Source organism: Diplotaxodon limnothrissa, linkage group LG7 (assembly GCF_057381915.1).
Source record: "Diplotaxodon limnothrissa isolate DT_005_m linkage group LG7, D_limnothrissa_male_GT1.1, whole genome shotgun sequence".
Classification (NCBI taxonomy): Eukaryota; Metazoa; Chordata; class Actinopteri; order Cichliformes; family Cichlidae; genus Diplotaxodon; species Diplotaxodon limnothrissa.
The window spans coordinates 22,039,261-22,183,439 of NC_140602.1; the positions used below are offsets into that span (position 1 = coordinate 22,039,261).

The window sequence follows — 144,179 nt, forward strand, 5'->3', positions numbered from 1 at the left end:
ATATGAATCATTACGTGCTAATTTACACAAAAACTACTTATAAAAGATTCATCCAACCGTTATTCAACAATCATCCAGTTTAAGATCGGTGGGGGTGCGACCTATCGCAGCTCACTGTAAAACAGTCACAGTAATATATATTTTGGGTGTTTCTTTGTTTTTTTCTATAGTGTATAAACATGTCATCAAATAAAAGTTTGTCTAACATCTAACAACTGCACATGCATGGGATTAAAAAAATGATGCCATAAAATATTTATAGTGTATGCTCATACTGACCCTGACTTACTGAGCTGGAATCAGTGGCTGAGGCAGGTAACAGCATCTCAACTTTTAGAATATTTACAGTATGCGATGCTCCTGATACATTTAAAATAATTTGGAAAGACTTTATGGACCATGTTAAAACATGCACAAACAGCCACACCTTACTCACACACACTCCCTATATTGAAATTTATTAAATAATAACTTTATGGCCTTCATCTCTGTCTTAGCTGCTGATCATAATACGATTAGAACATGGTTAACAAGCTTCTTGTCTAAGTCCACATATAAGTAAATCAGTCAGGCAGTGTTTATTCCAGACTGATGGTGGATAGGAAGAAAATCACATAAAATACAATAAAGAAGATAACAAATAAAATACACCCAAATTACTGTTGTCTCAGTGAAGACTGATAACATGCAGGGACAAACTTTATATCTGTTAAGCTCACAGTGATTACATTCTCAGAAGGGCCAAGCTTGGAGTTATATTTATACATGACATTTCTTGATAAGCTTTAAATATACTGGCTTCAGCAGTATAACATCTCTGAGCCACCTTAGTCTCTTCAACAACAATTTCATGGTGTCATTATGTGTTACATGAAGTTTTCTTAAGCTTGCTTTCCTGTAGTTCATACACAGGTGTTCTGTGTACAGTATGCTCTAAATAAAGAGATCTTCACTATATCTGTTCTGCTTGTGCATGTGTTATCCAACATTGCTAATAAATATCAGCATCATCTTAATTTACATGTAATAAGAGCTCCAGTATAACTGCTCTCATTACAGACATTCATTTTGAGTTTTTTTTTATTTTATTTTTTTTTATTGAATACCACTATTTGGGAGCTAATAAAATTAGCAGATATTACAATGAAACAACTAACATTGAGGTAATTACTTGTTTATGTTTCAGGTTTTCTAAAATGTTATGTTTAAATTTGCAAATGATGCAACTAATTATGACATAATTAATAATAATTACTAATTATGACATAATTTACACAACAGTTTAATTGGTAAACACCAAAAACCATTCACCAAATATATATTACGGATGTTTTCTTTTAATTACTCTACAAGCAGATGCATTAGTTATCACTGCATGGGTGAAAAACGATGTTCTTGTTAACAACCCTCACTTAATAAGCTATACAGTATGTTTTATAAATGTTGATATAACTCATAAACCACTATATCGTAGCTCAAAAGACTGTGTGAAACCTGTCTGCTCGTCGTTCGTGTGTTGAAAGTTTTCTAAAATTACGGTTAAAGTTTGCAAATGAGACCTCATTGATTATGTGCAAATTTGCAAAAGGATCTCATTGAAAAACACTGAAAAACAGTGAACTAAATATATATTTTGAATGCTTGCTTCCCACTTGTCTGTAAGACATGCTATGGAAGAAAAATAGCACAACATTTTAAAAATGACCAGTGTATGAGATTAAAACAAACAAACAATAAGATTTTGCTGTAAATTTTTTTTAATTTTGTCAGTAGTCGACCGATGGGCGTGGTCATAGATCTCTGTGATCTGATTGGTCGGCCCCGTGCTGCCTGCTCAGTAGTGAGAACGAGTCGTGTTGATTTCAGAAGTCATCATGGCGCACACTTCCCCAGTCAAAGGTAAAGGGATTTCTTCTCTTAACCTTCCGTTAGAGCTGATATCTGATCCACCGTTTAGCCTAAGACACACATGCCGCTTTTATAAACACGTCCATGTACTGAAAACTGCTGTCGTTAGCTTTTTAAGATTATATTCAGTGTACGCGGCGTCACACTGTCAGAGACATAAAAGCTAACGTTAGCTAGCTCGTTGATGCTCATTGTACAACTAAACAGGGAAATTAGCTCATACCGCAAACCAGTGTTGTCTTTCTCTTCTTTCCGTTTTGTAACAGCTGTAGCGTGCACTATATAACAGTAGAGTTTGTGTCAAGTACCTTGCATTTTCTTATCGCTTTAAGATGTTCACCCGGTAGAGCGATAAGTAGTTGGTTAGGGAAGTGTGTGCTTCACGATAAGAGTCAGCGTTAGCAGCCTGTTAGCATTGAAGCCGTCTTGCTCTGCTTGTCATCAAGAGGCATGCAAAGGTGACATAATGTACGGAGACATTATTGTTATGTCGTTAGTAATTAACATTAGCATCAAAATAATATCGTTACAAAGTGTGATTTCACGGTATATTATCAGTGCGAGCTCTTTGGCTGAGATCTTTTGAAAACGGCTTTATAAATACAATACCATACAATGCAGTGACACCGACCGGTGTTGTGCCAAAAAGTGATTGTCTGCCAAAAATTGATTTCCAATGTTTCTGTGTATTTTTTATGTGTAATATCTTTACGTATGTTCGTAAATAGACTTCGGTGAACAGGGTTTACAAAGGGGTTATATAGAGAATTAAAACAATATCTGTTTTTCAAGTATCTTTACAACTCTCTGCTATTGTACTTACATTATAACCAATCCGGTCCTTTATCCCCACTTAAAATATTTTTACAGAAATATTGTAATATTTGCTGCCATTTCTGCTGTCCTCTTGGCCAACTTACTCTTACAAAAGACATTTTTAATGTTAATGAGATTTTTTTTAACTGTTTAAATAAAGGTTATATAAAAGTCACTGCCAAAAACTGATTGCGGCTTCTACCTTGTTACACGAATGTTGTTTGTGGCTCAAGATGACTTTATGTCATCCATGAGGGATGCATTTGACATATGTTTCACATATTATAGCCCAACAAGTTACTTAAAGCAGTTTAAATACGAGCAATCAGTTTTTGGCAAATACCGGAAATCAGTTTTTGGCAGACAATCACTTTTTGGCACAACACCGGCAAACACCCCCTATGGAAAAAAAATAATTAATTAACAAAAAACAAAAAAAATGATCCAGACGATGATTTAGCTTGGGCTGATTTTGCAGTAATTCTGTAATCAGCGTAGCAGTAATATATTTCTTTCAGGAAGCCCGCTGCTTTTATCGGTGGATACAAGTCTCCAAAAGGATCTGTCTCCACTTCTCAGGATTTCATAATGAGCCAGTGTTTGAGTTTAATAGTCTGTAATATGTTCTTTATATTGTCCATCCTCACAGTTTTTGCATACAGTTTGTAAGAGATGAGAATACCTGCTGGGCCTGAAAAGTGAAGCTACTTTGACCTGCTCCAGTAATCACATGGGGTTGGGGTCCGCATATTTGATATGGCTTATTGTTTTTTTTACACCGGATGCCCTTCCTGACGCAAGCCCTCCAAGCTATTAGTGTCTGCTCTTGGGCTCGACCCAGGGATCTTTCATTTGTTAGGGGAATTTTAGAGGTTAAGAACTGAACTGGTGCATAAAAAGAAGAATAAACTGTGATGAAAATGATAGATATAGCACAGATGTTCCAATCATTTGGATTTCATATTTAGACATATTTTCATTTAATTCCTTATGCTGGAGTTGGAGATGGCCATCCGTTGTTCTTGTGTTAGTATTTTAGTATCTGCATGGATAAAACTGAGCTAAGTTACATCTTGTTTGTTTGCTGCAACAGGAGCAATTGGATGCATTTTGAGGAAATATTGCAGATAAGGCCAATAAGAAACCCCCAGTATGCCACTGATGTATATAAATAGATTTGTAGGATTTCACTGAATGGTTTTATATGTGTTTATTTACATTTAATTTTAAAATAAGTGCGGGGCCTTTTACTCCTTTTAGGATTCCTTAAATATACTCTTTGAATTTAGGAATCAAATTCTACAAGGGAGTCTTTATGTTAAAGGTGGATCGTTTTGAGGTAGTTCTGCTGTGTCGAATAACTGTTGTTTTTTTTTTTTTTTAAAGAATGTTGCTTTCAAAGTTAGAAATCTGAGCGTTAAAGTTACAGCATGATGTCCTGTTGAGCGACCACTGAGCAATCCTGTGCCAAGAATGCTCTCCGTGTAGAGGTTTACCACTCATTCAGCTTAATTTTTTCACAAATTCAATCAATATTTAACAGGTAAATCCTGATTGGACAGCCCTCAAGATTTTGATCCCAACCTGTCATGTCATGAAGTGCAAATGGGCTTATTCTTAGTTTAGGTTCAGCTAACTACATGCTACAGGGGTCATTTTTACTATGCTTAAAGATGAGAAAAGAAGTATTGAAACAAAATGTATATCGTCTGCTTCTCTTTTTCTGTACTGCATTTTCATGTAGTTCATTTGTAGCATCCATTCTGTGGCTTTTCAGTCATAGACTAACCAAGAAACATATGTAAAATATCACTTCACGCAGGGGTGTAAAACATATAGCTAGAGGGCGAGAACCAGCCTTCCAGTCTGACCCACTGGATCCACTTTCTAAAGTATGACGCCAGGAAGCTTAGTGTTGTAAGTTGTTAAAAATTGATTAAAGCACTTTTATAGCCATGACCTTTTATACCACATTAAAGGTAGATGGTTAAACCAAAGAGCTGTGCTCACATGTTTTATTTCTCATGACAGTAGACTGGCAGCATGTGGAAAACCCAAGACATGTTTTTCAAATTGCACCTACTGCTCTAAAGACACATCAGGCCAGTTGTTCATGGTTCATTAAATGGGAACATTTTGAGGCTGCATTTCTTTACTCTAAACAAAAAAGAAAAATGTTATTTTTTGTATGTAAAGAATTTGACACCTCTGATCTAAAGTGAAGTTTGAATACACAGCTACTGATTGTGAATGGACTGGTTCTTTTGAAGCCCTTTTCAATTCGAGCACTCAAAATACTTTATACCACACTCATTTAGTTAGATGAACACGTTGGAGAGAATTCAGTATTAGTATGTTGCACAATGTTGCAATTGGTATGCTACAGCCCCTCGCCAAATGACCACTATCACATGACATGTAAAAACACAATTGTAAGCCTCCAGCCAGTCAGGTGTCTTAATTCTTTCCCTCATAAAGGTGACCTCCCCTGTACTCTTAATGATGATTTTTGACAGTATATGTCAATAAAGTTCAATAAGTTCCAGGTTTTTAAAAGGGTAGCCCAAGTAAGCAGTGTAGGTACACATTACTCCAACTACTGCGCACACAGTCACACACAGTCATTTTGTTCTAGAAACAGGTCTGATGTCCAGAGAGGAAAGAGTGTGTCCTTGTCCTTAAATAACTCATCATATAAATGATAAATGCACAGATGCTTATTGGTTAAAAAGTGGGCTTGAAAGAAAGAAAGCAACAGTGGAGATGACCGTTAAGTGGGGAAGCATAGGAAAAAACGAGATCAAAAAAGCAGCACAAGAAGCACAGACAATGGCTTCAGTGGAGAATTTTCATTGTTTGTAACACTTCACTTTTTTTGGTTCCCATGCCGGCAGGAGCTAAGCTAAGGGGCCGAGAAACAATAGTAGCCAACAAACTGGCTTTTCAACATATTTTTCACGCAGCCCCTTTGATGAGTTTGCAGCTCAAACATGTTGATGATGGTCATCAAAGCTCTGCATGGGACTGTTCTTCAGCCATAGTGGTCCCTTAAGTACTCTAAAGCCTAACCTGATCAAAGTATTAGATGTCATTTTCTAAATAAAAAAAAAAACGAACTAAAAATAACTGAAACTATTGTTTAGATAAAAATCAATTTTCTTGCCTTCATAACATGGGGTTAGAGCAGATGGAGTACTTCATGTGAGTCAGCAGGTAGTTAAGTTTACTTGACTATTTGTATATTTCTCAGGCATCAGAGTTTTATTTTCATGAGTGTATTTTTATTTCTTTTCCTTTCTTGCTGCAGAGCACCCGTACAGCCATCTAATCGACACACTGAAAGATGGCCAGATCAAGTTCTTCAATCCATACAAATTAAACGATCCCCGATATGGTGAGTTCAGGCCCTCTGACTGAAATGTTTTTACAGGATATGATGTTTTAAAGACACTGCAAACTCTTTTGTGTCTCAGGATAGTTGTGTAAGGTAAAAGGATTGTCTTGAAGTAACACTTAAGAGGCATCGGTGTGTTGGCACTTTCATTTGTCAACAAATTCTCAGAGCACATCTCGACAATTAACAGTTATCTAACAGGGGCGGTTAATAAAGTGTTAGGCCTAATTACCCACTGTTTGCTGTGGGAAATAACTGTTTTGTTTGCTCTGTGCAGACAAGCTGCCTCTATCCATCCGTGTCTTACTGGAGGCAGCAATTCGTAACTGTGATGGCTTTTACACAAAACAAGAAGACGTCCAGAACATCTTGCACTGGCAGCAGGAGCAGAATAAAGCCGAGGTGCCATTTTCTCCCGCTCGGGTCCTCCTGCAGGACTTTACGTGAGTTTCACAGGGCTTTCTTTGCATCAGCGCTGTGGTCTGTGTGTTGGGAAAACATGAGATGAAATCAGTTTATCTTCAGTTGGAGAAAGCAGAATGGATAGATGAGTGATAAGATGTGGGTGACGCAGGTGACCCACCAGCAATTAGCTTATCAGATCCTTTGTCATCTTTCTTTGTTTTCTGCCATAAACAAGTATACACATATGATATATATGTGTGTGTGTGTGTTTATATACATTTCCATTTATGTCCTTTTACAGTGGTATTCCTGCAATGGTGGACCTGGCAGCCATGAGAGACGCTGTGGCCAAACATGGTGTGGATCCTAGCCTGGTCAATCCTAAATGCCCTACAGACCTCATAGTAGATCACTCATTACAGATTGATTATAGCAAATGGTATGTTTGTGTTTATATTAACTGTTTTTGTGAATGTGAATTCTCTGTTGATTATCATGGAGAGTCAGATTGGTAAAAATATATTGTCGCTGCCTTGCCTCATGAATTTAATGTTTCTTTTTACATTTTTACTCACAGTGCCATACAAAATGCTCCCAACCCTGGTGGAGGGGAGGGTCCAAGCCAGGGGCCCTCTCGCTCAGTACACTCCAGGCCTCCATCCAGAGGGGGCGCACAGTGTGGAGGCCAGCGGGGCTCCTGCAGTAAAGCGGCCTGCAGCGACTCCCCAGGTGGATCTCCAGCCTCTGTCCAACAGATTGAGAATACACCTCTCCTCTGCCCTTTCCACCTGCAGCCCGTCTCTGAGTAAGTTTTAAAGGATGCTGGGGGGAGGGGCTAATATGCACCATGAGGATGATTAAATGAAAACAGCAGTTGAATACAGTAACTGAGCTGTTGTGCAGTTATGTTTATGTGTTGATAATACATTAGATCAGATGATTTTACTGGCTGAGGAAATTGTGCAGCCTTTGAAATTCTCGCAGATGTGGCGTTTCTGTTTGCAAAATGACCTGAAGAGCATGAGAACATCTGATTATCATGAGTTGACATACGTCAGTAGAAGTTGAATTCCCCCTTTCGCATGTTTGCTGATGACTTATATTCCTTTTTTTTCTGCAGAGTTGAAACAGCTTTGAGAAATCAGGAAATGGAACTGATCAGAAACAAAGAGAGGCTTCAGTTCTTTAAGGTAAAACAAGAAAAATGACTGCTGCTGCTGCAGTCTTTATATGATTTGTAGTTTTTATAACCGAGTAAAAAAGAAGTCACAGTTATGGGTTATGTAGCGAAACAATTTTTAAATGAATAAATGCTAAAATTTTTGATACTGTTCCCAAACAGTGGTGTTCAAAAGCATTTAAGAATGTGAACGTGGTTCCTCCGGATGTTGGTGCAGTCCACCAGTTGAACTTGGAGTATCTGTCCAGAGTGGTGCAAGTCAGCGACGGTTTCATCTACCCTGACAGTGTGGTGGGAACCGACTCTCACACCACCATGATTAATGGCTTGGGCATCCTTGGCTGGGGTAAGAGATTTTCCAATATTTTGACAGTTGTTGGCATTTTGTAAACATGAGAAAATGCTCAGTGGCTGTAATGTACACCTGTGTTTGAATAGCTATTCTGAGAAATGAGAGGAGGCGATAAAGAGACACAAATAAGTCACATACTAAAAGGGCAGCAAATACAAAAACCGGATTATGTCCAAGACGGTAACTTTGCAATGCAAACTTCTCTGCTTCTAAATTTACACTCTAGATAAAAACAAAATGGGACACTGATATGAATACAGATGTATTGCAGATATATCCACCACAGAGGATAAGTGGTGCATCAGTATGCAGTACATGTAGGGAATTCAAACAGAAGGTAGTTATGACATTTTAGAAAATCCTGGAATAATGGGTAAATTAAGCACTGTGAAATGATTCTTGGAGAAATTGTGGGGCACATTGCCTTAAACCAAACATATTTTGGAGGATGTATTTAAGGCACTTAAACAATTCCTTGGTCAGAAATCTGTGGAAGTTTTGACTCAAATAATACAACATTTTCTAGGGATAATGTAACAATTAATTGCACCACTTAGATCAGCGGTCCCCAACCTTTTTTGCGCCACGGACCGGTTTATGCCCGACAATATTTTCACGGACCGGCCTTTAAGGTGTCGCGGATAAATACAACAAAATAAAACTAGTACCGGTAACGAAAAACAGAAGATTTATTCATAACACACGTGAAAAGACTCAGGAAAACAGAGTTAACGATAAAAACGATAACAAAATAACGCTGAAAACCGATTAAAAACCCCGAAAACTATACATTTCACACCTGAGCCTCAACTCTTGCGGCCCGGTACCAAACGACTCACGGACCAGTACTGGTCCGAGGCCCGGGGGTTGGGGACCGCTGACTTAGATGGTTTAAACCTGATCCTTCACCGTGTAATATTTTGGCTGAGAAAGCCCATGGAGACTCTCACTTAGAGAAATGATTAATGAATAATATAAAGATAATAAATTATATAAAGATTAGGTTTTGCAAGCAGGTCAAACTGGTATGATGTTGTAATCGTAGCCATGTGCCGATGGGAGGGTAAAGTTCTGCAGCTGATGATGCACTGATTTACATAAAACAGAAGCAGTCAGTTCGTTTAGGTAATGACCAGCATACTAATGAAAGCAGCACAAATTAGCAGGTCAAAAATGAGCAGATGCATTAAGGGATATAGCAACATGCTAACCTAAATAATCAAGTGTAAGTGTGTGTTTTTATGCATGCACTGTGTTTTAGAAACATTGCGATGTTTCAGATTAAAAAAAGTTGAACGTCGTCTGTAAGGAACTGCTGAAGACTGTGTGTGATCTGACTGTTTAGGAGGATTTAGAGGAGTGTTGCTTTATTCTAGACTGTTCCACTGTGTAAACTTTAAATCTTCTCAAATCTCAGTTGACAGTTGTGCAGAAGAAGAAGACAAAATATTTTCTGTCAGATTGTGATCCATATGCACAGAAAGAAATTATTAATGTACCATGTGTGTAAAGTAGGATTCAGACAATAATGTAACACACTTAAAAAATAAAAGTTGTTCTATGTGTGTGCACTGCTGAGAAAAGACATGCAGAGACGTATTCAATGTGAAACAATTTTTGTAACTAAATGCAGTTACAAATGTAACTAAAAACACTAAAAGAACATCCATATCCACACTTTTCACTCACAATATTGACGCTCCGCCCTTATAGGAAATATTGACCGGAGCTTTTTAACATCAGAAGAGTTTTTTTCGCTGGTGCAGACAGAAAGTGAAATAAAAATTAAGATAAAAACTCTACAATTTTTACCATATTTCTCTCTCAGGAGTCGGGGGAATTGAGTCTGAAGCCATAATGCTGGGCCAACCAATATCTCTGACTCTCCCTCAAGTAGTGGGCTGTAAGCTGGTGGGCTCCATTAACCCGTTGACCACATCCATAGACATCGTCCTCGGTATCACAAAGGTCAGTCTTCTCTTATGTTTCTTTATGTGTTGAGAGAGCAGAGCTGTGGTATGAGGATGCACCGATCTGATGCTTGGATCACCTATAACTCTGACCCTCACTCACAAAGCAAGGTTGACCTTCAATGGCAACAGGCCAATCAGATTTGATTATGTATAAATAGTAATGAAATAAAATCTGAAATAAAATATGATATGAAATTAATTTTTTACTTTATCTAATTTACTAAATAAAAATGGTGTATTCTTTTATTCGTTTTATGAAGCAAGAGGGTGATATTTAGGTGCCACCTGACATTGAGATACAGCGTGAGAAACACAATTAATCAGTATAACACTGGTATTGGTCAGTACTTTGTAAGGCAAGAACATGTTTCGACACTGGTTTGGTGCATATTTACTTTGTAAGAGGCAGGTGTTTGTAAAAGTGTAATTTTATCATTGTAAACTATAGAAATCAACGAAAAAACTGAAGGATGATTCTGTTGTATAAAAGTCATCTTGTTTGTTTATGTGTAATTATTTCTTGTGCTTTCTTTTTCTAAATTTTTTTTGTCCAGCACTTACGGCAGGCTGGGATCGCTGGGAAGTTCGTTGAGTTTTTTGGACCTGGAGTCTCCCAGCTGTCAGTCCCCGACCGAACCACCATTGCCAACATGTGCCCAGAGTACAATGCTACTGTCAGCTTCTTCCCTGTCGACCAAGTCACACTCAAGCACTTTAAAAAGACGAGTGAGTTAGTCACAGCTTCTGTTTATTTTTATTATTTACTGTTTATTTTATTTTATTTTTTAGTTTCCCAGGCCAACATGTAATTTTACACCATTCCAGATTTTACCCAGGAAAAACTTGAATTGTTGGAGTCTTACATGAAGGCTGTAAAACTTTTCCGAAGCTATGATGACCCTTCAGAAGACCCCCAGTACTCTGAGGTAATTTGTCCAAGATGTGATCTCTAAAAGTCTCTATTGAAAAGTGCAGACTTTTAGAGATTTAATTTTCTTAATAACTTTACAGTACATTGCGAAAGGTTGAAATAATGAGGTCATAGTTTTTGCAAATGATCCTTGTGAGCCTAAAACTCAGTTTCAGACCACCACTGTATTCCCCAACTGGTTGGCAAGTTGCTAGGTGAAGTTGGTTGCAAAGAGGTATGTTGCGCTGCACTGAAAACCTCCTTGGGATTGCTTTGGTAGCAGTTTGCCATGGTTGACCATAGTCTGAAGGAACGACGCCAAATTGTCTGCAAACACTTGCCGACCACTGGCCGAGCATCAGTGGAACTGTGAAACGTGCCCCGCACACTGGAAACAGAGAATGTCCGGCTCCAAAGTTAAAGCTGCGCCTTTTGAGACACGTTGGTTGTGCCAATAAGGCACAACTTTTGCTTGAAAGGTAAACGGGTTCGATTTCCACATTTACTTCACCTTTTCAGGTTTCATTACTCAGCAAATAGTTGGCCAGTGTTTATCAGAGAAGTCTGCTTCATACATGAAAACTATGGGGAACAGCTGCAGTCTAGCAGAGACCACAGGGAACTTCAGGGAACCACTCGCCAACCAGTTGGGGAACAAATGGAGCCTTTGGGGGGGCTTACTGACTGACTTCAAGGCCTGTGTCACCGAGGCCTAATATGATTGATTTAGGAACACAATTTTGACTGTTGGCACAGAAGCCCCACCCACGCTTTAGCTAGCCAATCAGAAGATGGCTGGCTAGAGGAAGAGGAACTAAAACTGGTTGTTTTAGACAGTGGGTAATTTGAGGGGCAAGATATATTTGTAGTTGAAAAAGTATGAAAAGTAAAACTGTGAATCATTTAAAGTAAATTAAGTTGAGGCCAAGAATACAAATGTGGAGATATGTGATTTTGAATTAAAAGTAATAGATTGTGGTGTTCTGTTGATATGAATGTTTTTATGAAGTTAAAAAATGTAGTAATGACACTCTGACAAGCCCTATAAAAGCTATGTTTGCAAATAGCACCCTAGGGGTCAGAAATAGAGGTCATAATGAAAGAAATTACAACTGCTGATCTTTGTGCAGGTGATTGAGTTCAACCTGAGCTCCATGGTGCCCTATGTGAGTGGACCGAAGAGGCCGCAGGACAGAGTGGCTGTCAGCAGTATGAAAGAAGACTTTCAGAGTTGTCTTGATGAGAAGGTAAGATGCAAAAACTAAACAATGTAACTTTCAAGTTAACTCTTGTGTATTTTGGTTTTCAGTTAAGCTGCAGGATTTGCAGTGTAATTATATTTTCTTTGGTTTGTCTTTAGGTGGGTTTTAAAGGCTTCCACATCGCTAAGGAGAAGCAGGAGATCCGTGTTCCTTTCTTGCACGGTGGTCAGGAGTACCAGCTGTCCCATGGCTCAGTGGTCATCGCTGCTGTCATCAGCTGTACTAACAACTGCAATCCATCTGTTATGTTGACTGCAGGTAAAGGACTGACTCAAAGAAAGAGCCAGAAAAAGTGCATTTTCCCCTCAATTCTAACATAAAAGCTCTAAAGCTTGGAGCTGTTGGTATCATTTTTTTAGGGGATATCAAAGTGTCACATCACAATGTCATAGCAGCATGATGTGTTTACTTTTCCTTGTGAACACAACAAGACAAGCCCAGACCTGTTCTGACAACAAGAGCCTGGTGACAGTCTCTAATGATATTTAGTAAAAATGGAGCTACTTCAGCCCTCTAAGAGAGCACCATGCTTTGCAAATAGAAAGAGCTAGCAGTGGATGGAAATTACTGAAGCGGTTAGATGGTGGAAACGCAGCTGATTAGAAAGTTTGACGCAAGATGCAACATCACAGAAAATAAGTCTCTTTTATTACGTGAGAATATTGTGCAGCTCCTGATGAGTTACAAGGTTAGTTAATGTTAAACTAAAGGGTTAAACAGTAATTTTACACTTCATTATTAATGTTTTATAACTTCTAGGGAAACAATGGCTACTTTTGTGGTTACATTTAACTTTTGTTGTGTCACTGTCGCTGCTGCTGACACTTTATTTTAATAGAGTCACACTTTGAATTAGGTGGTGTGTCATCACTCATGCAAGCTCAGTGGAAGATATCTTCATTTATTTAAACGTATAAATCCTGCTGCCTGCAAGCATCAACAAAATGTTGTTCATTATTTTATATTGATATGAATATTATTATTGTAAATTTCTTGAAATAATTTTTAAGCTATATTGCACACCCATATCAGCATCATGTTGCCTGTTTTCACTGGCACTCTAAATTATTTTACAGTCTGCAGCACTGCATAACGTAGAGTTATTTGTGATTGACAGGGCTTCTGGCCAGAAAGGCTGTAGAGGCCGGGCTTCTCGTCAAGCCTTATATTCGGACCAGCCTGGCTCCCGGAAGCGGCATGGTCACGCACTACCTCAATGCCAGTGGAGTCCTGCCTTACTTTAATAAGCTGGGGTAAGTGTATGTACACAGCAAGAACACAGACAGACACAAATATCTCTTTAGCACCAAGGCAATAACCTGGAATAAACAGGTATTTGCAGGTCTGAGGAGGTATGACCTGTAACTGAACACTTAAATACTGCCCAGGTAGTAGTAAACACATAATAAAGTGGTTTGAGTCCTCCAGGAGAGTAGAAAAGCACTGTATAGGAATCAGTGTATTTAAATGGTTAAAAGTGTATTTCTACAAAAACTTAAGGTTTTTGTATATGTATGTATTGTGTGAAGTTAGTCTAATGTCTTATGTAAAGCACTTTGTTTTGTCTAGTTACAAAGAAATGTAAACATGAAGCCTCAGTCACACAAGCCTAAATGCTGGCTGGCATCTTTGATCACTAGGGAAAGATTTATATCCCTAACTGATTGGCGAGTGGTTGCTAAAGTTTGCTGGATATCACTGGGTGAACCAGCACTCTCCGTTTCCAGTCTACGCTGCAGTTTGTCAAGTTTCACTACCATTTGGCAGTTGTTATCGTCCATGCAAACTACAGAGAACCTGGTAGTACAGAGGAACCTACAGAGAACAAAGCAATCATAAGGAGGTTTTTGGTGAAGCACAGTTAGTAGTTTTCTGGGTGTGGCTAAGGTTATCAGCACTAGCACCAGCAGGCCTCTTTCCTTTCAGATCAATGTGGTTGCAAATTGCTCCATTTGAGCGGTTCTGTACCAGTTTACTGAAATAAACCTACATACTAATGTAGATTTGTTTGACTGTTGTTCACGTTGCTTGTGTGAGAGAGAGCGGTGCTGTGGGCCGTGTTCTGTAACATCTTAGACGAGTGGTTTAACCGCCGTTTTTATGTAAATAAAATATGAATAACTAAATGAACTGATCTTGTCTGTTGCCGACTGCTGCAGGGTATAGCAACATTTAATCTAGCCGCGGTGTTTTGCACCCATCCAGTGTTTATAAAATTGGGTTCACCATGAAAGCATAAGGATAAGCTTCTAAAAGGCATGTTACTGTCACAACACAACCTTTAACAAATCTGCCCAAAATTACTGTTTTAAGAGCCAAACAATACATCAACTTTACCGAAAGCCCTTCATGAATGTATTTATGACTTTATGTTCATTTTAAGTTCTTGCATTAATGTTCATGACCAGATAGCTGCATGGTTTAGAAGTAATAAGTTTGGAGCTTTGTCAGCATTGTGATCTAAACCAGTAAAAACTTTGAGCTTGTGTTAATTACTACCTGTTCGATGCAAGGTTTGTGTGCTAAGGTGGTGACGCAAAAGACGCCGGAATGATTCATATCCTTTAAACAGACCTGTGTTGCCATTTCCATGACAGGTTTGAGGTGATTGGTTATGGCTGTGCCACATGCGTGGGGAACACGGCGCCATTGCCAGAAGCTGTTGTGGATGCAATCAAACAGGTAGGATCCTCATCGGGCTGAAAGGAGCTGCTGATGCTGTTAGAGCAGTCAGAGCTTCATGATCTCTTTTGTTCTAGGGTGATCTGGTGGCCTGCGGCGTGCTGTCTGGCAACAGGCATTTTGAAGGGCGACTGTGTGACTGTGTGCGTGCCAATTACTTGGCGTCTCCTCCCCTGGTGGTGGCTTATGCTATTGCAGGCACTGTGGGAGTCGACTTTGAGAAGGAGCCTTTAGGTAAGAAATGCGCTCTATTAAAGGGTTTTACCTCAGAGCTGAGGGTCGTCAGAGGATTTGGCAGATTACACTGAAGGGGCATGTTGTGATTCTATGTTTTGTATAAGCCAAAGAAAACCTTTATTGCTAGAAATATTTAAAAAAAAAGACATCCTCTCGTGTTTGTATTTACATTATTTCATTTTCTCAATACAACTTGAAAAATTCTTAAATAAATTCTCACAAATTTGGTTTCTTGTTTGTTTGAGTAGGTTTGACATCCGATGGGAAAGAGGTGTATCTGCGAGATATCTGGCCGTCCAGAGAGGAGGTCCAACAGATTGAAGAGGACACAGTATTCTCCTCCATCTTTAAGGATCTAAGGGGAAGGATGGAGGTCAGGATATGAGCTTTATTACTTTTCTTCAACTTCTAATGCAGTTGCTGCACAGCATGAGCAGCAGTACGGTGCTCCTTCTGTCTGTCTGCACATTTGGAAACAATGCACCTAAAAAAATGCTTTTATTCAGTAGTTTGAACAGATCTGAAGTAGAACATTTCCTTGTGTTTTCAATCTGAGAGAGAGAGTGTGGAAACTGATTGATCCTGAATTGCTAAAAGCGTGACACGGATGACTGGAAAACATTCTTTGCTTTTTCTTTTTTTAATGTGATTTCTTTCTGTCTTTCAGAAAGGGAACACATTTTGGAAAAATGTTGAATGTTCAGACTCTCTTCTTTTCCCCTGGGATCACAAGTCCACATATATCCGATCACCGTCTTTCTTCAGCAAGCTGGTGAGCGCTCTGTGCTGCACATCCTTTGACTGTGTGTGGACCTTAGAGGAGATGTTTTTACTTCCCTAGTGTTAAATGTTTGAATGCTTCCGTTTTCAGAGTAAAGAGGTGCCTCCTCCTCAGTCAATAGAAAACGCACATGCCTTACTGTTCCTTGGGGACAAAGTGACCACGGACCACATTTCACCAGCGGGCAGCATTGCAAGGGTCAGCGCTGCTGCCAAGTACCTAATGAGCAAACGGTCAGTTTCAGCCTTCAGCCCTTGTGGACACATACACTTAAATCTTTCAAGGCAGCTTCAGTTGGACAGCTTTGTAATCAACCAACGTCAGGTTTTCAAAGATGATGGCAATGGTTAAAACTTGGGTTTAAATGTTTGACGCTCTAAATGAGAACATTTCAGCACATATTTAAAATCCAAAGGAATAAGTGGTGCAAAGGGATTTGTAGTTAAGTTATCTGCTTCATGGTCTGATCGTCCCCCTGTGACATCATCCACGACTCGTGGCATTGCCGCCATCACAGAGCAGCAGAGGAGGTTAGCGTGCATCTGTTTGTGTTAGCACTATCCATCCTCCATAACACACAAACGTAAAACACAAGTTTATTTCTCACCTAACTGTGTGGAGATGCAAAATGAAACTATAGTGAGGCAGATTTGATTTATTGGTCTGGTGATAATAACAGTTTAATGCATCAGTGAGGAAATGAATTAAAAATCAGCTCAGTTGGCGAGCCGTCACCATTATTGAATCAACCATAGGAGTATGGAGGGAAATCCAGGGTTTCTTTCAGCAGAGTTCATACATTATGAACCTCCAGCATTTCGAATTTAAAGTAATGTTTGCAGAGACGATCAAATGAAATCTATCAAGAAAAGCAAGTCTTGTAAACCTGCATTATGGTGAGATCTTTTTGACTTTGAAAATTGAAAGATAATTCAACTCGTTTCAATTTCATTTCTATAGCATAAAATCACAGCAACAGTCACCTCAAGATGTTTTTTATTGTAAGAAAACGATTCTACAGTAACAAAGAGAGAACCCCAACAATCAAGACAAACCTCTGAGCAAGCAGTTGGCGAAAGTAGGAAGGAAAAACTCCCTTTTAACCTGATATTGACTAATATTGTTGACTTTGGAATTGTTCCTCAGACTGACACCGCGAGAATTTAATTCATATGGCGCTCGCAGAGGGAATGACGCCGTGATGACCAGAGGCACGTTTGCCAGCATCAAGCTCCAAAACCGATTCATCGGAAAGCCAGGCCCGAAGACTTTGCACATTCCATCAGGCCAGACAGTAAGTGCAACACAACCTCAATGGTTTCCTTTTAACTTTTGACAAATATTGGGCTGTTTTGGTTTTGCTGATGTACTCACTCGTGCTGCATGAGCTAGCTGTTACCCCGGGCGGGTCTGTGACCTTTGGGTGGCTCCATCTGTGTGTCTAGCACTGCTGATTGCTGCAGGCTCAAGCCAGACTCGGTACTGTGTTGTTTCTGCTGTGTCAGAGCAGCTAAAGATAACTGCTCTCTCTTCCTGTGTCTGCTCAGCTGGATGTCTTCGAGGCAGCTGATCGCTATCAGAGAGACGGCATTCCCCTCATCATCCTGGCAGGCAAAGATTACGGCTCTGGAAACTCCAGGGACTGGGTGGCCAAAGGACCGTACCTGCTGGTAAACAAGCTGCAGTTTTTATAGTTGTAATTTAGCAGAGTTTACACTACAGTAGGTTGACCCACTGTGGAATGTGGAAATGGCCGTGCATGTTCAGCAAACTGTGTTCCACTGTGTTTCTACTTCCTTGCTTTTGTTGTGGTTGCAGGGGGTGCGTGCGGTGATTGCTGAAAGCTTTGAGAAGCTGCACAGGAACCAGCTGGTAGGAATGGGGATCATGCCGCTCCAGTTCCTGTCAGGCCAGAACGCTGACTCACTGGAGCTCAGTGGCAAGGAAAGATTCAGCATCACCCTGCCGGAGAGCCTGAGTCCAGGGCAGGAGCTTACCGTCAAGGTATGGAACACTTGCTGCATTTTAGCCTCTGCAAAGCTAAAGTTATTTTTAAGCTCTAAACTAAATGATGAAACATGTCAGTGACAAATGTGCTAAAATCCTGATTAGAAAAATGTTATTTTAATTCTTAGTCTCACTTTATGTGTTTGTCCACAAATTAGTCCCTCTCTGCAGTTTACTAGTCATGTTCGGGTCTCCTTGCTGAGTGAAGCGAAACGTGTCTTTCGTGTTTTCTGTTGCAGACCAGCCAAGGAAAGTCCTTCTCCGTCACCGCCCTGTTTGACAGCGACACGGACGTTATCTTGTTCCAACACGGAGGGCTCCTCAGATACGTTGCTCGGACTTTGCTCTGAAAGAACAGCAGCCCCTTGGCATTTAATGTCTTCATCATGGATGAGAAAAGCTCACAGAGCTGGATTAGCGTCTCCAGACTTTAGCGGAACGTCAGTTTTAAGACCCCCGCAGCTTCTAAATCACTACACACAGCTGTTTCAGCATTTAAAAGGGCACCCTTTCTCCTCAGAAGATCTTCCAGGCTTGAGAAAAATGGTGACTGTCACTCAGTAAGGAGATTGTATCCTAGACTAACTGCTGAACATAGTTTTTGGTGTTTTATCATGCTGAAAGGACTTTTCTTTCGACACGGAGATGAGCCAAAAAGAAATTGATCCTCCTTCATTTAACTTTAAAAAAAAAGAAGAAGAAGAATTTGGCCAAAGGCTGAGATGGTGGTAGGTACGATGGCATGAATACTTTGTTTTTAGAGCGTAGTACTGCTCTTTCACCCCCCAAACAACAACAAAAACCATCCAAGTTGAATTTTATGAATTTCAGAAATTTGCAGAATTGATGTCACTTCCCTGTTTTCAGTGCTGTTAAGATTTTGCTAATCAAACCTGTTGCAGAAAGTACACTTGTCTCACTTTTAATTGTGGAAAAATGTGACATTTCTTCTTTTTGCTGTTACTGGTCTTTTCCCTTCATAAAGATGGCTTGTATTACAACTGACAGTGCTCGGCATCACATTAAAGGTTAATTAAAACACTCTTTCAGCATTACCAGGTAAGCTCTTTGCTCTGTTTCCACTCTTGCTGCTAAGCTAAGTGAAATGACTGCTGGCCAGAGCCCGAAGCTTAATTTAAAGAACTGTGTTGAATCTCCTTAGAGTGACTTTTACAGTGAAGACAGTGATTTATAAACAGTTTTTGCTCAAAAAAAGGTGCTGCAAAACATATCTGAGCCTTATAATGGAGACGCTGCTTAGTAAAAATGAGCTTTTCAGAAAAGAATTAGGGGAATACTTACATCACACACTCAGTCAGGGTATTGTTGGCTGAAACATGGAGGCCTGTGCAACTCTCCAGGGATAAACTTTCCCTGACAATCACTGACCTGCTGTCAGACCAGTCATGCTGGATGATGGTGTAGGCACAGCTTCTCCAGACTCTGTCACGTGTGCTCAGGATGAAGCTTGCTGTCATCTGCAAAGAGAATAAGGTGCCAGAAACTTCCTGTTTCTGGTGTTTTTTGTTGAATCCCAGTCAAGCTACGCATTGCTGGGCAGAGAGTACTGGTCCCACTAAAGCCATCCTCATGGAGTCTGACAGTTGGGACACCTGAGTAGTCTGATGGGGGTCATTTGTTTTGGGGCTCTGGCAGCGCTTGTCCTGTTCCTCCTTGCATAAAGGATCAGATAGCGGCCCTGATCTTGTATCAAGGACCTTGTACGACCCTGTCCAGCTCTCGTAGAGTAACTCTCCTGGTATCTCCTCCACACTCTTGAGACTGTGCTGGGAGAGCAAACTTTCTAGCATTGGAACGTTTAGATGTGACATGCTGGAGGAGCTGGACTACCTGTGCAACCTGAATGGGCCGCAGGTACTGTCTGATAGGCCACCAACAAAAAGCAAAATTAGAGAAAAGTCAATCAGGAGGTATAAAGAGACCTCCAACCTGTGTTTTGTCATCTCTCCAATGAACCTGTTGGTCTTTGCTCCCTAACAGAAGTGACTGATAATCGTAAAGTTTGCCTGACTTTGTGTTGTAATGTATTGACCAAGTGTTCCCTTAATTTTTTTTTGAGCAGTGTAATTAAAACTTCACCATGTTTGACTACTCTGCAGTGAGATGTTCATCATTATTTGGCACTTAACTTTTTCATTTGTGTAAAATTAATATTAATGATCACCAAGGCATAAAAACGGCATGTATGAAATCAGTAAAACAAATCTCATTTAAAACTTGCTAAAAAAAAAAAAAAGACCTAACCTTGCCTTACCTAGTATAGAATAAATTAGTGTAGTTCTTATAAAAACAGTGTAAGTTTGTTTTCTAGATCCAAATCTCTGCATGGACTAGCTGTTTATTTCATTTCACACCTGTTGAGGCAGCTACTTCTCAAAGTCATATTAAAATGACGTCACAGTAAATCGGCACGTTGGAGAAAAAAAATTACACACTTGAGTCGTTATTCTTTATGAAATTTCCAAGTGTAAACAGTGCAACTTTTATTGATTTGAATTAAGTTTCTATGACACAGTGCATATTGCTGACATTGCTCTGCACCTTTAACCACACACCAACAACCTTGTTTTTATTCAATGATGTAAAAATAAAAGCAAAAATAGTTATTTATCTAACCGGCAAAGAAATGTCTGCAAGTTAAAAGAAAGCCGTAATGACGACGAAGGATACAGTGAAGCGCAGTCGCTGCACACCTTCAGTTTTTACATGAGTGCAAATGTGACATTAAAGCTGTAATCAAAAGGGATGGCAGTCCTGCCACGTAAAGCTGTGACGCAGGTTTGTTAAAAATACACGAGACTAAGAAAGAATGCACTCCACCGTCAGCGTGCGTACTGAAGCCATTAATCTTTTGTTTGCCAATCAGCGTCGTCCATCCAGCCCCGAGTAGTCCAGTTCGGCTCTTGCAGGACATCTCGGTGCCTCCTTTCTGTTAAATCGCGGACAGCATTTTGTGTCTTTACGCCAATCAGCAAGTGAAAACGTCAAACATCTGGTGGTACCTCCTCTGGGTTTTGTCTGGTGTATGTCCTTTGAAATTAAAGGAACTGTGTGGCTACTTTATGTGAACAAACGGGTGTTTACATTCACTGCTTCAAAGAAAACTTCATCTTGGATTTTTTTGATCAAAAGCGATGAATGCCATAAAACACTGACAAAGGCTGCATAAACAAACTGGATAAAAAAAAAAAAAAAAAGGACGTCCATGCGAAGCCAAAACTTCTGCATTTTGCAAGCTTTTACTCAGATGGCACAAATGAAGGGTAAATCTGACTTAGAACAAACAAACTGTAGAGTCAAAAATTACCAAAAGGTTTTCGTAAATAAGATAATAAACCGATTGTGAAGCATTTGCCAATGTAAAAAAATGATTGAGTGCATTTTCTTATACACTTCTGTGCAATCTAATTACTTTTTACAACCAAAGGTGGTGCCCCCTGCTGGCCAGTAGAAAGAATGGCAGATTAAAACACTTTCAACAGCACATTTTTAAGCTCACAAGGTTACATCCATCTTTTCTATACAGTCTGTGGTCAAAAATGACTCCCCTTAGTGCGCTTCACCAACTGTACACCGTTTTATTTGTGTGGCCAAATTTAGAATAAGTGCCCTGAACGTGTCCATTATTTTGTAAAAATTCATAAAATTAGAGTGAAAATATCCAGTAAACTGCTGGATGTTCATCAGAAGTAATAAATGAGTGAACAGTAGTGATGTGGGACTCAGCAGTAGTCACCCTTTAATTTGTGCCCACAGTGCTGCACTTGTTAGCAGACATACCACTCTCACATGTCCAATCACTGGACTTTTTTTCCTTCTGTTTTTTCATAACAAAGGGAGCCAACAGTACACATTATGGGATAGAGAGGACTTTGCACTGTGTTTGAGAACATGCATACGCAACCAAGAACTATTGCCCTCCGGTGCTACTAGAAGTGAATAACAAAGGGCTAGTTTGGACTGTCAGACGAAAACAGGACTACACCTTGGGACTAATCCACAAGTAAGACTGCTGTGAGTTACAGCTCTATTTACACCACCTCAAAGTTGAATCCTACCATCCAGAAAGCTTCTGGGTGTCATCTGACACAGCATGAAACTGCTTGCTTAGACTTGCTCGAGTTGGTTAATCACAATCAGCATTTATTTCCTCTAAACTGTGTTTGCTTGCCTTAAAGTGTCCAACATGACGCAACTAGACAGAGTCTGACATGATCTTTAGGGACTAGATTATCCAGTTCATGTCTCTGCAGGTTCATATGCAAGGCAGACTGAAAACATTAAAACCATTTTTATTTGGTAGTAAATGGGGCGCAACCGCAGTTCTTAAACATCAGCGCTGAGATGACAAGCCCACAGCTCCCTCTACGACTTCCTCCTAAACTGGTGTCTTAAGCCAAAACACCATTCTCGCTTTTATAAAGGCACCGACATAAAGTTTGCACACTTACTGAAAGAAATTTGAAATCGTTAACCCCACAACCTCAGCACGCGACAAAGCCCTTGACCACAATTGCTAATCTAATGCCGCGCATCACCCTGCACCCATTTCCCCTCAGCATCATAGTACTTCAAATTAGAAAGAAAGAAAGAAAAACATGGATGGTACTTAATTTATCCACCTGCTGGAATCGTTCATAAATCAAATTTGTAACTTATTTAATCCCTTTCAGTCACCAATAAGAAACACAGTGAGAATTTAGCCACTTTCTTCATCTGGGTCCCCAGAAATATGTGATGAGAGAGCAGCCAGGCTGTAAACAGTGAACCACAGCTGATGTGAACGAGCTCCTGATCAACACAAGGGAGGAAATCCTGAGAACGAATGATTCTCCTGTGGAAATTAATGGAATCGTTCATCCACACTTCTTTTTTCCCCTCTTTTCATTTGTCCGTATCTTTGTTTATGCAATCTATTTTCATCTATTAAGAAAATATTTGTGGAAGGTTAAATGAAAATATACAATTATTAATACAATAGAATACAGAGCTATGTGTTAAAGGTGATTTAAAAAAACAAAAACAGAATTGATTGTATCTCCCTTTACAATACACACATTTTCCTTGGTTAAAAGGCAAAAGAGGTAAAGTGTATGAGAAAAAGGCAGCCTGTTGTAGTCCAGAGGGCTGGTGTTTGAGGATTAGGCGATTGCTTTTGCTTCTGGTAAGAACGCCTCCCAGTACTTTATCAGCTGGAGAGAGAGGAAAAACCAACAACAAAAACAAAGAAAAAACAGGAGTCTTTAGACGCCAAATTAATTGAGAATTTTGAAAAGTAAAACATCACAAAAAAAAATGTAGCCTATTATATCTAAAAAGCTGTCTACTAAATGACTTGATGCATGCTCAATCATCCAGGATGGAAATCCCAAAAGGTTGATTCTGTTCATCTGGACGCAGCGTTTTCAGTGGGAGAAATGTTTCATCACTCATCCAAGTGACTTCTTCAGTCTCAGCTGACTGCAGGTTTCCCAACCTTATAAACAGTACATTTGCATAATGATTGAAACCAGCCCCCTCTAGTTTCAGTCATTGTGCAAAGGTACTGTTTATAAGGTTGGGAAACCTGCAGTCAGCTGGGTCCAGTAAATGACTGGAAACAATTTAAAGTTGCTACTTTGGGCTCTTTCATATAAATAATCAAAACTCCAAAAATCCAAAGTAAGCACACAAATACATTTACATAATATGTATTTCAGTGAATCACAAATCACGAATATCTTTTAAAAAATGATTTTGATAATGATGTGTTACATTAACATTCATGTTAAATTAATTTCTAATATTCATTAATCATTGAAGTGAATGTAAATATTTGGTTATTTGTGAATATTTTGCTCAGACTTTTATTTGATAAAAGTTTTCATGACTTTGTCTATTAGTCTAAGCTGGATTAGCCTCAGTTTTCTAACAAACTACTTTACATAGTAACCAGAGCCTCACTGCAATAATGAAAAAGCATGAAGCACATGCATAAAGAATAGTAAAGAAAATACCATTTAGGGAACCAGAGTGAAAAGTGCAAAAGTTAAATACAAAATAAAAATGTTTGCAGATTTACCGAGTCGTTTACTTATTTTGAATTTGGGAGTTTTGGTCCACACAGAAACTTGAATATTCTTTATCTGCTTTATTTAATTTTTATATAAAAAAGTATGTAAAGCCTTGTTCCTGTCGTCTTACCTTACTTATTACCTTGTGTATGATTTACTTTTGAAATTGTCAACTTCTGTAGATTATCTGTGATGCTCAACAGTTAAAAACTGACCTAAATCCAGTGCAGTACTTACAGGTTTATGAATATGAAAATGCTGACTCACTCACCTGTTGCTGAGATTGAAGCAGACACTCCAAATACGTGATAACCTGTCTTTTGCAATTCTTGGTCTTTTCTCTCTGTTAGGAGAGATTTTTCAGAAGGATTTATCACTCTCAGCCCGTTCAGCTGTCTGAGCAGTTACTGATGCGGATACCAATAAGAATGAACACTGGTACCTCAAAGCGAATGACTTCCTTGCGAACAGTTGCAGACACTCTTTCAAAGTCTCGCTCGTACTGCGTCACTTTGGCCTCCCACTGTTTCCAAAGATAAAAATCACAGAGGAGTCTTAAATCAAATACAGTGCTTCACATACAGAGATCGTGCAGCAAAAGCTATGGAGTGATTAACGTCAAGCTAAGAATGAACCAAGGATCAGAAAAATTAAAGTTACTACAACGTTGTTCCTAAACTTGAAGAGGCCCCATCAAACGAGGGTTTCAGCCACATCCGAGCTATTTTTACTTTGTTGTTTTTGGCCCATGTCGTACCTCAGCGATCTCCTCCTTGGCCAGCTGCAGCTTATCGGGCTTGTTGGCCCACAGGAGTTTGGCCTCAGTCTCCCTCTTCTTCTGCAGCATGGACTGAGCATCCTGCCAGCGCTGCCACGCCTTCATCCGGTGATCAAAGGACCCCTGCAGGTCACAAAACTCACATCTTTTTACCTTCATGTACGTGCTTTTTAATATTGAACAATATTGGACATTTCACTTCCTATGGGGGAAAAACCCACTTAAAAAAGCAAAACAAAACTTAAACGGCTGTGATCTACAGAAACTAGCTAAACAAATTCTCTCCGTACCCTCACAGCACCCAGCAGACGGATGTAATCTGCAATCATTTCAGCAAAGGTGAAGGTGTCGCTTGCAGCTTGTTCCTGGTGTAGCTGCTCCATCTTGTCCTCCACCTCGGCCAGCTGGGAGAGGGCGCGGGACAGGGCGGTGTTGTCCTCTGCGCTGCCCAGCATGGCCGCACTTTTGGCGAAGCTCGCCGTGTTCAGTGATAGCTCTAGATTTCAATGCAAAGACAAGTGTTCTTCACACAAACTTGAATACGAGAACATATACAAGAAATGAAAGCAGCAATTATGGGCTAAAAGGTGCATTCACACATTTTATGTTAGGTGGCATCATTCAAATCTTTATAAAAGCTTTTATTAGAGGAGGAATAGTAATTAAAAAGTGTTATAATTAACAATGTTTAACATCTGAACACATTTCACTCTGTTGCCCCCAAGTGGCCAAAAACTGTACAAACACATCCGAATGATAACTGATGAGTCACTTTACAGATGGGAAAAAAGACAACGGACCTTTCCTGTGAACCACCAGGGATTCGACCAGCGCGTGGAGCTTCCTGAATTGCTGGTCTGCAGATTCCACCTCCTGCAGCTTCTCCTCGAACCACTGCAGCACAACGCACCATTAGTACGACTCCAACACTAGCTGCAAGGGCTGTAAGCTCTACGGCACTACAAGCATCATTACCAAAGATAAATCCCATAACTGTCAAAAATCTAACCATGAAACTGCAGCTTTGTTTATGCCCAAAAGTTCCACCAAAAGTCTCTGCTTTAGTATAAAGACTGAAAAACGCAGTGAAGAACATGAGCGCGTGTTTACAGCTGAACTTACCACGTCTGACTCGTTCATCTTGATGGTCATCTTGCTGACAGCGTCTGTCGCTTTATTGATCATCTTTAAGAAGCCGGCGCCGCTCAGAGCCTGAGTGCTCACTGCTCGAGGCAACTGCAGATGCATTAGTTGTGTTAGCTGTGATGATTCTAAAACTGCGATATGAACGTTTTCAATATTTTACTGCAACTCCATCTTCCTCCATTGTCTGCACACCCTTACACTAATGCTTAGGTAAAGCACACTAGTGTGATGAAAGTAATGTTTCTAACTACAAATACACCATTCATCCACTACAAAAACAGAGAAGTGAAACAAAACTGCATTACACCTCTTCAGTGCAGTAACTCGAGCTGAAACCAAACAAAATCCTCTTACTTCCTCTCTCTCCAGGAACTCTCTGACATCGGGGTCTTGGAGCAGCGACGGGTGATTTACCACCCGCTGCAGATACCTGTTCAATCAGACAATAGGGACACGCTTGATTTTCACGAGTAGTCTGGAAATTGCCACATCAGAATAGCACGAGAGCATCAACGGGGAAGTGGTGGTGATGCTTTTGCATTAATTATATTCTTGTCACATCATGCTTCCTGTACAGGGAAGGGGGCAGGGTTTAATAAGAATATTTTCTTCTTCCTGCTCCTTTTCACACATGGTTGTAGTGCTTTGTTGATAGAAAGTGTGGTTGGTTTGTTTGATCTGTTGTACCAAGTGTGAAATAAATAAATGAAATGAAATGAAATGTACAAGGGTTGGGACTCTGTGTTAGCCGCGCTAACTGGCACCTCATGCCATTCTTTCTCTTTTACCTTTCCAGAGCACCTCTTCTTCTCTCAACAAAGTCTGTAGACGATGAATCTTCCTTCCCCACTTTCACCTTTGTCATCCCTACACAAGATAACGACCATCACCACTTGTGATTGAGAGCAGATTTTACATTATAATTCTAAGGAAAGCGTGAGATGTGATGAGTGCGTCAGCCTACCCAGGAGGCTCTTCTCTGGTGGTGGAGGCACAATGAATCCATTTGGTCCATGTTTTTCAGAGAGCTTCTCATAAAGTCCGAGGAAGTCGCTGAAGCGTCGCCTCACTGTGAATGTCTTGTTGCGAAACATGGGCAGTGTGGTCTGAAACACACATTAACGGAATTTATGTACCCAGCAGGCTCGTGTTTGCTCCAATACTCCACTAAACGTGTGTCGCAACCTTTGTTTTCCCTCTAAGAGCAGAGCACGGGTGTGTCTCCAACAAGGCACTCATCAATATTTCATCTTTGGTCAACTTTAACCAACTTCAAGTAAAATGATGAATAATGACACATTTTTACCTGTGTGGATACTTTGTAGGCCATGTAGGCATTCATACCATCCCCTGAAAAAAAACAATACATACATCATTAAATGTCCCTGACTGTATAAATACAGTCAAGTTTACTCAGTGAACTGATATTTAAACATCAGGCAAGCTACATTAAGCAATACAAAAAACAATAAAAGCCTCACCTATTTTTTCTGGATCTTTGACAGAGACAAAGATGTCAAATTTGTCTTCCTCCTCTTCCTCTTCCTCTTCTTCCAACTGAAACAAATTTTGAGCATGAAAGTGAAACATGACATGAAAACCATGGCTGAACAGTCAGCTTCTCCCACCACATTTTGTTGTGGTGGGATGTTAAACAGGTTAAACCGCAGTTGGAAAGAACCTGGTGCTGCCCCAGTTTTCTCATTCTGATGTTTGGGCAGAGAGTTAACATTTAATCTTGTTAAAAGCAACAGGTTTTAACAAGGTTAACTATAGATCCAAATCTGTAATTTAAAACAATCAGATGAACAGCTTCTAACCAAATTGAAACTTTAAATGTTTTTAAAAATTAAAAATAAAACCAGTTTCTTCCTCCAGATGAGGAAATGTTTTATTTGAATCTTTACTGGATTAGAGTCTATATGAATGCACCTGACCAGCACCTAAAGATGTTAGACACTCTCTGCCACTGTGCTTTATATTTTATTACTGGCTTCAGAAGCTGAATACACCACTGTTTCCTGTAAATAAGTGTGCATCTCTGTATGTCCTCAGACTTTCCATGGGCTGTTTTGTTTCAATATATAAATCTCAAAGAGACATTTAGCTGAATAAATAAAGGATAAAATAAACTGGCGTGTATATTTATTAAATACTTGGAAACTATTTCATGGGCTCACACTCGAAAATCTTTGTCTGGGTTTAAATCTGAGCTCACCTCTTCTAGGGCAGGAGGCTGTGGCTTGGCGAGGCTGGCAGCTGCTGGCAGAGAGGTGGGGGCGGGAGCAGATGGCTTGGCCGTCGCCTCCTTTTTTCTCTCATTCCTCGGACTGTCGAGAGAGAGCTCCACCGTGGCCTCTGCTAGAGGGGAAACGTGCAGTAAGATATCCATTATTTCCCTAGTACAGTGGAGCTGCTTTTACCACAGTTACCAAAGTCTACCTTTAAGTATTTACAGAGATTCGGAGTTCTGTTCCATGTGTGGTGATCTGGAGCACAAACTGGAGCTGCTTCTGTCATGCCTCAACAGGACCTCTGTGTTGGTTTCTTAATCACTTATTTACACCAGACTGAAACTTGTGTTTGCCATCTCAGGTGTCTGACACAAATATACACTGAGGGTTATGTTAAACCTGTGGATTTAACTGAACTTTGCATTCAGATGGTCACATGTTCTTAATTGAGGTGTCCTCATCCTGGCTTTGGTGTCAGCCATGTGGTAACAGCATGATGCACAGAAAATCACGATAGCTGCTTCTAGTTAAACATTGCTGTACTTGACTTTTAAGAGGGCTACTACTCAAAGGTTTTTTTATAAGTAATCTGAGCCACTCTCCCATAACCGGCACAGCCCAGTACAAAGTTTCAAACTCAATGCAGGCAAAACAGTTATTTACAATGAAGCAAACATTACTTTCCATGCTGTTGTTTCAACTTTAGGACGCGTTCATCAACATTTTTCCAGCCTAGAGCTCATTTTATCTTCTATACAGATGTGATTATGCACAAACCTCTATATGAACTTCACTGAACCTGTCTTGAATCATGACTTTAGTATAAAGACCAACTCTAGGCTTAAAACTTTGGTAACATAAACCGAATGAGAATAAAAAATAGAATAAAATAAGGTGGACCCACCAGCAAATATATCACCGTCCTCCTCAGAGTGGACTCCATTGGTCTTGGGGTTGACGGTGCTGGTGACGCTGGGTGTGGAGGCAGCTGCCTGACTGAAGATATCAGCTGGCTTACTGTCTTGCAGCGGTCCCCCAGCAGTAACTTTGGTTGTGACAGATTTCTCCTTCAGCTCTTTAGGGACGGGTTTCTTTGAGATGGCACCCAGCGGCTCGCCAAACACATCCTCGTCAGGTTCACCGAAGAGGCTTTTCTGCGGCTGCTTGGCAGGCTTGGTCTGCAGTGGTTCTGCAAAAATATCACTCCCTTCCTCCTCGTCAAAGAGATCAACGTTTGCGCTGCTGGGTTTTTTGGCTTCAGCAGCTGGTGGAGCATCGCTAAAGAGGTCGACCAAAGGGTCAGCAATTTTGCTAGTAACAGGCTGTGAGTCACCACTGAGGTCGATAACTGGAGCGGTGGACGTTTGTTTTGCTTCCTGCTGACTGAGTGGATCTATAACACCAGCAGTTACTTCACTTCTATCAATTGTTGCTTCAACAGTAACATCTGCCTTTACTACTTCCCCTCTCTGAGCTCCAGTTTCGCTTCCCAATATGTCAACGAAATCATCGGATTTTGTTGCAGCTGCAGCTACAACGCTAACATTGTTTGTCAGGTCAAAAAAATCATCTGAGGGTTCACTCGCTGGCTTGTTTCCTGTTTGGCTGCTCATTGGCTCGATTAAAGGATCATTCATGATGTCACTGGGAGGCTTCATTGAAACATCACTGGTCGGTGTGGTGTCCATTTCGGTCACTGGTGATGTGCTCTGAAGGCCAAAAAGGGGATGCTTAATGTCAATTGCTGTCATGTCACGTGTGTGTAGACAACAGACAATTCTGAAAGTAATCCAAGACTCGTGCAACAAGTTGATCAAAGTTTCAAATTTTAAAGACCTTTGGGGCTTTTTTTTTTTCTTTTCTTTGATCTCAACAGCTTCACATTACACAATCTGGTCTCTAGGTAGCCAAATTGGATATTGGGTAACATCTAAACATCCAATGTCCATCCCAGCTACTGGGTGTGTCACTGACAGCAGAAACAATGTTTTCAAAATAAAAAAACAAGGACTTTGTCACTGTAAAAAGCTGCAGGGAACATTTTATGATGCTTGAGAAACAGATTTAACTGATATGTTTTCGCCAAGAACACAAAGCAAATCTCCTGAGAAACCATTTCATCAGATAAGCCTTTACATTAGGGTTAGACTAATGTAACAGTCTAATGTAACAGCGATTGCAGTGTTTAGGTTTTTGTTTACAGGGTAGTAAACAAAATGACTTAATGAACTTAAATGACTTGCTTCAAAGGATGCTGATTCAGAAGGTGAAAACAACTCTTGGATCCGTTACTCTGTGACCTTGGCTGTATTAAAGACGACTTTTTCTGATGACTTAATGGGCTTGATGGTTTCAGGTCATACTGACTAAAACATGCAGGATATTTTTGTAAGTAATGGTCATCAATGGAGTCAAAAAGGCTATGCCCATTTGCTATCGATGTGTCAATAGCAAATGACTGTGTAGTTTCTTTCATTTTAAAGTCAGATGAACACCTGGTTCATAGGGCTGGGCAATATGACCCAAAATTCATATCTCGATATTTTTTAGCTGGATGGCGATATAAGATATATCTCGATATATTTTTTTAAAGCCATAAAGTAAGAACAAAAAGAGAGTTCTTAGTCAAAGCTGTGTCCCAGATGTCACACAGGCACTTTTATTAACATAGAGCAGATGTACATAACATTTACTCAAAAATAAATTATGAGCATTTATTAAATAATAATGCTCCATAAATAAAAGAAAACAATGTTGTTTTTGAGCATAACAAAGAGCTCACAATTGTGCAGTCAAAATGTAAACTAAAAGACGCTGAGCACAATAACAAAGAGATTTCACAGCTGCTCTGTTCCCAACTTGTACTGCGTGACTGACAGCCTGGAGTTTGAAATCCGCTTCGCAACCACGTCTCTTAACAGGTGCCATTTATGGTCCTTATACACAGTAGGGTAATATTACTTTGAAGCACAGTACGTATCACTCCGCGAGGCTCAGCCGTAATGCTCTGACAATCCATCAAGCGGTGCAGCTCCGTAGCTTATCAAAGTCGTACTAAAACATTTTTTGACAGATTGCTGAGCGCCGTGTTCCACATAAAATCGGTTCGCGGCCATCAAGCACAACCAGAATTCACACATAAGGCGCGCTGTCAACTTTTGAGAAAATGAAAGGATTTTAGTCCGTGCAGCACCTCTGGGCTGCATGGCGTTAGCGTGGTTAGCTCGTTAGCGTGGTTAGCTAGCTAACACATTGACGCCGTCCAGCCCCACGCACGGGGCGATGCGCAGTAACTCGCTAACGGAGATTTGCCGTGTCCATCTTGTCGCTTCCTGCAGGTGAAGCGATGGGGGAGGAGGGGGAGTTGTGTTCAGTGAAGGAGAGGCGAGGCCGAGTAACATTGCGTAAAGACGAAAGTGGACGAAAGAGAGGCAAACTTGCGGCTCCACAAGTATAATTATAACGTAACATAGACTATATCGATATAAAGGATATTGTCACATCTTATATCTCGTATAAAAATATATCGATATTTTTTTAAAACTCGATATATCGCCCAGCTCTACTGGTTCATCAAATCCAATTTAGGAACGTGATGAACTATGCTTATTGCCAAGAAAGAAAATTCTCAGCTCAAGGTTTTATAATAGAGTTTTGCTAAATAATGAATGTTGTCGTATTGGCTGTTTCCATCTTTTATATACAGTCTATATTATCTGCATACCTATACAGTTTAAGAAATAAGCCTGTCAAGCAAGAATGCTAGCATTTATCTGATAACCTACCACTCCACATTACTATTTATTATTATTATTATTATTATTATTATTATTATTATTATTATTATTATTATTATTATTATGTGACATACAGGGAAACTGCCAGTATTACATTTTTTCAGTACTAGTGGAAAATTAATGTACAATGACTAATAACTGTATTTAGTGGTCCCAAAAATATTTCCATTTTATCTGTATATCTGTCACCCCTTATTAAAAATGAAAAATGTGAATTATACTCTTTAGACAAAAAATGCTTTAAAAAATAGTAATACATCCCCGAAACTTCTTTTTATAGGAAGTCAAGTCACTCTGGCTGCTGATACATTTCCAAACATCATTTCAGGCATGAGCTCTGACACCTAAAACATCCATAAAATGCTGACTTAGGGTTTCCGTGCAGCAGCGAGTTCAGTGTTGGGAGAAAAAAAATCGCAGACAGCAACTTTCTCATGTATCCTCTGAACTTTGACTGTAGGAAAACATCCGGGTTCTGACCATGTGACCACACCACGCTCACATGACAGGAGGCTGCCCGAGCCAGCGTACAATCCTTATTTTATGGGGAGAAATACGTAAATAAAATGGGGAAGCTGACTTAACCCACTAATAAGCATCGTGAAATAACACTATCACCTCCTTACTGTGTCAGCTCTCACAGAAACCACACACAGACCTCACTGTCTGCAGATTTCACCTCACCTACGCATGGCGTGAAAAGTCTGCACGTCAAAAAAAAAATGCTGAGGACACCTTCAGATTTAAAAGTTAGCTCGAGAAAGTTTTAGAAGATGAAAAGAGGTCACACATTCCATGCACCAAAACAGGAAGTACGGCGTTACCTGGTTTGGTTAACTGAATCACTGCGAGGGAGAACTTCAAAGAGCAACTTTCAGGGTGAAATCAATACCAGCGAGGGCGTTTGCAGAACTCCTAAAGCTCGTAGGCAGGTAGTAAGAAGTTTCTACAACAAATGCTTCGAAACATTAGGAAATACTAAGAGTTTTGGAGATGACAATATCTTATGTCAACATTGTTTGTCATTTTTCCCCTGTGCAACTGCTTAACGTTAACGGCCAACATCTCCTAAAACTTTTGCCTAATTAGCTTTCCTAGCTAACTCTGCATTAAGTTAACGAGTTATCCAGACCTGACCGCTAACAGCTAGGTCGACTCCACCAGTACATACCGTACTCCCGAAGAGGTCCTCGTCTTCATCACTGTCGCGGCCTCGGACTTCTTCAGCGTCCAGCACATCTTGGTCCTCGGAGTCCGGGAATGGGGGAGGACTGCGCTCCGAGCTGGTCGCCATCTTCACTCTCTTTGAAAACACAAGGGGAGGTAACGTCAACTGCTCCCCTCTGCTCTCTGTCACACAGACGTGTCTCCTTCGGTTAGCAGCTAACGTTACCTTCGCCGTTTCTCACTGTGGTTTACCTCGGCCGGACGGGGGTGTACACCTAAACTGGGCTGACTAGTGGAGAACAGACACTGCTCAGGACGTGCAAACCCGCCGCTGTCTTTTCACTTCCTGGTCCTACTCCTCCTACTTCTTATCAGGTTAGCTTCAGTGTTAGCTGTAGCCTGTAGACTTGGCAGTCATAGGATCGGACACCTCGCTCGGAGATTTGACGGATCTGGAGAGAAGTTAGCTAATCTACCCAGATCTTAAGTGCCCAGATTAGAGACACCCGACTTCTCTGGAGATGTCCCGTCATAAGCATGCCGGAGATCCGGAGGCACGCCAGCCGCTTCTCACGGGACATCGCCTGGACGCAAGGGAGCTGGACTCGGATGAAGGTAAAGGCAGACAGTTTGTTTACTTGCATACGAAGATCCATAAAGAGGTCATTCCTATAACCCCCCCCCCCCACACACACACACACAAAGTAATTATATGTGTCAGAATTATTTATTATTGTCATTTTATTTTATTTTTTACAAAAGTAAGTGGCATCTCTCCTTATTTCGTTCAAATTCAGTTACCTAATATAGTTGTTTTTTTAAAAAACGTTATTATTGCTGTATAAGCTTACTAATATTTTACACCTATTTTTTTTATTTAGACTTTTTTTTAATGCTTTAAGTCTTTATAATAAGTTGTGTAGCTGAATTGGTCCCCCTCATGGGTCCTCTAGTTACTACTCCTTTTTTTGTTTTGTTTTAGGAAACCATCTGTCACTCTTTCATCAGCCTTTCAAAAGAATATTTCTCTGATGTTTTAAGGCTTCCACTCGGTTTACCCTTACTGACACTGTAAACTGATATTGGGTTGCAATTCACCTGGTCACCTGGCCTATAAAGATGTAAAAAATAATATTTGTTATATTATACATACATACATACATACATACATACATACATACATACATACATACATATGTATATATATCTTTATGGCTGGTTAGGTCAGCTCTAGCTTACCACCACGTGTATGGTATATGTTCCAGGGCACATGGTGCAGCCAATGTAAAATTATGAAAATATTAACAAAACAAAAAATCTTTAGAATACATAATAAAGTCAAAGTCAAAGTCACCTTTATTGTCAATTCTGCCACATGTACAGGACATACAGAGAATAGAAACTACGTTACTCTCAATCCCTAGATAAAATAGCAAATGAACATTTAAATATAAGAGTGATTAAAAAATGCAGGTAAAATAATTAAAAAGTAAAAATTTAAATAAATACAATACAATTTTACATATAACAAGAAAGCTATACAATATACAATATAATGGGTAAATGACATTGGGTGTAAACCAGGCAGAGTAGTGCAAATAGGCAAATAGTGCAAATGGAGATTTAGTAATGTACGGTAAGAGATAGTGTAACAACAAAGTCTTATGAGGTAATGGCAGTCCAATGCTCCACAAAGTGACTGGTAACTGGTGCAGGCCAGTGAGTGAGTCAGAGTGTGTGTGTGTGTGACAGAGTTCAGTGAGACCGTGGAGGAGAGAGGGGAGAGGGGGCAGAATCGGGAGGGAGTTAAGCTTCCTGACAGCCTGATGGATGAAGCTGTCCTTCAGTCTGCTGGTCCTGGCCTGGAGACTCCGCAGTCTCCTCCCCGACGGCAGCAGCTTGAAGAAGCTTTGCATTGGGTGCGTGGGATCAGCCGCTATGCAAAGGGCTTTTTTAGTGAGACGGGTGCTGTAAATGTCCTGGAGGGAGGGGAGAGAGACACCAATGATCCTCTCTGCAGCTCTCACTATGCGTTGGAGGGTTCTATGACAGGACGCATTGCAGGCTCCAAACCACACAGTGATGCAGCTCGACAGGATGCTCTCGATGGTGCCTCTGTAGAAAGTGTACATGATGGGGGCTGGTGCTCCTGCTCTTCTTAGTTTGCGGAGAAAGAAGAGACGCTGCTGTGATTTCTTGGCCAGTGCTGTGGTGTTGTACGTCCAGGAGAGATCCTCTGTGATGTGCACACCCAAGAACTTGGTGCTGCTCACTCTCTCCACAGACGCTCCATCAATGGTCAGAGGAGCATGTTGGGTGTGCATTCTCCTGAAGTCCACAACAATCTCCTTCGTCTTCTCCACATTCAGAGAGAGATTGTTGTCAGCACACCACGTGGCCAGGCGTCTCACCTCACTTCTGTAGTCGGTCTCATCCCTGTTGCTAATGAGACCCACCACCGTTGTGTCGTCCGCAAACTTGATGAAGAGGTTGGAGCTGTATGATGAAGTGCAGTCATGGGTCAGCAGAGTGAAGAGGAGGGGGCTCAGCACACATCCCTGCGGGGCCCCCGTGTTTAGAATGATGGTGCTGGATGTATTACTGCCGACCCGTACTGCTTGAGGTCTTCCGGTGAGGAAATCCAACAGCCAGTTGCACAGTGAGGTGTTGAGCCCCAGCTGGACCAGTTTTTGAGTGAGCTGTTGGGGGATTATAGTGTTGAATGCTGAACTGAAATCTATGAACAGCATTCGAACATATGAGTCTTTTTTGTCCAGGTGTGTGAGTGCTGAGTGGAGTGCAGTGGAGATGGCATCATCGGTTGGGCGGTTTGGCCGATACGCAAACTGGAAGGGATCCAGGGAGGGGGGCAGGACAGTCTTGATGTGTTGCATGACTAGTCGTTCGAAGCACTTCATCAGGATGGGAGTAAGTGCAACAGGACGGTAGTCATTAAAGCAGGAGGGAGATGACTTTTTTGGAACCGGAATGATTGTGGTGGCTTTAAAACATGTGGGGACGACAGCCTGGATGAGTGATATGTTGAAGATGTCTGTGAAGACATCAGTGAGTTCCACTGCACAGTCTCTCAGTACACGACCAGGAATGTTGTCAGGACCCGGAGCTTTACGTGCATTGATCCTGCTGAGGGATCTCCTCACGCTGTCCGGGGACAGAGTCATCACCTGGTCACCAGGAGGGGGTGGGGTCTTCTGTGCAGTGGTGCTGTTTTGGACTTCAAAGCGAGCAAAGAAAGTGTTCAGCTCGTTCAGCAGGGGGATAGTGCTATCACAGGTCTGTGGTGGGGGCTTGTAATCTGTGATGGTCTGAATGCCCCGCCACAGGCTCCGTGAGTCTCTGCTGTCTTTGAAGTGATGAGATATTTTCCTGGAGTACTGTCTCTTAGCCTCTCTGATGCCACGGGAAAGGTTGGGAAAGCATGCTATTTGTAAAAGTCCATTTAAATTGAAAATACTTGCAGCTTCAAAAATTACTTACTTACTACTTTCTCCACCTTTTACATATTTGTTTGTTTGTTTGTTTCAAAATTAATTGAATTAAACAAAATAATATACTAAGATGACAAAAATGAATAATTTAAAAAGTGACGTAATTTGTTTAACAAATTCTTTAAAAGAAATTAATTCAAATTACATTTTTGTTTAAAACAGATCATACCTTCTCTTTGATAACACGTGCGTATTAACACACTCCTATAAATTCATTTGCTGAGTAAATTCAGGAACATTTCACGTGGTATAAAATGTAAATATGCTAGTAATAGAGAAAATTTGGACAGTTGGACCAGTATATTTTTGTAGCAGTGTAAAACCTGAAAAAGTAGTTTTAAGCCCTCTTTCAGATCAAATGTTAAAATATTTTTTTAGGATGTTACTACTTTGAAATGGCTCTGAAAAGAATTTCCATTTCTGATAATCTGATTACTCTGTACTTTTACTTCTTAATCCTCAACATATATTTAAAGCGGTAAACAAATCTGTGCCTGATAAGTAATGGATGATTAACAGTTGATGTATTGATTTTTAAGAAGTAAAAAAATGCTCATATTGATGTATCTGCTAATATTCTTACAACAGAAAAAAAGGATGGGGGATTTTTTTTAAATTTAAAATTACTACAATACATTTCATAATCCAGTTACATTTAACTTTAATTATTTTCCACAAATGCGACTTTGCTGCATGTGCTGCAGAGAGTGTTGAGAGCCTCGTTTTCTGCGTAATATTCTGTAAAAATTGTTTTTGGCTTCGTCAGTGTATCAGCGAATGTTAGCTATTTGACCATATATCAAAGCTGCAACAGCTAATGTGAAAATAAAAAAGTAACGAAGAGACAGGAGAAACACCCTTCAACAGTGTTACGCATTTTGATTTTCCATTGTTTGCCCACTAGAGGGCACTCTGCAACTTCCTTACAAAGAACACAACCAGCTGATCCAAGCAAACAAGCTATTTTTAAACTGCACTGTCTTATCTTAGTATTGACTCATAAATATCTACACATAATAAACGTTACAGAAATTTGGTTATACTTTGGTATCACTCTAAAAAATGTCATCCTACTATGAAACTTTCATTCCCACTTTGGACTAAATTGTGATGTTGTTGGGTTTTTTTTTAATGATTTTTCATTATTTTGTGATATTTTGTAGCCAGATAATTATTATAACAGTTAGTTACTTGCCAGTTATTGCTAATTACATTTTCATTGCAACCATAGAAATGTATCAAATTATAAAACAGATGGAAACAACAACTCTGTCGTAACTTCATTAATATGTTTTAATGAAAGAAATGGTCTAACTGCAAAAAGCCTCATCAGCCAGTTACATGGCCCAGGCAAGCCTATTTGTCTTATTAAGTTAAGTTTATGGCTCGATTTATGCTAGTACAATGAAAGTAAAACTTTATACATGTTTGTGTTGTTACGGAATAAATATAATTAAGAGAGGGACAACTTTGAGTATAAACTAGGTGAGAGGCTGACAGGATGTGGACAGAAAGTGAAACTAGGCAGAGTGCACTGCAGAGTTGTTTTGATCACAACTATGTGTGACTGTGTGCGACGTATAGCAGAACTATATATACGCATTTGGCTTGTGATGCTTTAGACCTGTGGATGCTTGCTAGAGTCTGCAGATCTCCTTTTCCGGAAATGTAGAATAAAGATGATTTTTTGAGCTTTGACCACACTGAATCGGGGTCTTTCTCTGTCGGTGAAGGAATTTAAAAGAACCGAATTTGACAGTGTGTATTTGGCTGCCTTATAGGTGAAGTCATTTTTGACAGAACAGCGGAAGCTGGTGAGCACGTACCGCAGAAACTGACGTATGAGGAAGCAGTGGAAAGAGCAGGTAATCTAATGTTTTTTGTTTTTCACTTAGTCATCGTAAATATGAGGAGAAAAGCATATGAAAAATAAGCTTATTTAAGATTTTAGGTATACACTTTATACCTTTAGAGGTGTAAAACCTGGGTGTTTGTGGTTATGACATAAAATTAAGATTTTCAAAGCTATGCAACAAGTCAATCATGAATTGCTTCTCCCCTTTGTTTATTCACTTTGCTCTCAGGTTTTGGTTTGTTCCATTGGCTGCTGCTGGTGGTTTGTGGTTGGGCCAATGCCAGCGATGCTGTGGAGATTCTTTGTGTTTCTTTTCTGCTGCCAACGGCACGCTGTGATCTCGAGCTGAGCTCCTCAGACATGGGCCTGCTGACAGCAAGCATTTTCCTCGGTGAATCATTTAGTCAACCACCTTAAACTCCCCTTCACAGAAAATGAAACAACTGTTTTTTTGGTAATAGGTCAGCTGTTTGAAGCGGAACTTGGAAATGAGAAGCTTTTTTTTTTTTTTTAAGTTGATTGATTTATGTGACGTAACACCACAAGACCTTACACAAGCCAAACACACAAGACATTATTAGCCTCTGCTCTCTGCTTATTTTGTAACCCTTTCTTATAAAACTGGAGCCATAACTGAATATACGACCATTTTATCAATATTATTAAGCCTCTGAAAATGTTGAACTATCAATAAAATCACTTTAATGTAATAATTGTATTAAATCCCTTCAATTAAAGCTGAAAATCTGCGCCTAATTCACATGTTGATTGTCAGATTTACAGTCCACTGTATACGGAGCAAAGCTGTCATTGTCCAAATACTTTTTTCCCTGACTGTAACTCAGTGTCTTGGGCAACTGACTGAGCCCACTGATTATACCAAGTTCATCTTTTTTTCCTGTTTTCCAGGAATGATGGTGGGTGGCTACATGTGGGGTTACTTGGCTGACCAGAAGGGGCGTCGCAGGGTTTTGATCATGTCTCTGACAGTCAATGGGCTGTTTGGGGGTCTGTCTAGCTTGGCTCCATGGTTCTGGCTCTTCCTGTTGATGCGGTTCATCAGTGGCATTGGGTAAAAACATGATTTTTAATTCTTTTTTTCTGTACAAGTTTACATTTTGCTAACACACATTCAACTGTTCCCAGGGCCACAATATTAGTGAATAATACCAGTTATACTTCACTTTGCAGACATTGTCACTTGAAGGACTGAATTATGAACTTTTACTCATATCCACTTTTGAGTAGATTTGTTTTCATATGTGATTTGTATATATTGTAATGTTGCTATTTTAGAATATTATATGTCACTGATTTGTGCAAAGTATGAATATTTGTTGTAAAATGGTTTTATAATGGTGGTAATTCATGAATTTAAGTGATAATTTTAGAATCTATAGGAGACATAGGTGGTGTGGTTTTGACATCAGGCGGTGATGTTAAAAGTTACGATGTGACTTGTATTGCTACAATGCCTAATATTTATTTTGTGGAGGGCATTTTGGGAAAAAAAATCTTAATGACAGAGGGCAGTTTTCATATATACTACAACCAGAAGAGTTGCCTTCTGTTGGCTATTAAAAAAACATTCAAGTTTAGGGCAGTTCCACATTGGGAAGCTGCATCCTTCTTTTAGTTGTTTTAAATGTACCTCTGGTGTCATTAGAGGACAAAAATGCTCCTATTGGGGCACAAAGTTCAGTCAGATTAGTAATTGACTGGTTTGATTTTATTCAGTGTCATCATTTTTGAAATACCCAAATATAGCACAAGACATGCAGCATCCCTCCACGCTGTATTTAAAAACCATCTAAATTGTCTTTGTTAAACAACTAAAACAGCTAAAGAATAAACACCATGCTGTTCTCCTCTGCAGGGTCGGCGGGTCACTTCCTGTCATTTTCTCCTACTTCTCAGAGTTTATGCCCCGGCTGAGGAGAGGTGCGATGATCAGTTGTCTGGCCACCTTTTGGATGGCAGGAAACATCCTGGCTGCAGGTGGGAGCAAGGAGTATTCTCCATATAAAAAATTTATATAACTGTGGTTATGCCCCATTTTAACATTTTAGCATTTTAATCCCCTCCATGTGGGTTTTAGCGAGATGCTATTATATTTGAATGAACGGTGGAGTGTAAGGTATTACCTAATGCTAGCAAGCTTAGTTACCATGTTGCATATGTTGCAATATGCAAGTCCAAAGAGACTGGGTAGTGCTAAACATTGCTATGTAAAAGACCAGAAAATACTCAAGTTTCACTCACCAAAACTGAAGTACAAACGTCTTGAACAGGCTGTACCACTAAACAAGAATTCAATTTAAATGCACCAAAAGGCTCCAAGAGCACAAATACAATCCAGGAGTTCAGTTCAGTAACTCAAAAAGTGAGGCTTAGACAGTGACAACAGCTTCCTGTGTCGTGGCACTTATCAGTGTTCCTTCCTGTTAAAAGGAAGCTTTTCCTCCCTACTGTCGCCAAGTGCTTCCTCATAGTGGGTCTGTAGTAGTTGGTGCGAATTGAATTGAATTCAAAGTGACCACACCCCTAACTGCAGTTTACAGGTGATTGAGTTATAACAAAATTCACTTTTGAGACCACTGTTTTGAAGGCAGAAACTGCAGGCTTAGAAGATTTTAAATTCTATATAGTTTGAAATTTTAACATGGGAGTTAAGCTAGACTCAACTTAACTGCAGTTTTTTTTGGTATTTCTTTGTCAGCTTGATTTTCTTTTAAGTTCCTGATGTTGCTTCTTGAGGATTTCAGAAAAAAATAGCACATACTCAGTGGTGTGTGTTACCGGGTTTTTGGTTTTGGTGTTTAAAATTTTGCACAGACTTGCACAAGGTGTTAAACTCAACTTCTCTTAAAATAAACTGTAGTTTTTTTTTTTTTTTTGTGAAATATTGACCATCTGTGTTTGCCTTTGTCTGCAGGTTTGGCCTGGCTGGTGATCCCCAGAACCTGGGTAAAATTTTTTCTGGGAACACTGGACTTCAAGAGCTGGCGGGTGTTTGTGGTGCTGTGCTCCGTTCCCAGCATCTCGTCGGCACTCATTTTCAAGCTGTTCATGCCTGAAAGCCCCAAGTTCCTCATGGAGGTATTGAAAGACCAAAATAATGTTTGTGTTGCTTGGATGCTTTTACTTCTGAGTTGTCTTTAGGATGATTTTTTGTGTTCTGTCTTTTCCAGGCTAACCGTGAGAAAGAAGCAATCCAGGTTTTCAGATTGATGTTTAAGCTGAACATGAAAGGAAAAGAAAAGGCTCTTCCGGTATGAAATAAGTATACTACTATATGTTTAATTTTTGCTGCACATATCTAATAATTTTTTTTAAACAAAAATAAAACCAACTTAAGTCGACAAAAAGCAAAGCCAAAGTGATGCAACTGACAAAGATAAGGTGAAATCAAAGAGAAGTGAAAGCTACCGTGTGTGTTTATATTCCACATGTGGTATTCTACGGTTTTGTTGAATCAGTAGCAAGCAGTGACTTTTACAGGAAGGTGAGCAGAAACAATGGCCACGCCCTTTCCACCTCCAAACAAAGAGAACAAACATTTCTCCAGTGTTCAACACAACAACAAGAAAACTTGGACCAGATCACAACATGATTTTGTGCTGCATGACTATCCTTTTGTATATGCTGACATCCTTGTACATATTGCTGCAATCTGCATAGACATCTTCACCTGTCTGAACTCCTTCCTGGCTGAAAATTGTGAAATGTTAGCGCTTCTATAGTTATGTTTAAAAAATGTTTAGAATTAGCTGACAATAGCAAGTATTATAATGTACTTTAATGTGTATTTTTAGATCTCACTGGGCAAGCACTGCTTGCCTTGCTTGCCTTTACGAAACATCAGTCATCAGTCAACATTTCCTTCCTTCATGCAATTGTATAAAAGTACTGTAAGTGTAACAACTGTCCTCTGAACCCTTTTGTAGGAATTTGGTTTGCGTACAAGTTCTACCCAAAAAGGTGACAAAGACAAGAGCAGAAGCTTGGGTTCAAGTAAAGAACGTCTTGCAAATATTTTGAAAAAGGTGATGTAATTTGTTATTATTAATAGTTTAACTGATTTTTAGAATGTCTGGTAGTACTGGTTTCAAGATTTAGGGTTTTGTTTATTTTAAAAAAGAATGGCTGAAAATGGTAAAATATGAGTATAAGATACTCGATCCTGAAAGATTTTAAAAAGGAGAGAAAAGTAGCAAAACACAAAACAATCCTCCCGTGTGACGATTGTTTTGTGTTTTGATTTGAAAAATTACCAGAAATAGTTGTAAATTAATTTGACAAATCATTTCAGGTATCCAAAATGTTTTATGAACACAGCTCTGGGCTTTGGAAAGTGCATTTTTTTAATCATTTGGCCTCTGTACACCAAGATGTGATTTAAGTGAAGCATTTTTAATTCAAGGGTTTAACAAAAATATTCCATTAACTTCAGGAATTAAAAACACATTTTTATATACATCTGGGAATTTCAGTGGGATGAAAGTAACATGGGGGGTGTTTCTAATATTTTAATGAAAATACTTTATAGTCAGTGATTGCTGTTGCTGCTTGTTTGTTGGTATTTGTGCCTTCACTTTTGTCTTCAGTAACTGTAAATTATGCAGTTCTAGGCTAACATCAGGTGGCTGACCTGGCCACTGAAGAATATCCCATTTATGGCCTTGAGTTCTTGAGCGTAACCTGTGCTTTGCACCTTGTTGTACACCCTCTGTGTTTATGTTAATGACGGCATCCTTTTTTGTACATATGAAAATTATGCCTAACTTCTTGAGAGTGTTCTTGACTTGGTTAGCTGTTGTGTCGTCCTTCACTTGATTTGTTTTCTGTCATTTTTCCCGGCCTTTTGTTCAGTGAATTAACAATGCACCAGATTGTTCATTTGGCCACTCGTAAATTTGTGCCATCTTTTCAATAGGTTTATTTTGCTTTGTCTTTTTTTGTCTTTTTTTTAGTCCAGTGATCCCTGCCTTCACTTTCAAAGACCTCTCTTTGGAATTGACATTGAGCGTTACCTTGAACAGTTAGCGGATGGTTTATCTGCTCAATTAGTCACGGAAAAATGAGGGAACAAGCCTTATCTGGCAATAAAACTGCACAGCAGTAAATTGTTCAATTGCTTTATGCATCTGAAAACGAGGGACTTTGTATAAAAATGGCTTAATTCCTAAACAGTTAATATAACACTTCTGTGAACCCCTTGAATTAAGGTTGAAATCTTGACTTCAGTCAAGTTGTGATTATTTGGTTAATAGTATCCACTTGGACCAAACTGTATATATAACAAAAAGGAAAAGAGCTTTTGTTTGTTAAGCTATTGAGTAAATGTGAAAACACTGACAGTGCATGAGCAGTTTAGGCATTTCCTTTGTTTTTTGTTGGTTTACTTATGAATAATTTTCTTGTTAATTTGCAGGCTTTGGCTCCCATTAAAAAGATATTTCAGAGCCCTTTCAGATCCAGGAGTATCCCTCTTCTCATCATTTTCTACTCAATATCTTTTGGGTAAGAGATGGGCACCTATACATTCAGGCTTTGCTTCAGCTCTGTTCACACTGTTCAGCTGCTGGGGGATTGTATCAGACTTATAAAAATAATACTACTAATGTGAGATAACCATTTGATATGCATCAAGTGATAGGGAACAATTAAATGGCAAACTCATATTTGCACGTTCTACTGTGGTTTTCTTATTTCTTCTTTTTTTACATTTTAAAACTTTCACACTTCACCCTTTATTCTAAATCAAAAGTTAAAATCTTTTGTTTGTGTGTGTGTGTGTGTGTGTGTGTGTGTGTGTGTGTGTGTGTGTGTGTGTGTGTGTGTGTGTGTGTGTGTGTGTGTGTGTGTGTGTGTGTGTGTGTGTGTGTGTAGTTACTACGGGCTGTGGATGTGGTTTCCTGAGCTGTTTGAGAGAACCGAAGACGGCGGCTCGCCCTGCGCAAATGTGTCCCGCCCGTCTGTAGCGGCCAATGAAACCTGTAACACGGTCAAGACAGCAGGTGTGTTTCAGAGGATTCATGCTCATATTAGTGTTTTCATCCAGGCATCGCTGCTCACGGAGGCCAAGAAATCAGCTTTAACATTGACAGGAGTCAGTTTTTACAATACTTGGAAAGGAAGAGAAAAGCAAATATTTGAAACTTGCAACAAGTGCAGGACACTTCTGCTTTACTCTTTAACCTGCTTTAATGTGACTTCCTAACAAGCTTAAAGCACCAGCTGACACTGGACTCACTCAGGAAATTTCAGGAAATAACTATTAATGTGTTGTGTTTTATTTGTTTTTTCTGGTCCATCCATATCTCGCCACATGCCTTTCTCCTGTCCACACTCGTCTTCCTGTATTTGTCTGTTACCTCACAGTATATACGGATGGCTTCATCACAGCCGCGGCAAACCTGCCGGGTAACATCTTCACTATTCTTGTGATGGACAGCACCGGAGGAAAGGCTCTGCTTTGTGAGGGTTTTTTTTTTCTTTCACAAATCAATATGTTTTCATTTCTTAACACTCTCCCATACATGTTGCATATAATCATAGGTTGTGTATAAAAAAAAAAAAATTAAAGATCATAGCAGAGCCAATCCAGGAGAGCCATTCCACTTCACAGTAACCCACAGAAATTGTGGCCACAGCAAGTGGTGCTCAAGAAACAGTCCATGGAGTGAATGGAGCTACACAGCTAAAATAATTGACATCTTGCTAGATGTTATTTAAGTTTTTGCAAATTTAATGCCAATCATATATCTAAGGCAAAATAGAGCAACACATGTATTTTTTTTAATTTTATTTTTAGATGAATGGATTAAAGATACTCCAGAAACAACTGAGAGGTCCAGTCCATGAATTAAGCTGTCATTAAAACACCCATAATCATGCTTAATAGAATAAAAAAACGTTTATAGGAAATTCTATTTTCGTAACAGTCTGTTCTGCTGTAACGTTGTAACATAGAAGTCAGAGAGAATTGACTCGCGTTTGGAGCCAACCTCCAGTGGACATTCAGCTTTATTTTTCCGGCTTGTTTCTTGTAAATAATTTATTCTCTGAATTTGTCAGTGAGTTGACCCTTGATAGCATAAAATTTGTCCTTTTAGAGTTCGTCACTGCATATCACTGTCTTTAACACAACCCATTCATAGTTAAGCAAACGCTCCATCTTCATCTTCAAAAGCTTTGAGTCACGATTAAAGAAGCTCTCACACTACAAACAAATGTAGAAAATCAGAAAACCGAGCTGCTACAGAACACCCACCTTTAAGTCAGTGTTTAACAAAAAAATCATACATTTCTTCATCTTTGTTACTTTCTCCAGCCGGCAGCCTGTTGTTGTCCAGTCTGAGTGTCTTCTTCATCTATGTGGTTCAGACCAAAGCTCAGAGTCTGATCCTGTCCTGCATCTTCAGCGGGGTGTCCGTGATCGCCTGGAATGCGCTGGATGTCGTAGGAACTGAGCTCTACCCGACAAAGCTACGGTAACTCGAAACTCAGATTCAGCCATGTATAGAAATGTAAATCAAACTAAGATTTCTTTTTTTGTATTTTTTTTTAATTGATTCACTCATCCATCGAGGTGTTTTATTCTAACTCAGAGAGGTCACATGCACATATACTGAATCTCTTTTCTTTCCATTTTTCTCTCAGGTCCTCTGCTCTTGGTTTCTTCACAGGCGTGGGCCGAGTGGCAGCGATCATGGGTAACTTGGTCTTTGGAAGGTTGGTGGATGCAAACTGTGCTGTCCCCATCCTGCTGGTGTCAGCCCTGCTGCTCACTGGAGGACTGGTGGGTCTTCTACTTCCACAAACCAGGCAGACAGAGCTCACATGAACACTCGCGTTGTTTTAAATGGATTCAGCTTCCTCTTAACATCCTCACAGATGGGTAGAAAGACTTGAAGCTCTGTAATCTCTATATTTCCTGGTTGAATCCTGTGCCTTCTGTCATCTTTTTCTATGGTGCCTAATTTAAAAATTCCACTGCTAAAACAAATTGTTAAACAACAGTTGGCTCTCTCTGCCTTCCAAGAATTACTGCGTTGGAAAGCTGAGAAAGAAGTGCCAGTGTGTTATTAAAATCCTGGACACCTGTAAAAAGTTTATGTAAATGACAAAACCCTATATTCAAAGTGAGAAAATGGGGCCTTATTATCTGGTTTACTGAAGAGTGATGGATCGACTGTAGGTCTTGTGTTTTTGCTTTCCTGTCATGTTTAAGAAACTAGTTTTGTATAGTGAGTACACTGTTCTCATAAAGGGCTGAACGTGGACAGCAACAATACTCAGGTAGGCTCTGTCATATAAATGATGGTACTAAGGGGCCCAAAGTGTGCCAAGAAAATATCCCTCACATGTTTACACCATCACCACCATCCCAAACTGTTGATACAAGGCAGGATGGATCCATGCTTTCATGTCGTTTACACGAAATTCTGACCCTACCAGCCAGATGTTGCAGCAGATATTGAGACTCATCAGGCCAGCCAACACTTCTGTTTTCTAATTTTGATGTCTTATCCGACAGGAAACTCAATTAAATATAGTATATTTAATTGAAGTATATAGTATATTATTTTATTCTATTCTGTACAGCTGTGTACTGTATTTATTCTTATTGTATTCTAATTTTTGCCTCATAACTTTTGCACTGTCCACTTCCTGCTGTGACAAAACAAATTTCCCACGTGTGGGACTAATAAAGGTTATCTTATCTTATCTTATCTTATCTTAAAACAGCTGTCTGTCCAAATGCTCAGTTTGAACTTAAGTAGGTCGTCTTGACCGTGTCTACACGCCGAAATGCACTCAGGTGGTGTCATGTGATTGGCTGATTAGATATTTGCCTTAATAGCAGTTAACCAAGTGTACTCAATAATGGGGCCAGTGAATGTATATTATGTCACAGTGGAGGATGCTCAAATTTAGTCTTATGCCTTGTCCCTAATAGGACCTACTCAGGGACATGGCTCTGGCTTTGAGCACACAAACCCTCACTCAGGCTGCATTCAAATCTTCTGGATGTGAGGCTCAGCCAATCCGAGAAGGCTGACTTAAAGCAGCTGCAGTTTTTTGTCATGTCTCTTTTGAATTGTGAAAAAACAAGGCCAAGTGTAAGATAAGTGCTATTAGTTTTTGTTTTTTTTTTAATCATTTTTAACTGTGAGTCATGCTAAGCTGTATTAGTGCAATCTAAGAATAAAACCATGCAGCTAGAAAAAAAAGTGTTTTAATAAGTTGCCTTCAAATATATGTCTGAATAAATGGCCTTGTATGATGTTTTTGGAGGTTCATGACCTGCATAGGTGGTGTAATCAGCCAAAGTATCATAGCAAATGGGTTCCAAAACGTCTATACTTATGCACAGAATAGATTTTAGTAGGTTCAGTCTGATATTTTCCTGCACAAACTGGATCGGGCAAGTTTAGTTCAGTTTGAGTGGAAAACCAAAGATTTCAGAGTGCAGTGATGGGAAAGGACCAAATCATTTACAGACTACCTTAATATCTTCCTGAGAGACTACATCGATGATCCTATCAGGGATTTTGTAAAAATTTAAAGCAGATTTACAATTATTTTGTAATGCCTTAATCAGGTTTTTAAATAAATGCAGCTTTTTCTTCATCTCACATGTGTGTTTTTGCTGTTTTGTTGTATGAAATAAAAAACAAGAAAGACTTCCCACATCCTTCCTACGTCTCTTTACCATGACGTCGATGAACAACTTCATGAGGTCAAGGAAAGGTGTGAAGGAAAGTTTTTAAGGTCTTAGGAAAAGAGAAGCAGTCATGCTACTAATGTGTTGCTAGCTAACCTCATTATTTGCAAAATGTTCATCCAGCTGTTTCTCTTTAATACCACTTTGTTTACCAGCTTTTTGTTACTTTTAACTTTCGCGCTGAAATTTAGTAATTAAGAAATTGTGCTCCAGGGTTTTAAATGTCACTACAAAGATGCCGAACAGATGGACGAGTTCGATTTCAGCAAATACAGCAGGCTTTTTACAACTTCTGTTTTACTCTTCCTTATTCAAAATGCCAGTCTTGCTTCCTTCAGTTAAGGCAGTTGTCTGTGGTCGATTTGAGTAAAGACCATAAAAAAAGTAGACACACGCAACACCATATCTGTACTTTTATTTGTATAACTATACTTGTAATACCTCAGGACCACATTTCACAACCACACACGGGTATGAGGAACTGTACTTTGGATATTTTGAAAGCAGATGAAACATATGGCCCTACGTATGATTTGGAGAATAGAGTTCACTCTTTTCTGTATTTTTACTTTTGAAAGTAGACTTTCTTATTGTTTACTTTCATCATCATGGCTGCTGGAGCGAACGGGCAAATAACAGACAATGCGAGGAGTACGTTAAAGGCCAAAATAAAGTCCTTTCACTACTCCTGTAGCTTTGGAAGATTACAGTTACAGTTTCCAACAGTAAAAAGAAGTGCACAGATACTGCTAGAATTAAGAAACATGCGTCTGCAGCACAGATGAGGATATTAAAAGGAAAAAAGGGGCATCAAATGTAATTAGCCACGAAACCAGCCTGACCACTGAGATGAAAAGCAACACTTAACTTGAAAATCACGCACATTATCTTCAGCACATACTCAAACATAATCTAAATGTTTCTTTACTAAATCAACTTTATGGAAAGCTGAATGGGTTGAGTTTTGTTTTTGTGAATATTTCACTTCAAAGCTTCATTGTGTTATTTACTAGTAAATATAGGCTGAGTTTTCTGAAAATAGAAATCTAAATGAATGCATTGATATTTTTGACAAATATTTATCTTTGCTGTATTGCCAAAAATCAGTTAAGTCTCATTTGGGAAAGCTAACTCTATAGCTACAGATAGCAACCCATTAGCTTGACACAAAACACGAGAACTGCTAGCTTTGCCTTCTCGGAAGTTAATAAAAATTAGAAAAATATGCTACAGCTCTATGGTCAATATATTACTTCTTTTATGCACATAAACAAACTGAAGACACAACTACCACCTCATTAAATGTAGAATGACTTACAGTAAATGCTTGTCTACAAGACTCAGTTGAGAATTTAGTGGGCAAAAATCCTATTTTTTACAGTCCCGATTCACTTATACGAGAATATCACCAGCAGATAAATCATTTATCCAAATGATCATTAGGAAAATAATTTGCTGATATTCGTTAAGTATTTTTGTTGGCGTTGGGGTTAAACGCTGGGTTTAATTCACAGCAATCAGAGAAAAGCAACCAAAAAAACATTCTGTATAATCAGCATGAGGATTTTGGTGATTTTAATGTGCTTCATGATGATGTCAAGTCAAGTGTTACAGTTTTTAATCAAAAGCGCTACTTCTTATTGTTAGGCTGATACTCACTCACACACAGACACACACCACACCTTACAGTAGTACTGCATTGCATGTTGCAATAAAACAGCATGTATACATTTCAGCTTTTATCAATGCCCCACTTACTGTGATGAACATGTGCACTTTGACAGCTAACCACATGCTAAAAATCACCAAATTATGAGATAAAACTCTGGGGAATTGTTCATTAATATTATACCAAAATCACATAGTTGAGGTTGAATGGTAGCCGTCTTAGATCAGCAATCTTCTTGTATCTTGTAATGATTTCAAATAACTGTGACAGTGCCACCCGATTTGAGGGAATATGATAGTCTTTTACCCACTCCGTCTATCTCAGAGTATCTCTCCATCTTAAAGCAGTTTGATAGCCCCTCAAACCAGTTGCAGCAGATGGATGCCCATCCAGAGGAAAAGGGAGTTTTTCTTGCTCACAGGGGGCATCTGATTGTTGGGATTTACTCTATATTGTTGTAAGATTTTTATCTTTTGTTGTGAATTGTAGCTATATAAATAAAATGAACTGAACTGAAAGTTGTCTCATCTTCATGTTAACACCATAGAAAGACCTCCTTTAGTTCCGACGAAAACCTGTGGAGGTCCAGTCTTTCCCCAGCGTATGATGTTGCTCATTTGTCATAGAGATGGTTTAGTCATTACCTGATATACATAAAGTTGGAATAAAAGCAAAAAGTATATAAAACCAGCAGTCGCAATGTAGATGGGATTATTTCAGTTTCCTACACATGGATTAAATCTAGCCTGAGATTTAAAAAAAGAAAAATCAAGGGAGCTCGTGAGTGAGCGACGTTTATGGTGTAGGACCACTTTATTGGGAAAATAAAGTGTCCTGATCGCCAAGAGTCACATATTCTTACTGCACAGTGTTAATAGCCTGAACCTAGTGAACATCTTACTGCACATGTTTTTGTTTATTTTTTGCTCACCTAATCTTTGTAAAGCCTGACTACAGCATTAACAGAAGGCGGATGAGTCCAGTTACTACTACTGATTGAAGATTCTTCTGGATTTTTTTTGAAGATGTGTCCTACTTCAGATTTTATTATGTACCAGGTGAGAGCACAGAAAAATCTAGCATCACAAATTGGATTTGAATATCACGGATGACTTAGTCGTCGCTGTAGCTGATTTTGATTTCACAAATGATGAAAAATGCAGTTTATTCAGTCTTTGTCGATGACAACTGAGCAACTGCCTCCACTGAGGAAGATCACAGGCTGTGGCTGAACGTTTCAGAGCCACTGTTTTTTCTCAAAGTCAAGAATAAACCTGCAGCCTCGATTAATGTTTATCCAGGAAACAAATTCTGACATTAACTTTATACTAAAGAAAAGAAGGTTTAGATTAAGTAAATGTGAGTCCAGTAAGTCCAATTAGCTCCTCAAGGAAAGAAAAAAACCCCCAAAACGTTCGGAAATTAGTATTTTTGGAAAGTCAAGTAAAAACATTCAGGTTCAGTTTTAATTGTCAGGTCCAGGTGTGGCATTCACTGTCTCTGGGAGTCATTTCTAAAGGTTTGGGGCTCTTCTAACAAAACAAATGTTGTGGAAGCTTCCTCACTGACACGGCTCGCAGGAGATGCTACACTGACAAGTCTTAGATGATATGTGAGGGATGGCTGAAGTACAGGTGGAGGCGGAGTTCAAAGCTGGAGAGCTGGTTCGCGTCACTGCGTTAGAGCCTGGAGGATGTCTTTCACCAGCATCGTGCCGATCACCATTTTCTCACAGTTGACCGTCAGCTGGGCGGCTCCTTCCTCTTTGGTTGCCACGGTGACCAGCACCAAGCTGCCACTGGTCACCGTCCTGCCTGCAAACCTGTGGACAGGATAATCAGGAGGAGGAACAGGAGGACTGAGGTCAAGGCAGCAAAGATCAAGAAGTAAAGATGAAGCCACAGAACAAAGAAGGGATACACATCGCGTGAGTCAGTGAGACAAAAATATCATCTGTGAAACACAACGAGTGCAAAATTAGTGCAAAAAAATGTTTTTGGTTTTCTTTTCTAGAAATTTTCTAGAATACTCTGATCAACATTCTCAGAACTGCATCAGATCCTACTTCAAGTCAGCTGATTGTGAATATATGTGTAACCCTTTCCCCCCCTAAAAGCTTGAACAGCTGATGCTGTATCAGGTTTGTACAGATGATGTAGTGGTTCCTGAATGTCACAGTCACAGGCTTTTGTCATGTATTTCTTGTGTTTTGTGTCTGTGTTAGATTTGTTGGTTTTGTTACTTTCTTCTGCTTTCTGCGTTTCCTGGTGTCTGTCATCATGTTTAACGTCCACACAGGAAGCAACTTTTTTCTAGTGTTTCCTTCTATTATTGTAGATCTTTACCTTACAATATAAAGCACCTTGATGCAACTGTTGTTATAATTTGATGGTATATAAATAAAACCGGACTGAACTTAAACTAACAACAGTCCAACTACTTATGACCTTAAGATTTTCAGATTTCCTCTCACTCAAGCACACATTGTAATTTAAATAGGACTAAATGTTATTAGTTCTGTGATGTAGATAATGTCGTTGTGGTCATAAATGCTAATCCCCTTATATCTTGGATTTTTGAGACCAGATGTCACAAAGGAGAAGTGGATCTGATGGAGAAATAAAAAACACAGCCTACTTATTGTCATGTCAAGGTAGATCCTCCTGACAGCATTTGCTTCTTTATCATTTATTTTACTCAAGCTGGAACTAAAATTTATAGGTGTCTGAAAAATGTACACTTTGTTCCTTTAGTGCAGACCCTCCCAAAGTGTGGGGCCCGCCCCCTAGGGGCAGAGCCACTGCGGGGGGGGGTATGAAAATATGAAAAGGGGAAAAAAACAAAAAACAAAAGCAATGCTTGGACACTGCTAGCACGGGGTGCCCACAAAAACGCAAAGCAGGAGATGAAGCATCGCTGAATATGTTTCCAAACCAACTTCATTCTAAGCCAAAGACTAGAAAATATGGTGAAGCATATCTGCCCTTTGGCTTCACCTGCACAAGTGCAAAGGTAGGTCTCCCCTGCTTAATTGCTTTTCCTGATCCTGCCACGATTTGTTCCCCCGGTTCAAATCCCGGACAAACAGTATCCCACAGTTGTTTATTTATCCTCCTTGAGGAGCCCATTTTGCACAGAGAGGCATTTTTTGAAAAATGTATTGATAGCAATGTTGAATATTATTACACAGGAAAAAAACAACTACATGTAAAATAAAATACTACATGACGCCTCTGCCTTTCTAAATAGAGGGACAGTAACTGCGCGTGTATGTGTAAGCGTGTAAATACTGCAGATAGAGACAAAATACTGTTAATCTGACTATCTGCCATTCTGCAATTCACCTCATGTAAACAATAACGTGGCGCACAGCGTGACGTGAAAAAAGGCACATACCTTTGACGTTGCGTGAGGTACTCTGTATTCCTCGTCCACACGTAAACGCAAAAAAGGAGTTTTAAAAAAAAATCTCCGTTTTCGGTGATTCGAAACGCCGTTTACGTGTGGACGAAACAGCTGCCTTTTCAAAAATACCCGTGCAGGTGTGGACGCAGCGTAAAAGAGTTAGTAGTTTATTTTATTGCTACCTGTAATATATTGCAGATTACTTGTATTTGCTTAATTGTTTACTAAATGTTTGAGGTGTGAAATAAACCGCAGTGGAGCAAAATATGGGTGTGTGTGGTTGGAGGATGTGTGCGTGCGTGTGAGTGTGTGTGCATTTTTCTTGTAAAACAAAGGGGGGCCCAGCAAAAAAAGTTTGGGAACCACTGCTTTAGTGGATTTTTAAAATCTGCGTAAAATACGTGAAGCCACACTTTTAAGGTGATTTTTTAAGCTGATCTTGGCAAAGATCTTGTTCCCAAATGATTCCGTGTCCTTCGCAGAAGACAAACACCACCCAGAGCGCTATTTGCATTAAAAGGTGGCTCAGATAACAAGACGTGTTTGCTCAGGAGTGATTTTTCTCACCTGCACTCTTTATCTGACCCACAGGGCACTCTGCTGAGGTTGGCAGCGGTGGTCACTCTCTGGACGATGGCGTGTTCGTTTCGGCACTTGACGTCCAAAGTTAGTTTCTCTGTGATCTCGTTCATGCCCATCAGCTGACCTGTGGAGGTTGTAGGAGCAGAGCACTGGTCAGACAGGAATCCTCTCCCTCCCAGCAGCAAAACAAGCAAAGCAGTTAATAATCTTAATAATAATAGTAGTAATAATAATAATAATAATAATAATAATAATAAGAAGAAGACAACATGTACAGTAACAGAGTTCATTTTTTAACCATTGCTATTCTTTTTCAGGGTATCTGCTAGCTTCAGACATGTACAGTATTATATACATATACTGTACAATGCAGTGAACATTGCTAAAGTTCTCAGAGGGACTGATGTAATATTCAGTACATCAAGAACTGTAAATGCTACTAACACTTAACACGGGAATGTACTCATGCTTCCCACTGAACACAGGATTTTGTTGGTGAATTTACAGCAAAAAAGAAGCAAATTTCTGACTGCTAACCAACTCGAGTCACCATTTTCCAGAGTATTTCCAAAGACAGAAATTCTGGTTGAAAGAGGTATTCAGTACTAATTTTCTCACTTGTGCAAAGATGGCTTGTAGAGAGCAACTGTTTGGTGATTTGCTGGTCAAAAGACGCCTGGATGTCCAGGTTAAAACTAGTATTTCAGTATTATATATCAATACTGCTCTGATGTAAAACAAGTCCTAAAATCGCTGCAATAATAAGTCAAGTGACAGAAAACTTAAATTCAGAAAATTTAGCTAAAACAGACTGCAGTCCGTTCGTAGTGTTAGTGTCTATGCATGCTTCATTTGAACTTTTTTATAACACCAACCCAAATTTAATAAAATCGTAGCTCCTTGCCAAGAGGTTGTGCAGTAAGTTGTGTGAGGGAGCACAAAAAAACAAAATAGGGGAAAAAAATTAAAATTGCACAAAATGTTGTGGGTCCCACAGAAAACCAGTCAAACGTTTACTTTAACTGCTCCCCACAAACAGAAATTTATGTTTTCTCTATTACACTTACAGGTAGATATAAAGTGTTTCCACAGCAGGAACTTTTTGTAGTATTTAAGAACTAAACCTGCATAAGGATTGTTTCAAGTCACAGCACAGGCATTATAAAACAGATATTTAAGGAACAACCACAAAGTCCCTCCCCCTAACTGAGAATGGTTCCCATTTTTATTACAACTGTCACCACCAGGGGCAGTGTTATACCAGTGAGTGTGGTGAAATGTTTTTGGATGTGTGCTGCTCTCTCAGACTTTAGCTACTTTTGGCCTTTTTCTCAAGGGGTCACACAGATGGATCCACATGCTTGATCTCTCATGTATACGAGTGAATATACTGAACAGTGTATAGAATCAGACTGCCAATGTAAATAAAAATGCAAGGAATGAAAGGTTACATGGACTTATTGCGCCATCTTGTGGTATGACCTGGTATTACAGGAGAGTAGGTCCCGCACTAGTTCAGCTTTGACTGATATCTCAACGCAACACTCAGATGTTTTGGACCTAAAGTCACAGCTAATCTGTTTCTTTAGATTAGGTCAATATCTTTGGCTCATTTTGAAAGGGTGTAAATCACTATTTAACAAACGTATTAACAATAGTTTGTTAAATAGGTTCCTTCAGTTCCCAGATCCTGATCTTAGTTCCTGGAACTGGTTAAAAAGGGGCTGAAGTTTTGTTTAAAAGTGACCAAAAGTCTGAACTAAATCAAATATTTGCTGATTTAAAAACTAGATCTCAATACGAATTAAAGACATTATCATTTCCTCTTGAATGACTATAACCTGGTTTTAACTGAGATGTCAAGACCTCTTTTGACCTGCAAAACAAAACCCAGTGCCAGTTAGACCGATGCACTACAAGATGACCAACAGTTCAAACTCCCAGCATGGTTGGTGGTTATCAGAAAGCACATGATCGAGTGCTGCTGTGAGCCAGATGTATATGTGAAAGAGTGAATGAGGATCAGTGGATGAGCATTTCCAGCCATTCCTGGTGGAGCAGGAGAGTGTGAGCGGCAGGTTTGCAGGTGTCTGCAGCTACAGACCCGGAGATGCAGTTAAGTGTTGATTACCCAGGCAAGAAGGGAGGAGGGGGAGTCAGCACGAGGTGTTAAAGGAGGAGGGAGGAGGGGAATGGGAGGAGGGGGTGGTCTGTGTGAGGATGAGTTTGGCTATAGGAAAGGTGGCACACAGACAGCTGGGAACAACAAATCTATTAAAGCCAACTTACCTAGATTGTGTAATAGCTTCTCTATTGGGGAGAGTATGGAGAGGGAGGAACCGTGGATATGACACATGTTTAAAGAGTCATTGTGGGCTTGTTAGAGCTCAAAACCCGATCACTGTTAGGATGGAAAACGAACACCAGAAACCAGAAACATGCTGGGAACTGCTGTCTGCAGCTGCTCTACCATACACCGTCTAATGCAAACCTTTGGTTTGTATTGGTGGATTGAATGTAGCTGATGGACAAAAAACTGTTTCCTGCTCTGGAGGAAGGATGATGTGGAGACTCAGAAACATCAGGCAGTTACTTTGATGTTTACTGCATGTGGCAAATGACTTGCTCGCAATGTTATAAAAGAAAAACAAAACAAAACACACATTTGGAAAAGTGAAATATACTTTCTAATTAAAAGGTCCTCATTTCATCGTGTCACACTATATGATGCACATTATCAACGGGTGACTGAGCATCACTGCATGCTTTCCTCTCTGCGTAACTGTTAAAGATCAAAGTGCAGATCTCAATGTCTTTGATCAGCAGCAATTTTTTCATTTGTATTTTCATTGATTGACTGTTCAAAAGTTGCAGCTATCAAATCAAGTCAAACCTGAAGTTTCATGTATGTGCTAACTTTTTAACTTTAGATATTCAGCATGTGGTTCCCACACGACTTCAAACATTTAACCCCATCACAACAGTTATTCACAGTCTAATGAAATGAGCGCTATATTTGAACAGAATATATGAAGTGTATATTCAGAGTAGACTACTAACACTCAGGGACAAAACTTATGAGTTGCAGTGCTGCAGCATTAGCTCACTGGTTAACATGTTAACAAGCTCCCTGTTTGGACTATGCAACATTTAAAGATGTGTTGGTGTCAAAGCAGCAACTGAGACAGTGGTTTAGGGTCGCAACATTCAGGACATCAGAAATATTTTGTGGCCTATTTTCACTCACCTTGTTCCTTTTTAAACTCGTTCTCTGTCAGGAAGACGGGCCTCATCAGCTCCCCGACAGGTGGCTGGATCGACACGAAGAATTTCCTGGTGTGAGTGCTGAAAAAGGAGGAACGGTAGTGTCAGGGATTTGTATTTCGTCTTTTGTTCTTAAACTTCAAAGTTTCCCAAACAGCCCTGACCCTGGTGGGATGACAGAAGTGGAATAAGATTTTTTTAATTATACAAGTAAAATATCTGGTCTGACAGTCTGGTGGTAATTTTATGACTGTTTTCAAAACAACAGGAAACTGAAAATGTCCATCAGTATTTCTCAAAGCTTCAGTAGGTGTCATCAATATGTTATGCAAAACCCCCAAAGATTCAAATCAGTAAAGATTAGTAAAGAGTCAATGCAAACTTTCAAAAGCTGCAACTATTAAAGCTTGTGTCCGATAACAGCAATACTTTGGCGAGTTGTTGAGCTTTTTAGTCAGTTAAGCTAGGGTGACCATATTTTGATGTCCAAAAAAGAGGACACTTGGCTCAGTCATGAAGAACTTGCTTAAAGAAACATATTTAAACGATGCCTTCTCTGTGCAGTAGAGCTGGGCGATAGAACGATAACGATATGTATCGCGATATAACTTTTACTCGATAGAGAAATTAAGCTATCGCGATAGACCTCGCCGCTCTTGTCCTCAAAGAAAAAAAAAAAAAAAAAAGGTCAGCCAATCCAAATTAAGTAGCGCAGAGCCGAACCAATCACAGCCGCAGCGTCACGTCGCGTGGCTTGTTACGTACAGCACAAGTGCCAAGCCGCACGCACGTGTGTTTGTTTGGGAAGCAGCCAGCGGGTAATGGAGCCAGCGTGTAATGGAGGAAATGAGTGTGCCGACTAGAAAAATCAACCGAGCGTGACCGAAGAGAAAACAGATGATGGTTCCAATGCCGGAGAGATTGTCGAACGGAAGAGCCATAGAAGTTCCGTAGTGTGAAGGTGTTTCGGCTATTTCAAGTCTGACAAAAAATAGAGTAGCGTGCACTGTAAATTGTGCCGAAAGCAAGTCTGGAAATACAATAAACTGGAGCATGCGTCACACTGTGCGCCACGTTATTGTTTCGGTGAAATGAATTTCTACAATACTGTTAATTCTACTCTCTGCAGTGTTTAAATGCTTACATATACACACAGTTACTGTCCCTCCACACATACGACTCTGTTCTGCTTCTATGCCCCAGCTTTGTTTACTTTTTCCCACCGAGGCTTCTAGACTTCTGATTGGCCAACATTTCTGCACGGTTAGGAATCTAGCGCCACCTGCTGCTTTGGCATGTTCATAGCAGCGTTTTCCTTCATTTCTGCCTTTATGTGTGGACGGGATTATTTTTTAAAACGAAAACGGAAAATCTCCGTTTTCAAAAATACCCGTGTACGTGTGGACGTAGCCTCAGTCTCTGACTGGAAGCGCTAATTCGTCATTCGGCTTTTGTCAGACTAAAGTAACTGTTAAAACTGTTTGAAAAGCTAAGCTATACAACAAGGAGAGATTGAGAATTTCCTTTTAGTTCTCAGTTTATTTGATATTGACAAAAGTTAGTCAGTTTTGTCTGTTCTTCTGTAAAACAAACTAAGATTTATTTTTAGAATTAATATTTTGTTTCTAAGTGGAATTGACAATTTAGTCTGTTTTGTTTGTTCTATTTTGAAACTTAAACGCTTTAGCGGCTGCCTTTTGTGTAGTTTGCAATATTTGCCTTTATTTATCTGAAAAAGTCTCATGTTCCTTAAGTACATCTACCCTGTTGAACTTATTATGGGAAATAAATATTTAAATAAAAACAAGCTGCTGATTATTTCACATTTTACTTGTGAGCAACGGCACATTTAAATCTTACAAATATAGTTATTTGGCTTATATCGTGATAGATATCGTTATCGCCTGAAATGAAAAAAACATATCGTGATATGAAAAAATCTCATATCGCCCAGCTCTATCTGTGCGGTTAATGAATTGTGAAATAAAATCTGTCATATAGGACCTTACAAGTCAACAAGTGCAAAGAAAATAACTTAAAAACCTCTGGAATTAAATAATGGTACAGAAATAATGCCTCATGTGCATAAGAAAAATTACCAGTACTGGGTCGGTACGAGGGAAATTTCTTTTGCAGTTCGTCTGAAAAGATTCACTTGCGTTTTGGGATCTTTTAAACATCATTAGGCGCGTTCCTGCGCGCTGTCTGTCCCTTCTGTGAGCGCAGAAAAACTTACAAGTGCTCACAAAGCAGCAGTTCGGGGATGACTTCAAACACATGGGTCCTCTGTCGGAATGTAGGAAAAACCCGGACATTTTTATCAATCTCGAAAATCTCCCCGGACGCCCTGGACGTCCGGGGAGATTGTGTCAAGCCAGCCTCCAATTCGAGACTTGCAGTCAAGCCAGCCTCGAGTTTGTTTTCTGCTCCCTGTGTATTCAAAGTATTACGGGAAGGGAAACCGGATTTCAAAATAAAAGCCAACTTCGAGTGAATTAACAGATATGTTAAGAACATACACTCAACAAAAATATAAACACAACACCTTTGTTACTGCTCCCATTCCCCATGGGATGGACGTAGAGACCTAAAATTCATTCCAGATACACAATATAACCATCCCTCCCAAACAGTGGTCACAAATCAGTCCAAATGTGTGGTAGTGGGCACATCTGCTATATTGAGATAATCCATCCCACCTCACAGGTATGCCACATCAGGATGCTGATCTGACGACATGAGTAGTGCACAGGTGTACCTCAGACTGCCCACAACAAAAGGCCACCCTGGAATGTGCAGTTTTTTGCGCTATTGGGGGTCTGGGGACCCAGAACCGGTCAGTATCTGGTGTGACCACCATTTTCCTCATGCAGTGCAACACATCGTCGCATGGAGTCTATCAGATTGTCAATTGTGGCCTGTGGAATGTTGGTCCACTCCACTTCAATGGCTGTGCGAGGTTGTTGGATATTCGTGGGAACTGGTACATGCTGTCGTATACGCCGGTCAAGCACATCCCGAACATGCTCAATGGGTGACATGTCCGGTGAGTATGCTGGCCATGCAAGAACTGGGACATTCTCAGCTGCCATCTGCCCTGAACAATGTGAACCATGATTCATCCGTGAAGCGCACACCTCTCCAACGTGCCAGACGCCATCGGATGTGAGCATTTGCCCACACAAGTCTGTTACGGCGACGAGCTGGAGTCAGGTCAAGACCCCGATGAGGACGACGGGCATGCAGTTGAGCGTCCCTGAGACGGTTTCTGACAGTTTGTGCAGAAATTGTTTGGTTGTGCAAACCAATTGTTCCAGCAGCTGTCTGGGTGGCTGGTCTCAGACGATCTTGGAGGTGAACCTGCTGGATGTGGAGGTCCTGGGCTGGTGTGGTTACACAAGGTCTGCGGTTGTGAGGCCGGTTGGATGTGCTGCCATATTCTCTGAAACGCCTGTGGAGACGGCTTATGGTTGAGAAATGAACATTCAATGCACGGGCGACAGATCTGGTTGACATTCCTGCTGTCAGCATGGCAGTTGCACGCTCCCTCATTGCTTGTGGCATCTGTGGCATTTTGCTGTGAGACAAAACTGCACATTCCAGGGTGGCCTTTTGTTGTGGGCAGTCTGAGGTACACCTGTGCACTACTCATGTCGTCAGATCAGCATCCTGATGTGGCACACCTGTGAGGTGGGATGGATTATCTCAATATAGCAGATGTGCCCACTACCACACATTTGGACTGATTTGTGACCACTGTTTGGGAGGGATGGTTATATTGTGTATCTGGAATGAATTTTAGGTCTCTACGTCCATCCCATGGGGAATGGGAGCAGTAACAAAGGTGTTGCGTTTATATTTTTGTTGAGTGTATTTGGCTTCAAAATTTAAACATAACACAATTACCAAAGGCCTTCGAAACATGGTGTCTAACCAGATACTTGCTGAGAACAACATTGCCTTGGCCCTGGTGTGGGTCAGTAGATGTCTTAAATTGCAGTCTCTGATAAATGAGAATTTGGCTCCCTGGCACTTTCATCTCGCATGATGGCATTTGGTTGATAGTTCTTAAACTGTGATGGTGTTGACTTCATCAATATAGGAGCCAGACAAAATAAACAGCATTTTTCCATTTTAGAGCTTTCTGAAGTCATTGAAAACGCACACCGATATATGGTCAATTTGAAAGGGCCATTATTTTGAAAGGCAAAATAAGAATGATTGATATTGACATGGTATCACTATGGGGTTGTATACACTCAATATAGACTGCAACTAGTCTGTGGAAACATGAGTTTTCCATTCTCAATTAATTAAAAGAGTAGTTCAAAAATAAACATTCAGAGGGCTTTTACTTTGAAATCCAAAAGGAGATGGCTTTAATATTGGCATGTTGCTACTAGAATACTGGGGTATGTCATTTGTATCCAACATTAGAGTGTGCAAACAAGACTAATTGATATTTGTGAATGTGCTCTTAATTTACTGGAAGTCGGCCTTCATTTTGAAATCATGCTTCTGGAGCTTTTATTTTGAAATCAGGTTTCCACGTCTTTTGCCATAATACTCAGAATACACAGGGAACGTAAAACAAAGTGGAGGCTGGCTTGACACCAGTAAAAGTGGACGGTTGGTCACCCTAGTTAAGTGTTGATGCTAGCCTCAGATAGCTGCTTTTAACTGGTGTTAGTGAAACTTTCTTTGAAGCAGATCCAAGTGTTGGGCTTGGACCGGAGCCGGTCTTATATACTTATTAATGAAAAGCACATCAGTTTGTTGGAAGACATAATTGCACAATAATCTGTGTATATTTATAAGTACAACTATTTTTTTTCCCATTAACCTCAAAATGACTGCCTGTAGCTTTATAGAAATTCAGAAACCACTGGAGTGTTTTCTCTGATATTATTAAACGTGAACTGAATCGAATCAAGAGTTTTTCCAAATAATTAACTAACTTCCTGTCTGTATATCAACGTATCAGTGGCTTAGCAGACTAACTGCTGCAGAGCAAATGCAAATCTAGCAAATCCCAAAAATGAAGCAGACCGGCAACCAGAAGCAGGACTGCACAGGAGGTCTACCCTCTGTAATCAAGAGTCCGTCTCACCACAGCTGGAAGTTTGCTGCTTGCGTTGAATCACAGAAATCGATGCCCATCACAGCTGTGGCCGTCTCACCTGCCGGAAGTAGCTCTGTGGACATGGAGGAAAGAAAAAGCCTTTAGTGTTTCCACACAAAAAACAGGCACAACTCTTAAAAGTCACATGAAAAACCGAGACAAAGATTAGGATGTGAATGTTCATACTGAAACATCTGAGACGTCCTTGTACAAAAAGTGTCCTCTAAGAAGAAAACTGAGATGGAGGCGCTGCTGACAACTTCAAAACTGCCACACTTTGTTTTTCTCTAAGTCAAGTCAACCCTGATGGACATGTTAAAATGCCCAACTCGAGTGATGAAGGCAACATTATTTACAGACTGGGTTTTATTAAGGTTTAAATTTAAGGGCACATAACTCGTGGCATGTGTGCCGGCTGTAGCTGATGTCAGGCCTCAGGTAGGGACATTCAAGTCACTGAACTGTAACCACTGCGCCCATATTTATGGTGTTTTGCAGCTTTTTGATAGAATTACATGAGTAATATTATTGGTTACTGAGTGGCAGAGCTAGTTCAAGACATTTTGGTGAACAAAGTTACAGTGTTTTATCAGTTTGTGGCTTAACACTAATTATCAGGATACTGGTGTCTATGTGGTTGCCCGTGTACAGGTCATAGAGGCAGCTTGCAACCTGTTGCCGTTAGGTGAAAGGACAGAAATCCATCAAACTTGTATTTCATGTTGATAATAAGTTTAATGGAGGAATTTAAATGTGCTGATATGTATATTTTAATATGTAGCAGGCTGATGGTCCCCTTCTTGTCTATGAACAAACTTAAATTAGAATTTTCAACTTCATAGTCACAAAAATTCAGCATCTTATTTACAGCTTTCCCTGAAGCAAAATTATTGTAATAGAAAAAACACCGACATCTGCAACAAGTACGTCTGTTTTATCTGGTGTAATGAACAGTGCAGTTTCCAAGCACTGCCAGCAGGGTTGTATTTCATATGTCCGTGCATGTACACAGTGGACAATCTCACACACCGATCTCTGGGAACTCCTTGACCCTCATCCCAGACTGGAGCTTCACATCCTCTATGTGCAGGTTCTTGGTGTCGGAAGAGGCGCTGTTGGTGAACTGCATCTGCACCGCCACCATGTTGGCGTCAGGGCTGAAAGGCTGCCGGCTGAAACAGTACTCCACCGACAGACCCTCACCCGTGATCCGGTGAAGCAGCTCGTAGCTCTTCAGCGCGCTGGAGGGAGCAATGGTCTGTAAAAAGACCCCTCTGGTTTGTCATCTGCTTTAGTTCCCCCCCCCTCTTCATTTTCATTTCATCGCTTCACTAACAGAGAATAAAGATGTCAACAAGCAAATAATATGAAACACTTACTGCTGGGGAGAGGACAGAGTCAGACAAAGACAGCCCCTCCAGGTCGGTCACGAGGCTGTTGGATAGGAAGGTGTTGACCGGTGTGACTTGTGGTGAGGGAGCAGGTTCAACTAAGAAAGAAAGAAACAAGACACGGATGATGTTCCCAAATTCAGACCAGTGTGCAGTCATCTAATGGATTTTTTTCCTTTGGCATCTTTGTAGAATGTGAAGGGGTTTAGGTGTGAATTAGCATCTCCAAGTCTGGTTGAGAGATTAAGTATCTTGGACGGTTTGTTTATGAATGAGGGGAGAGCATCGGTTTAATGGAAGCTCTACTTTCCTACCTATTCTGTGGACACATCTGTGGGTGGTGACCAAACCCTTGAGCTCAGTCATCTAAAAGGGGCTCAGATTATAGCTGCTGCTCCTCAAAAAGAGCTAATGAGATGGTTCAGGCATCTGAACTGCATCTAATTCAGAAGTGGTTTGTGCATTTTGAAATGGGATGAGATTCTCAGATGAAAGAGATGAAGACGGTTCTGGGAAGAGGTAGATGTGGACACCTCTGCTTAGACTGCTTTCCGTTCTAAAGAGAGTGCCATACATTTTCTACTGTCTGAGAAGAAAAGCTGGAAAGATCGAGAAAAAGAAACAAAAACAACTTACAATCATCAAGGTCGAGCAGAGACATTTCTTTCTTTTCTTTCTTGCTCTCTTTCTTGAGAGGCTTGGGAGGAGGTTTAGATTCAGCCGTCTGGAGAACAAAGAAAAACTGTCACGAATAGACGCTGTTCATGCTGCTGTATAGGAAAAGGGGCACAACTGCGCTCTCTTGTATTTTGAAATGCTAAGGTTATGAGAATTTTAGTGGCTTCTTAGATACAGGCTGTATCAAAAAGAATAATCTGGTTTAAAAGTGCTTTTATTCACCGCTAACGATAGAAACACGCACCGATGGAAAGAGCGGATTCCTTAGCTTCACATGGTTGGTGGTAGGTAGCATAACAACAGCAGGGGCTGTGTGAAACCTTATATTCAGTCATGTACTTCTATATTTATTGCAAGCTTCTATGTGCATTACTTAAAAAAGAAAACCCAGCCTTTTTAAATCTGATGATTGTTTTTGATGCACCCTGCTGCTGTGCACTTTCTCTATAGTTAACCCTGGTTTGCACCTTTTTTTTCTTCTTGACCTCAGCCTCTGACTCCGAGTCTTCAGACTCTGACTGGCTGCTTTCAGACTCGCTTTCCTCATCTTCGTCAGATTCAGACTCTGACTCGCTCTTGCGCGGTTTACTCTTCCTCTGGTGCTTCCTCTCTTCTTCTTCGCTGCTCTGCTCACTGTCAAAGGAAACCAGAGGTCAAACTTCCCCCAAGGAGTCAAACTTTATTTTCTACAAACAAAGCGACCACCAATTCTAATAATAACATCCATAGTCCAGCAAATATGCCTGACATGGCATGCAGTGTAAAGCAGTCTACCTTTCGCTTTCTTGCACTGGCTTCTTTAGATCTTTCTTTTTTTTCTTCTTCTGTTCCTCTTCCTCCTCCTCTTCTTCTTCCTCAGACTCGGAGGCTTCCTTACTCTCTTCGCTCTCTGATCCCGACCCGCTCTCCTCGCTGCCACTGCTGCTTTCCGAGCCACTGGCAGAGTCTGACTCTGTGGAGGGAGAGGTCAGAGGTTAGAAAGGCTACACAGAGTAAGTGTGATCTGAAGGCTGTTGGTATTCACATCTTACACGGCGTCCTCTGACAAACAAAGCAGCTGGGACTGAGTGAGTCTGCGTGTTAAACTGTTTTACCATCAAAAAGAGTCGAGCTCATCAAAACCAGAGAGGAGATCAAACTTTTATTATCCTTTGTATTATTGATGCCTCAGACACTTTTTTCCTCCAGAGGCGAGGAAAAAGAAAAAAAGATAAAGCAGAACTTTTAACTGACATTCTCAGATTTTCTTTCAGCGTGAAGCTGAGGCAGACACATCAGAAACAACTAAAGACAGAGGTGTTTTATGCTACACCCGCACTCACAAAACTGCATATTGTCTATAATATTATTGTAGCCGATGATAGTTTCTGCAGCAGTAATAGTGAGGAATATTGATAATCTTCTTAAAAGAAGATTATCAATTAAAGATAACTGATCAGATGGAATCAGACATTTAGGGGTTTACTTTCTGTTTAATGTGAAATACTGTTGAGGTCAACAGATATTCAAAAGCTAGTAACAGTACCGATGTTTCAGTCAGTACTGCTAAAAGTAAGAATAATATGAAGCTCTTAAAAGAACATAAAACTATATTCAGAGTACAGGGATAATATCCAAATTAGCACTTCATACAGTAAAGGCCACAACGTATTTTGCAATTTCCCAAAAGTAATAGGATGTAATTTTCAGTGCCTAAACTTGAGGCTTAATAACTCTTGAAGCAAATTTGTAATATGTTTATTTGGGCTTTTTAGCCTTTATTTAAACAGGACGGGGGAGAAAAGATGGGAAGGCTGGGAGGAAGAGCAGGAGGACGACATGCAGCAACTGGTGATATACCTCACCCTATTTGTATTTTTAAGTGATTTTGGTGTATTTTAGACAATAAGAGACAAAATTATACTGGAAGTAATGAGGCTTTTCTATATTTCCCCATCTTAAGGTGTTATTAGAGTTATTTTAAGGTTGAGGGATGTATTCCTTAGTAGCTCTACTTCCGCATCTCACGCTGTAATTAATGGGGAATATTTCTATGTACTGAAAATTCCACACTAAACTCAGAAAACATTTTGGAAAATTACACAGGCAGCATTATAAACTGCTACCTAGTGTCTTATTTTACTTATATGATTCAAATCTATTTTTTAAAAATAACATCGTGGCTTTACTAATGTTCACAGAACTGCTTTTAAATGTTAAAATAAGATAATAATGCACTACATTAGGAAATCAGGATCAGCATAATTATACAGGCGTGCTTGTTGCTGTTAATGCACTTGCAGAATAAAGCAGGTGAAAACATTTGGATGAACAGATTTGTGCACTGGGAGTGAATGAGGTCCATGTATGAACAAGACAAGTTTTGTTTCTCTTCAGTTCTGCCTTGAGTCACCTCCAAATGTGGTCCTCAGATAATGATCCTCAATAAAAGCAGAATTGATTTGACTTTTGCTGCCTCACGATACATCATGAGGTCCTGAAACCTCACGAGAAGTCATGAGACAGCACCATATATACGCAGGTTAAAAGCAGCCATTGACATTCTGAAATTCTTCATTACGTCTTTTCCATTTATGTCACGATGTCACCACCCCTGGCATTGACCAGCTCTCCACACACACTCCTATATAAAAATCAGCAGCCGCTCCCTCACAAATTTTGCTGTCTGTCTCCACATCCTCATCATCACACACTCATTTGAATTTGCTGGAAAATCGCTGCACATCGACTTGTAACCATCAACTCTTGATTGGTCTCTGTGTTTAGTTTTATGCAACATATTTAAACAATAAATTCAAACTCAGTACTGATACTTTCATCTGGTAACATTCTATATTTTTTTCCATTGCCAATAAATCAAAGTACAATACATTTCTTCCGTTCTTCTGTTAATACATTAAATGTGCATTAACCCCCCCGAGAAATAGTCTGCAGCCAATATTGTTATTGCTGTTGAAGTCTCTAGTTGTCTTAGGGCATTATGACCAATTTTAAAGATTTATACAGCTGGACTTGGACCTGAGTGCCACAAACAGGGTATGAAAGTTAGAAAGGATTGAGAGATGGACCTTATTTCTTTAGATTTTTATAGAATTGGTCAACAACACAAATCTCAAGGGCTTGCTCAAAGGGGGTGATATGATTATTAGGACTTATTCTGTGGGTCTTTACAATATAAAGCACATTGAGGTAACAGTTGTTGTGATTTGTAATAAAATTCAATTGATAATGAGCTTATTTTTTGAGACTGTCTCGTTTTACCAGCCCCTACCAAGATCATTCACACTGACTCAAAAGTCTCTCACACAAACACACACAAACACACACCCCTGTTGTGAGCACTACTTATTGAATCAAAAAAAAATGACCATGCTATCAGTGCCAGCAGCCTAAAGTTACCACTGTCAGCAGACTCCGTAGGACCAGACTCTCCCTCTGAGTCGGTGTAGAACGGCTTTTCTACTTTCTTCTCCTTCCTCTTCTCACGGCTACTGCATTTGGTCCACTCAGGCACCTGGCATAAAACAAAACGGAAAAAGCGAGAGTACAAACAGTAAGCCTCCAGCCCCGCCTCAGAGAGAAAACCCTCAGACAGAAGCAGAAACGTGGGCAGATAGCATGGCCATGAGTGCCTCTGCCTGGGCGTGATGCAGCCAAAAGAAGCCAGCCATCGCTGCTGCAGATCTGCTCTCAGATCCCACAGCCAGGGAGCAAATTTACACCAATGCTTCAATGGAGCGAGTCGTTTACTTGTTTGCATTAGAGTTTTCTGTTTTTGCACACAAAGACATTAGCACCAGGTGTTGCCTTCATGACCAGTTGCAGAAATGCTTTTCTTGTAATAATATAGGAGCAGTTCCATTAAGAGAAGTGATATCTTTGAGGAGCAGTAACTATCCTCCTACACTTAAAAAGAAAAGGCCATCTGCTTTTTCTGTGACCAAACTCATTAACCAGAGCCATCTGCTAATGAGCACGGACATCTCAGCCCCACTTAATACCCACAAGGAGCCTAATGCTGCGTGACGTGCCTGAGCACTGATCTGCCTGCTGAAAGAATCACTTCTTTAATGGTAGAGACTGAGGAACAGGGTGCTGTGTTTCAGGTAGCTTTGGCTGAGCTAAGCACAGAACAGCGACTACTATATGCGGGAGGGAGGCGTTCAGTTTAAAAGCACTTGGGTTTTTGCGGCTATATGGGTTGAGGCTCAAGAACGTGTGGCTGTTTGCCGCTAACTGACTCACACTTGTTAATGTTGTGACTCTTTCAAGCAGCGTAAAAACCTGGCAGACGTAGGGGAAAAAAAAGATTGGGATGGAGATGAGGAAAAAAGAAGGAAGTGGTTTCTTTCAGAATAAAAGTCAGGAGAGCAAGAGAAACAGGCACAGGAAGGTTTCAGGGGCTAAAAAATAAGAATGTGTGAGAACAGTTTTGGATATCACAGAGACAAAATAATAAGAATAATCCTAAATTTAATTACATGATAACTTTTAAACACAGTATTTGATAAAAGTAATCAAAAGGACAACTTCTGTTGGTAAAAAAATCAACATACTCCAATATAACTACTGGATATACCTTAATACGTACTCATACTGTCAAATTAAAAGTCAACATTAGCATTCACTACTTCACCAATACATCAAAAAAAATACATGAAATGCACTTAGTCTTCACCAGCAACAAAGTATGATATGCTAGCATGGGTTAGATGGGCAGAATGAAGAGCAGCACAGGTGGAGCAGCAGAGGGGTAGAGGAAGAAATCTGAGAACAAATCACATCAATCAAAAATAAAAAAAAATATCACGTGACAACATTTGTGACGTGATCAGCAAGCGAGTCACAAACTTCATGAAGAAAACCAAGCAGATGGACGGGAGGAGACCTGGAGGAGTCCCCGTCAGCAGGTCAAAATCTTTTGTTTTGCTTTAAGCTCTCACAAGGCTTCTGTTCTATGTTGGCGTCACTAAAAAGTGCACCTGAGTGAAAGAGAAACAATAAAATAAACAGATCTGTTCCTTAGTAGTTTTAACATTTAGAAACGTAAAAAAGGTTTTAGCTAACCCCAAAGCAAAACACCCTTCATCCTTCCACTACTGTACTATCTTCACGTGTCACATGACCACTCCTACGATGTCTATTTTCTATAGACCATGGAAGCTCCCCGAGCTTCTACAATGTAGCATAATGTTCATTTCAGTAATCTACCCTGTCTAAATGTTGGCTGCTTATCAAAAGGCACTGAGGCAGAACTAGCCTGGCATTGAGCATCAGCACTTCTGCTTTCTAAAGCAAAGCCTGGAAAAAGTCTTTAAGAATGAATAACTTTCTGTCAGAGGATTAACGTCTACAGCTCTGCTCTCACAATATACCTTCCTGCCAAATATTAATCTTTTCCAGTTCTTGTAGATCCTTTAATTTCACTCCTGCCACTAAATTACTGCTTCAAACTCGTTTTAGGGCAGTGTTTGGACAAACGAACAAAAATCTCATGTGCAGGAGGCACTCATCAGGTGGGTTTGGACAGCATGCACCTGTAAGCTTCACAGGTACATGTTTTCCAAGCTGGCAGGTGGAGAGGTTTAAGATAAGAACATGAAGATTTTTTCTCATGAAACTCGCTATATATTTAAAATTTTCAGCCAATATGAAAGAGAAGTCCCAAAACTGCTGATAAAGACAGTGTGATATGTTTGGAAGCCCCTGTTGGAGCTTAATGATTAAGTAAATCTTGAGACTAGAAGATTTTTTCCTGAGATTAAGAATTGATTTTGACTGGTCTCATTTACAAATTAGAATCAGCTTTGTTTATAAAATTAAAGAAACTTCTATCCCACTGCTTATTACTAAACAATTTATTGGACCCCTTAAAGCTGAACTCTGTCTGCTTGAAACAAACACAGTGGTCAGTCTTACTTCGTGTGGACTGACAGAGGATTTATCAGAATCAGAATCAGAATCAGAATACTTTATTCATCCCGAGGGAAATTTGATGTCACCTAAATGGTAAATGGCCTGTATTTGTATAGCGCTTTACTAGTCCCTAAGGACCCCAAAGCGCTTTACACATCCAGTCATCCACCCATTCACACACTGTGATCATTGTGTGATATGAAATGTGTAAATCATTTTGTATAAATGCCAACATCAGCAGTTTAGACGTTAACTGACAGGCAGGGAAGAAACAGAGAGAGCAGTCATCAACGCAAACACCACTGCATTTCCAAACTCAAAGGGAGGGGCACCTCTCGCCAGTCTCCTAGTAAGCCGATCCGCCCCTCTCCGGTGGTTATGACCTCCTCTGTCTGTGGAGGACCGTATAGCAGAAGGAGAGTCTGTCAGAGAGGCTGAGGCTTCAGAAGATTCACTGACCCTCCCAACTTTAACAGCCACAACTTGAGTGGATGCAATGCGAGACTTTCAGAATAACCCAGAGAGGTTTTTCCAGCAGCTGAACTTCAGAGGACAGTACTGAGTGTTTTACAGCTCTGCTTGTTTTTGCTCTTTAACTACAAATGATGTATAATAATGATTTGAAAGGCACACTATAGCTTTTCGGTCTGATTTCTTCCCTCAGCACTCCCTATGTTCTGAAATTTGTGAAATTTAGCTTTGCTGCTGATTACAACTGCATTTTAGCCACGAGATATCAAGAGGGGAATTAAACGAGTCTGACTGGATATAAAAACACACACCTAACTGAACATAATCAGTATTAATAAGCTTAAATATACTCTTAAAACAAGGAAAACTGGCAGATCCCAGCTTTTGGAAGGCTGGCCACAAGTATTGTATGGAAAAAAATAACTTGTTGACTAATTTGCATGCATTTATATCTTCGTGTAACAGCTCATAAATCACTCTAGTAATCTACTGCTCATAACCTTTTTTTTGCTTTAGTGATTCCTTAATTTTTACACTTACAGAGTGCTAGTTTAGCCCACTGGTTGAGTGGGTGACGATATGCAATGCAGCAGAAACGCAGTGGTTTTAGTCCAATATCAAATAAAGGCAAAAATGGCCCCCCTGAAATTTTTTTCATTTTTTCTTCTTTTTTTTTTGTACATTTGCACATTGATAACTATATATAGATATTTACGAATTTGACAGGTTCAAGCAAAGGCAAGTGATGAGCCTGTTGCACCCGCTGCTCTCGCCCTGGCAAAGCTGTCATTTCAGCTGGTCGTGCACGGCTCCGTGTTTGTAACCTCGTGCAGGTGTCACGGCCGGTGCGACTCAGTTTGTGTATAAAAACACAGACGCTGAGAGATTCCCAGATCACTCAGAGGGAGAAAACTAGCCGAGCAGCAATGAAACTGTGAGAAATATGACGCAAACTGGAAAAGCAGAGAATTCTCCTTCAAAGTAAAAAATTGTGCCTTACTGCTGTGACCAGCACATTTCAAAAGACTCAGCTTTTACCTTGAAGGCAAACAGTCTCTGGTTCATGTTTCACTACCACCGTGCGAGTAAGTCCTCCACAGACTAAGCAAACATTCAGCAATCTGCACACGTATTTTTCCTTAGTCACAGCTGCATTACCACACGATAAAAAGCCATCCTGATGACAAAACAACAATTTTCTAAAAGTAAAGATCCACTTGGGAAAACACTGATGTGTTTAACCGGCTAAACTGTACAAACATCATGGTCAAGAACATGAAAGGCGCCTGTAGCACCACATTGAAATGTGCTTCACACTTAAAGAGACACGACATGGATTACTGCGTTGTGTGTTAAAAAGCAACATTATTGTTACGAAACACATGTCACAACAAAATCAAGCCTTGAGGTCACTACTGAAATTTAAAGTTTTGTCTCCTTTTCTTCTTTTTTTAGATGGAATAGTGAAAACACTCAAGTCTTGATTTCACGTTAATTTAACTGATGAACCGATGGCACATGGAGTGAATGGGATGGAGAAGAAGAGGAGGCTTTGGAGATTTGGGCTGACAGACTTTTGTGTTTTAAGTATTGACTAAACATTAATACTACTGTCAGCATGCTGCTGTTAAAATCTGTTCTCTTCTCTATCGCATGTGCTATTGGCTCAAACAGCTGTCAGGAAACATCTGGATGGGGCGAGTGAGCTGCTGCTGAACAGAAGCGAGTGCAGCAGAGAGGATGAGGTGGAGCTTCATGCCACTGACTGTTTCTATAATGATTCGGGTGTTCTCAAATTAGGCACTTTCTGTCTAACATGTTCTCTCATTAATATGAAAATAATCCTCTTTTCTCCTTTGTGACTCATTCTCCTCCATGGATGGGGAAGTTGTTAAGCAGCATCCATTTTGAAGTAGATGGAGACCAAAAAGGATGAGCTGTTAATGCTAATGAGCTGTAAGCAAATGAAAGATGACCAGTGAAAGAGGAATCAATGTTATATTGGAGTTAGTGTCAGGCTCTGGTGACTCTGTCCAACCCCTCTGAGGCACTGCTCTGGGGAAGGAGCAACTCTCGCTCCCCTCCATTCTTTGGGGCCCCCAGAGGGCCCCTGTGTCTCTGTGTGTTACTGTTCCCACTGCACGCACAGACTCCTTCACCTCCACGTTGCGCACGGAGGGGTCAGGGGCAGCTTCAGGCCAGTCAGGCAACTCCTGGTAGCCCCCAGCCTTGGCATTCAACAGGTGGGAGAGTGAACCCAACTGGAAGTGGTCTCGATCTGCAAAAAGAAGGAAAAACAATGCAAGCACACACAGAGATCAGTGCAACAGAAAGAGCAGAGTCACTCTTATCATAACACAGAATCACAAAGTTCTGAGAAAGAACTTCAACAGCTTTGAATTTAGTTAAGCTCCACTTCAAAGTCATCTCCTTGTGCACCTCTGGACCCAAATCCTTTTTTGACTACATGCATGTGAACTCAAACTGAAGAAAACATTAACTTGTGTGGACCACTTCCATTTACAGCCCAGAGACCAAACAGGAGTTATTAGTGGAATTCAATTCAATTCAGTTTTACTTATATAACACCAAATCACAACAACAGTCACCTCAAGGCACTTTATACTGTACAAAATTCAGACGGAAACCTCAACAGCTGGATGACACCCCGTGAGCAAGCACAGGTGGGAAGGAAAAACTCCTTTTACAGGAAGATACCGCCGGCAGAACCAGGGACTGGTAGGGACGGCCATTTAGCCCGACAGGTTGAGGGAGAGGGGAGGGAGAAAGAACAAAGGACAAACAGCTAGAAGAGTGTCTAAGTGTTAACTGTGTCCTCCGTCCCAAAGTTGGAGGATCGCTGTTTCAAAGAAGAAGAGTGTGTATCACAGAGGGTACAAAGTGGCAAACAGGGAATTAAACCAAGGGAGAGTTCTGGAAATACAGACACCCTGGAAGTGATCCAGAGGAGCACAAGGAGATGACCTCAAAGAGGAAATCGGGATGAACTTTTAAAATCTCAAATCTCAAGACTTTGCTCTGTAATATGAGGATGAGTGGATTCTCCTGTCTTTGTTATGATTACTGTCAGGCTGCTGCCACGTGAAGATCAGAGAGCTGCAGGCAAAACCGCTGGATGTACTTTAGATGAATAAAAAGATGGACAGAATGTTCATGTGAAGAATAAAAATGCTCCCGGTGTAAGGACAGACTCACAGTTACAAAAAAGATGCGTGAATGCTCTGGATGACCTTTGGCTTTTGTAAAACTGTATCCTCAAACAGCTCTTGGACACATGGAAAAAAATCCCTCGTTCATTATTTCCAAGCTGTTTTGTAGATTTAAAATTGGAAGAAATTGAGATAATAATCCCTGGAAGCTTAAATCACAATACTTGTGGAAAAAAAGGATCTTATTTGTGTTGATATCTGACTGAGTTATGACTCTGAGAAGGATACGTTATATCTGATGCGGAGCCGCTGCTGCAGCTGCATCTGCTGGCTGTGTAGACCAAAACAGCCCATAACTTCCTCTTTCTTTCACTTTAGCTGTTTTTGCCTCAGGTGTCTCAACGTACAGAGAGACACAGAGCAGCAGGAAATTATGGCTCAATTTTCTGTTTAATTGATTGTGACTGTCTCATTTTTGTTAAGGCGGTTCATGACTGATGGTAATTAAACGCTAATAACATTGCTCAAACTATTTCTGCCATTATAATTTTCAAACAGCCGCAATACAAGTTCACAAACTAGAAAACAAAACTTACTGTTGACTTGCTTCTGTACCTTTAAAAGGAGACTCAAGGACGGGTGCAGGTTTGAGGGCGAGGAACAGCTTTTTAGCATACTTGCTTAGGGCTCCACTCTTCTCAGTGGGCACGATGAGTTGGCGAATGAAGCGTGCCCGGTCGCGGATGTCGTAGTTCTGGTCGTATTTGGCCAAGTTGAGAACATACTGCGTCAGCAGTTTAGTCTGAGGGGTGAAGGGACACGAAAGGAAGGTGGAAGAACAGTAAAACAACACCTTATCTACTGCGTTACGTGCATGTGCAGTGTGGGAGTGTATGTAGCTGTGGATTTGTTTGAGAGGGTCTAAGAGGATAGGACTACTGCATTAGTCTTGAGCCACCTCTCGTGTCGTAATATTTTATTAGAACATAAAAAAAAGATGTGACTCACTGAAATGTGCAAACATACATGGGAATACTGTATAAGGCAAAAACAAGAAGCTCGAAAGTCAGTATTTGGTATCACTATTCAAGAACAGTTCTCCTTGTTTCTTGAAGGACATTCAAAGCCCTTCTATGGATGTTGGCTGACCTTTGGTGCAGTTTTCTGTCACGATGAGCTCACACTGCTTCAGAAGTGCTGAGGCCCAAGCTCTAGGAAGGCCAATCCATAATTGACAATTACGAGGACACACCTGTGTGTTTTCTTATCCAGGTATGATTTTACTGTACAGGAAATGTGTTTGGTGTCCTGCTAAAAAGGACCTAAGCCATTGCAGGTCAGACAATCAGATGGTACTGCATGGTGGATCAAAGTTGACAGTCTTTTTCTGCATTCGTAATTCCATCAGTTTTAAGAAGATCTCCATCACCACTGGCTGAAATGCAGCCCCATACCATGACAGAGCCTCCATGATGTTTTACAGGTACTTGAAAGCAGTCAGAAACGAGCGCTGGACTGAAAATAAGTGGAAAAGAAATACCTCCAGAAAGCCTGGAGAACTTTTGCTGAAGACCACTTCAAAAAACGACTCTTTAGAAACAGGAATTAGGTGTTCTCAAATGACTCAAGTCTGTTTGTTAAATGAATGAACACATTTTAAACACAGACAGACTTCCTGGTATGAAACTTTCACAAAGAAAAACCAAAGGCATGTAAATATCTGGATACAATGACATGTTTCTGGTTTCATGGATTCCTGTAAGACCTCATCACGTTAAAAGAAAAAAACATAATTGGTGATAGGAGATTGGTGAAGGTTTGCAACTAGTCTGCAACTAATTTATAAGAAGACAGAGTCCCTGATTGAAAGCTTACTTGAATGATAAAGCTCAACACTTTTTTTGGAAACCATTTGAAAATTGACTCTGAATGTGACATATTTGAGTTTTCTTTAAATTGGTCTGCATTGCAGAAAAAATCTAAGAGCACTTTTAATGAAGATATGCAGCGTAATGACTGTGTGAGAGCGTCACTGGCTTTATTTCTAGACTGCAAATTTACACAGTGCATATGTGTAGGTGGCAACAATGTCCCAGGTGAGACTGGAGAAGGCAGGAAGAAGAGTGTGTGTGGACGCCACAGAGGTGTGTTTAGTGCGTTCTGTCACCTGACAGCAGCCTTGTTCACACAAACTAAATGAAAGCCAACATCATGCTCAGTCATTTATGCACAATACTGCAAGATCATTTTTAAAAACAACACGTTGGATATTGAATATAATCTCAAATGTTTCTTTTTTTGTGATGGTGATGATTTGAATCAGCAGACCTTGTTGATGTGTATTCACACTTATTATCAGGGAGAGGCAGCCAGACTATCACCATCCTGAATCCTCCCAGCTGCACCCTGCTGCTGTAAGCAATGAGCCTAATTTAATTAAAGATTAGATTTTGCCTTTACAACAGTGTCTTTGCTCACTAGCACAAATATCACTGCTGACTTGAATTTTCAAGACAAAGGGGATATTTGAGTAATTTATTCTGTGAAGTGAAATTAAATGTGTGAGTTGAAATGTTTTTATTCTGGATTAAATTCCTCTTCCTCTAAAATGTTCATACAAATGGGTCAGACTTTCCTTTCAGGTGTACCTTCTGCCACAAGTTTGTTTCTAATAAATTCAAACTTTTGGGGTTGAAACTGGTGTATTTATAACACCAAAACAAAACAACAGTCACCTTAAGGTGCTTTTATTGTAAGGTAAAGAATCTACAATAAGAGAGAAGACCCCAACAATCAGACGACCCCCTATCAGCAAGCACTTGGTGAAAGTGAGAAGGAAAAACTCCCTTTTAACAGGGAGAAACCTGAAGAAGAACCAGGCTCAGGGCAGGGCAGCCATTTGTTGTGTTGTTGTGACCAATTTGTGGGTGAGGGAAGGGAGACAGAACAAAAGGACAGCCATAAATACTAGTGACAGAAAAACATGCCATTCCCACCTGTTTGGAGTTGGTCAGATATAGCTTGGCTGCCAAATTGATGATCTGAAGCTTCACAATGTCCTCTTCATTAGTGAATGACTTGGCCATCTTCCTTAGAACATCTGGGGCGATCTTAGGTACATGCTCACAGTATTCTCCAATCAGCCACAGGATACTTGCCCGTGCCATTGGCACCTGAGAACACAGGTTGATAGCAAACTAACACTGCTACTACAGAGGGATATGACTGGCAGAAACAGGTTTACCGTCAATGTAAACGGTGGTTCAAGAGCCCGAGTCAATTAGTGAACACTTAGTTGATACCTGGTTTATAATAATAGATACTGAATGAGGCATTGAGGTAAGCTACCATCTGCAGGTCATGAAAAAGACTCTTACCTGAATGTTGTCGGTCAGTTTCGCCATGTGCTTTATGATGTCGCTGTGCTTCTCCGGCTGCATCTGCAGCAGCTTCTTGATAACAACCACTGACTCGGCAACCACCAACTCTGCACAAAAGAAAGAAGAGTCACTCGTTGAAATCAGAAATGAACAATAAATACATACTTTTAAACATCACTACTGCTCCGAGTCAATGTGTGGAAAGTATTCAGCATTCATTTACCAGTTCATTCACACTAGAAATTCACACTGTTCACTTCATTCTGTATATTTGTTCAACTGTCATGACATTAAGACATGACCAAGACAACCTGCTGAAGTTAAAAAACGAGCAATGCAGTGAGGAAGAAAGGTGATTTAAATGATTTTGAACGTGGTATGGGTCTTGATGCCAGACGTGCTGGTTTGAGTATCAGAAAGTGCTGATCCGCTGGGATTTTCCTGCATAACCAGTAACCTATAACCAAGTTACGCTGAATGCATAACACAGATGGGCTACAGCAGCTTCAGACCACAGCAGGTGACTGTACTGACACCCAAGAACAAGAAACTGAAGCTGTAATTCACACGGGATAAAACTGGACAATAGAAGAGTGGAAAAATGTTGCCTGGGCCGATGACTCTCCATTAATGAAACAACATTCAACAACAATCAGAGCATGAAAAATAACATGAAAGCACAGATTCAACCTGCCTTGTATCAACAGTTCAGGATCCTGGTGGTAAAATGGTGTTGGGGGATATTTTCTCGACACATTTTAATCCCCTTAGTATCAACTGAGCACCATTTAAATGCCACATCCTACCTGATTATTGTTGCTGGCCATGTCTACCACTTTCATGACCACAGTGTACCCATCTCCTGATGGCTGCTTCCAGCAGGATAACATGCCATCACACACATCAAACAATCTCAAACTCATATCTAGAACATGAGAACGAGTTCACCGTACTCCACAGTCATCAGGTCTCGATCTATTTGATTAGATTTTTTGGAATGTATTTTTCTCTTTTTACTTTTAAGTCTTGTTTTTGATGTTATTTTGCCATCTGTTCATACAATATGTACAGTTTAAAGAGTGTCTTATACTAACAAATAAAAAGACTCACCATCTCGGTTGGAGAGCAGCTGCACAAGACCGTTCAGACATGTGTCCCTCACCTCGCTGATGTTGGTAGCACAGCGACCAATGGCTTGGATTGTTGCAGCCACAAAGTCTTTATCCATGCTTTTAATATATGTCTGCCAGAAAAAAGCAGCCACTCTGCATATTAATTCATACAGGAAGACAAAGTTGGTTGCTGACTGACTGCTCTTCCTAAAACATGACTTATATTTTTTAATTGTACCTGAAATTCTCTGAGGATGGTGGAAATGTTTGTCTCGTTGGCCAGATTGGTTAGAACCTCCAGCTGCAAATAACAATAATAAGAATCCATCATGTTCTCATATCTCCACAAACTGCTAAAAACTTCTGACCATCTTCAAAAAAAGAGAACAGAAAGCAACCTTTAGGACTTTGATCTGAGTTGGATCTGTTGAGCGGATGTAGAAACTCTTCAGATATGGTTCAAACATCCCCTGTGACACACAAAGACAGGAAGAACCTCCGTGAAGCTTCGTTAGAATAAAAATACCATTTAAACACATAAATATAAAACAGAAGAAAACAGAAACACCAGCTTTAGCTCACCCGTCTCTTAATGGACATTGTTGCCACGTTCTGAAGAACAACATACTGGACTTCACTAAAAGAAGAAGACACAGAGTAAGTAGCGATCGAGGATTATTATCCTGATAACTGGTAATTATTTTGCTGTCAGAAGAAAACAAAATTTTTGTCTGAGACAGGCTAAGAAGCGAGGGACAAGGAGGAGCTTTCAGGAGGTCTCTAAAAAAATGACAATATGCAATCCTGATTCTTTTTTATCATCATTTCAACATCCTCATGACTTTTCTGTCACTGATCATGACTGAAATCACACCATCACAGACGCAGGACGCATGCATCAAGTGCATCGGCCATTAAATTGTTCCCCTGTTGTTATTTAACCCACTTTAGTGCCTTATTTGGGACCTCTCTCCATCAATACATGGCACTTTAAACAAATGAATTGTATTCTTTACCTGCATCTCTCAGCTTTTAAGTGATTGATAGAGTTTTTAGATTTTACATGGACCTGCTCTGACTTGTTCTTCTTCCCTTGGTATGTCATTACAAAAAACAAAAACAAACAAAACTCTTCTGCAGCTGTATCAAGGAAATCATTAGTATTAAGAGAAGTATTAAATTTCACCACGATTCATAAAGATGTTATTCTCACTTATAATTGAAACTGCTTGCAGTGCTTAGCCGCCAGAGTGCTAACAGCTGAATTTCTAGCTTTAAGGCAGAACAAGTGGCATCTCTACGAGTTGTGTTTTCTGTTTATTTTAACTTTTTTTTTGTCCGATCTGTCAGAAAGAACATATTGTTATTGCTAGTAACAGCTTCAACATCTGGATTTCAAAATTAAAAATGTTGAGGGTAATGTGACCTAGCTTACTTTTTCAAGCAATAATTCTTAATCTTATGCAAAAACTAAAAGAATTCCAAGAGACGTTTCACAATTGGCCTCTACTTGAAACTTCTGGCACGTTTGTAGCTACCCCTGTACGCCACAAAACGTAGCAAGTACAAATGTTTTAAAAACATTCCTGTTAAACATCAGCGCATTATTATTTAAGGCAGTAAATCCATGTGGTTATTATGCGAGCCCGGACGCCACAGAGTCAATAGCAATAAGTCTAATGAAAGATAAGGTATGGTACAATGAATTTTGGACGACTCTCCCACAGAGAGATGCTGGTGTTTGGTCGCTGCTGATTGATGATCCCATTACAACACACCCTGAGCCACAGGACTTACAGGCAACAGGCCACCGATGTGCGATCATCACTCCTCATGGTTTATGAGTTCATGCTTACTTCAGCTTCACTGGGCTCCCTGTTTAATTTTACTTTCTGCTTCTAGGCATCAGCGATCCATTTTATTACGCTCACTTGTTATTTTGTTGTCATACTGTTTTCCACTTTGCTGAGTTTTGTGGTTGTTAAATCTTTTTTCCCCTCCCATTTAGCTGTGTATTTTTTCGACATTTCAACTTGTTTCCTGTTACTTTCTCCAGAGGGGAGGGTGTTTTAATTTTGGAAAATGGCGATACAGTGATTTGAAAGCAATTTATTTTGAAATTATAGACTGTAAAGCTCACCTGTGGCTCCTCAGGAGACGGACCAGGGCCTTGGCAATCACACCAACCTCCGCTTTAGGGGCCAGATGGAAATACAGCTGAGCCACAGCCATCACCACCTGGATTGTGTAAAGAATGAGAAAACAGAAACTTTTAAGTCTCACACAGTGACATAACCTCCCAATGTAAAAAAAAGAAAGAGGTGTAATGGTGAGTGTTGGGCCATTAATGAGTTTTGTTCTCTATTGAAAATTCATTCATTTTCAGCAGTTAATTACCAAGGCATCACTACCTTATGCTTATGTTGCACTGGAGATGACGAATGTGTTTGGATTTATTCTGCTCATGTGTTAAATATACATGAACAAACTAAAGCAAATACAGATTTGCTCTCTATTTACTGCTCTAGCAGTAAAAAGTTCATTCAAGAGGCAGGAGTTTTAAGATGCTCAATATGCATTGGAAACAGTTCTTACAAAGCAGAATTAATTGTGTAGATCCAATGCAGCATGTTAAAAAAACCAAAAGCGCATATGCACTGGAATGCTGACTGGTTGAAAAGTGGGCCTGAATAGGAAATGGAGCAATATTGGAGTTCCCCATGAAGACGACAAAGTACAAAAAAGCTCAAAAAGCAGCATGAGAAGCACCAAGAGCAGTGGACAGCTTTAATTGTTTCACTTTATGACAATGTTTCCTATGTTTTCACTCCTGTATGGTGACCCTGAGAGTTCAAATGCACGGAAACTTAAGAAAACACCAGCAAATAGAAAAATGCTGCGAAACCACAGAAAACACAACCAAAACTGAATAACAAACATTGGCTGTAGAAAAAACACAAAAAGGTTTTTGAATGTTTGTTATTACCCGTTTACTGTTAGCCTGTCACTTTCACAGCTGTTCCCAAAAAACACTCCTTATATGTTTTGTGAGGTTTTTTTGTGACATTTTGTGGCATTTGTTCTGTTTACATTGAGTTTTATTCTAATTGTGTCGCAGACATCATCATTTATTCCACATATTTTTAACAATGAGTCCTGTTGACTCGACAACATGTAGACAATGGCTGGATCACACAGGACCAACGCACAACCACGCTAGTCTTTTGAGAGAAAATAATGTTTGAGGCGTTCATAGGTGTGGTTGATTTCATGTGTAATTCACAAAACTTGCTCTGTTTTTAGTTAGTTTCATATCAAGCTCAAATGTTAATAGATTCTATAGTTTGGCATTAAATATCAGCTGTAAATTGCATGTCACAAACATTACTTTGCGGACCTGATTCTCCTCCTTATATTTCGTGGTTTGAGTTCTCACCTCTTACACATGCTGATAATCCTTTTTTTTTTTTACACCCAAACCCAGTTCGTGTTGGTGCAATGCGTTAGTAAATCTGGCCCTAAACCCTTTACAGGATGCTTCCTCATCAGTCAGTCACTTCAGCCACCTCTAAACAAGAACTCTGAACAATGTTGGGAGAATCAGGTCAGAGTATTGTCCTTGTCCTTTCTTATATGTAGCACACAGCAGGAGACAACTGGAAATGTTCTATTTGTTTCAAGAAAGGGTAGACACATGGGTAGACACCTGAATCTCAGTTGATATTCATGAAAGAAGTTTGAATTGACACAGACCATTTCTGATTGTTTACTGGTAAATTTATGGGCTGTAAAGAGATGCAGAGCTGAAAAAAATGATAGTCTGTAGGTTTGTCACCATGAGACTAAGCTTCAATGCTGGAAACTTTAAAGTAAAAAAGACCAGGTTGTTGGTCTGCATCAAAGTCAGAGCAGTCAGACTGGAACCAATGACACTTATTCATACCTTCATCACCTCTACACTGGACTACTGTAATTCTCTCTATTTGGGTCTTCAACACTCGTCTCTCCATCGCTTGCACTTAGTCCGCTTGCTGCTGCGCGTCTTTTAACAGGTGTTAGACTGTATGAACACATCACTCCAGTTTTAGCAAATTTACACTGACTCCCTGTAAAATATTGTATTAATTTTAAGATTCTTTTACATACTTTTAAATAATATGGCGCCTAGTTATTTAAATGAATTCCTCAACATGTATGACCCCAAAGGAGCACTGAGATCATCTAGTCAGATGCTTTTAGCACAACCAAGGTCTCGATTGAAACATAGAGGAGATCGGGCCTTCGCAGTAGCAGCACCCAGACTCTGCAATAATCTGCCGGAGGAGACTCGTACTTCAGAGTCTATTCAGTCTTTTAAATCGCATCTTAAAACTCACTTTTTTACTTTGGCTTTTAATTCAAGTTCAGTATGAGTACCATCAGGCCTGTTTTATGTTTTTATTGTTAATTCACTGCCTTCTTATTTATCTATATTTGTTTCTCTATTTTTTTTTTCTTGTTTTTAACCAATTGTGAAGCACTTTGGTCAACTCTGTTGTTTTTGAATGTGCTATACAAAGACATTTTGAATTGAACTGAATTTGAATTGACTGTAGAAAACTTTATATACAGTCATTGGTTGGAACTGATACCTGCAAATATGCAACTGTATGAAGTCATCACTGGAAAAGGAAACTATTTGGTTTTCCATTTCATTGGTTTGATGCAAAGCAGGTAACCACATAAAGAGCAATTACAGCTCCATGATTGACTTTTCCACTTCATGCAAGATAAGCGAACACTTGTTGGCTCAGGAATGGGAAAAGTGTTTCATATTTTATTTCACCACAAGAAACCAGCTCGCCTACAGCAATACAAAGGTTGGATAATGTGTGTGACGGCAGAATTTCACAATATCTAACATGGGTCAAAACAGGCTACTCAAGGTGACCACAGCAGCACTAATGCATTGTGATGCTTTATTAATTTCCTTGGGGAAATTGCCCTCATTTTTGAGCAAGAGGTCAGCTCAGATTAAATGCTGTACACAAGGACACTTACCATTAAAATGCTTAAGTGTCAGAGGCTTTATAAGTTGAATGAAGACCTCATCTACTCATTAAGAAATGATTTTAGAGGGCACAGCCACTTTCCATGGTAGTGAGTCAATAGACTGAGTTTTACTGCAGGAATGTGTGTGTATAATTCAAAAGAGCAGAGGTCTCACAGCTGCGTTGCGGCTCTGCAGGAGCGGTTTGGTATTCCTTAGTAGCAGTCGGTGGTCTGGATCCATCACATATGGCTTCCTCTTAGCCATGGCAGCAGCCTCGGCCTTCTTCTCCTTCTCCTCTTCGTCTTCATCCTCATCTTCATCTGAGCCGTAGAAGGTCTTATCGCCGCTGCCTCCCTCCTCCAGCAGGGACTCCTGCAGAGAAAGTGATTCTTGAGGAGTGCTTTCAAGTTATAATAAAATTTTCACTGCAAGATGCAAGTAGATGTATACTTAAGAGTTCTGCTGTCTCATCCTTCCCAATTCAAGTGTTTAATCCTAACTTCTATGGCCACTGTAGGACTAATGTGTCAGTTAAGAGAGATAAAAAGCATTAAATTTACACCCCTTAATGGCTGTGGCCAGCCGGCATGATCTGATATTGTTTGGATCACATCTTCATCTGCCCCAGAGTTTTCGTGTATCTCTAGAAGGCTGTCAGCCCACGCTTTACCTTAGCTGTCAATGCTGTGTGAGAGGTGTCTGCATCTATTTAATCTGGAAAAGGCTATATAACTTTGTGAAAGGAGTTTAAGGTCAATAAGTCAGAGAAGCTCCCGTCTGACCGATGACAGTGATACTGGGTTGAATTGTTAAGGATACTTGAACTTTTCTGTGTGAAAGACTGCTGTTTTTGCTACTGTTAACCTGTTAGCCTCTGTTAGATACTGTTAGCTGCTGTTATCCGGTGTTAGTAAAACTGTTGTTGTAGTGGACACAATTTTTGGGACCCTGATGCTTAGGGAATAAACTCATACAATGTGAGAATGTAATCAAACTGTTTATCAGATGTATATTGAGCTTCAAATGTATCAGTCTGATTTTTATGATACTCAAGCTTATCATTAGCTACCATTATGTTAGCTTAAAACTAGCTGCTGTTGCTCTTTAGCTGGCTCTTTTCGTCTGTTGACTGCTTATGTTATACTTGAGCCCTCAGTTCATCATCTGTATGCTTTTAGCTCCTCCTCTCTTTATCCTCCATTTAAGCCAACTTTCTGCTGATTGGCTGCCCCTTGCAAAAACATGGTTTGCTCTCATCGATATCACAACGAGGCAAGAGCAGAGAATGTGTCTGAAACTGAGCTCAAAGAGCAGTCTGGGGTTTTGGCTCACATGGATTACTTGGACCTTACATGAAACTTCAGCCATGTTTAACCTTCGAGCGACCAAATGTCTTCTTGTTAGAATGGTTTCATTAAATACTTTTATTTTTATATCTTCTTCTTAAGTGAGTTTGTACTGAACCTACGCTGTTTCCTTTATATATGAGACATATTTCAAGATATTCTAATGACACCCAATTTGGTTTTTAATGTTTTTTATGTTAGGACTTAGAAAATGTAAATGATATAAGACAAATTATATTATTTAGACATACCTTGCATGTTATCTCTTGCAAAACAAACCATCTGCATTTCAATAACACTTTAAATCTTGAGTTCCGTTTGAGTGAATTATATATGCAATATGCAAATATACAGTAGAAAAACTACACTGATCAACAACAAGTCATGGTCGGGGTGTTTTTTTCCCTACTTTATTGTCTCCATTTAAACCTAAATCTAAACAATTCAATGCCAATATAAATTTTATAGCTGCAGATATAATTATACAGCTGGTTTGGTAGTCCACGATCTCATCGCTGCACTTTGCAGATGATGTGGTCTTTCTGGCCTCATAAAGAACTGATCTCAGTTCAATTTATTTATATAATGTCTATTGCCGCACGGTGCTTTATATTATAAGGTTTTAATAGAGAGCAACCCCCACAAGATAATTCTTCACGAGCAAGCAGCTGGCAACAACTCCCTTTAACAATAAGAAACCTCTGCCAGACCCAAACTCAGGGAGGAGCAGCCACCAGGTTTGTGTGACATACATATCAGTCTTGTTCACAAGTCGGGAACAAAGCTTAGCAATAGAGTGTGGAGCCCTAGTCTCTATCATTCAGGAGACTAGAGGACTCAGACTAGAGGGACTAGTCCTCCACACTGAAAGGAGCCAGTTGAGGTGTTTTGGACATATCCTACTGTGAGGAGGCCCACGATATGCTGGACAGATTATATCTCTTGGCTTTGGCTTTAGTAATGCTTCAGTGTCCTCTCAGAAGAGCTGGAGGAGGTGGCCGGGAAAAGGAAGGTCTGGATGTCTATGCTTAGACTGCTCCTGCTGCGACCCAGAAAAACAGCAGAAAATTGGATGGATGGATAATAGGTCCTTTTTAAATCGTCTATGAAAGTCATGAAATGGAGAAAAAGGAGCGCAGTGTGGAAAAATGTCCTTATTGTAAAATGGCTGCAGCACATTTATGGGTAATTACTACAATAGCAATGTTGTGGAAAAAAATTGTTCCATTTGGGCCTAGTCACTTTTGACAAAAATAAGTCAACAGGTGTGTTTATAAAAACTGATAAATATACTGAAATCAGGTGGCAGTGAGAGAGGAAAAGAAATGACAGGATGATTGTACCACTGCACAGTCACAGTAGTAGCTAATGTACCTATACACCTCTGCTGCACCGTAGTCACCCAATATGTGATTCATATGCAAATTAGAAAGTAGTGACAAAACATAATGGCTAAACTTATTTCTAGGGTTGTAAGTTTGCGTGGAGCGTTGTAACAGGCAGTGATGAAGCCGGTGATATTTTGTTTATATTATGTACTAAAATTCATCGATACAAGTAGAGTCTGCATGTTAGGTGTTACTGCTCCTCAGTATAAATTCACGTTTCTGTAACACACAAATTAGTAATGAAAGTATTCGATGAGACTCTAACCTATGAATCTCTTATTTTACCTGTTCAAGTGTGAACATCTGCTGCTTCTGTGTTTCTTACTTCACTCTCAGTTAAATAAAAACTGAAGACTGTCAGACTGAGGAATTGGTTAACCCAAGTGCAAGCAGAAAACTTGATGTATTTACAGAGAGTGAAAAAAGGCCACAAAAGGCTGTACAACAATGAAAAGAAAATGAACATCTCAAAATGGTCAATAAGATTAAATCCCCTAAACTGAGAGCGTCAACGACAGAACGCATGGCAATCTGACAAAGACAGACTAAACATACACTAAGAGGAAAGGATAATAAGGATTAGATGAATCAGACTTTTTAAATTCTCGACCGTGATCTCATGAACTCTTCCAATGAAGTCAAGTCAACGTGATTAGGAAAAGGAGGTAGAAGATTGGAAAGAGCAAAGTTGGAAATTGGAAATTTTTTGGACTGCTCTTCAGTTACTCACCTGCACCTTCAGAATAAATTTGCACAAGGAAGCGAGCTTAGGTTAGGTAAGGAACACTTGAACCAAGTAGGGTGGGAACAGATCGAAAGCGGGAAGTCACAACATAGAAAACCACATTCAAAAAGTGAAAGACGGACAAGGAAAAAACTCACATAGAACCGAGAATAACCAAGGATAATAAGAACAGTTTCACATTAGTCTATATGTTACTCATCAAAAATGTAACAGCTGTTGGCCTGCTTGCTTTCTCGTGCTGTGTGTTGCTTACTTACATTGATGTTTGGGTTGAGAAACTGCGTTCTGGCGTAGCGGGTTAGCATGTTGATGATGACGACCTGCCCCCACTCCTCAACATCAATCAAGAGATTACACAGCTTCCTGTAGTTCTTGTGGATTAGATCAATGCGCTCCGGACACACCTCTTCAAAAGCCATCACAACGCTTCCTGCCACCAACTGCAGTGCATTTCAGACCACACACATTAAGATAAAGTTCATGAATCTTCCTTTAGGAGGTTACAAGTTAGCCCTGTGAATTTTAACAATATCCATGCATTGTACAATTAAATCTTCAACGATACAAAAAACCTGTAACTACTGACTGACTTCTGCAGTCTGTTTCTGGTTTTGTTGCATTTCCCAGAGAAAGAGCTAATGCAAAAACTGCAAGGTGAAAAAGGAGACTGGTTAAACAAATGATAAGCCTTGAAACAACCGGGGCATTAAACGCAATCTGGTGCTGTGCACAGCAGCTGGTCCCTGATATTTTGTGCACTGTGTGGTTTGCAAAATTGTATTTATCTTTGCTGGAAATAAAATCTGGAGAAAACACTGAATCAACAAAGAGAAGAGAGGAAAAACACACCGTGGTTTTGTCAGCGAGGAGTTTCTCTATGACTTCAATCAGCTGGTCTTTTTGTTCAGGATCCAAACTGAGAGGAGAGAAGAATAAATCAGTAAAAATGCATGAAAAATTGTTCCAGGAACTGTAAGTAATCATCCTCAAGGGTATAAAGAAAATGGATTTTACTGCTAGAGCAGCAATGGGTTCTCAGGAGTCTATTTTTTACTGCTAAAGTTTTACAGTTGCAGCAAGTCATATGAACATTTGATCTAGCAGGCCTAGTAGTTCTCAGACTGGGAATCAAGGCTCCCACAAAGAAAAAACAACAAAGAATTCATAAAAACTGTGTTTTTCTCTATCAAATTTATATATTTCCTACTGTGTTAAAGTTTGTAAAAAAAGAGAAATGGTCATATGAAAAATAAAGTTTCAATAGGACTGTACGCAGTCCTGTAAAAAAAACTAAGCACACTCTTACTGCTTCCACTGGAATTAAGAGGGTAAGTAGCAGACAGGTGCGGCTAATCAAATGCACTTGATGAATTATGACCACCTCCATAAAAGCAGACAAGTTGTTAGTTTGCTGGTCTGGAGAATTCAGATGTATGTTAACACAATATTGAAATCCACCCCAGAAAATTTGTTCTCTTTTGTATGAATGTCTGTTTGGGCTCCTAAAAAACAAGATGCTACATCTCAAAGGGTTTATCCTGATACAATAAAGCCGTGCAATGCTCAGAGAAGTTGCTAAAATCCCAAGACTACACCGGAACTGTTAGGCATGCTGGTGAAGAGGTGATGATTTGGGTTTGTTTTGCAGCCACCAGACTTGCAGCACTTTCCAGTTGACCATTTACTTCTCTGTATATCAACGTATTTTATAGTCAGTTATGAGGCCATCTGACTAACAGCAAACTCTTGTCCCAAATTGGACCATGAACTTGGAAAATGAGCCCAAATACACCAGAAAATCAGAATGAGTGACAAAGATAAGAATCAAGGTGTTGCAATGACCCAGTAAAGTCCAGATCTCAACCCAGTTCAAATTTAGTGGTGAGACCTTAGGAGAGCTGTGGATAAATAACCAAAACTTTATAATGACTGTGAGAAAAAAATATGATCATTAGTCGTTATAATAACTGATACACTAAGAGCTAGCAACTCAATAAATCATGCTAACTTTGTTTTATAAACCTAAAACTGTCCTTTTGGGTTCGTACCTGTATAGTTTAGGGATTGCATGTGCTGCGGTCTTCCTGACATACGGAGACATATCCGAAGCAGCTTCTTTGATGGCCAACATCATTATTGGAACGATGATTGTTACTCTTATGCTGGAGAGGACTCGCAGGGCGCTGGCTCTGATCAGCTGGTTCGGATCCTGGAGAAGTACAAAGTGGTGGAAAAATACACTTTTAGAGGTGGTGAAATGTTGCATTTTGTTCATCGCAAAATAGTAATAAAATCTAAAGGAGCAATCTGTAGTTATGCTAGCAGCTCTGTGGTGCTGTTCCCGGGGCTAGTAGTTCCTGCAGTTTTATGCTAAACTCAGGATGCTAACATGATCACAATGAATAATATAAAGGTCAGTCAGTAATGAAATACAACACTGTTAAGTAAAGTAGCTTACCACTTTTAGGAAATTAGCACTAAAACACAGCACTGCCATCGCTGGTTCTAATATAAAATGTTTTTTAAATTTTATTTATTTGGTCGTGATTTCAGGCCAATTTATCCAGTAATTCCAGATATTTAAATCAATTCATTTTCATTTCATTTATATAGCGCAAAATCACTACAACAGTTGCCTCAAGGCACTTTATTTTGTAAGGTAAAAACCCTACAATAATACAAGGAAAACAGAAAGCCCCAACAATCATATGACCACTATGAGAAAGCGCTTTGGTGACAGTGGGAAGGAAAAACTCCCCTTTAAGAGGAAGAAACTGCACAAAGAATCAGGCTCAGTGAGGGGCGACCATCTGCTGTGGCCAGTTGGGGGTAAGTGGATGAAGACAGCAGAGAGACATGGTGTGAAAGAGAACAATTAAATTAGTGCTGTCAGCGTTAAACTCGTTAAAATGACGTTAACGCCATAACCGCATTAAATCTCCGTTAGTGAGTTAGCGCGGATCGCCCCGTGCATGGGGCTGTATGGTGCTAACGCGTTAACGAACTAACCGCGCTAACGCGTTAATTTAAGCAATCAATTCAGTTTCATTTAAGCTTTTTTTGTCCAAATGTTGTAAACAAGTTAGGCTTTTAGAGCCATTCACTCATAGTTAACGAGGACTATCGTGAAAGCTAGGTGAATTGCAGCTAATTTTTGTATAATATGAAGACGAGGCTTTAGAAAAATGGTTTATATTATCTCAAATCTAAAAAATTGTCACATATATAAACTGCTGTACCTTCAGACCTCGCTGAAACGTGGAAATTGAAAGCAGAGCAAGATCCTGCTGCTCCTCAGCGTAACGCACCAAGTAAACATAGACCAGCTTCTTCACCTGGAAAGACGAACAGTAAGAGGGAAAGAAGAAACAAATGTAATCGTTTAAATTTTAACAATTTCATCCAACCTATGTGTATTAGCTTAATTATTTTCACTGAGATGAGTCCAGTAAGGCACAGTTATTAAAACATGCAAAAGTGGAGAAGGAAAATGCAATTTTGTTTATATGAGATAAAACTGCACTCCACGGAGGTTTGGAAAATGTGATAAGATAATAGGAAGGAAAATGAAGAGTGCAGAGCCTGTAGCACATGAAGCAACATGAGACTAGGTTCATTACCAACCTCTATGTTTTTACAAGCCACGTTTTTCACCACAGCGGGGAAGAGATCTGATGCATTTTTACCTCGGGCAATCATCTGCAGAGAAAAGACGCATCCAAAAAGCATAACAAAGATTTCACAAGATGGCATTTTTCAAGCATTTCAATTGTTGGCAAGAAAAAATACATTTTTTATGTTTTATTTTATCTTTTGATGCTTTTTTTTGTGCTCTTGGCCCGGCAGGAATGATGAATGAAAAGATGGGTGTGGAGCCTCAGAAGTAGAAATCTGACAGAGTATGAATATTTAACAGCTGACTGCACAGTTTGCATCTCTTATCACAGTAGTTAAATCATTGGAGGCAGCCTTTGTCTTATGGCTCAGAGCACAGTTTTATAAAATGACTGCATTTTGACAATAATACCATGAGATTAATCGCCAGTTTTGGTATAGAGAGCATGCTTCTGGCCTTTTCTTAGTCTCAGAATAAGTAAAACATTATGCATTGTATGTTTTGCATTTAAACAAAACTCTGTTCTCTGTTCTGAAATAGTGTTATACAACAGTATTATCCATGACATTTTTTAAAGCATGATAATAAACTTCATGGCTCACTCTTGATGTGATCCTAATTTCCCCATTGTGTCCATCTGATTTATACTCACAGCTACAATCCGCTTCATTGCCTCCAGCTTCAGGGAGTCTTTGTTGCTGTCCAGCATCTCTTTCAAGTCGTCATGTCTGTGGGAAGAAAACATTATAAAAATATATTTCACAGCATGGAAACCACCAAACACCCAGAATGCAACAAGAAGTACTGATATGTTTTACTTTTAAAGCTCAAAATTGATCAAAGACTACAGCTGTGACCCCAAAATTATTCTCTTTGAAGTAGGAAAGCCTCACAAAATAAAGAAACATTTGAACATAAAATACCTGGATAATTGGAACGTGACATAATCGCTAAAACAAAATGACTTCTCAAACACAGACTGTTGATAAATGGGTAGAAACGAGTGTTAGAAATATTTTGGATGCAGCGAAGTAGAACAATACATAAAATAGAATACATTAGGTCTATCAGTATCATATACAGTTGTTTATTATTTAAATAAACAGTCTAGTGATTTTATTAGCCAAATGATGGGCCAGTGATCTGTGAATCAGCAGCTTGTTTGATAAATGATATTATTTCTTCAGCATTTTCTAATTGCAGATCGTCATATGCAAGGGTTTATCGCTGTTCTTTGGTTTTTGATTTTGATGTTGCAGTTTAAAGAACATATGATTACCACGCTAAATCAACAAAACGATGACCAAATCAAGTAAAATATTTTGTTATCACTTGCAGAGTTGAAAAGTATTACTAATTCAAAAAAATTATAATTTATCATATTTGTACTTGACCAAAAAATATAAACATAAGATTGTAAAGCAATTGTCATCTTCTCCAGTTGACTCTATATAAACTTTAATGATGATTCTTGCTATTAAACCACAAGATTTTAAACCATAGCAGAGAATGTCTACTAGCTTTTTCCTATTAACTTGTTCTTTGGGTATAAAAGCTTTTGCTGTTTTATTTTATTCAAGCGCAGTTGTACTTTGGCTAATGTTCATTTTCCACTTCAGGTTTTTAGATTACTAAACAGAAACCAAATAAAGATTTGAGGTGTTCGGATTTAGCTTGTAAAGCTAGTTTTCGATTTAGTTTTTACTACTTTTATTACTTTTGATATCAGTTTTTTACGGAGGAGGAAAAAATTGGGCATGTCTTTTTTTTTTGTTTCCAGAATTTTGAGATTAAAGTCAGAATTCTGACTTAAATCTCAGAAATCTGACTCAGATTTTGGACATATCCTTTTCTTTTTTTTTTTCTTTTTTTTTTTTCTTTTTCTAAGAATTTTGACTTTCATCTCAAAATTTTGACTTTTTTCTCAGAATTCTGGAAAAGAAGAAAAAATAAATGTGCCCACTTTTTTTCCCCAGTGGCCCTAATCCTCTTCCTTAGTTTCTGTCATCTGATACTGCAATATTTACAATTTATAATGTGTATTATATATTTTATTAACATTTGCTGCATCTAGACATAATACTATTTTTGGCTTTGCAATAAGCTCTGCTAGCATACTTGCCTCTATCACCTGTTGCATCTATTGTACAGTTTGTCCATCGTTGAGTGCCAACGAAATGCTGATACAGCAAACTGAAAACGCATTCTCTAGTTTTTATCCAGGAGCCACATGTGGATGACACGAAATTCCATCTAACTTGGACTTGGCAAAGTATATTTATTGTTTTATTGTACATTATTTTCTAACAGCTGTGCTTTGTATCTGCATACAGACTACTGTATAACAGTGCTTTGTTCTCCAGCTTTGCTCATCCATCATTACTGTCAGAAACAACAGAGCGGTCAGCTCACACAGCAGTCTGAGTAGATCTAAGCATCTCCACCCAGCTGCAAAACAAACACAAATAAACGGCAGTGACAGTTTCTACCAAACCTGCCTGTAGGAGAACCTGCAAACACTGGTTTCAGTAAGACAACACAACAATACAGACAGGAACAACTGCTGCAGCTGTCAAGATAAACACACCAGGCTAATTGAATTCTGAAATACTGATGGATGGCATTTTCATGCAACCTTAGCATTCATTCGGCTGCTTCCCCATAAATAAGATACAAAAAGACTTCACGTATTTTCATTCCACAAATACAGAAATGCATGACAACTCTAAAACCACCAAACAGGACAACTCTCTCAGCAGACAGACCTTTCATTACGAATCAGGGTCTTGTCATTTGGTGGTATGGGAAAAGAAGGGTGGAGTTCAGTTGGTGGTGGGTGGCGTGATTGCTGCACATTTCCCCCAGCGGGTTTCCAAGGCAACAAAGAATGCAATAAAATGAAGTTAAGTGATTTCCCGGTTTCCCGGAGAGCCTTTGTTGCATCTGACAGTATTACCACGTGGGATCATCATCGACTCTAACAACCGAGTCCAGAGTCTCTGAAAATTATTGAGTGACTGCACACTTGTTTTAGAACAGGTGAGAGATGAGAGGCTCAGATGTGGCGAAACTGGGGTTTCCCCTCACACAAACAACCTCGCTGCTGGCATTGAGAGTATTTCTTAAAGCTTCTCTTTTAACTGAAGTATATCTGAAAAATAAAGGGATCTATATTGTATTATAGTGCTGGCCTTCGAATTTGGCTAATACCCCCTAAACTGTGAGACGCAAATGTAAAATATTGTTCTTTATTTATATCACTACAACATGCAGGTTGCAATATACAGCTTCTGCTACCAAAGTTTAAATATGTTATTAGTTGTATGAGCTTTTAAAAGACATCATTACACTTCTATAATTCATGTCAGATCCATTCATCCTTCTCCAGTTCAGACTGGAGGTGGCTGGAGCCTATCCCAGCTGCAATGGGTGGTACACTCTGTAGAGGCTCACCTACATGTGAGACCCTTCAATTTAATAAATTAAATCAACAGATATTCAGTGATTACTACAGTAAGTGCATACATATTACTGATGTGCAGTTATATGTATTCTCCATATCTTATGGCATAACTGGGAAACAACCCCTCGGCTGTACTTTTCCAGCTTTCGGCTAAAGTGCCAACAAAGTTTTCGCTAGAGCTCCTTGTTGCCAGGAACAGTAAACCGCACAATCATAGACTCAGCCCATCCTTGTTGGTGCCTCATTGGCAGATTTGTATAAGGATGTATATGACTGTGTGCTCTGCATTTGAGTTACAAGTCAAAACACATTGGTCAAGCAGTACTGCAAATACTGCTAGAGCTGTAACTTCCTCAGATCTTGTCATCTTCTCCGTAAATGAAGTTGTGTCCAAAATGCTTTAAATTAAAAAAAATCAAAACATTTTCCTTCAGATTAAAATTAAAGCTATTGAGATATTGGACCCTCGCGGTTTATATAGTCTCTCAGTCATTAGACATTGGGGACCTGTCAAGTGTGCCTCACGCCCTAAGACAGCTGGGATAGACTCCAGCTCCACATGATCCTGAGCTCGAGAAGCAGTTAATAAAATGGATGGACTGCGAGATGGAGTTTTATAATTCATAACTTTAAAATTTAGCCTTATGAGGGTGTTGACATTAACCTTCAAGTGATTGAGCCATAAATTTGTACATGTGATATTTTACAAATGTAAACATTTCAGAATATCTGTTACAGGTAAATGAATCAGACCAGGCATGATGAGAGCCAGGAGAGCCTGAAAGATTCAAAAATCAAAGAATGTATGAGGAAATGATCTTAAAACAATGTTGTGATTAATTCATCCTGTGCAGTGTGAATGTATCTCCCAACACTGCATGTTATTTAAATCAGGCTCCAACCAGTGCTACAAATGACTTCCGAAAGAAGATAATCAAACTGCAGGCAGAACTTTTACTTACTCTGCTGTGAGAGTGGGAGGCTGCTGGGGTGCACGATATAATTCATCTGTTTTGGTCATGTGACAGCAGTGAATGGAGGCTTGCAGTCTGTGAGGAGGTGGCTGCTGCAGAACACAGTCGGTTTATCACGACTCTGCCCCGAGTTTAAAGTGTGTGTGCGCAGGCGTTTGTGTGTCTGTGTGCTAAGAAAAGCCTCTGCTTTTTGCTCCGCCAAGCATCAAAGTGTTAATAATTGCACTGCATTGCGAATAATATAGTTCACTCTGTCACACACTTCAAAAACCTGCACTCATCAAAGACTGTCACATTAAGACACCACAGCAAGGATTATTTTTGGATGCAAGTGCAGAACTCTTGCTGTTTTGTTTTTTTATATTTTGGTCAAAACAAACAAGAAAATAAATGAATGGATATTGCAGCCTAATGTTGATTTACAGCAGAAAGGGAAGGAAGTGGCTCATTTCATCCTTTAAAATAATGAAAATGAATCACAGCCTTTGGCTAAAACAAGTGATCATTTCTATCAACACAGCCTGAAACCTCAACTTCTACTTACTTTGATGTGGGAAAAACCTTTTTGTCTTTAAAAGTGAAAAACAGATAAAAATATTACAAGGCAAGTCTCAAAATGGTAAATGCACTGGTTCTTTTATAGTTTATTTCTGCTATAACTGAGGACTCAAACTGGCGTATAAAACAAAATGCCAACTCTTTTATTCATGTCTCATTCACCCATTTACAAACACATTGATACAGCAACATTTTCTATACCTAAGTGCTTTCTATCTAACATTTATACTCCAATGAATGCAGTGGGAGCAACTCAGGGTTCAGTATCTTGCTCAACGATACTTAAGTATACTGAAGCAGGCAGGGATCGAACCACTAACCTTCCGGTTAGTCGCTGACCTGCTCTAGCTCCTCAAAAGACATCCAACAGCTATAAAAGCGTCTAATGGCAGAATATGTACCTTATGTACAGTTATCAAGTGCTATCAGAGCACATATCAGGCCACATATGTGGTTTACCATGGCAACAGTCGGGTCATAGTGCAAACAGGTTTGTCGCAATAACTGTGTACTGTCGATAATGGTGTTTTTAAGCAAATAAATCACAAAATGTCTCAACAATGTAAATTTAAAAATACAGTAAGTCAAAGAGTAATTGTTTTTTGTATGCTTTTGTACAGTCATGGCCACAGACTCTTGCCAACTTTGGTAAAAAAATCGAACGCTGACTCTGAATGACAGCATTATTGCAATTTCTTTTGAAAGTGAAAAATTAGATTTCATGACAGTGCAAATTTGTCTAAATGTCTAGAGTCTAAATGAAGACTTCACAGGGTATCAAAGTCATTATCCTTTATCTGGTGGGAGGTACGACTGTGATTTCAAATCAGTTTGTCTAAATGTCACATATGGATATGAAGCAAATGTTAACCTCATGGTTGTGCTGAAACCAGAGGATCACCAAAGTCATTCAGATTCATCCTCTGGGAACCATCCAAGTAGTGGATGCAGAGATATTTCACTGGAAAAGTAAACCTTAACCTGCTGATGGCACGAAAGGAAAGTCAGCAAATTATTTAAGTCATTAGGATTAATCCTAGTCGAACCCAAGTCCTAGACTGTGAAGGTAAATATGTTCATATGGGAGATGAAGTTCTGTATTTTCATAACAGAAATTAACCATATATGAGACAAATTTCCACTGCTTAAATTACACATTCTTTTTACCTCTAATTAAAGCCTGTGGCTGAAAGCAAAGAGGTGGTACTTCTACTGATTGTTATCAGCAACAATTCTAGAAAACAGGAAACCAGTAAATTATGACTTAAAGACAAAGTCAACTTTAAAATTTAGCAGCCACGGTGAAACTTCCCTATCAAAGGCTCAATTTGCTTTTCCAGCTTGTGTTGCCCCCCCCCCCCGATCAGCCTAACTAATTAATAAAGTGACAGGGATTAATGTGGCCTGTTTGATGACAAACAAGCCTTTAGAAGACCTAATTAAAACTGAACCTGCACCATTCATTACATTTGCTGTGGCCAAACATTGAATGTGTCAAACAGGAATGCTCAATTATTTGCACACACACACACACACACACACACACACACACACACACACACACACACACACACACACACACACACACACACACACACACACACAAGAAAAAAAGAAAATTAAAAAACTATATTGAGAAACTTCAGGACAAATAAACCTCTAACTGGTTTTAGACGTCCCAGCTTGAGCTCAAAGGACCTGCAGTAATTCAATACCAGCACTAGGTTTCTCATTTCTCTGGAAACCCTGTCCTGCTGAACAACAGATGAATTTACAAACCAGCGTTGAATTATTTAGCCCAGTGTGGTACAACAGAGCTGACGGGCGGTCAGGTTACCTGCCACCATCGCCAAGAGATCAGCAGGACTCTTCCTTCTGGAAAGTCTCCATGGGATTTGGCCAGTGTTTCATGTGTTTAATGACACACTTTTAGGTGTAATGTCAGTTTGTTCATCAAGAACAGGGTGCAATAACACCAAAAGCAAAAGATATGAAAATGTATTTGCATGAATCAGCGGCGAGTGAAAGATTGAGGAGTTGCAGCTTGAATTTATAAGCAGCTGTTTTACATAAGCCGTCTCTCTTAGCAGAGCCGCGTCTTGTTTTTCCACAGTTACAGATGCAGAATTTGCCTCTTAAAGCCAACCAGAAGAGAATTTCTGTGCCTCTCCAGTCTTGTAAAATTAAAAGAAACTGCTGTAGCTGGTAGGTATGACCCAATAAAAATCTGAAAGTATAATTACATCTCCCTTGAAGAAAAAACAGCTTCTGAAGAGCGCTACACTGACTTTACATTTTAGTGGTTTGCAGTCTAATTAGTTATAGTAGCTCTATGGCCTTTAATTCATACACTCAGTCTAATTCCAATAAACAACTGCACTCCTTTTTCTAATTTCTTTAATAAATCCATCTGCATTTATACCAACCCGGTCCGCGGGGCACCATGACATGTGATAGCAGTTCCCTTCTTTTTAAAGCCAAGTCTACTCTGCACCACTGCACATGTTGCACATGTCCATGAAATGCTTCCTTATGATTCTTATAGACTTGAACCTAGATAGTGCGCTTTTATTTCATTAGTGCCTCAGTAGGAAATTAACGAGTAACTAGCTTAATAAGTAATTCCTTTAGACATTTTCTGTTTCTGCCTTTTCCAGGTCAAGCATTTTCTACTCGTCTCTTTTTTTATGTTTTTGTAAACTGAATATTTTCTGATTTGAGGCCATCAGACAAGGCCATTAGTGGAGAAAACAACCAGCAGATTGATGATGATGATGCCAATTTTCAGAAGCAGGTCTACAGTCTATTTATTCACTCTACGTACTAGCTATCTCAGAATGTGCAGTAAACGTTTTCTGCACAATACTGTGCAAAAGTATTGTCATCTCATTTGTTTATTTTTTGTGTCAAAGGAGCCAGACTTTCTTGTAATATTTTAAAGGGTTCTTAAGCAGCAGTTCTCCAGACTTTCTTCAGTTTTCCTTTGGGTATTAGCTGCTTTTGCACACATTTTTGGTCCAGTTCTTGTAACTGACAATGTTCAAGGGAATGATTTTGTTTGTTAAGCCACTTAATGCTAAATCATTTGAGCATTAAAAAGGCACCAGGGATGAACTAGTGTTGTGTCTACATATAACAGACAAATTAGTAAATTTAAGTTGTATTCTTAGGCACTTCACATTACTTGATCTATGAAAAATGCCAAAGAAAACATAGTTTGACAGTCATTAAATAGCATTACTGCACTCACAAGGTGATTTCCAAAGAACTACTATCTTAAAACTTGGTATATTTTGGTACAGTGTGCTTTCCATCTTTCCAAAAATTGAGGAAACAACTATTTACAGCAGCTGAATAATATCTGAAAGTGATGTTCTTAAGAAATAGGACAAAAAAACGGTGACATAAATATATGATATATTACACAAACTTTAAAGATCAGATCTTTAAAGAACATGAAGCTTGGATTACTGCTCAGCCAGCTAAGTGGCAAGTATGGAGAAGTATTTGAGTGAGTCAACATGGTCAGGTGACATTAAGATCAGTTCGGCTAAATCAATTAATTTTCCATGGGTGTTCCTGGAAAAGATTTCCTCCATGTTTAACCAGCAGACTAATGCCTTGCTGTAAAGCCCGTGCCATTTGTTCTACAGGACGTCTAAGCAACAGGAGGCAAACATAGTAAGTAAAGACTGGATCGGGCCGCTAACACTCACTTTTACACTGTTAAGCACCCTGTTAGCCCATTTTTGACATTTTAATCTTGTTCTCAAGTTGCATTCACTGAAATCTGCCCTGGAAGAGAAGCAGCTAAATACTCTCTTATTTAACTCTAGCACTGATGAGTTCTCATCCTACCGCAGCGGTTGAGTTTGGAAACCACCACCACCACCTTCCTCCAGTGGGGCTCGTTCCTCCTGGTCACCTCCTCCTCCTCCACCTGTACCTCCAGATCGGAGGTGGCGCAGCTCATCAGGCTGGAGGGCGCTGTACCAAGCCTGCTGCCCGCTATCGGGAGTCAGCACGGGGCTCTTGTCCTCCTCCTGGCCTTGGACCTGACTTTGCACGGTCTTCACCATGTTCACCGCGTTCACCGGCAGCTGCAGCAGCTTTTGCATGGCGGTCATGTTTTAAACTTCGCCTTGACCTGTGGAACCACAGGTTGGATCACGTGGAGAGAAAAAACAAAGAAAAAAAAAAGCTGCGAGAAGATCAAAGCTTTCCGGTTAATCGGAGGAAATTCTCCTGGAGCTCCTCACACAGTTTTCATGCCACAAAGAGCAGCGTCAGCTACTCTGTTAGAAATCCTCCTTCCCTCTAAGGCTAAGTATGTGGACATTTCCTGCAAGACTGGCACAGCAAGCCTCCTCATAAATGCTCCATCCTGAGGAGAGGTTGCTGCCTATTCCCCATTAAAAATCCAGCGGTAGCTCCAGAGCTCTGTTGTATTTTTTTCTCTCGCTGTCTTCTGTTACTGCTGAGTGAAGCAGCAGACATCAGCTACTCAGTAAATGGATGCTCGGCAGCGAGGGGCGTGGAGTTTTATCTGCCGTGACGCCTCTCCTTTCGCGACTCCTCCCTGCTGCTCATGTGGTTCCTGTTGCCGCACCAGTCACTCTCTTCCTCTTTACGCATATGTGTGTGTGTGTGTGTGTGTGTGTGTGTGTACAATATATTTATATCCCAGCTCACCAACAATGACACAGCCTCTCCCCACCTTTTGCCACGTTATCACTCGCTTCTCCTCGTGTGTGTCATCACTGCTCCAAATCCTCACATTAACAGCTAGAAACTGCACGTCTCCCCTCCACGCTATCACGCCGTCTATCACAGCTTCTTTTATCTGCCCTCACCTGGACTCAACGCCAGCGAGCCTTTGCAGAAATATTTCCTCCCTCCGCTCGCGCATTACGCTTAAAAACCTTCCATCCTATTCATTTTTTATAGCCATCGTTGTGCCTCTTTTTTTCTCTCATCTTACATGACTCAGCTTTCTTGGCAGTGTCGTGATGAGGACATCTCTCTCTCTCTCTCGCTATATTTCTATGTGGCTCTAAACAAAAAAAAGAAACTGCCTTGAAGCACAACTGACATAACGCGCTTCCTGTGATCTGCAGTAGCTCAGTGACAATTTGTTGACATTTGCTTAAGACTAATAAGATTTTTATCCATGATGTCATCAGGAGCAAACCCTGGGCTTGCTGCGCCGGCAGCATCTTTACAGTAAACAAAAAAACAAAAACAAATGCAGAAGATTTACAGATATCTGCAATTTGCTGTAGTTTTTTCAGAAAATACATTTGACAGTTTAACACATTTCAAACTCTGATCTCCTGATTCTCAGTTTAAAGCACTCAAAAAAGCCAAAAGCTGAACATCACATTTTTTTCTTTTAAACATCCAAATACAGTTGATTTGTGACAGCAACGACACAGCACTGCTGCTGGCTTTTCTTAACTTAGATTGTCTTTTTTTCTCTGTCTGGTCTTTAGGTGCAGTGCAGTGCTATCACACCCTCTAAATGAAGGAGGATGAGAGCAAAATTATATATGAAGACATAAATTAATAAACTCTCATATAGTCTAAAGTTGGATGATTCATATTCATGCTCTGTGTGGCCACAATGGAGATAAGGCTGGTACCTACATTGTGTTCGAGTTCGATGAAAATATTATTAACAATGTCATTACTATGCTAAATATAAGATTACAGCCAGTAGTCAAGCCTTAAAACCCAAGGAAGCACTGGTCACTACTGGCTATCACTGATATAGCACTTGTGTTGCCTGACAGTCAGTCAATTTAGGAGCTGTTTTTTAACAAATCAAACTGTGGAAAAAGACGCATGCATCCATTTTCATAGCTGCTTATCCAAATTAATTTCAAGGGGAAGAGTGAAGCCATCCCAGTCACTGATTACCTTTCTTTGTTCTGCGGGAGGAAACGGATGAACCATGAGGAAAACTACGTAAGCTCAGAAGGAACATGCAAACTCCACACAGCAATGCTCCAGTCACCAGAAGCCAAGTCAAATCCCAGAAGCCCATTCAGAGCCAGTAGTACAGTATAGTACAGACTAGTAAATGCAAACAATAATATTTAACACTGTTCAGTTTGAACAAAAACTTTAAAGACAACACTTTGTGGATATAAGGTGAGCATATTAACACAACCTGGTTGTGTTTTACAACGTCACATTTTAGGTAACTCACTTTTTTTTCTTTGTGAAGATATCATGTTCATATCTTAGTTTAACTATTTCACTCTTTCTGTCATAAAGATGGCATTTGATGACCTCCACTCAGTATACATCAATGAAAACATGGCTTGACAATAGGGCTGTTCGATATAACGATATATATCGGATGACGATATAAAAACATCTATCGTTTCATTTTACGCTATCATTTGTTTCGTGGTGTCGCAAAATAAACTGTTTACGGCAATATTGTTTCATCGTTTTGATGGACACTGTAGTGGCTATATTAAATTCTTAAAGTTCTCTCTTTCTCTTATATTTTATATAACCACACTATGGACGGACAAGCGCCTGTTGTTATGCATTATGGTTAGCAATAACGACGGTAACAGCATCGCGTGTCCGCTTGTTTATGTTCCACATAAACCTTTCACAATAAAGCTCAAGATCCTGTTGAGACTTTTCAAAATAAACTGAATCACGTGAAAGAGCAGATTATTTACGGATGAGAAGTAAAAAAAAAAAAGCCGCCAGGTGCTAAAAAATAGACCTTAGACTCAGACGTTAGAACAGGCTTTTCCCCGCAGCACCCTGTGTAATAAATACTCGGAGGCTGTTACAACTTATGTCTAAAAATGTATCGTTTCATGCATCGGTTAAAACACTCGACTCCAGCTACATGACGTGCAGCTGGAAACACTTCATGCAAGTCCAGCTGCCCGAGATTCACAGAATTTACAGAAAATGTCACATTTTTGTGATTTATATCGTTATCGGGACGATAGAATTCTTATATCGGGATATGAGATTTTGGTCATATCGCACAGCCCTACTTGACAACCATTAGAATAGGTGGTTTTCAAAGGCGAGCCCTGGTAAGGTGTATGGGCACAGATCAATCTCAGTAACTTCAGAGGCACACCCATTTACTTTGTTATAGAAGCAGGCCTGAAATATTACAGAACCCATTCAGTTTAGTAAGAGAAACAAGGGTCACTCCTATTAGCCATCCAAACAAGAAAGAATTAACACAAAGATGGAGGAAACAGCAAGCAGCGTTGCAGAGAAGCAGCAGCACTGACATGTCAGAGACAGCAGTTGGCGAGGATGTGTTTGGTATATGACAAGAAGAAAGTGAAGCTGAAGTTATCGCCATGTGAGATGCAGTCCAGTTCAAGTTCCCTATGTGACCTATATCACAGACTTGATTTTTGCTGTCTGACAGAGATGTAAAAACCAAAAAGGTGATCCCGCGGATGTATGAGGAAAGGCAGCGGTCCCATAAATATGAAATTATACAGTGGGGCAAAAAAGTATTTAGTCAGCCACCGATTGTGCAAGTTCCCCCACTTAAAATGATAACAGAGGTCAGTAATTTGCACCAGAGGTACACTTCAACTGTGAGAGACAGAATGTGAAAAAAAAATCCATGAATTCACATGGTAGGATTTGTAAAGAATTTATTCGTAAATCAGGGTGGAAAATAAGTATTTGGTCACCTCAAACAAGGAAAATCTCTGGCTCTCACAGACCTGTAACGTCTTCTGTAAGAAGCTTTTCTGTCCCCCACTCGTTACCTGTATGAATGGCACCTGTTTGAACTCATCATCTGTATAAAAGACACCTGTCCACAGCCTCAAACAGTCAGACTCCAAACTCCGCCATGGCCAAGACCAAAGAGCTTTCGAAGGACACCAGGAAAAGTATTGTAGACCTGCACCAGACTGGGAAGAGTGAATCTACAATAGGCAAGCAGCTTGGTGTGAAAAAATCAACTGTGGGAGCAATCATCAGAAAATGGAAGACATACAAGACCACTGATAATCTCCCTCGATCTGGGGCTCCACGTAAGATCTCATCCCGTGGGGTCAAAATGATCATGAGAACGGTGAGCAAAGATCCCAGAACCACACGGGGGGACCTGGTGAATGACCTGCAGAGAGCTGGGACCAAAGTAACAAAGGTCACCATCAGTAACACACTACAACGGCAGGGAATCAAATCCCGCAGTGCCAGACGTGTTCCGCTGCTGAAGCCAGTGCATGTCCAGGCCCGTCTGAAGTTTGCCAGAGAGCACATGGATGATACAGCAGAGGATTGGGAGAATGTCATGTGGTCAGATGAAACCAAAGTAGAACTTTTTGGTATAAACTCAACTCGTCGTGTTTGGAGGAAGAAGAATACTGAGTTGCATCCCAAGAACACCATACCTACTGTGAAGCATGGGGGTGGAAACATCATGCTATGGGGCTGTTTTTCTGCCAAGGGGACAGGACGACTGATCCGTGTTAAGGACAGAATGAATGGGGCCATGTATCGTGAGATTTTGAGCCAAAACCACCTTCCATCAGTGAGAACTTTGAAGATGAAACGAGGCTGGGTCTTCCAACATGACAATGATCCAAAACACACCGCCCGGGCAACAAAGGAGTGGCTCCGTAAGAAGCATTTGAAAGTCCTGGAGTGGCCTAGCCAGTCTCCAGACCTCAACCCCATAGAAAATCTGTGGCGGGAGTTGAAAGTCCGTGTTGCTCGGCGACAGCCCCAAAACATCACTGCTCTCGAGAAGATCTGCATGGAGGAGTGGGCCAAAATACCAGCTACTGTGTGTGCAAACCTGGTAAAGACCTATAGTAAACGTTTGACCTCTGTTATTGCCAACAAAGGTTATGTTACAAAGTATTGAGTTGTATTTTTGTTATTGACCAAATACTTATTTTCCACCCTAATTTACGAATAAATTCTTTACAAATCCTACCATGTGGATTCATGGATTTTTTTTTCACATTCTGTCTCTCACAGTTGAAGTGTACCTCTGGTGCAAATTACTGACCTCTGTCATCATTTTAGGTGGGGGAACTTGCACAATCGGTGGCTGACTAAATACTTTTTTGCCCCACTGTAAGACTTGACTTTCTCTGACTTTACTAGACAGATACAGTGAAGACTGACCAGGAAAGAGAGACATGCAGCAAAGGGCCACAGGTCAGACTTGAACCCAGGCCGGCAGCTCTTAACCATGTAGTATGTGGGCACCTGCACATCCAACTGAGCTAAACTGGCACCCAAAACTTTTGATTTTATTGTTTAAGAACACTGACCTACGATAATAATAAAAAAAAGAAGCCAAGGCCTTTTTCGTTAAGTCTTGCAAACAAATAGTCACCTGCATCAGTCTCTGGTCCTTTCAAAGTCATAATTTATTTGTCTTACGTGCTGAAGGACAGTGTACACTTTTAAACGGAAGAAAGCCGATCTTTTCTCTGGATGATAATATACAAAAAGATTGGCACGATCTGAGGACCGAAGCAACGTTTCACATCCAACGTGTCTCCAAGGCAACAACAGTGAAGGTCGTGTTAGTGTGCTTCCACCATTATGTTTGCAGACAAACCAGTTAACCCACCTTCACTGAGCAAATTTTGACTTCTGCACACACACACATCTCTATATCAACAATATCCAGCCTACACTGGAAAAACAGTAAAGAGGGTGGAATTTAATCACAAGTAGTTTTGCACTAATGACTAATGTTTGCCAGACAAACTCGAGACAAAACCTCCTCCTCCTCCTCCACATCCAAAGTCAGTTCAGAGCCTGAAATTCTGCCATCTATAGACACATGGCTCCCTCTGCTGGTGAATTATGGTGACGCTGAAGGCATTAGAAACTGAGCGGGGAATGTTCTTGCTTCACCCACACAGTCTTCTTATGCTTACTGCCCTTTCCATTGGAGCAACAAGTCGCCAGTCAGGGTTAACACAGATACAATATCCTCATTTCTTGTATCCTCAGTTCCTCTCCTTGTGCCTCTGTCCCTTTTCACCAAAGATGTGAGTAGAGGAGAAGCAGAAGAGACACGAGGAGAGAGAAACCAAGGTAACAGGGATTTAATAAATGAGACATCCTTTGCGTTGGAGCCTCATTTTAAAAGCATTGCAGAGTTTGATGCGTGGCACAACCGCATCATGAATTGTTTTATTTAAAACCCGACTACTGTTGCCGTTCACGCTATCAGATTTAATAGTGCATGTTGGAGTTTTTTATATTTAGGACCCACATGGCACAATGTGAAAGATTTACCTTTTCTAATCCAACACAGAAGCAGTTTGATCAGCTTAAATAATGGAAACATTGAAAACAAGTTATTCAATGAGTCTTCCTCTTGCAGTGGTTTGTACATTGCAGCTAGGGGTTACGACTCATGTACATGCTGCAGGTACGCTTGCCCACCCTCGATTATAGCTCCTGCAGCAAGCTTCCTCTTTCTTCTCGCCTCCAGATGCATTTTACAGATTGATAGACCCTTTAGCATGCCATACTGAGATTGATATCTAGTTCACAGGCAAAGGGACAGAGGAGGTATACGTTAGTGAAATTAGCAATGCCAATTCATTCACACTGACATTCATACTCACATCCAATTTAGGATCCAAGTGACCTAGTCTAAGCTAACATGTCTGTCTTGGATCTGTGGGAGGAAGCCAGGGGGAACCCACAGAGGCACCTGGATAAAATACAAACTCCACACAGGAAGGCCCCAGCTGGCCAGTGAATTTGAGTCCAGGATGTCTTTGCTGTGACACAACAGTGCTAACCACTGCACTAATGTGTCACCTTTGTGCTCATCATGTCCAAAATGAAAAATACTCTCAGCAGCCAGTGGTACTCCTCAGCCTCCAAGTAGATACACATAGGTATTAATTTCAAAATCCTAGGTGACTTCTTTCTTGAGTTATTGCATTCACAAGATTCTCAGAAAGCTTGACCTGTGACCTATAACCTTGAGGACAAGTTCACTGAGATGCAAACTTATCTGAGATTTTTAGCAGATACACCTATGTTATCAATTTGAAACTCCTACAGTGTGTCGTTGCTGCCCTGGCAGAATGAGAACAATACCCCATCAGGCTTTCATGGAGGGAAAAGTCGTAAAAAGCAAAAATAAAACTGTAGGAGTGCACGGTGTGTTAAATTGTCATTTCTATTGCACCGTTTAATCCCATCTCATCAGATATTTTTCACGCATGACAATTTGACTTTGCATGCTAGTGAAAAAAATTATTTTGTAAATAATAACTTTCTGAAATTTGTCTGTAGTTAAGCAGTAGTTTCAATAAAAACAAACAAAACAAACAAAGAAAAAAACTATTGTTAAATGACTAAATGCTTTAAGCTATGAGCCTCTATAAGATGTTGTTAGCTGGTATTAGTGAAACTTTCGTTAAAGTGGATCTAACGTTGTTGGACTTGGACACTGGTGAACAAACTCAGACAGAAAGCTGAGGAGGTAATTTAGCCATTTATATAGCGCTTATCTACTCTCATAGAGTACTCAGAGCACTCTATACAACATGCCACATTCACCCAATCACCTCCATTCATACAAGCACTTTTTTCTATAACCCTCTTTACTTTAGTGCTGTTTAGCTAACATTCACACACATTCACGCTCCGATGGATGCATTGGAGAGCAACTGGGGATTAGGATATTTGGCATCACCACCAACCTTCCAATCAGTAACTGACTTGCTCTACCAACTGAGCTACAGCCACCCCCGCAATCAGCTGTGTCGAATCAAAGACACATCTAAAACCTGCAGGACACCGGCCCATGAGACCTGGAGTTCCCCCACCCCTGCTCTAATCTGCTGACAATAAGTAACTGTGATGAATACATTCTTTTTATTTTCAATTAAAAATGTGAAAAAATTACTCACTGTAACTTTAAACACTAACCTTAAATTAAATAAACATGTAGAAGGAGCTGGAGCATGCTGACCAGGAAACAGGTGTATACCATTAAATTAAAAATGGCTTAATTAACAAGTTCATTGTCTAATGTGCAATCACAGACTGCCTCTGTATAGCTGTGTGTACCTCTTTCCCTGTTTGTGTGCCCCAATAAAGGTCAAAGTTTTCCAGATTACCAGTTATTATGCCCTATGTTATTTAAAAACATTTTTAAACACATTTTTCACAGTTGTTCAGGATGCAATATTCCTGAAAAAATGCGACTCAATGTAGTTGCAGTCAGGACTGATGACTGATGATTATTTAGCTGGTTTTGCTTTGTTTGTGATGACCTCATGATGTTTTATTTTCATGTAATGTGGAACTTCCTTCCGGTCCGGGCCTATGTGCCGCCACCAGGCTGAGCTGCTGCCGCTGTCCAGCAGGGGTGGTGCTGAAACCTTGGAGCTCAGGCCTCGTATCCCCCCTGTGACAGGCCTTTCGCATCCCACTTCACAAACATGACGTATAAACACCGTAACCTTAAAAGCCTCACACACGTGAGCAAAGAAATGTAATAACAGGAGCGAACAACAAACAGCAGCGAGCCGCACACCGCAGCCTTATAGCGGCCAAATCACAGCCCGAGACTCAGAACTAGAAAACGAAGGCGCTGCTTTCAATCACGGGCCTGTAGCAACAAAGTTCAACATGCTGTCTATTATCTATTGACGTTACAGCATACTTTATGTACGTGTTAGCGGACATAAGGCTGCCCCTCCCCCACCATAAGCTGGCCCATAACACCCCTCCCCACAATATGACAAACAGAAACAGTAACAGGCAGCACCGAGGCAGGTAGCTCGTACCTTTTGTAGTCGGAGGAGAAAATCCCTCCGCTCGCCGGATCGTGACCGTACTCCGGCTCCCCCACGCTGGACGAGCCGCCCTTCTCATCGTTAAAAGCGGAGCTGGCAGACATAGCCGTGTCTTTCAGTGTGTTTGTGTTTTTGTTCTTGTCGCTCTCAAAGAGCAGCAGCGACGGCGATTCAGTGCAGAAGGCAGCGGGATACACGGCTCTTAAAGGCGCATACACACCGCCGTTATCTCCGGGATGCTCGGCTGGGGGGGGTGGTTATGAGGTCACGTGACTTTTCTGGATCCCCCCCGGATATATATGTGTGTATATATATATATTTAAATATATATATATATATATATATATATACACATATATATGTGTATATATATATATATATATATATACACATATATATGTGTATATATATATATATATATATATACACATATATATGTGTATATATATTTTTTTCTTTCATACATTTTTATATAACAGGCAGTTGAAAATTTGTATTATCTCAACTATTAACTCTAGAAACCTGTTATTATCAAAACACACACACACAACTTCTTATGTGGTAGAGTATAGTAGATAGTCTTTCACCGGCCCCGTTCTCCCCTACACTGCTAAAACTAGTGGTCTCTCTCACACTCAGGCTGTACTTCCAAAATAAACTGAAATAAATCAAACGGACATAGACTGGAAAATAAATAAAAAATGATGTGAAACCAATTCAGGAAGAAAACATTGCCATTAACTTTAAAGTTGTTGAAAAGTTCAGTGTCATGACACACAAGTGAATCTGGTTAGTCGCTCACAATCATGGTGGATTTATGACTTCAAAGTCTGACCTGATGGTAGCCTGGCTGTCCCTAACAGTATAGGACCTGCTGCATGGGGCTATTATTGTAGCAAACGCATTTGTGCCTGTGAATCTCAGTCCACATGTGTGTATTTCAATCTGTGTGAGGATTTATGTGTGGGATTGTTAGAAAATCAACCCAGCAGAGATATAATTTTTTTTCAAATTGTTGGAAAAACCAGGAATGATGATCTTCAGTATCTTGCAGTAAGTTTACACTGTCAGTTCCAGGTGCATCACTCTGGTTTCTAGCTAGAGATCAAATCCACTGACTTGTATACAGTGAGTTTGTTTTTACCTAACTGCTTCAGCTAGCTCCTTTCTGTCTGATCCTATGAAAGAGTGTACTCAGTGTGCAGCGGTGTTTGGGTACAGGCACATGCGGGGGGCTTGAGCACCTGCCCCTTTCCTGATGGATGCCCCAAGTGCCCTTTTCTTGAGGTATTTTTTTATGTGTCTGTGTACATGTGGAGCCCCGCCTGTGCCCCTCAAAAATAACATTTTAATCACAATTTTGCTAAACAAAAAGATCTGGCTTGTATCAGTCACATGACAACCATTAACCAATGCTCACCCTTGACAGCAGAGCGTGCTAGTATTACTTTATTTTTTCATTCTCATTACTTTATTGTTATAGCACTAGGAATAAATAACAAGAGAAGGATTCTGGATCAGCACCATGATGCAAACTTGTGGCCATGGTATATACAGTATTCTGGAGAAGATATAAAAATGTCACTGTATGTGCATATGTATGTGTTTTATGTGTATAGATTTTTAAGGACATGAGGAGAAAACAGTGACAAAGGTAGCTATGTGAGGCTGTTAAAGGCAGTGGATCCCTCACCAGTTGAATTAAAAAGAGCACAGGTAACATTAACACATGTACCAGTTGTTGCATTGCAGAGGTATTTAAGTATAAAAACAATAATAAACACAATTGCAGTGTTTTGGTTCTATAACATCATTCCATCATTACTTAATTATGACTTTATTACTATTAAAGCAATAACAAATTGCGCCCTTTTCTCAGATGAAAAGCAAGTGGAGAGTGATACATGAGATGAGATGGAAGGAGGAAGAGAGGCAAAGAGTGAGTCACAGGCAGAGCCTAATTTATTCCCCACAGTGTTTTCTTTTTCTTTATTTTCTTTATTTATTTTTTTAATCTGTTGCATTACAGTTCCAAGTGCTGTCACCAATCTTTGTATTTTATTATTATCTCATAACACTTGTTTAATCAACTACCATCTCTCCTATGGACTTTTTAACCCTTTAAGACCTACCATAGAACCAAGTCCGCCAGAGCTTATATTACATTTTTACATGCTGTAGTGCCATTTTTGGGAGCATTTCAAGTTGATATACATCAATACAACCATTATAGCCCCAATTTTAATAATATGTCTGCATTAAGTGCATAGTAATTACATAAATTGCAAAAAAGTGCAATAAACTACAAAAAAATTGAAAATCGTTTTTGTTTTTTTAACATATATTTCTAGTTAGAGAAATTTAAGAGGCTTATCCCTCAAAACTGTAAATACAAAAAAGTTGCACAAAATAGTTTCCCACCACAGGGAATTTATTTTGACTGTCTTCATAGTTTTATTTTTGAAATACACCAATTTTTATATACTGCAGGAAAACAAAAATAAATATTATAATGCAAATTTGCAAAAAAAACCAGCATATGCATCAAAATAAACTATTTCCAGCAGTGCAATATGAGTCCTAAGCATCCCAGAAACGACACAGAAAGTCATAAAGTCAAACATAACTTTTAAAAACACCAGTATAGGCTCATAAGGCCCTGATGGTAAAAAACTACATTTCTGCAAAATGCTGTCACTTCCAGGTTTGGGCAGGACATGGCGGACATGCGATAGTTCATGCTGATGGAGCAGGAAGTGTTACAAACAGCTGATCGGATCGGCAAAGCGTGTTTCTGGAATAGTATGTTTTTGTTGCTGCAAGTGCTTTTTATGCAGTTTTTGCAAAGCTATATGTGGAACGAAACTGTGACTTAGGACAAGCTGATGGCATAAGATGTAAGTACAACTCCTCCGGTTTCATATGCAAAAAAAATTATTGCGCTAGCTTATGTGGTTGCAGTGCTACCGGGATTTAAAAATAGTTACGCAAAATGGAGCGTGCCTGCTCTGACCGGCTTTCTACAGTCTCAGACCAACACAGCCCTGCCCTCCAGCGCTATCAGCAGCAGCAACCCCTCAATAGCAACATTGTACCCCATTAGGTAAAACATAGGCATAAGTTTACTTTGCATTGTCCCCATCTGATCACAATGATGTAGTATGATGCAATTCTCTATTAGATCCTTGATGTATGTGAGTTGTTGTCATTCAGCCTGGTTCTGTGCGCCCCTTTTTAACTTTGAGCAGAACTAAACTAGAGAATAGCTTGATTGTTGGATTTTACAGGAAGATATCCGAAACTAGGAAAACACTAGGAACTGAACAAGGAATTACTAGCCACTTAAAATTGTTAAATAGCAATCATGTGGGGCTTAGTTACACCTAATAGTGAGACCTCTTTTTCTAGCAAAGGTAGCCTTTAGGTGCTGCAGTTCAACTGCCTGAAACCAGCATGTGATCAATCACTCTACAAACATCAGTTGTGCATCTTTTGAATGAAAAAAACAGTTTATGATATCTATGAGTAAATCATATGAGCACCGACCCACAGACCCACAATGTTTTTAATCTAGCGTTTCACTGACACCTAGTGGACACTGATACAAAAGTAAAGAAGATTGAAAGTGTTTGAAAAAATGTTTTTATTGGAACGCTTCATAGGATCAGTAAAATTAATGAAAGCACATGATGTTCCAGCACTGACTGGCAGCAGGTCTTCACTGATAAAGGTGGTCTCTGTCTGGAGCTGAAGGGGTGCAGCAGAAGAGGATGTGGATGCAGGGAGGTGTAGATTTGTATTGTTTAGTGTCTCTGTGTTTGTCAGCTGCACACACACTGACTGCAGGTGAGGCAGGTAAGTAACACCTGGCTCTCTGTGTCACAAATGAATAAGAACATGATGGCTTTATCTGAGCTGGGCTCATGGAAAACTTCTTGGTTTTCTGAACTTCCTGTTCAGGTTTAGATGCCCACACTGCAACACAAACAATAAGTAATAAAAGTCAATAAGTCTTCTTTTTCTAACACATTTTTGTCTCAATTTTATCACATATCACATGAAAAAACGCTGCAATTCTCAGAAATCTTCTCTCACATCTACACAGATGCAAAGAGACAGATGTGAGATAACAGAACGAGTTTATGAAGATGCAGATGTTCAGCAGCTGTGTTCACTTGTGTGTTTGTGTGTTTTACATACTGTTCTCCAACAGGATGCAGGTACTGAACCATGTTGTTGGGAATCTTCAGGATTTTACACTTGAAATGGTGATGAGACAAGCTGCAATACTATCATTTATCCACTAGGAGGAGGAAGTGATCAGTGGGAGGAGAACGTGCGCAAAACTACATTCATACATAGCTTGACTTTGTTCTCCTGAGTTATTCTTTTGAATTATGATTTACAGACAATGATTAAGTTTACTGATCAGCGAAGCTTCACAGCACAGTTACACAAAGGTAAAATAAAAGGAAGGTGACAGCAGATTGATTTTACATTCAAATAAAACTGTTCTTCTTTCTTTTGGCCTGAAGTATCCAACACTTTTAAGCACCTTTTATCAATACAACTCTAATGACTCTGTCACTACCTCTGGGTCTCTCACCTGTTTCTGGATATCAGCCCCTGGCCGACTGTTCAGGTGAGCTGGTACCATGTTGATCCTGAATCTGCCTTATTAGGTAATGTTCAAATAATTTTATGATTCCAGTGTTTTCAGTGTGGGAGAAAGTACTCAGGGCCTTCAAGTTACACACTATGAAAGGCAGCAACAAGTTTGATATTCAGAAACCTAAAGTATGTATCAGCAGCAGAATGGACCTAAAAATAAATGTTTGTTTCAGTTCTATGAAGCTTTGGGTATTTTGGATTATTAGTACTGCTGTGTTTGTTGTATCATATTTCTGTAATTGTTTATATGCTTTATATATTTTGAGGTAAGTTGATCTATTGTGTTACATCATGTTCCATAAGGATGTTATGTGTTTGCATGCTTTCTGTTCAGTTTGACCCATTTAGCAGAAGTCAGCCTGTTTAAGGCTCTGATATCTATTCTGTATGACTTAAAGCAGTGATGACATGGTCTGATTTTCTCACCCAATAAAGGAATATTTCATATATCAGTCTACTCTTCATTCTATCAGAAACAGTCATCACAGCTCGTACATTCTCTTTTTACACATATATGTAAGCATTGAGCCAAATCTAGTAATGCCAACATAATAATAGAACAATATTTGTCTCTTATATATAATATATCTATATATACACTGTAAAAGATGCTTGTCTTTGAGTGAAGATTTAAGGTGAAAGGAAATTTAAATAGACACAACTTGAATCTTTACTGAAGCTCAGTATTTGACACAGAGTTCAAGTTCACTGCTGATATAACTAATAATGATTAATGGAATAACTTTAATATTGACCATATTATATTTACATTACCAAAGTAAGATGACTTTAGTCTAATGAGCAACATTAGCTAATTGTTATTTACTAACTAATCTTAAAATGACTGTTCAGTACAGAAATGAAGCCCAAAAATCATGTTTTTACAGTCTCGTGGTCTCAGCATCGGATGCTTATCTAATCAAACAAAGCTCATTGTGGCGTGGGTGTGGTCTCTGGCCAGCTGCAGAGGAGGGGTGACGCAGCGAGCTTCCGGGGCGGCGCAGGGCGGGATGAACAGGTGCTCTGGGATCTGAAGGTTATTGTGACTCTTTATATGTTCACAGTGACAGTCGGAGATGGAGGAGAGTGGACGTGACAGCAGAGAGCGGGAGTGTCTGTGTCCCAGTGCAAAACAAAAACCACAGTTGTAAATAAAAGTTCTGCTGTCATCACACTCGTGTCCAGCGTATGGATAACGGGTCAAACGTTACACTCGTAAAAACAAACAAATGAACAAAACATTTTCTCCTTCATTTCTGTCAAACAATGCTATATGAAGCGTGGTTAGTATCATGGTTGCTAGGCAACCTGGGCAGCGCGACGGGGGCTAGACCGTCCCATTTTACAAGCCTCGCACTTCCTGTCTTAGCGGTCTTTGAGTGCGCGGCCCTTGTGGACTGCTAAGGCTGTGTACTTTAAGGCTGAATTGGGATACAGCCAACGTACAAGAAAAACAAAAGAAATACAAAGAAATTCCACCTGTTACTGTGGAGGAGTTGTTTCAACTGATGGGAAAATATTTCTCCAAGCATAGTTCTGTTCTGAATAACCCATAATGTTGTATTTAGGGGGTCTACATTTGTGCCTGAAGTGCATTGCCATCTAAATAATTTGCATTTACTGAATATGTACTTACTAAGTACCACTGTTCAATAGTTGAATAAAGAAACAAATAAATGTTTGCCTTTTTTTTTTTTAAATTAAAACCACTTTGTAGAACATCACACCAGTAACAATGTAGAATCAATGTCATGTATAGTTTACAAATGATAAAATGTTCACATAAAATCGCCATCTTATCCAGAAGGGTCACCTCTTCACCCTCACATGGAAGATGTAATCTGATTGGCATGGTGGTATGTAGCATGTAGTTTGAAGCTGGGATTTTGTAGTGCCCCATATGTAGCATTGGAACCCAGTCAGGATTTGTTTCATTCATTTCATAGGCTGGTTTGCCTACAATAATGAAAAACAATTAGCAACTCTATAACGTATATCTACAAAATCACTCATTAGGATGTTTGTTCTAATTTGCTATGACCTCAGAGCGCATTGAAAATAAAACTAATAGGCTATAAAGAGTACACTAATGCACAAGAATAATACTACGCCAAGTAAAAACTGGAGATTTAATATATCACTACTTAAAGATGAAGACTTTATTAAATACTTTAAAAAGGAATGGACTTCATATTTAGACTTTAATGACACTCCCGGAATATCTGCTTCTGTTCTATGGGAAGCAGGGAAAGCTGTGATGAGAGGTAAAATAATTTCTTTCTCATCACACAAAAAGAAAGAAGAAAACAAAAATATTCAGGAATTAGAAAAAAACATCAAATCACTAGAAGAAGCCTACGCGTCCCACCAAGATCAGGAAACATTGAACAAAATATGCAAAACAAAACTAGAATTAAATGAAACTATTAATAAAAAAACACAATTCCTTATACAAAGACTTCGCTTGCAGAATTTTGAACACAGTAACAAATCAGGTCGATTTCTAGCTAACCAGCTAAAAATAAATAAAGAAAAAACAACTATATGTGCTGCTAAAGATTTATCGGGGAACACAATATATGATCCTGGAAGAATAAACAACATTTTTAGGGATTTCTATGAAACTTTATACTCACCACAAATAAACCCATCTAAAAATGAAATTGATCTGTTTCTTGACAACGTAACTCTTCCAAAATTACTAGACAGTCAAGCAATGGAATTGGATTCGCCACTGACGCCAAGTGAACTCCAGGAAGCCCTGATAAGTATGCCCAATAATAAGGCTCCAGGTCCAGACGGCTTCCCTGCAGAATTCTACAAAGAATTCTGGACAATTTTGGCACCAGTATTCCACAGCATGTTGCAGGAAATCGAGGAAAAGGGCAGACTACCACCAAATATGAATTCTGCCAACATTAGTCTCCTGCTAAAACCAGGCAAAGACCCTTTATTTCCCTCAAGCTATCGTCCAATTTCTCTTTTAAATGTAGACCTTAAAATAATCTGCAAAGCTCTCTCAAAGAGATTAGAGAAAATGACCCCCCTCTTAATTCATCCTGACCAAACTGGTTTCATAAAAGGTCGGCACTCCTCAACAAACACTCGTAGATTACTTAATTTAATAGACTACTCATACGATAAAAACATCGAAGCCATAATATTATCTCTAGATGCAGAAAAAGCATTTGACAGAGTTAATTGGAAATTTTTATTCGCAACTTTACACAAATTTGGTTTTGGAAACTCTTTCATAAACTGGATAAGAATATTATACAATTCCCCAACGGCTCGTATCAGAACAAATGACCAGACATCCTCCAGCTTCTGTCTCCTGAGGGGCACCAGACAGGGATGCCCACTCTCCCCCTCACTTTTTGCAATTTTTATCGAACCTCTAGCAGCAGCATTTAGACAGGCTACAACAATTAAGGGCATAAAATGTAAGAACATAGAACATAAAATCAGTTTCTATGCGGATGATGTGCTGCTTTTTCTGCAAAACACACAAACCAACCTCTCTGAGGTAATTACTTTAATAAACTGGTTTTCAAGAGTTTCAGATTATTCAATTAACTGGCCAAAATCTACAGTTCTCCCCATTAACTGCTCCTTCCATAATTCTTCCTCTGCCCCACTGCAATCCGGAAACATTAAATATTTAGGTATTAATATCTCTCCTAAGCTTTCAGACTTAACTAAACTAAACCACATCCCACTTCTAAAGAAAGTAGAAGGCGATCTGACTAGATGGAAATCTTTACCCATATCACTCATGGGAAGGGTCGCCACTATAAAAATGATGATCTTGCCAAAAATAAATTACTTATTTTTGATGATCCCTAACAAACCATCACAAGATTGGTTCAGATCTCTGGATTCATATATTTCCAAATTCCTTTGGAAAGATAAACCCCCGCGTATTAGCTTAAAAACGCTACAAAGAACCAAGGATAGAGGAGGATTAGATCTGCCTAATTTTCACCAATACTTCTTAGCCAATAGGCTTCAGTTCATCTCAGAATGGTTAAAACATACCTTCTTAGTTGAGCCCTGGCTAGATGTTGAACAGGCACTATGCAAGGATCTAGAGATTTCAGACCTACCATTTATTAGCTCAAACATCAAAAGACATGAATGCTTTAAAAGTATCAACATCAGCTTTTCTCTAACAGCATGGTGGGAGTTTCTAAAAATAACGGAGTCTTCATTAATCCCATGCAAACGTACACCTATCTGGAATAACCCTGACATATTACAAAACAATAATATGATTAATTTCCCAGAATGGAGTTGTAAAGGAATTAAATACTTAGAACATATATTAGAGGGAACAGAATTTATTCCATTTGACAGACTAGTTGAACAATATGGGATCAACAAGACAAGGTTTTTAGAATATCAACAAATTAAATCCATAGTAAAAAAGAAATTTAACCTCAGTCAAGTTGAATTACAAACACCACTAAGTGCGGCACATTTTCTTACTCTTAAATCCCCCAAATTATTATCTAAAATATACAGAACACTTTCTAAATTAGATGAATCAATATCCCTTCCTACTGCAAAGTGGGAAGCAGATTTATCAGTCAACCTAGACCAAAACTTCTGGTCTCAGATTTGCTTAAAAACTTTTAAATTAATTAAAAATCCCAGTCTGCAATTAATACAATACAAAATACTTCATAGAGTGCACTATACAGGTCATCGGATGTTCAAGATGGGCTTTACATCTTCCAACAACTGCTCACACTGTCAAGGCAATACACCAGACAATTACATCCACGCTCTTTGGTTCTGTCCACCAGTGCAAAAGTTTTGGCGCGAGATATGTGAAGACTTATCAAAATGTCTGAAATGTAACATTCCAACCTCCCCCTTAGTGTGTTTGTTGGGCAGCTTAGATAATGTCACTTCAGAAAAGAATATAGCCCATATGATCTTCACTGCCCTATGCATAGCCAAGAAAACAGTCCTCATGAACTGGAAAAATAAAAATAATCTTAATTCTAACCAATATAGAAATTATCTATTAGATTACATTAGTCTTGACACAGCCTCTGCCACCACATCAGATCAATTGCTCTGGGCCCCTTTTATCAGCTCCATCACCTAGTGGGGGTGGGGCGTCATAGTTTGGTCCCGCCTTCACTGTTGTGATTGGTGAGGGGGTAGGGACAGGCTTAGGGCGTCGGGGGGTTCCCCGGAGGCATCTTCCTTGGGGGGCTCAACCCGGGGTAGCGGTCACGTCCGGTTGAGGGCTCTGTTGGCTCTCAGGTGACTGTTTCCTCGCGGCTGCGTGCAGCGGGGCTAGGGGAGGGTCTGTGCTGACGGACGTGGGTTACTGACCTGGCAACCTGGCTGCCCCTGGGTGGGTCCGGGATGGGCGTGAGGTTCTGGGGGTGCTCCGTCTCTGGGCGGGGGCCCGGGCCGGGCCTCGGGGGCTCGGGTCCTGGTTGGTGTGTTGCCGGGGTTGTGGGCAGGTGGGTGCATGGGGGCCCGGCCCTGGAGCAGGGTGCCGCCGGTGCATCGAGCCGCCTGGGGGGCTCTTCAACTGGTGGGGGGGATGGTCACATCTGGCAGGAGCTTTCTTCTCTCAGGAACTCTCTGCAGGAGGGGGAGATACAGGAGAGGTGGAGGAAGAAACACATTTCCAGCTTCCACTCAAGCGAGGCCCGGATTATGCTGCACAGAATTGCAGAAGTCCCGACAGCTGCTCTCCACCAAGGAAAAAGAGACGAATCTGTGAAGAAAAAACTGTGTTGAAAAGACGATACAGTCAGATTTCAAAAGGCAGCAAAAACAACTCTGAGAGCTACTCTCCAGAGAGAAAGAGGATGAGAATAGACACTGAGAAAAAAGAAACAGCAGTGACTCCCAGCATCCAAAAAGGTTCTTCTTCAAGGACTATCCAACTCCAAGTTCAGAAAAAGAACGATATGAACTTGAGTGATACCAAAACCTCTAAAAACACACCAAAATACAACAAGAGGCCAGAACAAGCAGCAGTGACACAGAGCAGCCAGAAAAGTTGTTCGCCAAGGACTATCCGACTCCTAGTTGAGAAAATGAACAATATGACCTCGAGTGATACCAAAACCTCTGAAAACACTCCAAAATACAACAGGAGGCCAGAACAAGCAGCAGTGACACAGAGCAGCCAGAAAAGTTATGCGCCGAGGACTACCCAACATGTAGTTGAGAAAATTGACATTACGACCTCGAGTGATACCAAAACCTCTGAAAACACTCCAAAATACAACAAGAGGCCAGAACAAGCAGCAGTGACACAGAGCAGCCAAAAAAGTTGTTCGCCAAGGACTATCCGACTCCTAGTTGAGAAAATGAACAATATGACCTTGAGTGATACCAAAACCTCTGAAAACACACTGAAAGACAACAAGAGGCCAGAACAAGCAGTAGTGACACAGAGCATCCAAAAAAGTCCCTGGTCCAGGACTATCCGACTCCCAGGTCAGAAAAGAAACGATACAGCCTTGAGTGATACCAACATCTGTGAAAACACACCGAAAAAGAAAGAGAGCCCAGAAGACCAGAGAGAAACAAATGTGTGGATCATTGGGTCCAGTTACATCAGACGAGCCGAAGGTGAAGCAAAAGAGATTTTCGGAGAAAATTTCGGACTTAATACCAAAGTCCAGTGGTTTGGCAAAGGAGGAATGCGCTGGTGGGGAGTCCTTCCTCGTTTTTATAAGGAGCTATCCACACAGAGCCCACCTGACATACTGGTAATCCATGCTGGGGGCAATGATTTGGGACTCTTTTCTGCTTATAAACTTTCTTCTGTCATTGAGAAGGAATTAATGCAATTGCACACAGAGTTCCCCTCAATGACAATTGCATATTCATCCATCAACGAGCGTCAAGTGTGGATATATGGAAATCCAGGCAAAATCAATAAGGACAGGAACACTGTGAATGCCAGCATTAGAAAGGCTGTCGACCACTTCGATGGAGTGATTATTGAGCATCCGCAAATCAGGTTTTTCGACAACTCCATTTTTTTACGTGATGGAGTTCATTTCTCCAAGAAAGGAAATGAACTGTTTCTGACAAGCATCCGCACGGCCATCCAGAAAAGTCTTCAGTCACGTCACTGAAAACTGACTTGAGACTTTTCTTTCACAGTCCAGAAAACCATACGTTGTTCATTTTAGGCAATGTGAGCAACATATAGCTAACATGTGCTCTCTTTTTTCTTTTCCTCTGCCTCTCACCCCCCAACCAGTCACGACAGATGACTGCCCCTTTCTTAGCCTGGTTCTGTCAAAGGTTTCTCCCTTTTTATAAGGGAGTTTTTCCTTTCCACCGTTGCCCAGCGCTTGCTATTAAAGGAGATCATTCGATTGTTGGGGTTGATAGTTTAGAATCTAAACTAAACTAATAAACATAAAACATCAGGTGAGGGCAAGGCAAGGCAAGGCAAATTTATTTGTATAGCACAATTCAACAACAAGGTGATTCAAAGTGCTTTACAGAGACATTAGAAACAAAAACAAATAAAAAGCATGATTTAAAATTGATTAAAACAAGCAAACAAACAAACTAACTAAGCACACACATTTCACACCTGTTCGCACGATCTGAACCCTTATCGTAAGGGGAGCTACCAGTCCTTCTGTGGACGAGCTACTTTCTATTTTAAATTCCCTGAATTTAAAGTACTCTCTAGACCCAGTCTAGACCCAGTTGGGTTCACATAGTAGGGAGCACTACAAAAATTACAAATAAAAACATGTAATTGGCAGCAAATCAAAAATAAGAAAAATAAAAAAATTGAAAAATATCTCTTACTGCTCTGTTTATTTCCTTAAATGAACACTTGTACTTTTTGTCATAGAAGAATAAGAATATTAATATGAATATGAGCCGAGAGATATAATCTCTCCAGCCTGTCTTGGGTCTGCCCCGGGGCCAAATGCCTGGTGGCACCCTTGCCTCCATGGGCACCTTAACTCATCACTTTTGGCGCCGAGAATGTATTTTATGAACTAATATTAGTAGGCTGAAGCCTTTTATTTCAGCTGTGATTGTTTTTGTTAAGATACATATTAATATGTTTTTTAAGGATCAAGATGTGGGTTTGTTTTTCCAGCTTCATTAACAGTTGTTTTTTCAGAGATCAGATGTCCTCACAGGACAACATATACAAAAATATGATTTTACAGAATAGGATGCATCGCTGTGGATTAAACAGTGTAATAGTTTTGATATTTACCTTAAAGAGCAGTAACGCTAATCAATATTGCACAAATAGAGAAAATCACCAAAGTTATTGGCTTTAGTTTTGATATCTTGACAGTAAAACAGTTTTATGTCTCCCGAGGTCTTTTCATTGTTTTATTGTTTCTTTTGCTAAAGAAAAAAATCCCTGCCATTCCTCATTGTTAGCTAATCATGAATCCATCACTGGATCACACCCAATTGCTAGCACAATAATCATGTTTAAGGTTGTGAGCTGGTGTCTGATTTGTGTTTTCGTTAAATAAAAGACATCATCTGCACAAATGAATGCAGAACAACTTCATCAGAAAACAGAAAACTAAGTGTCTGATGCTAAAATACCACATATGTTCCCTCCTATAACAAAAATTTAAAACTAAGGATTATTTACAGTATCATATTTTTTATCAGATATGTTCTTATTAGTTAGTCTTATTAATGACAACCAAAAAAAACTGGTTCACTCACACCTTAGACCGATGTTGGACAACATGCCTCCGTCTATTGTTAAGTCAGTCTTTGCATTTTTTCCAGGTAACTCCCACAGGCATGACATGATGATTAAAGCTTGGATGTGTAATCTGTCATGTGTATTATGTGCTCTCCAGCAAGATAAATTCATGTTTTTTATATAGTTTAACAAAACTCTTTGCAACACAGGGTACAGAGGCCTGTTGATTCAAACAGGTTTGTTTAGATGGACCTTTTTTGAGTGCATGTTTTGTATGATAAGTTTTAATCTAAATAAACACTTTAATTAGTAGCTTTAAATAACAGTCATCATACCCTGCAGAATTAGAGACGGAGCAGCCGGGCTATGTAAAAAGCGTAAAGGGGCGTGTTCGCGGTCATGTCCAGAGACGCTCCACCACACTTTACTACTGAGCAGACTCTGGCTCCAAAAGTGGAACATGGCAGCGCCCACAAGCGGGATATTTTGGCTTCATTTTCGCACAATGGGAGGAAGTGCTGTCACAGTGTTCATCTTTTATACAGTAACTGGTTAGGACCAATTAGCCAAACAGCAATCTTCTCCTTAAGAAATTTTAAAAATATACAAAATAATATATATAACTTCATAAGTCGACAAAAATAAAATCCAGAAATGTCGCTTTTCAGATTCATGATTCTTTCGGTTACATCATAAAGATGTTTCAAGTTCAAGTTTATACACTTAACCTTAAGTTGAGGTCTTTCATGTTTCTTTAACAAAAAAAATCCCTATTCAGAAATCTCTCTTCTATATGATGGTATGTGTGTGTAAATGTGCATGCGTGTCTGTGTGTGTACAACGGACCACACAGCAAGCATTTGTTTGGCCTGCTAATATGGCGCCTCGAGCAAAAATTCCGGCCACGCCCCATCCCTTAAGATCCCGCTCCAAAGTCCTGTTAACCTACGGAAAGAAGACGCTGCATTTTTAACTCTGAGGGAGATGGAGAATGAGCCTATTTCCAAAAAAAGTGGAGTGTGTTTCTTTAAGTACTATATTGTCAAAAACTAAAGTGTACACACACACACACACATACACACACATACCATCGAATGGAAGACAGATATCTGAATGAGGATTTTGTTTTTTGTTTTTGTTAAGGAGACATGAAAGACCCCAAGTGTACATAAACAGTTGTTGTATCTTGTTTACTGTATCACTGACAGATAATTTCAAAGTCAAGTTAATGCTACATTATACTGAGATATTTTGTAATGTGAAATACTGTAAGCAAATGAATAAACAACCTCATTCTTGCTAGACCTTTGACTGAGATGTACATAAAACATTGTTACTTTTATTATTATTATTATTATTACTATTATTATTATTTTATTAGAGACTTCAGGAACATAATTTTTTCCATATATGATGATGATCATGATGAATGAATTATGATCACATGGAAAAGATACCGTTTGTATGTTTAATAACATGAAATATGTTTAAATGTTTAAAGCCAGTGACAGGTACTCAGAGATAAGGGTGCTCTCTGCTGCCCTCTAGGCCGAACAGACTGTCAAAACACTTTATTTGTATCTAACTATCATGCAGTTATAAGCATAGTAATTGTATAAAATGTGTGTAAAAATATAATTCTTTAAATACACTTACAAGGGAAACTGCAAAGTTTTCTGTTACTGTCTGATATTAATTGAATCTATGTACTATGTAGAGTACAGATCAGAGTAACATGCAGTACTGTAAGTGAAAGGCACTCTTGAGTTAAGAACACAGTATGGTATTTATTCCTCCCTCAGCTCCTTCCTCTCAGCTTGGCACCTATTCAGACACTCTTTGCACAGGAAGCTTTCTTTGACTAGGTAAAAGCTCTCTGAAATACTGACTGGTTTCTCAGTGGGTATCTTCTCAGCAATAATTGGATTCCTGTCCATCTTGATACTCTCCAGTTTTTTCAGCTTCAAGAGGCAGCTGGGGAGGCGGGTGAATCTGTTGTCAAAAAGGCCAATGTGGCGGAGGTCCTCCAGTGCACCAATGGAGGCAGGAAGAGCTTCCAGCTGGTTGAGACCCAGGTTCAGTGTTTGGAGTTTATTCAGGAGGCCGAGCTCACTTGGGAGGCTTGTGAGACGGTTGTTGCACAGGTTTAAAACCTTAAGGTTCTGCAGGTAGCCGATAGCCACGGGGAGCTCCTCCAGCTAGAAACAATAACACATTTTTTAACAGATGGTGATTTTGGTGCATTAAACATGGACATAGTTACGAACCATGGTACAATTTTGAAATGGGCAAACTACAGCTGCCAACAGGCTAGTTACAGTTAGCGGGTCTCTAAGGTGTCCCCGTATGTTTGTGATTATTTAATGATTGGCTTTTGATGATTAGTACTTTAATCTAGAGGTTGTTGTTGTTTTTTTAATGGGCTTAATTTTAAATATTTGGAATATTTAATTATTTAAAATTATTTAAAATAGTGTGACACAACAACTGTGTAGCAGCCCCACAGTATTGCTGCTATACAGTAGCTACCATTTATTTACCTACTTTTAAAGAGTTGTTGTAAACATTAGACATTATCTGTCACACTCACATAATTGCTGTGCAAATCCAAAACAGTCATTTTGATGAACTGAGCAATAAAATCTGGAATTTTTCTGATCATGTTCCTGCTCAGGTCCACTTCATCCATGTGAAAGAGCTTCTGGATGCACTTTGGAACAGCTGTAATCCCCTTGAAAGTGAGATCCAGTCGGCGTTTACCATCCAATGTCAGCTCCACGCAGTTCTGGGCCATTTTCAAGGTGATCTTCTTACTTTTAGTCTTTCTTTTGGCTTTCGTTCCCTTGGCCATGCTGTTAGTCTGTAGTTAACCTTTTCCACTAATGCGCTGTGACGACAGAGTTGACCGTGGAGCCAGTCTGTGAGATCACGTTACCCAGGCAGCGGTAACTGTAGACAAAGTCAAGCTTTACCTTTCCTGTTAGATAAAATATGAGTAACCGTATCATTTGCTTTGTTCCATGACAACACTGCTAACATGACAACAGAAATCAGAAGACTTGCAGTGAGTTTAAACTTATGAACAGAAAACACTTTTGACTCCTTACCAGCATTAATGCCTCCTCACACCCAGTTCAAAACAGCAGGGAAGAGAAAAACAGAAGATACTTGACTATCTCTTTCCTCAGCCTAAGAATGTTGCCACACGTCCAACTGTCACTGCAAAGAGCTGTAAATAGATAAGCGGTCAGACTGCTGCTGTTTGACAGGTCAAAAATCACCATGCTGCATCATGGCTGTCTGTCAGCTAGGACTCACTTGGGTAAATGTGGCATTTTTTGTAATTTGTTCCCAGGCAACTGCTGTTTTGTCTGGTAGCTTTGGTTATAGCTATAGCTTTATAGCAATGAGCAGCCACCACTCACAGCAGGGCAGTTTGTTCTTTTAAAAATCTGTGTGAAGACATTTTAAAAAACAACAGCTTCAGTTTCCAGGGATTATCCTCTTTCAAATGAAGCTATGGAGGATTTCAGGTCCAAATTACTGATAACAATGAGCTGTTGATGCCTGTGTGACACCTACAAGTGTATGGTCAATTGTATTTTTTTTGTAAAACATTTATTAATGTAAAAAGCATTTTTTCATGGTGGTATTGCACTTTTCAGTTAAAGTTATGAAGACGTGATTGCGTGGCAACGCCACAAGGGAGAAGTAGTTGTGAGCGCGATAGGCCATTGCAACGCTTCTGTACCTCAGAGGAGGAAGAGCCTGCAGACCAAATGCAACTCATGTCTCCTGTCTCTACTTTTCTGTATAAAAACAGACCCCATGGAATACCTGTAACACCTGTAGCTGATTTGTCCATATTTTTGTTATTTATCTCACTGAAATGCAGCTCTGCGCAGTACTTTGTATTTGCCACTTTGTTTGAAATGAAGAACAAGTACTGCTGCCTACATAACAGCGAATGTATACATTTATACATGAATGTGAGTCCCACAGCCTAAGTAAACCAACTATACACATACTGCTTACATTGCAAATGCTGGCAGCTAATGAGGCCATTCTTGCTTTATATCTGAAAAAACACCTAAACTCCCACTGCTCCACCAGACCTCAAAAGTTACTCAGTCTCATCTTTTCGTCATTTTTAATGTTTACATTATTAAAAAAGTTTCATTAATGATGGGAAACAAAATATCCCAAACCTCGCTCTGAAAAACAATGAAATGGATGTTGAAAAGGATAAATAAATAGTGCACAAGTCAAGAAATGTGATTCCATGCACTAGTGACGTGGAATAGAAATCTGACCTTTGACCTTTAATCATTTCCAGTCTTTCTCAAGCTTTGATGTGATTCTTTTTCCCACAAACACAGAGACTTTTGTCAACAATGAGTTTAAAGTGTCACATATTGCAGTCAAGAAGCATTACTCTGCATCATGCATTGCTGATGATGTACTTTTTCGATATGAATACCACAAATTTGCTGCAAAAAATTTGGGGTCTGCCTGGACTTGTATGAAAACCATAGCAGGGTTTCAAAATCCCCAGAGCAGCAGTCAGGTCATTTTAGATGGTTTTAATTCAGACAGAGATTTTGCAAATGCTTTAAACATGTTTTATGCTCGTTTTAGTTCTTCTGATTTTAGCGAGGATATTTTGGAACTGAAACAGAAACTGAGAGATACTCAGCACTTTATCATTGAACTCAGCGATGTTAAAAAGGCCTTTCATACAGTCAATGTGAATAAGAGCCAGGGTCCTGATAATATTAGTGGCCGCCTAATTAAATCTTGTGCTGATGAACTCAGTCCTATATTTCAGGTTATTTTTAACAAATCCTTGCAAACACAACATGTGCCCTCTCTTTGGAAAGAAGCAGTCGTGGTTCCTGTCCCTAAATCTAGTCGTCCAAAAATTCTAAACAACTTCAGGCCTGTTGCCCTCACTTCAGTTGTCATGAAAGTCTTTGAAAAAATCATCAGAAATGTGATTATGAAAGAGACTGAAGGTCAGCTGGATCCAATGCAGTTTGCATACAGGCCCAACAGAGGAGTGGAGGACGCACTTTTGACTTTACTAAATCTAATTCTTAAACATGTAGAGAGTAAAGGGACTTTTGCAAGACTTCTTTTCATTGATTTTTCTTCGGCTTTTAATACAATACAGCCCCATATTTTAATTAAAAGACTTTTAGAACAGTTTGAAATCAGGAAAAACCTGGTGGGCTGGATTTTAGATTTTCTAACTGACAGGTCACAAAGAGTGAGAATAAATGGGGTTCTGTCTGACCCAGTGTTCTCCTCCACAGGTTCTCCTCAAGGGTGCGTCCTATCGCCCTTATTATTCACTCTCTATACAAATATGTGTCAGGGCAGACATGAAAACAGGGTCATTATTAAATATGCAGATGACTCTGTTATTGTCAGCTTACTGAAAGAGGGTGAAATTAACCACGGTCCAGTCATTGATGACTTTGTTCAGTGGTGTGAGGAGTCTTATCTCCAGCTGAACATATCTAAAACAAAAGACATGGTTGTTGATTTTAGGAAACAACAAAATGGGCAAGCAGTCACTTTAATTAAAGGTCAGAAAATAGAGCAAGTACAATCATATAAATATCTTGGGACCATAATAAATGAAAAACTGAACTTTGATCAAAATTGCAAATCAGTTTGTAAAAAGGGTCACCAGCACCTTTATTGCCTTAGGAAACTTGTTCATTTCCACATTGACCAAAAAATTTTAACTTTGTTTTATCGTTCTTTTATTGAGTCTGTTTTATCCTTTTGTTTGGTGGCATGGTTTGGTCAGACCTCTGTCACAGAGAAAAACTCTCTAAATCAGATAGTGAGATGGTCCAGTCGTCTGATAGGTGAGCCACAGTCTTGTTTAGCCTCCCTGTACTCTAAGCAGGTACAGAGGATGGCTTTATCAATCCTTAATAATGGTTCCCATCCTCTAAGGGGTGAATTTCAGCTTCTTCCCTCAGGACGGAGGTTTCTATTTCCGAGATGCAGGACAAAGCGTTATAAAAATAGCTTTGTCCCCGTTGCTGTCACTGAATTAAATAAGAACTGTTTTTGATTCGAAATATTAAAGTATGTGTCACAGTGAGTTTTATATATTTACTAGGTATGTGTGTTTTTAAAGGGATGTCAAATGCTGTCATTTTTCTGTAAAGCAAATTTACCTTGCCTTTAGGTATAAATAAAGTTACCTTACCTTACCTTACCTTACACAATCTTACCAGCAGGTGGGGCTGTCTTCATACATATAAGTTCAAGATCACTTTGTTACTTTTACATTTAAAATAGTGGATTGACTTAATTATTTGTCCCATATTGTTCCATATTGATTTTGACCTGCTGGAAGCAGCCATCAGAAGATAGTTAACATGTGTTCATGAAAGACTGGACATGTTCAGCAACAATAGGAGGGCTGTAAGATTTAAACAATAATCAGATGTGCCAAGAAGACAGGATGGATCCATGCTTTCATGGTTTTTTTTATGTGAAAATTCTGACCCCATCAATCTAATATCAGAGCTAAAAGTGAGACTAATCAGACTAGATAACTGTTTTTCAATCTTCTATTATCTAATATTGGTAAACCTGCAGAATCTTCCTCTTCTTTGGTGACAGAAGTGGCGTCCGGTGTGGTCTTCTGCAGCTGTCGCCGATCTGCTTCAAAGCTGGACCTGTTATGTATTCTGAGATGCTCTTCTGCATTGATTGTAACAAGCTACGTTTTCTTCCCATCAGCTTGAAGCAATCAAATCATTCTTATTTTACACAGAGAGCCACCGCTGGATATTGTCTCTTTTTCTAGTCTCTGTAAACTAGTGATGATGTCACGGCGAGTGGAGTGAGCCGTGTGGAGAAAATAAAGGAAGTTTAAAATAACTAATTATCTGTCCTGATTGGAGTAACCATCACTAGTCCAGCCGGCAAAGCAGGAGGAGAGGGTGGAGGGTTGGGTGCTTGCCCTTCTGACTCCATACTTTCTACTACTTGTTTGGGTTCTTCCCTGACGTCCATCTTACGGACAGAGTCGGTTTTATGCGGCGTTTTTGTCTGAACTCGTCCAGAAGAATGATAAAGTGATTCCGACTGGGATCCTGTGGCGCACATTCATAGGAGGTTTCGATCCTCTCAGACTGGGACTGACATATAACACAGAACTAAGTGGGAACAAGGTGTGACTTTCCAGTTACAATCAGTCAGTTTTAATGAACATATGATGCTTAGCCAAAGAATACAAAGGTTATTCGTTTTATAGAGAAGTCAAATACATGAAAAGTGCCGTATTTATAAACTAATTAAAACCAAACTGATAAATATGAAAAATTAAATCTAATTAATACATAAAACAATTAACTCTTTCATGACTTTACTGCATTTATAAAACTGCAGTAGTTCCTACTTTGTTATTACCCAGTTATACAGAATAAAGTTAACCGGTTTCAACTGTTGACCAGAAACATTTAAATATGTTACATGTTCATGTTCAAGAATCTTTGTTAATTATCATATATATAATATTTAATAACACTAACAAGGAACTTGTAATTTGATTTAATTCAACAAATATTCTTCACTTTTAGATCAGCAAGATCGTGAAGGACCTCAGCCATCCCAACAACGGACTGTTCTCTCTGTTGAGGTCAGGAAAGCGATTCCACTCCCTGAAGACCAACACAGAGAGACTGAGGAGGAGCTTCTTCCCGCAGGCGATACGGTCTCTCAATCACACCACCACACAGTACTGACCCACACATATGGTTCTTACACACACACTGGACTTTCTGGACTTTGTTTACACTAATTTGATTAGATGCGTGGTCATCTTATCGAATCACTTCATCACTAAATCTCTTTAAGCATATTTGCACTGCACAAGACACTTACAAATGTGGATTGCACAACACTGGACATTATATTTCTTCATTTCCACTTAATACTGTACAGCTGCTGTTATTGTATATATATATATATATATATATATATATATATATATATATATATATATATATATATATATATATATATTTCTTCATACATTCTTATATAGTTCTATACTGTGTATTTTGTTGTAGAGTTATTTTATTTTCAACTTTAATTTATATATTTTATCTTATTCTTTCCCAGTTAAATTTACCCTTCATTCTAATTTGTTGTTGTACAGTTATTTCATTTTTAACTTTAATTTTTATATTTTATTTTATTCCTTCCTAGTTAAATTGACCCTTTTTAATTTTCATATTTATTTCCTATCTTATTCATAGCCTTTTTTTCCTTTAGGTCACGAGCAGTTGTGTAAGCATTTCACTGCATATCATACTGTGTATGACTGTGTATGTGACAAATTTGAATTTGAAATTGATTTGAGCTTCAGCTCAACCAGTTACAACATTAACTGCTGACTTCTGTAATTTAATACCCCATTAAGCTGAACTATACTGCAAAGAGAAATATTGTACATGTATTTAACAGCAGTGGAATCAAGTTATTCTGCAGTTTCAGGTTTTACAGGGTTTCCTTTGACAAAGTAATATAATATGATACATTGTTAGAGATGAAATCATCCCAAAGTTTGATGAATCTGTACCAACAATGTGCTGTGTAAAGCTCACAGATTTATCCAAACACTGCAGATATATATTTTACAGTTTTTTCATGATGTGAATCACTCAGTTCACTGCTCCATCACGCAACGTCTCAATAATTCAAACTTTCTACACTTTGTGTTCAAGTTAAAGGACAAAGGGCATTCAGGGAAAATGTAGAAACACAAATTGTGGGGTTGAAGAGTCAAGTTTACTATTTAGATGTTCCACTGAATCAACCACAATAACTTAAAACTATCGATGTAATAATGTGATGGTTCAGTTCTATGTTGTAAAATGTTGTTTAAAAGTGATTTCTGGAGATTTCGATGTTCAATGGAGAAGTGAATGATGTCATGTTCTATAGAAAGTTACTGTTTAACTTAATGTGACCTCCTCAGGGATCCCAGGGCTGAAAGCTGTTGTTGGGCCCCCACTGAGCCCACAGTACATGTCAGATTCCTTATTCCTTTAATGATCAAATTATAAACGCAGACACAAAACTATCCTCAGAAACGTTCATGCTTGTTTTCTGCCTTGAGCAGTTTTGTGAGTTAGTGAATGTATTAAATATGTCTGATACAGTATGCCAAAAAAATCCATCATTTATTGAAGGAAACAGCTGTCAGATGTTGCTTTACTATTGTTTTAAAAAGGATAAATCCTACATTTCCACATGTTTGTGTTGGTTAAACACTTCAAACGTGTATTGGTGCTTAATAAATCAAACTTGAAGACAAATATAATCTAAATCAAAAGTACTTAAACTAGATTTTGACTCAAATTACAGAGTACGTAAAGTTTGCTTAGTTCACTTGTGGGGCTGGGCCTCCATTCTTTGCCAACCGGAATACAAAAATGGCTCAACCTGTACACCAAGAATCATTTTACGAGTACAATTCAACTATATAATTAAGGTTTAAGAATAAAAGTACTTGTTTGGCACGTGAACAGTGATCTAATAGACACTCAGGGGCCACCTACTTCATGTTCAACTGATTGTTAATTGTTTATTAATCATCCAATCACATGTCAGCTGCTCAAAGATTTTGACATGTAGACATGTTCAAGATGAAAGTGACTTTGATGGTTTTTGGTGCCAGATTGACTGGTCTGAGTATTACTGAGTTTACCTGCATTTGCGTATTCTTCACAGACCCCGTAGAGTCAACTGAGCTGCCTCGTTTAAACACCATCTCCATTCCTTTATGCCCACAGTGTACAGATCTTCACCTTATCCTACTGGTGCTATGTCACAAAGTTCAAATCATCTCACAGTGATTATAACAAGCTGCAGTAAACAGGCCATTGTTAAATGAGGAATCTACAAAAGAGTTTTATAATAATATATAAAACTTTATTCTTTCACAAAAGGCTCATCTAGTAGTTATAAAACAGAGCAACAGTTGCATGTTTACATCTCGAAGTGCAAAAACAACAAGAGCCTAGAGAAATCGATGACACTGCTGACTGAAATGTTAGATTACAATCAATGAGAAAACTGTGTTGTCTCTCTTACAGGATAACAAAGAACACTATTGTTTACAGTCGTACGGAGGAGCTCCATTAAGGACACTAATGGGAACCAAGTCTTCAATAGCAGGTCAAAGTGCAAAGTGTTGCTGTTTTATTTTGAAGTCTGCGTGAGGCTCCGGTGTATATGTGGATGTGCTCTTTCATTATGTAGCAGTAAACAGCTTCCAGTCCAACCTTGCACAAAATCCAAGAATGCGTCAGCTAACACAGTTATTCTGGATGACAGTGCTTTCTTTCATTCACGCACTGGTTTGCACAAATGCATCACGCTCCCAGGACCAGCTGGTATGTCTGTCAGTGACAAACTTCAGTTTGTGAAGTTGTGGAGATTCGCCTCCACATTCCACAGCAGAGAGCTTCAAAAGGAGGGACACAAAACACACAAATTCATGAGGAAACATCACGTGCAAAAGCATATTTACACTGACGCACCCAAATGTAGAGGCTCAGATTTCAGTCCATGCAGACATGAGCCAAAACGAGTTTGTTTTCATGATATTAAGTTACACCATTTCTCCCAAATGAACCTTTATGTGAAAAATGCTCAATGCTTACTTCATTTAAAGGGACTCTGTTTTACTTTTTAATTTTCTGTCATATATTTATAAAACTGCAATGATGGATGTTTAAACACAGACTAATTTTTTAAGTTTCTAAAAAAAAGGGGGGTCAGCACACGCACAAAAATTGTTGTTTCTACTCCTGGTTTTGTATATTGTAAAAAAAAAAAAAAAAAAGGACACTATTCCTAATATGGTCAACACATGCACACAGATCTGGCTGTGGGCACAGAAGCTCCACCCCCCTGCTGTTTGTTCAAACCTGTTGTTTACAAAGGTCAAACATCATAACATGGCCACAGCTACACCGACTCACAATTAAATACAAGGTGCGGTACAGGTGCATCATAAATGGTATAAATTTATTATAGCCCAAACAGAGCTGTACTTTAGACCTCATATGTGCCAGTATGTGCCACGCTGTATATTTAAGTAAACTTTGCACAGTGTGACAAAACATTAGCTACATTTTTTATATCATTGAACAGTGAAGGGCACAAAGTAGGATCACATTAAATAACTGGAACAACATAGAAAATAATTTAAAGGATGTCATGGTTTGTATATTGCAGCTGTGTGCAGTGTCTCTTTGATACCCTCAGGTAAAAACAATGGATACACCTCTGCGATATAACTCCTGCTGCTGCTGCCTCCTATGGGGTGATTTTCAGGCTTTGTGCCGACTTTCAACATGGCAGACGGAGCTTGATTTCAGGGTCACAGACAGAAAATCGAGGAGGAACAGAAAAAAGGAAACAATAAAACCCTGAAGTATGACAGTGCAGACCTGGGAGCACGGACAGTACGGAAGATAGACATGCAATCAAAAAACCAAAACAAAACAAAAAAAAACAATTCTTGGCAATATTATAGAGTAAAATGTAATGAATGATATAAAGTCAAAGTTTTTTAAATTATTACAGAAACTATGCTTGCCAAAGACTGACTGTATACCAACCCACCAACATTTCATTTGACCAGATTCCATTAAATGTAACATTTTACATTGTACTTATTTAACAGAATTACATGGAAATATTTGTAAATTTTAAAGTAAGAATTTTGGACATATATTTTTTGAGTGTAGCTACCTTTAAGTTTTTTGAAACCCATTTTGAAACCTTGAGCTGAGCATTTCTTTTGTTGCCATTTTAGCCTAAAATGGCAACAAAAGTGGTGGCCTTCAGATAGAATGCAGGACTTTAGGCATTTTTTAGGCAGCTTTACTTTTCCAACCCGGAAACTACATCTGTATTTTAACCAGTGTCACAATTACACAGAGACACAATTACACAGTAAAACTCTAAAAAATACAATTAAAAGTAAAAGTAAAATTCAATAAAATCCTGTATAAAAAGCAGCCCTATAAAATAAAAAATTATTCAAAAGCTCATCAGAATGTTTTCAGTGAGTTTGGATTCTTTAAATTCAATCCATCAGGAGAACTATTTTAAAAAAATGGTGTTACAGCTATAAAACCAACCACTTCCTCTTTGTTATTGTATTGGGCCTGTGTGTGTGTGTGTGTGTGTGTGTGTGTGTGTGTGTGTGTGTGTGTGTGTGTGTGTGTGTGTGTGTGTGTGCTGACGCCAGGATTTCAGGCACAGTGAGTTTGTCCTAGCAGGCAGAAGACTCACCACAGTTAAACGTGTGATGACGTGAGCGGCAGACGAGTGTGTTATATTTTTCCCCACTCTGATCTATGACTGTAAGTCACACATCCTCACGTAATGTTGCTTAAGTCAGTTCTGCTGTCTGCTTACATTTAAACGCAGTGAGCAACAATAGGGATGGGAAGATATTAATCCCATGATGACAGGTCACACACAGAGCATGTGACTGTGGAGGAGATGAAAACATGAAGCGTAGCTGCATGTGGTGGAAGAACCACATGCAGCTACGTGTTGTTGTTTGTTGAGGGGAAAAGGATTTGGGCGTGCAGTCTGGTTTTCATGTTTAAGCTGTGATTTTCAGAGGATTTGAGTACAGTTGTGTGCTGCGTGTGGTCCGGGGTTACATCCCTTTTTATGTCCAGCAGTTTTTTGTTTTACTTTGAGTTTCAGAAAACAGCAGGAAGTGAACCTGGATTTGAAAGTGACATGTGACCGTGTTGCTTTCTGAGAGCTGGTAGATTTGTGATAATCTTTTTACACAGGGAATGCACCCACCTCCAAAGCTTTTATAGTTTTTCTATAGCAATAGCTATAGCTCTTAACTCACGGCCCTCTTATTAGTTTTTACCAGTAAAAACAAAGATAAAAACATATCCTTAGACATTTGCATGCCCTCATCTGGCTTTTACAAGTTTACAGTTTTATATTACTGTGAAAGCTTTACCGTACATGTTTTCAGCCCTGCATAAAACCCCAGTGTAATCTACCTGTCTGTGACAAAAGTAAATAAAAGTCATGAGGTTAGAGAAGTCAGATATTTCTAACAAGAGTTCATAGAGACCTAAGTGGAACCACTGAGATAGTAAAATGTGCACAGATTTTTGCATGAAGCACAACTTCTTCTTCTTGTTTTGACTTCTTCTTTTAGGTGTGTGCACATCAAATCACCTGCCTCAGCCTCACCATGTCTCTATCCTTAGCATCCTCCTCTTTCACACCAGCCTTCTGCGTGTCCTCCTTCACTCCATCCATAAATCTTCTCAGTGGTCTTCTGAGGTTTAGGATTTATGACTGTGTTCATAAACCATAATCTATAACAGAGGTAGTCAAATGCAGGCCTCATGGGCCGGTGTCCTGCAGGTTTTAGATGTGTCCTTGATCCAACACACCTGATTCAAATTGCTAAATTACCTCCTCAACATGTCTTGAAGCTCTCCAGAGGCCTGATAATGAACTAATCATCTGATTTAGGTGTGTTGACCCAGGGTGAGATCTAAAACCTGCAGGACACCGGCACTTGAGGCCTGGAGTTGCCCACCCCTGACCCATAAACATATAACTGACTGATAGCATAGTTGTGTTTGCAGGTGAATCTAAGCTGGATTTAATTGGCCAAAACATCAGTGAAACATGACATAAAATAACACTGTCCATTCTTTGAACTGCATGTTGTTATGCCATTGTCCATTTATTAAACAGTTAGTTTAAACACAGATTGTTATATGCATCGATCAGCTGATTCAGCTTTACTAGAGAAAGGTAGTTTGGGGTGCTTTTAAACTTTTGAGTGAGGTTATTGTTTTATCCAAACCTAATCAGAATGTTTGAATTTCTAATCTAATCACATGGCAGCAGCTCAATTCATTTAGGCATGTAAACATGGTCAAGACGATGACGTTCAAACTGAGCATCAGAATGGGGGAAATAAGTGATTTAAGTGACTTTAAGCATGGCATAGTTTTTGGAGCCTGACGGGATGTTTGGAGTATTTCTGCTGATCTGCTGGGGTTTACAGAGTGAGGTCTGAATAACAGAAAATATCCAGTACGTGGTGGTTCTCTAGTACAAAATGCAACTAAGTTACGCAGAACAGCACCTCTGAACATACATCAATCTTGAAACCGAGGCTACTATTCACATGGGTTCACCAAAACTGGACAACGGCTCAACAAAACGTATGACGCCTTTTGTATGGCCTGCTTTAACAACGTGCTAACCTTATTTACAATCAATATTGTATGGATGTAATAATGATGCTAAAGATACAGAGGGCTGTTAAAAAATAAAAATAAAGTTTACCCACGTCATTTTACTTTAAGTCAGTTTACTAAAAGTGAGGACTGTTGCTGAGCATGTTCATCATTTTATGACCACAGTATATCCATCTTCTGATGGCTGCTTCCAGCAAGATAACACATCATGTCACAAAGCTCAAATAAACTCAAACTGGATTCTTGAACATGATAGTGAGCTCACGGGACTCAGATTCACAATCCAACAGAGCACCTTTGTGATATATTGTGGTGGAGATTTGCATTATAGATGCGCAGCCAACAAATAAGCGGCAACTCTGTGGTGCTATTATGTCAACAAGGACCAAAATCTCAGCGATATGTTTTCAACACCTTGTTGAATTCATGCAACAAAGAAATATGGTGCCTCTTATAAGTGTATTAGTTATACTTAACAAAGTAGCCAGTATGGTATGGTGAGGCTATACAAACAGACAGAAGTTACCAAGCTGAGACACTGTTATTAACTGTTTAGATACTGTAATACTGATGTTAGCCGAAAAATTACAGAAAACTACACGAGCACTAAAACCCTCACACACTGCATCCTTGCTACTGTGTGGTGGACACGTGACTGGCGCAGAAACTCCAGTCAACGCTGCCCACCGTCACGCTTCGGGTCCTAAAATCTGATCTGTGCCTTTAATGTGCCAGAAGGAGCTCGTGGATGGGTTTGTCCAATTAGTGTGTAGGTGGGGCGCAGGAGGAAACCGAGCGGAGACCTACAGAGCGCACACACTGACCCTTATCCCGGAGTTTCCGGACACGGAGAACAGTGCGTGGAGTTACCGCTCTGTCTGCAGTCAGCGGCAGCGAGTAGATTATAAAGACCGCTGTCCGATGGTGTTGCAGGAAAGTTTCCCCATGATTCAAGTGTCGATACCATCGATGGAGAAGGAGGTGGATGAGTCGGGAAAGACTAAAAAGGTGAGGACGCGGCATTTTAGTGTTATCGGGTTTTTTTGTTTTGGGTTTTTTTGCGCAAATCCAGCGGGATGAAATTACGACTGCGGTTTATCTGGACACAAGCAATTTTTTTCGCTTGATAATCAGTAAAACTTTGTCTTCCGGGGACGCCAGGTAAGCCGGGCTACCTGCAGGAAGAGTGACAGTGAGTTCAGCTCAGGGGTTTTTTCCACTCCAGAGTGGCAAGAATTACGCAATTTTTTTCTTGCAACAACAAATACAATTATCCTTATTACTAAATGCGTTCAGGTGATTTCCTCAGTAAACGCAGCAGAAACTCACAGTAACTGTGGCCCTAGTTGCTGTGATTTTACACTGTAAATACTTGAAGCCCAGCCGCTCTCACTTATAATGTGACTAGATGTAATTGTTGATGCATTAACCTGAGAACTACACTTTAAGGTTGAAGTTTGCTGAGCTGGTATTTATTTATTTATTTATTTATTTATTTATACAATCCTTCTGCACATTATTCTTTAAATTTATCAGATCTTTATATTATTTGTAAGTGAAAACTTAAACTGACGATCAATTCTTAGATATGCATGTAAGACTTCAGTTATACTTCCTCTGCTGCAGGAACATCTTTAAGAAGGGGTCAGACTCTCAAATACAATACAAATTTATTTATATAGCACATTTAAAAACCAACGGTATACCTAAGTGCTTCACAATAAAATAGCAATATAAAACCATCATAGCACTTTTTAAAAGGGACCTATTCTACTCATTTCAGCTTTATCTTCTTTATTTTCCTGGATTCTACTAGAGTAACGTTGCATTCACTGTTCAAAATAATCCTTATTGGTATATTGGTCATATTCTAAATCCCTCAAAGCTAAATTCCCCAGACAGAGGATGACTCTGTCTGGACAAAAAAAAACAGTTTAAGCTCCTCTCTCTCTTAAGCCAGCTTCATTGTGATTGGCTGCCTGTCACAAACAGAAGGTTTGAATGGCAGGTTATTGGAGACAGTGCTCCAATAACCTGCCATTCGAACCTTCTGAAGCAGAAACGATGGCACCTTGTTTGTGCCCTGTTCACGCAGACTGAGGTTTCTTGGGTATGCAGCCTAAGCAGACATGCTTGCATGCATTTCTCCAAACAAGGAGCAGGGTATGAGGAGGCTGATGATGCTGTGTGTAAGCAGTTTGCTGATTGGTTGAAAAGTGGGCTTGAAATATAGTGACAGTAGAGATCAACCAGAAGAGGAAGAACCGTGGAAAAATTCTGAAAGATTGAAACAGCAACTCAGACCGTGGTGGCAGCAGACACTTTTTTTTTTTAAACACTTGGTTTCATTTCACTGCAAAGAAGCTTTTTGTTATGGTTTCTGTGCCATAAATGAAAGGATCAACAACATCTCAAACACAATCAAGAGTAGCCCACAGTCCCATTGTTCCCCATATTCGTGACACTCTGCCTGTCAAGCTCACATCACAAACTCAAAATTTGATGAAAAAGCCTGGAAAGATAATTGGCACGCTCCCTCCATCTCACAACAAGAGACATCTGAAGGGCCTGAAGGATCTAAAGGATATAGAATTGAATACATTATAATAGTCCTTTATTGTCATTGTACATGTACAACGAAATTATGGGTGTTCCACGCCAACTGCACAGGAGTCAAAAAGTATAAATAGTAAAGACAGCAGGAAAAAAATAGCAAACAGAAGAATGCATATATACAGCCAAGAGGAATATATACAAAACAAGAAAAAGGCGCACATTGGAGAGCGAAGTGCAAAAGGACTTGGTCTAAGCACGTCACAAGTATGAAGAGTTTTATATCCTCAGAAAGAAGATGCAGGGTACCAAACTGTAAGTCAGACCGGTATAAAGTTTGTTTAATGCCACTTTTAACCAAACTGCTTAATAGTAATATGTGTACTATAAATGTGTGTGAATGTATTAATCCTATGATGATGATTATTTCATATATGACTAAAGGCTAATGCTATCTACACAGCTAAAACATGTAGTAGCACTGACTCAGGCTGGTCACTTGAGATGACCATATTAAGAATATCCTGTCTCTCTGACATCACACAGATCATAGAGTAGAAGCTGAGCGTTCAGAGCCGTGTGAAGCCTGAGCTTTTTTATGTTTTTCATTCAGTTTAGTTTCACTTGGTTTCCAGAGTGGTTTAGTTTTTTATTCACCTCAGAGTTTTAGTCTCTCTTATTTTTATTATATTGCTATTGTATGCCGATATATATTAATGTTTAGTACAATAAAACCAGAACTTTTGAAAGCAGGTGATTCGCAGCCTTGTAGACCTTCAAAGTCTCATTAATCCACCGACAGCTCATCGGGTTGTGACAACAGATTTTATCAAACTAACAAACACTAAAATGTCCTCTCTTTTTTTAAATTGTTTTTTAATTAGTTTTCCATCTTTACTATAATTGTTCTTGATTGTTCCAATTCCCTGTGCTACAATAAAATCACAGCTTACACACGTTAAATTCAGATTTCTTTGAAGTTATTTAACAATTTTTTTTTTTAAATTACAGGTAGTTATTTATAACGACGTTGGACTACTTCCATGTCAGAAAATAGCAAAAGACAGTCATACAAAGTAGTCATATATAAGATATGTACATGTTAGCATACTAACTCTATTTAAAAGTTGACTCATCATTGTGAAGGAAAGAAAGAGTGGATATATCGAATTTGCAGAGTGAAATCAGAAGCTCTGTGCCTCCGACTAGTGGAGAAGTCATGTTCTTGTATTATGAACCAGTCTGTGACATACAAAAGAAAATGTCTTTATTTCAAAGTGGAGCCCCACAGTCGCCTGATTGTTGTTTCACTTCATTAGTAACATTTTGCCGGTACCAGGAGAGGCCCTCTTTTGTTTTTGTTTTTTCATAAGTTGCAGGAAATTTCTCATTAGTTGTTTAAAAATTGTCATTCTGAATAGACTTTTGTAACTCAAGGATTCGTCTCACTCAGTTGTTCTTTTGTTTCTTAAACCTGAGTGTAAGTGAACTGCACTATAATAAAAATCATTTGTTAAAACATAACATACACATTTGGGGGTTTTTGGGTTTTTTTTAAAAGACAATTGGCTTACATGCTTTTCTTAGTAAGGAAAAATAATTACAATTTTCAGTTGGACTCTCTTTTGCTTTCAGAGCAGACTTCTATTTAAGAAGGTGCTGGAAACAGAGATCAGAGATTTTGCCTCATAAATGTAACAGCATCACGCTGTTGCCTCAAATTTGTTTGCTGTACATCCATGATGTAAATCTACTGTTACACTACATCCCAGAGGTGCCTGGTCTAAAATTTCCGTGCAGCAAACTCTTTGTAATGTTCAGGAAACCAGATTAAGATGACGAGCTTTGACTACTGCTAGCAACAAAGTCACCCTTTTCCCAAGTCTGATGCTCGGTTTGAAGTTTAGCAGGTTCTGTCATGTTGCATTTTCTTCCGCTATTACCTAATCCCTGCTCATCATTTTATTTTAGAGAAGCACAACACTTAACGCAACTTCTACCACTTAGTTCCCACCTTTTAGAAAGACCCACATGCCTCAGTAGTGACTAAAGAATGAATCCTCTGTGTGTGTCCTGCTCTCTTATTTGCAGCTCTTCAGAATTGAAGTCTTGTTCAACGAGAGGAAACATTTTGTGCTGAGAAGAAACAGTGAATTTCAAAATCTCCACAGAAAAGTATGATCTTTGTTTTATGACCAGAGCTGCTTTTACTATGATAAGGATGTTAAATGGGACCCAGATCTGTCTGTTTGAAATGTTTGAGGCTTCTTGTGCTGCTACCACATACAGCTCAGGAAAATCGTCCAGACTCCAGATTTCCCGAGCAAAAGGAACCAACATCTGAGGACCAAACCTCCGGAGCAGAGGAGGCAAGAGCTGGAAGATTATGTCCAGGTAAGACATCTGAGGCTTGGATTACGAAGCGGGTTCAACATAACCAACGTATTTCTGCGTTATCTGGATTCACTTACCCCAACAGTGGAAATCAGGTTATGCAGTCACTCAACGCTGGTTATCAACTGGCCAAGTAAAACCAAAGTTTCCCCTGCACATTCATGTGAAAGGTGTGTGTTGGCACCATCTGATCGATCTAAAAAAAGGCATTTCAAAGATCAAATGACTCTTCTTTCTATGAGTGCTACCTACTCCAATCAGATGAAAATGAAGCGGTGATTAAAAATCTCTAAAGAACATTAGAAAATGCAACACTGTTATAAAAGGACATGCTGCAGTAAATCATTAATCTGGTGATTTAGCGCACAGAGCAGTAAAATAAACACTTTAATTTGATTACTTTTTTGCTGAATGTGCTGCTGTTTATTTCTAATGTGACGGCTGCACGTTAGAGCTCTGAGACTTTAAACTGGAGACATCTGAAAAATAAACCTCAGCCTGATAAAGGAGATGTGGAGCATCAGTTTAGTCGCAGATCAAAGTCATTTAGTAAGTTTATTTATTTTCTGCTGTGTTTTACTTGCATCTATTTGAAAGAGCGAGTGTAAACACAAAAAATTATGCAGAATATGCAGAAAATAGGTTTAAATGTTCAACAAATGTCTTCCAGTCGGAGAATGTTGCATATAATTTAATTTGCTTCATGCAATGTGCATAATGTTCAAATATTAAAACTAATAAAACAAGTTTTAAAAAGAGACTTTTTCATTTGATTCAATGTTATATTGAATATAAAATAGAAGAATAAAAGAATTGGGCTGAAAGGTCAGTTGCTTTATAACGTATTCAGGTTGCGTCTGTGAAGGTTCTCAGTCATCCAGGTCATCGTCGTCAAAGAAGCCATCTGTGTCCACTGTGAGCGACCATCTTTGAACAGAGGCGGTGGTTTATGACACCAACTCTCTGCCATCTATAATCCAGTTTTGAGTTCCCTCCCCAGACGCCTTAACGCCCACTCACATCCTGGGACATCTGACGTCAGGAAATCACATGATAAGGTGGGGCCAGGTTTCACAAAGAGCTCACACCTGGCTGATTGGGACCCACACCCAGTTTCACACCTTGGCTCAGGTGATTAGAGGATCATCAGGGGGTCCTTTTGTCCCTCTTTGGGGGGAAACTCCCACTAGGTTTAAATCTGGGACTCTCCACCATTTGACCTTAGAACTGAAGAAGCTTCTCGGATGAGAGGTGAAACGTCTTCAAGCAACTTAAAGAAGTCCAGACGCTTTTCTGTGCAAGCTCCTTTGACTTCAGGTTGTGTGTCATGTTTTTAAAAAGTAATAAAGTAACTAATTACTTTTGAAAATAAGTAATCAGTAAAGTAATAGTATTACTTGGAGAAGTATTCAGTAATTAGTAACTAATTACTATTTTCAAGTAATTTGACCAACACTGCTCCCAGGTGACAGGTGGTCAGTGTGAAACTGCAAAAACTGATCTGTAAATGGAACGATGTCAACATTATGTCCATGTAGAGTAGATGGTCTGACGATTTCTTACAAAGTGAGAACTAGATCAGATTATTTATTATTTATGTTCTAAATTAAATTCTTTCTAATTTGTTGGGTAGTGAAGCTAACCTTTCTGGACCAGCACAACAATTGCCCATCTGTTCCTGCTGTTAGCATCATAAAAATGTGACTGATTAAGTGTGAAGACAAACAGCTCAGTAGGATGAGAAACGGGCTTCAAAGTGTTGATGTGTGCTTTCCTCTCTTTGGAACGTGTTGTTTATCTCAATTTATTCTAATATTGATACAGAAGTAGTAGAAAACTATCCTTGAACCCAAACTTTCTCTTACTAGAAAGTGTTAAAAAGAACGAACAACTTCACTTGTTCCCCAGTGTGCATATTAAACAAATATGTAGAACTGCTTTCGTGCATTTGCACAATATCTCTAAAATTAGAGACATCCTGTCTCAGAGTGATGCTGGATAAACTACTTCATGTATTTATTACTTCTAGGCTGGACTATTGTAATTTGTTGTTATCACGATGTCCTAAAAACTCCCTGAAAAGGCTTCAGCTGATTCAAAACGCTGTAGCGAGAGTACTGACAGGGCCTAGAAAGAGAGAGCATATTTCCCCCATATTGGCTTCTGTTCATCTGTTCATTTAATGCAGAACCAAATGTAAAATCGTGCTCCTTGAACTGTATAGAATTGATCTTTTGAACTATTATTCAACCGTGACTAGATTTAGATAAAACCCCATCAGCTGACACTTACTCGGCATCAAAGAAATTTGCAAGGACCTCACTGAGTAACGCACAAAACTTTAGTTCAATGGATCTGTGATTCTCATTTTGTAACTCCAAATGTTTATATTTGTGTACTCTAATGGTTTAGTTTTGCATTATTCACAGAAAAAACTGCTTGAAACTGAAAGTTTAGAACAGTTTGAATTCAGAGATTTCGGCTACACTGACCTTGACCTGAAACTTTGAATTTAATAAACACTTTTCAGGTTTGAGGAAGTGTTTTCCTGTGACGGGCTCCGGGGTAAATGTTATGTATATTTCTGCTGATGAAAGATCACACTTTATAATATTATGTGGTTATACTACTGTCTAAATAAAGGTAGGGTTTTTTTTCCTTTCTTGTAGATGTTTTGCCCCTAAAAACTGTTAAAGAAAACATGCTCCTTTTTTTTTTTCTCCAGGATGTCATCTACCAGTATGAAGATGTGCCGCAGGTGCTGCTGGACTTCCTCCACGTTAGACATTTCCACACGGGGAACAAGAGCAGCATGGAGTAAGTCCTTCAGTCTGGAGAAGCCGGACATTTTGCTATATTTAGCGCCTCTATTAATGGTCACGGGGGGCAATGTGACAACATAATAAATCTTCAGAAACAGCGATCTGGAGCAGTAGCAACCCTGACTCTACCCCACAGTGCATTTAATGAGGCTCTGTTAAGTCCCTGCTGCTCCTACAGAACACACAGGATGTGTAGGGTACAACTAATTATAAAGACTAGTGTGCTATATGTAGGCACACTAGTCTTTATTAGTTGTGTCTCTTTAAATTATACTGTAAATGTAATAAATCCTTAAAAACATGGTCTGTATATAAAAGATGGAACCAGCCACCATTCTTTTACCTGTTGGTTTTGGGAATCTGAAGCAAGTGACAAAAGCTGCAGTCCCTCGAGTGGCTCATTTTAAAAGTCGTCCATCCCTGCAAACTCCATTGTATAAA

General features: G+C 39.6%; 6 protein-coding genes across 12 annotated transcripts in view; 3 read left to right on the forward strand and 3 right to left on the reverse strand.

Annotated features, from left to right (window-relative positions):
* Nucleotides 1–1,856: 1,856 nt before the first annotated feature.
* On the forward strand, nt 1,857–20,003 carry ireb2 (iron-responsive element binding protein 2). The gene is made up of 22 exons (XM_085359430.1): nt 1,857–1,899; nt 6,032–6,118; nt 6,396–6,561; nt 6,825–6,962; nt 7,101–7,328; nt 7,644–7,713; nt 7,866–8,049; nt 9,884–10,023; nt 10,583–10,754; nt 10,854–10,954; nt 12,069–12,185; nt 12,299–12,458; nt 13,318–13,453; nt 14,798–14,882; nt 14,960–15,116; nt 15,368–15,492; nt 15,787–15,891; nt 15,991–16,133; nt 17,047–17,194; nt 17,448–17,570; nt 17,719–17,904; nt 18,147–20,003. Exons 1-22 carry the CDS (start codon nt 1,875–1,877, stop codon nt 18,255–18,257), a joined length of 2,907 nt encoding a protein of 968 aa, XP_085215556.1. The 5' UTR covers nt 1,857–1,874; the 3' UTR covers nt 18,258–20,003.
* Nucleotides 20,004–20,395: 392 nt separating this feature from the next.
* snx1a (sorting nexin 1a) lies at nt 20,396–33,709 on the reverse strand. Of its 3 annotated transcripts, XM_085359432.1 has the most exons (16): nt 33,330–33,709; nt 33,108–33,239; nt 29,044–29,848; nt 28,124–28,266; nt 27,387–27,462; nt 27,212–27,255; nt 26,870–27,011; nt 26,694–26,772; nt 26,260–26,335; nt 25,882–25,995; nt 25,560–25,653; nt 25,050–25,255; nt 24,739–24,882; nt 24,424–24,504; nt 24,253–24,324; nt 20,396–23,120 (listed from the first exon to the last, which is right to left on the reverse strand). In XM_085359432.1, exons 2-16 carry the CDS (start codon nt 33,228–33,230, stop codon nt 23,070–23,072), a joined length of 2,250 nt encoding a protein of 749 aa, XP_085215558.1. In that variant the 5' UTR covers nt 33,231–33,239; nt 33,330–33,709; the 3' UTR covers nt 20,396–23,069. The 3 variants fall into 3 exon arrangements, with proteins under 3 accessions (XP_085215558.1, XP_085215559.1, XP_085215557.1); XM_085359433.1 differs by having other exon boundaries at nt 28,124–28,263; nt 33,108–33,709; XM_085359431.1 differs by having other exon boundaries at nt 33,108–33,709.
* On the forward strand, nt 33,188–47,387 carry sv2 (synaptic vesicle glycoprotein 2). Its single transcript, XM_085359434.1, has 13 exons — nt 33,188–33,718; nt 38,394–38,477; nt 38,697–38,858; nt 39,377–39,539; nt 40,344–40,465; nt 41,403–41,566; nt 41,659–41,739; nt 42,415–42,513; nt 43,902–43,990; nt 44,360–44,487; nt 44,852–44,947; nt 45,804–45,963; nt 46,133–47,387. The coding sequence occupies exons 1-13, from the start codon at nt 33,625–33,627 to the stop codon at nt 46,314–46,316; spliced, it is 1,626 nt and encodes a 541-aa protein (XP_085215560.1). The 5' UTR covers nt 33,188–33,624; the 3' UTR covers nt 46,317–47,387.
* A 4,153-nt stretch (nt 47,388–51,540) lies between these two features.
* On the reverse strand, nt 51,541–108,395 carry ap3b2 (adaptor related protein complex 3 subunit beta 2). Of its 5 annotated transcripts, none has more exons than XM_085357675.1 (29): nt 108,283–108,395; nt 91,140–91,215; nt 90,496–90,570; nt 90,111–90,206; nt 88,920–89,080; nt 87,721–87,787; nt 87,129–87,311; nt 83,567–83,764; nt 80,501–80,598; nt 78,943–78,997; nt 78,759–78,830; nt 78,599–78,661; nt 78,359–78,491; nt 77,246–77,355; nt 76,865–77,041; nt 74,484–74,670; nt 72,858–72,976; nt 68,557–68,595; nt 67,711–67,825; nt 65,086–65,263; nt 64,779–64,944; nt 64,270–64,357; nt 63,622–63,731; nt 63,272–63,500; nt 62,231–62,315; nt 57,104–57,201; nt 56,146–56,166; nt 53,842–53,980; nt 51,541–51,727 (listed from the first exon to the last, which is right to left on the reverse strand). In XM_085357675.1, exons 1-29 carry the CDS (start codon nt 108,393–108,395, stop codon nt 51,541–51,543), a joined length of 3,438 nt encoding a protein of 1,145 aa, XP_085213801.1. The 5 variants fall into 5 exon arrangements, with proteins under 5 accessions (XP_085213801.1, XP_085213799.1, XP_085213797.1 ...); XM_085357673.1 differs by lacking the exon at nt 108,283–108,395 and adding an exon at nt 99,341–99,609 and having other exon boundaries at nt 72,846–72,976; XM_085357671.1 differs by lacking the exons at nt 56,146–56,166; nt 108,283–108,395 and adding an exon at nt 99,341–99,609 and having other exon boundaries at nt 64,767–64,944; nt 72,846–72,976.
* A 15,049-nt stretch (nt 108,396–123,444) lies between these two features.
* Nucleotides 123,445–124,586, reverse strand: LOC146628249 (uncharacterized). The gene is made up of 2 exons (XM_085357677.1): nt 124,248–124,586; nt 123,445–123,855 (listed from the first exon to the last, which is right to left on the reverse strand). The coding sequence occupies exons 1-2, from the start codon at nt 124,506–124,508 to the stop codon at nt 123,445–123,447; spliced, it is 672 nt and encodes a 223-aa protein (XP_085213803.1). The 5' UTR covers nt 124,509–124,586.
* A 12,109-nt stretch (nt 124,587–136,695) lies between these two features.
* The window catches only part of snx22 (sorting nexin 22), an 8,040-nt gene continuing 556 nt past the window's right edge, over nt 136,696–144,179 (forward strand). Inside the window, exons 1-4 of the mRNA XM_085357678.1 lie at nt 136,696–136,977; nt 140,614–140,697; nt 140,812–140,916; nt 143,642–143,733. Coding sequence (XP_085213804.1) covers nt 136,696–136,977; nt 140,614–140,697; nt 140,812–140,916; nt 143,642–143,733 — 563 coding nt within the window. The remainder of the gene's footprint in view (nt 136,978–140,613; nt 140,698–140,811; nt 140,917–143,641; nt 143,734–144,179) is intronic.

Bases quoted from the DNA above. Each gene is read 5' to 3' on its own strand.
- snx1a (XM_085359432.1), bottom strand. From the start codon at position 33,230: ATGGCGACCAGCTCGGAGCGCAGTCCTCCCCCATTCCCGGACTCCGAG. The intron at 27,256-27,386 runs GTGAGGCTTTTA...GTTTTTTTTCAG, and splicing joins CAAAGATCCAGAAAAAATAG to GGGATGGTATGAATGCCTAC. The intron at 26,773-26,869 runs GTAGGCTGACGC...TATCTTGTGTAG, and splicing joins ACCAGAGAAGAGCCTCCTGG to GGATGACAAAGGTGAAAGTG.
- LOC146628249 (XM_085357677.1), bottom strand. From the start codon at position 124,508: ATGGCCAAGGGAACGAAAGCCAAAAGAAAGACTAAAAGTAAGAAGATC. The intron at 123,856-124,247 runs GTGAGTGTGACA...TATTGTTTCTAG, and splicing joins TGGATTTGCACAGCAATTAT to CTGGAGGAGCTCCCCGTGGC.
- ireb2 (XM_085359430.1), top strand. From the start codon at position 1,875: ATGGCGCACACTTCCCCAGTCAAAG. The intron at 6,963-7,100 runs GTATGTTTGTGT...TTTTACTCACAG, and splicing joins CAGATTGATTATAGCAAATG to TGCCATACAAAATGCTCCCA. The intron at 10,024-10,582 runs GTCAGTCTTCTC...TTTTTTGTCCAG, and splicing joins TCGTCCTCGGTATCACAAAG to CACTTACGGCAGGCTGGGAT.
- ap3b2 (XM_085357673.1), bottom strand. From the start codon at position 99,609: ATGACCGCCATGCAAAAGCTGCTGCAGCTGCCGGTGAACGCGGTGAAC. The intron at 78,998-80,500 runs GTGAGCTTTACA...TTCTTCTTTTAG, and splicing joins CGTCTCCTGAGGAGCCACAG to TGAAGTCCAGTATGTTGTTC. The intron at 57,202-62,230 runs GTGAGACGGACT...CTCCTTTTTCAG, and splicing joins GCAGCAAACTTCCAGCTGTG to CACTCACACCAGGAAATTCT.
- sv2 (XM_085359434.1), top strand. From the start codon at position 33,625: ATGTCCCGTCATAAGCATGCCGGAGATCCGGAGGCACGCCAGCCGCTT. The intron at 39,540-40,343 runs GTAAAAACATGA...TCTCCTCTGCAG, and splicing joins CGGTTCATCAGTGGCATTGG to GGTCGGCGGGTCACTTCCTG. The intron at 40,466-41,402 runs GTGGGAGCAAGG...CTTTGTCTGCAG, and splicing joins AGGAAACATCCTGGCTGCAG to GTTTGGCCTGGCTGGTGATC.